Below are 122282 nucleotides of genomic sequence, written 5' to 3' on the forward strand. Positions count from 1 at the left end.
AATTCTATGCAAAATCTGCTTTTGCAGGTTTGGCTATTTGAGTTCTACCCTGCTTTCAAAAATAATTTCAAAAGTCTGACTAGCATGAATAATTCCATATCTGTATCAAACATGCTATATGTATTTTACTCATAGCGAAAGAATGTAACAAAATAAAAGACAGAAATAACACCCAGAAAGCAAGGTGATGTCAAATGATGTTTTAAGGACATTTATTTTAACCAATAGAACATCACGGTGCTACCTGAATCATATGAATGTTTCATACAGATATGAAATATGTTTGATGCAGATATGAAATTATTTGCACAAGTCAGACTTTTAAAATTACATTACATCTGAGTGTTTACAATCATATTTTTGGACTGATTGAAAAATGTATATAGAAATATTAGTATAACATTTTTAATCACTTCAGAAATATAATGATAAACATTTAAATATAATGATTTTAAAGCCTGATTAACGCTTTATATATATATATAGAACATTCTATATCTGTATTTCACTATTAATGCATTGAAGACGTCTACATATATGTATATATACAGGGTGTTTGATAGCTGATCATGCAGACGAAAGTTGGAGATAGATTGGGTGTAGCCGAGAAGAAAAGTCATGTACCATAATGTCAAATTGGCAATAGTTATTAAGTTATTAATTAAAACATGTGAGCCAACGAGCGCGTAGAGAGCGGAGGGCGACCGCAATAAGCACATAGATATTTGATACAGGCGGAGTCAGCGAGTGGCGGTAGGTGAGCGCGCGCGGCGAGGGGCAACGTAAACAACAAAAGACGAACGCGCGCGACGAGGAGCGAGCGAGTGCGAACGACGAGGAGCGAGCGAGCGTAAGCGACAAGAGGCGAGCGAGCGCGACGAGGAGCGAGCAAGCTATAAGGAAAAAGCTATAAAGAAAAAGCTCGCTCGCTCCTCATCGCGCGCGATCGCCTCTTGTCGCTTACGTTGCCCCTCGCCGCGCGCGCTCGCCTACCGCCACTCGCTGACTCCGCCTTATCAAATGTCTACGTGCTTACTGCGGCCGCCCTCCGCTCTCTACGCACTCGTTGGCTCACATGTTTTAATTAATAACTCGATAACTATTGCCAATTTGACATTATGGTACAGGACTTTTCTTCTCGGCTACACCCAATCGATCTCCAACTTTCGTCTGCATGATCAGCTATCAAACACCCTGTATATATATTTATTTATTTATACTTACATGTTTATATTAAGGGTACTAAAAAATTGCTTGCTTTTTTATAACTCTAATTACTTTAACTATTCGATTTTTTTTTATTATTTCAACATAATATCGTGGATATTAACTTTGTTTACACATGTTTTATTATCTTGTATTTATTATCAGTTGTTATTAATAAATACCATAATTTATGCACTAATAACTGCACTAGCTCTTACATATTACTTTTCCTTTAGTTTCACTAAATATAAAAATGAAATATAAATATTTCAAATCATAAATTACATATTAAATTGAACAGTGCAATAAAGTATATTGAGGTTTTAACAGTTAAACTCGTTTTTATATTTATACTAAACACATATAACATTCTAATTTTTCTTACTAATTAAGATACATATATTACTTTAGTAGTAATATATGTATCTTTATTAGTAAAAAGATATGTTTGATATGTTTGTTAATATCTTGTGTTCCGATTGAAAAGGATTTGTTATAATATATTTATTGTTATGAAACTTATAAACAATTTTTTAAAAATTGAATTTAAAAATTGAATTAGAAAGGTATGCCATATCGTAGTGTCTTGTGTAGTATGGTGTTTAATGGTTAAATTGTTATCTATACATCTTTTCACATGCACGCACACATACTTTTGAAGAAAAATGACTATCATGAGTGCCATAATTTTGCATATATTCCTATGTGTGTATTTGTGTGTGTGTGCGTACGTGCGTGCGTGCGTGCGTGCGTGTGTGCGTGCGTGCGTGCGTGCGTGCGTGCGTGCGTGCATGCGTGCGTGTGTGTGTGGATGCATGAATGAAAGTGTGAATAAAGACTGAAAGGAATGAAACACAACAAATCTCAAGTACTTATCATTACGTAATATTGCTTCAGAATGGAGGTCAATTTTGAATAGTTGAGTCGTTGTAATTAAAAAACGTTTGATTATTTAGTCCGATAACCATTAAGACTTTTTATCAGTTAATCAAAACTTACATCATATTAAAATTTAAGCCAATTTGATCCCATTTCCATAACATTTCGTGACTCGCAAAAATAGAATGGCAAACTATTTGTTGTCAACAATTTTCTTTCCATAATGACAGGTGTTTCTTTTTCGTTGTAACAAATATGTTCAGTAACAATAATCGTTTTATCTTTCAGACAACAATTAACAGATTTCAAATAATAGTTGTTTGGTTTCTTGTCTGTCAATGTAAATAACCATAATGTGTCCATTAAATATCTTATTAATGTTATCATATTATGCTTTAATTCACAGATGCCGAGGAGTTTTCGGGAATTATCTTCGCGGCAAAAAAATCGACGTCTTGAAGCTTATGAAAGATACGAGCGTAAAACAACTGTAGATAAATCTACAGTCAAACATGTAGATAGATCTACAGTTAATATAGAAGTCGCTAGCTTAGAATCGCTAGCTAGTATAAATGTACCTATAACACACTGTACTTTATCTGATGACTCTAATTCAGGCAATACTTTGAATGTGTTTTCTGCCGATGTTGCAAGACCTAATATTCATGTTACTCTGGAAGAGGAAGATAAAGAAAATATTGAAGAAAATACCAATAAAACTGCAAAACTTTCCAATTGGTTACGTTCTTGGACACTAAAATATAACATTAGTCACACTGCTTTGTCAGAATTATTAAGTAAATTGCGTACATATGGTCATACCGATATGCCAAAAAGTGCAAGAACGCTTTTAAATACACCAAGAAATAGTATTATAAAGGTATCGGCAGAGAAGGGAAACTTTTTTCATTACGGTTTGAAAGAGGCAATAACTGAACAACTGATACGCACCAAGTTCATCGTGATAAATGAAGTTATTATGATAGACTTAAATATTGATGGATTGCCAATATCCAAGAGCAGTAAAAGTCAAATTTGGCCAATATTGGACAAAATTCACGGTGACAAGATATTTAAACCATTTGTAATTAGTGCTTATCATGGGTACTCAAAACCACCTTCTGTAGATGCTTTTTAACACCTTTTTGTCAAGAATATGATTTTCTCAAAAATGAAGGACTCATTTTAAATGGAAAAAGATACACTGTACAAATTAGAAGTATAATTTGCGATAGTCCTGCAAGAGCATTCGTAACTTGCACGAAATCACACAATGAATATTTTGGTTGCGGAAAATGTATGCAAGAAGGCATCTATTTAAATCATCACATGTTATTTTTGGAATCTACAACGCCTCTTCGAACTGATGACAATTTTAAGGCTAGAGTACAAGAAGATCATCATACTGGTATATCTCCTTTTGAGTCAGTACAGCTGCCAATGGTTTCATGTTTTCTTTTGGATTATATGCACTTAGTATGTCTAGGAGTCATGAAGAAACTATTGCTATTGTGGCTAAGTGGATATCAGACATCCAGATTAAGTGGACACAAATTAACAGAGTTGTCGGAAATATTAATTGCAATGAGGAAATGGATACCGAACGAGTTTGCTCGAAAACCACGTTCTTTAGATGAATTGACTCGTTGGAAAGCAACAGAACTGCGAGTATTTTTATTATATCTGGGACCAGTCATGCTGCTAAATATTTTGCCAGAAGATAATTTACTACACTTCAATGCATTACATTGTTCAATGCGGATATTATGTCATCCAGTGGATTGCTTTCGTAACAATCGATATAGCAGAGATCTACTAATTCAATTTGTAGAAATATTTAAACAGTTGTATGGCAATGATACTATAATTTATAATGTACACAATTTAATTCACATAAATGAAGACGTACTGATGTTTGGACCATTGGATGATTTTTCTGCTTTTCCTTTTGAAAACTACATGCAATCAATAAAAAAAATGCTTAGAAAAGCAGATAAACCACTACAACAGTTATATAAAAGAATTTCAGAAAATTATAATGAAGTTATACACAATGATTGTAACAAATATAGTATACCTATATTGAAAAAGAAATGTTTAAAAGTTCTACCAATGAATTGTACCAATGCTTATCGTATGATTCAATTCAGCGACTTTATATTGACAGACAAGAAACCAAATAACTGTTGTTATCTGAAAGATAAAACAATTGTTGCTATTGAACATATTTGTTACAACGAAAAAGAAACAGCTGTCATTATCGGAAGAAAATTGTTGACAAAAAATAATTTGCTATTCTATCCTTGCGAGTCACGAAATATGGACATATATGTAGTTCAAAATTTGTCAGACTTGATTATGTGGCCAATTACAGAAATCATGAATAAAACCGTTCAACTTCCATTTAAAAACAGAACTTCATGGTGTTGCATGCCGTTATTACATTCGTCGTTAAAATAAAAATACTGCTCAGCTGTTAATATTACGTTACATATAAATGCTAATTTTATATTAAATAAATTGATAACTCAATAACATTCCCTTATGTTATAAAAAGTAAGTAGAAAGTAGGCATCTTATCCTAAGTTACCTTATATACAGGGTGTTTGATAGCTCATCATGCAGACGAAAGTTGGAGATAGATTGGGTGTAGCCGAGAAGAAAAGTCATGTACCATAATGTCAAATTGGCAATAGTTATCGAGTTATTAATTAAAACATGTGAGCCAACGAGCGCGTAGAGAGCGGAGGGCGACCGCAGTAAGCACATAGACATTTGATACAGGCGGAGTCAGCGAGTGGTGATAGGCGAGCGCGCGCGGCGAGGGGCAACGTAAACAACAAGAGGCGAACGCGCGCGACGAGGAGCGAGCGAGCACAAGCGACAAGAGGCGAGCGAGCGCGACGAAGAGCGAGCGAGCGCGAACGACGAGGAGCGAGCGAGCTATAAGGAAAAACCTATAAAGAAAAAGCTCGCTCGCTCCTCGTCGCGCATGATCACCTTTTGTCGCTTACGTTGCCCCTCGCCGCGCGCGCTTGCCTACCGACACTCTCTGACTCCGTCTGTATCAAATGTCTACGTGCTTACTGCGGCCGCCCTCCGCTCTCTACGCGCTCGTTGGCTCACATGTTTTAATTAATAACTCGATAACTATTGCCAATTTGACATTATGGTACATGACTTTTCTTCTCGACTACACCCAATCTATCTCCAACTTTCGTCTGCATGATCAGCTATCAAACACCCTGTATATGTGTAAATATATATATATATAATGTTTCAGAATGACGTTTTATGTACTGCTGTATGATACATACTGCATAACAGTACCAACAACATGGGTAGATTTTGAACAATGTACATTTCAAATGCCGAAGAAAAGCAAACAGCTTACTCAAGCCTGTATGAAAAAATGGTCACCATGTGCTGATTGGGATGAATTCACATATCACAAAAGTTTTGGTCCTTATAGTTCGTTTCATATTTTTATATTTTACATAAAAATCTGAAAAAAAATTAATATTTAAAAATATATTATAGGAACGTACCAAAATGCACGGTTGGTAGAAAAAGCAATAAGCGACATGTCTGCGTCAGATGACAATATTATATTACAGACACGAACAGAAAATGCTTTGAAAAAGAGGCTTATTAAAAAACGAAAGTTCTATGGCGACACATCGAGTAGTGAAGGTATTTATAGGACACATGTGTATAATAAATGCGATATATAAAAATGATAATACAAAAGTTAACAATTATGGATATTTCTAGATGAACCAAAAAAGAGCAAAATTACAATGCCCTCAAATTACATTCCATCAATAGAAAGCGGATATGTATCCAATTCATTAAGCGAACCGATTAATAAATTGCCGACAATCACCAATCATCAATCAGGTTTATCATTAATCTTTGTACATAATACAATACATAGTGTCCGGTAACTCACTAAACAGTCGCCGTATATAAGTAGATGAGGAAAATGAATCAAAAATCCTCTTATTATTTTACGAACAACCATGTAATATTTTGAGTTATTAATCAAAGAAGATTCGTTAATGATAACGCGCAATACGGTAAATAAAGTATGATAATAACGTCTGTCACTATGTGCTTATATATTAGACAAAGCTGAAAAAGAAAATTCTAATTTTGCAAATAATCATGTAGATTTTTAGTTATTAATAAAAAAAAATTGGTACATGACTGTGCATAATAATGCATCAATCTTCTTTAATTAATAACTAAAAATGTACATGATTATTTGTAAAATGATAGAAGACTTTTTTTACTTATTTTGATCTAATACAAGCACACAGTGACAGATATTGTTACCACAGTTCATCTATTGTATGGCGCGTGATCAATAATGTGAATTTTTTTATAAATAACCTAAAATTTTACTTTTTACTTTTATTTTATTTTATTTTTACTTTTTTTTTACTTTTATTTTTACTACTGATTCCCAAAATGGTAGAGGAATTTTTTTGAGTTTGACCTAATCTACCTTTACGTGGCGTCTTCTTAACAAATTATCAGACATCCTGTATGAATGCAAAGTGTTTATTATGTTAAGAAATTTATAAAATTTTATAAAATATTTGCAGAACATTTCCAAGTAAACACCTTGAAATGATATCAATTATATTTTAATTATATGACTGTGTATATATATGTATTTATGTGTTTGTGTAGCATGCGAGTCCACTACATTAAATAATAAGCCTTCAAATACTTTCGACCAAATCTTCGACAATTGCTTAGATGTATCAATACAAGATAAACTATCGGATTCATCGGATTTCTATGACAAAGATTCTTATCATAAAGAGCAATATTGCAATACAGGTATTATACTAATTGCTATTTTATATTGATCAGGGAAGTTGTATATAAAAATTAATGTTAAATATAAAGACCTTACATATTTTTTTCATATCTTTCAGAAATGCAAAATACAATGACACACGATAATCATGAGCAAAAAAAAACTTCAAAAGGTATGTTTTAATATGTTATTACGTTATAAATTTAATAATGAATGAGAATGTCCATAAATAACTTTATATCATTCATACTGGTTTACAGAAATGCCGCAAGCAGTTAAAAATGTGAATAAAAAAAAAGAGGAAGCAAGTTTTTCAGCAATATTATATGGTATGCTTGAACTTTATTTTTCTTTCATTAATTTCATATTCATAATACAATGATTGACTAATGACAATATAAACAATATATTTGCAAAATTGCACAGAAGATTTAACAGCTCGGTCAACAATATTTTTAGATACGAGAAATTACCCTTCTACAAGCACTTCAATTCGTGAAATACATGACATGCGTGGACTAAATTCACCTGGAAATAATATAAACAATAAAGAAAATTTAGAAAAGCAATTGATAGATTCAGAGCACACATCTTGTTGTGGTAAATTTTATTTTATTTATATCACTAGTAAATATAATGCAGAACAAAAGATTATTATGAATTATTATAATAGTTTAATTCAATAATGTTAATCACTTGATTCTTTTATCTCTGTTGTTAGAAAAATGTCGGCGAGGATATTATTCAAAATTTATGACACTTAAACGTAAATTCAACCGGATTATTCATTTTCTGGAAAATTCAAAAGAAGTACAACATAATGTACAACGACAAATTGATTTATCTTTATTACCGAATTTTCCTCTCAGTACGGTGGAAAAAGTAGAAAATTTCAATAACCTTTTGAAGGATGATAACGTTCGGCGACAATTTGTACGTATATTAGTTATTTGCTAATTATTAACACAAATATGCATTTTAATTGCTGTACATGAAATGAAACCTTTTGAATATATATCATATGATTTGAAATATATTTATTACAGATTGAGAAAATGTCACAAATAGGCGGAGAAACTGTAGTCAAAAATGTAAGACATATAATGTCGCAAACTATTGGCTACGAAGTTGCGCAGGCATATACGTGGACAGGACAAAAAAAAGTTATCTTTAAAAAAATCGAAACTTTCGGAGTCAATAATTGGTATTAAATGTTATTCAATATTTGCAGACAGCACTAATGTCCAAAAACGGAACATAAGACGTCTTTAATATGTCTAAAAGACGTTTTAAAGACGTCTTATGTCCCACTTTCGGACATTGTGCTGTCTGCAATTTTTGGCCTTTATTGTTCTTTGTCGTAGAAATATATTAATGGCTCCTGCCCACAGGACGCGGCAACACTTACCACGCGGCGGAAATTCGTGCGATAGCCAAACAATATGCTACTTTCCGTAATAACTTTCTAGCTCTTACGGAAAAGCGGCACGTTCATTGGTTATCGCACGAACTTCCGCTGCGCGATAAGCGTTGCCACGTCTTGTGGGTAGGAGCTACTAGAACAGGACGTTTACTACCTGGAAAAATGTAGGAAGCTGATTTTCTAAAATTTTCTTTTGAAAATTCAGTCTACCCTGGTTGCACCAGAGAGTGCTAGGACTGTTGCTCTTAAGTGACAGAATCCGCTCGAGTGGTATTTTTTAAAAATATGTCAATGAATGCTCGAACTGTTTCCTCTTTTGTAAATAAAAAATGAAATACCTGAAAAATCTGTAAACTTTTATGAGGTTTGTTTTATAAAATTTTAATAAGCATCTTATAAAATTTTCTTTCTCACTCGAGAAATTTCAAATATATCTCTGTTTCATTTTAAATGTAACGATTGCTAGTTTAGCTACAAAGAACAAACCTAATGTATATAATACTGAATGTATTATAGGAAAAAGATTAATTTTTCTACAATATATTCAGATCGTTTTGGGAACTATGAGTTTACACGGCAACTTAAAGCTGGTTTAGTAACAATCGTAGTTTGCAAATTTTCTATCTAATTGGTATATTCTTTTAGATCTAAAAATATTTTCCAATTAAATGCAAGAATTCATTAACTACTGTTGTTACTAAACCGGCTTTAGTATTCTATGTTTCCTGTTATTAATTTTGATGTAGATGAGCAATTTCATGTCATAAAATGTTTATATATAGACTATGTTATTATCTTTGTAGCTATTATTTTAAAGATGCTTAATACAACAATCAACGAAGTAGAAATATGCATACAAGAATGGTTGCGACGGTCTGGTGATAGGATGAGAGCTATATTAAAAAAATAAATATACTATTCTTTGTAAATTGTTTTATTAATTATTATATGTCCCTTATAATTATCATTTAAATTAAATGTAATATTTTGAAAGACAATCAATTTAATCTTATTATTCTTTAATTGCATTATATATAACAATATTATGCAATTAAGGTGTAATAAAATTAAATTGATGAAGTCTTGAGAAATATCACAACTAAAATAAAAATTTAGTAGTAATATAGATGACGTCAAATTGACTAAAAGTCGACTTATAATCGCCATAACATTGACTGAAAGTTGACTTATAGTCGCCTAAAAGTCGACTTCTAAGTTGACTTATTGGTTGACTTATGGTCGACTATAGTCGAGTCATTTGTTGACTGTTAGTCGACTACAAGTTGACATCCAGTTTGACTTTAAAGTCGACTTTAGACTTCTTCTGCCGACTGACAGTCAACTAATAGTCGACTTGGTGCTGTGTGGGCAGTTATATAGAATTATTTATTATGAAAAACCATATAAATTTCATATAAAAACATAGTTTTCTATATTTAGTAAATAATAATAAAATAAGAGTGTAGATGAAATAAGCAATAAAATTGAAAATACAGATTTTTATGTATTGTATATTTACATATATTTTACAATACATATATTTTATTAAAAAGAAAAATTACAAAAGTTTTATTTACAAAAGATAAATCTTACATATAATTAATTGTAGTATGCAGAATAGGAAAAACGATAACGGAATGTGCTTTTCTGTTATTTGTAGGTAATTTTAGTAACTTGGCCCTTATAGATGAACATAGCCATGATAAAATAACATCATTTACTTTGCACACGTGGATTGAAAAATCAGATGAACTCATAGGATTATTACGTCCTGCGAACTCCGGACAATTATTTAAAAAATCTTTTTTTTCTTTTTCTCTCTCCTTTCGAACTTCTATTCGCCTAATATAACTATATAATAGGAATATATATATTGGGTGTGTGAATATGACTCCGCCCTTTTTTGTTAAAATAAAACACATTTGCTTGTTTAGAAAATTAAAGAAAAGTTTATTGAAAGTATGCTCCATCTGCAGCTACAACTTTCGCCCATCTTTCAGGTAATTTATGTATTGCCTGAAGAAGTCCTGGACTTTTGAGCTGATCCAATTATCAAGCCAAATTTTGGTACTTTCGTATGAAGTGAACCGTTCTCCCGTAAGATCTGACTGCATCGTCTGGAATAAGTAGTAATCTGAAGGAGCTATGTCTGGCAAATATGGCGGGTGGAGTAGCAGTTCCCAGCCCTGTCCATCTAAATATCTTTTCATGACTTCTGCGGTATGCGGTTTGGCATTATCATGCTGAAGAATTAATTTGCTGTGCCTATTCACCCATTCTGGCCGTTTTTCTTCTATGGCTCGCTTCAAACGCATTAGTTGTCGTCGGTAAACTTCTCCTTTAATAGTTTGGCAACAACAATCCTCTGTCAATAATGCTTCCAATTCAGCATCTTCGAATTTTTTTGGTGGTTTCCCATGTTCTCTGTCCTCAGTTCCAAATCATTATTTTGAAATCGTCGAAACCATTCCTTACAAGTTGTATTAGATGAAGCATGATCACCGTAAATCTCCACAAGCAAACGATAAGTTTCCGCTGCATTTTTCTTTGCAATAAAATAGTGTAATAATACTTCCCGCAAATGATGTTTGTTTGGAACGAAAACCGACATTTTCAAGTAGGATAAAACACTTGTTGCTTACACTTAAACCAAATTTCACGTAGTACGTTTGAAAGTTGACATGAAGTACTATCGAATACAAGTGTTGCCAGTTATTAGTACACGTTAACAATACTAAAAGCAACATCTGTTGGGAAAGGGCGGAGTCATATTCACACACTCAATATATAAATATAAAATAGGCAACAGACCCATCTGGCGAACAGCCGTCGCGCCAATGAAAGGCGACTCAGGAAAATTTTATAACAGGAAACAGTGCCCTGTTGTAAAAATCTACACGTCTTCGTCGAAGGTTTATATCTGGGTAGTGTTCGCCAAGTATGTCCGTCAGCCTAGCTATAAAATTTGAAACTCTGCGCTAACAAACCGTCAGTAAAACAAAACAACTCAGAGCACCCCTGCTCTAAAACTTGAAACTTACATCTTCCCAATCCAAAACCATATGTGCCCCATCAGTCAACCAACAAAGCCTATTTCATCGATAGTTATAAACTCTTATTTCTATATAAACTCTTATTTCAACCCTTGATTTATGGCATCTTGGTTTTTCCAGCCGGCCACTTATATACATTTCTCTATCTCACAAGAATCCACCACCTCCACGCCTGTCGCGCCCAATCCATTCAGTTAATCATGTCATATCCACCTAAAACTGAGACACCCACGCTCCATCCTTCAGCCCTTCCATATTCATATCTCCAAAAACTAACCGTCTCCTCCCATGATGTCTTTTAACTTCATCCTTAATTTCTAATGGCTGAGACTTTTTCCCACTAAGACCAATTCACCCCTTCCTCAAAGGCCATCTCTCTACTTACTCTGATAGCTTCTGCCTCCGATCATCGGTATAAAAACCGCGGTAATCCGCCTCCGCGACACTCTGAGAGACAGAAAAAAGGGCAAACACACATTCACTTAGTCATTCAGATTCTAGATTCAAAAATTCAGACTTGCAAAAACGCGTCCTCAGACTCAAATTCATATTCGGTTTCTTGTTTCGGCAGCATACATATTCTTATGTCCTCTTTCTTATTTTTGAGGACAAAAATTAAAATTTAGAATCAGTGCTATTGTGCCATAATTGTACAATCAGAAGGGAGTCGCACAACCCATCCCAACCTATCGAGCAGGAGCCACCGATCGACCTTATATCTTGTTCATTTCTCGCATACCAGGAATCAGCAGTAAGTTTCATTTTCTTTATTTCTACCTTTTCTACTACCATCTTATTAATTCTCCATATTATTGAAATCCATTTTTAGTGGGTCATTATTACAACATCGGAATAACCCTCCACAACGTTTTCTGAACGTTCGAGTCCGTTTTTGATACTAGCGATCCAGACCATCTTACGTCTCAGATCCACTACCTCCGAGCCATAGTCAATATAGCGTTAGGAACTGATTATTACCCGGATCCTACACTCCTACCCCTTTCCTTCTCCCTCTGGTTTCCCCCTGGTACTCCGCCTTCTTCTCCTATACACGCGTCCCCGCCTTCAACCCTTTCGATATCTTATTCACCAGTTTCCTTCTCCGAACTATGCACTCCCTTAAATTCACCCGACCACTCACGCTCCCCCTCACCCGACTAACTCTTTACTCATATTCATTCCTTTTTTTTATTATTTCCTTCTTCTTTCACTTCTCATACATACACACATACATATACACAGTCATTCATCAATTGTATTAAACCGCGCCGTAATTCATTTTGTTATTATACTCATTTTAATAAATCTGGTTATATTTTATTTTCATCCAAGTGATCTCAAAATCACCCCACCTTCCAATAGTTACCTCATGGTCCTATCCCCGGTAAAGGGGCTCGCGTCCTTGACCGAAAAACGGACCGCTCGTTGTACGTCGGAGTAAAGAGACCCGTCGGGTCCCTGACCGGTTCACTGGCACGCGGTTACGAACGAGGTTCGCCTTACTCGCGAACGGAAAGTTGCGCTCCTCCTCTAGGACGTAACAGGATATTCATATAAACTTTTTAATTTCACTAATTCTCTACCAATAACATATGGTATATTATCATGAAGAACAAAATTTAGGGCTTCAACAATAGTGCCATCATCTAATAAACAGCAATTATTCTTATCTGTATATATTATAATTATGTTATCTGTATATATTATAATTATGTTATCTGTAATACAAATGTAAAAATCATCTTTTTACATTTTTTTATATTGTTTTAAAAAGAATATATTTTGACGCATAATACCATTATAATGGCGTTGTTCCAATCTGATTAAATTTCCAGAAATTTTTATTTTATTTTGCGACGTTAATTCATACTCTTTCAATCTTCTGGAAATTTGTTGGAGTGGCTTTTCACCCTTTTTCACAAGTTTTATCAATGTTCCTATAAAATTTTCAAATCGAAATGCGCTGAAAATGTCTAAGGCTCCATATTTCTTAACATCTGCTGCAATATGTTACAAATTATGCACATTATGACTGATATATCTTTTACCATCCAATGTTTCAAAATTCGAAACAAAATGATTTAATAATTATCCCGCATAAGATACATTTACATCATAAAGAGAAAGTACTGGTGAAGTTAAGATAATAATAGCGACATGTAATTCTAGGAAATGATTGTATAAATATTTTTTTCTTAAATGTTTACGTAAAACTACTGATCCCAAGTATAATAAAAATAAACAAAATTCCGTGGCCTTCCAATATTTTAAGTATTTCAGAGCTCTTGGTTTTCTGTTAAAATCCGATGGTATAAATTGTACAAAATCTGTTAACGCATTAGAAATTTCATGCACAATGTTGGACTGAAGTCGTACATTTTTATTGATTGGTTCGTTTAATCAAAGCTGAATTAACTTACGCGTCACTCCTAGACACACCAGATGCATATAATCTAACGGAACGTTAGATACCAATTCAAAGTACGGTATGTTTATGAGCTTGGTTTCTTTCTTTTGATAATCTAAATTATAATTAAAATTTTTAAACATTTCGTCAGTTCTAAGTACAAAATCCTCGCAAAATCCTGGAAAACATATTGTGTTTTCAATGTAATCTCCATGAGTACAACATTTTGTACAACTATCATAGCCGCTGTGACTTTTAACCATTAAAATAAACGCCTTAGCTGGTGAGTCACATATCATTCCCTTGTTCTCATTTGTATTTTATACTCATTCGTATTTTATAATTATTATTATTAAAATCAATACCCTCATTAATTAATGAAATCGCTTCATCTATAATGATTCTAAATGATTCTAAAAATTTATTCGCATCACTCGGTTTTCCTTCTCCATAGTAGATACCGACAACATGAACTTCTTCATAACGTCATCTGAACATAATATAAGCCACAGACATTTTTGCGTTGATTTATCAAGAGGTGCACCATCAACATATGAAGAGATTAACTGTTTTATTATCCAAATGTAACTGTAAATATTGCCTTTTATTCAAAATATTTATGATTGCATTTCTTAAACCACTATGCCAGTATTGTCCTTGACACATTTCTTTAACATCTGTAGATGTAGGAGTATGGAGAAGTTTTCGTGAATCCTTTGGAAATTTTACATTAGTATGTAAATTTAAAATTCTCAATAAATCAACTTTAGATTCTCGTGATGTTTTGAATTGTCTCATCCATGTAGCAATATTACAAGAACTTCCCAGCAAACACAGATATACGAGGGTGGTCCGATAAGTACTTAGCCTACAAAAGAAAAACGAAAATTTTGGAAAAGTGGCGATTTATTTCTCAACATAGTCTCCTTTTAGCTCGATACTTGACCCAGCGGATTGCGCTTAAACAGCGTCAAACACTGCTCTGAAGTGGTCTCACGGTTGCGCTTGTTGTCCGGAGTGAGCAAATCGGCACCCATCGCGCCGACAGCTTTCTCATGCCCAAAATTTCATGCAGGATATGACCCACGCGGTCTTTTGAGATGCCTACTGTCTCAGCTATCTCGCGCACCTTCAATCGGCGGTCTGCCAATACGAGATCGTGGATTTTTGTCATGTTATCCTCCGTGATAGCCGTTTTCGGGGCACCTGGGCGTGGCTCATCAAAAACCGACGTGCGACCACGTTGAAACTCATTAAACCAATTTTTGACGGCCGCCATCGAAGGAGAAGAGTCACCGTACACAGCATCCAAGCGCTTTTTGATTTCGCTGCGCGATTTCCCTTCCAAAAACAAGAATCGAATCACCGACCGATATTGCTCTTTTTCCATTTTTCTAAAATCCGCGATAGTGGCGCCATCGGGCGGTGAGGCTAAGTACTTATCGGACCGCCCTCGTATAACAATAACATTACTTCAATATAACAAAATGTAACACGTAATATAACGTGGATGTTGCAGCAACATATATAAAAGTTACAATTTCCCACTCATATGAAGTTGTAATTATATAACATAAACATAATAAGTTAATAAAATGTTATATAACGGTAATATTCGTTATTATAAAGCAATATAACAGTTATATAAGTTGCTAAACTGTTATATAACTGCAATATATAATTACAAATATGTAATGTAACTGTTACTTAACTGTTATTTTAATTGTAATAAAATTGTAATATAACCACGTTATGAAAATGTTCTTTACCAAACGCGAATCTTAGAAATAACTATTTCCTGAATTAATTCTAAACAAAATTACTTGAAATTTAATAGTGTATCAATATATAGTTTTAACTATACATTTAGTGATATACGATCGTAACATTTTTTAATACATATACTGTAAAACCTCATGTAGTTTTATTTAGAATTAATTCAAAAATCAGTTATCTCTAAGATTTGCACTGGTGAATTATTACAGGAATCAAATGAAAAATGCTATGATCAATATTTATATTTATATATATTAATTAATATAATTTATATTTAAGCCTACAATATAATTTGATTATATGGAACACTTTTACATTCGTACGAGCACATAAATATTAACAGTTTAAGAAACTATATTTTAGAAATTCTGAACAAAAAATATTTATAATATCAGGTGTAGTAAAAAGAAATCCATTATTTTTCCAATAGATGGCTTTAGTTATCTGTATCTCGCGTTGTATAAGTCCGATCGGGTTCCACTAGATGGCGTTAGAAAGATGAGATTTCGTACTAAAAGAAACTTTTCTGACAGTTTTGTAATTAGTTGACTCAGTTTTGTTTGAGCGCGCGTCAAAGATGGACACTAGCAAAGAGAAAATACGCTATATTTTACAGTTTTTCTTCGATAAAGGCGAAAACGCAAGCCAGGCTGCTGAAAATGTGAATAGTGTTTATGGTCCTGATACTGTAACAGCCAATCACGCGCAATTTTGGTTTCGTCGATTCCGTTCTGGTAATTTCGATGTCAAAGATGCACCACGCACTGGAAGGCGAATTGTCGAAAATATCGATAAAATCATGGACATTGTCGAGTCCGACCGTCATGTAAGCACTGTTTCGATTGCCCAAGAGCTAAAGATTGCACAAAAAACCGTTTGGAACCATTTGAATAAGGCTGGATACAAAAAGAAGCTCGATGTATGGGTGCCACACGAGTTAACGAGAAAAAACCTCATGGACCGAATTTCCATCTGCGAATCGCTGCTGAATCGCAACAAGATCGACCCATTTCTGAAGCGGTTGGTCACTGGTGATGAAAAATGGATCACTTACGATAACGTCAAGCGAAAACGGTCGTGGTCGAATCGCGGTGAGCCGGCGGAAACGGTGGCCAAGCCAGGATTGACGGCCAGGAAGGTTTTGCTGTGTGTTTGGTGAGATTGGCAGGGAATTATCTACTATGAGCTGCTCCCCTACAGCAAAACTCTTAACTCGGAACTGTACTGTCAACAATTGGACTGAAGGAAGCAATCGCCCAGAAGCGGCCAGCTTTGGCCAATAGGAGAGGAATTGTGTTCCATCAGGACAACGCCAGGCCACACACATCGATAGTGACTCGCCAGAAGCTCCGGGAGCTTGGTTGGGAGGTTCTTATGCATCCACCTTATAGTCCGGACCTGGCACCAAATGATTACCATCTGTTCCTGTCCATAGCGAACAATTTTGCTGGTGAAAAATTCGCTTCAAGAGAGGCTTGTGAAAATCGACTGTCTCAATTTTTTGCCAATAGGGACGAGGGCTTCTATGAGAAAGGCATAATGAAATTACCTTCAAAATAGCAACAAGTTATCGAACAAAACGGCGCATATTTGACCTAAATCGGATCATTCTAACTATGGTAATTAAAGCCTTCAATTTCATGCAAAAATAATGGATTTCTTTTTACTACACCTGATACTTGTAATATTCTGAATCGAACGGAAAAAACATAACATTTATAATATTCAAAATCTAACGAAAAAGATATGTAATATTGATAACATAATAAGAAATAAATACATAATAATATTATTGTTTTATGTATGTCCTGTCATTGTCACCATTGTTTTTTTTTTCGATTTATTCCTTTTATTTCGCTGATTGGCAAAGCGTAGCTATTCAGCTATTATGGCATCAAAATCGGTTTCGGTAAATACAGTATAACGCGATGTCACTTCTCCTGAAAAGAAAAAAAAATAATAGATGCAATTAAGAAAATCGTAGTAATGAGACATTATAGTTTCAACAATGTATATATGACATACTTTTCATAACTTTTATGAAATATAAATTTGAGATTTTGAAATTATTCCTGAATCTTTTCCACGAACATTTTAGTGCACATTCATTTGTTAATGTTTTTTGTAATAGTCTATGCAGATTATCTTTAGCATTGTTTCCGCCTGTTTTTGACATAAACTCTTTTTGTGAAAAAAAAACAAATACATTTAATATGAATAAAAAAATCGAGCACTGCAATATAGAGTAATATTCCAAGAGAAGTGTATACTTTGAAATTTTTTAATAGTACAGCTTTGTTTAATTAAACAGTTAAAGTGACGTTTTTATCGAAATAATTATGCATATTGTTAAATAATTATATTGTTAAAAAGTATCGGTTATTAAATCTTGAATGATTTCTGTAATTTAATCAATATGCCGCGCGACTTATGTATATTGTACATCATTATATTTATAAATTGTGTCACTGCTTCATCCGATGTTTTTAATAATGCATCGAACTGTTTTATAGCTTCTATTATTGATATTGGTAAAAATGGCGCGATGAGATTATCATTAATTTTTGAAGGACTTAGCGCCCGGTGCTTTATGGCATTTTCTATGTTTGGTAGTCGTAATATATTGCACAAATACTTTTTCCAAATTGTGATATGATTGAAATATATATTATATGTCAGAATTAAATATTTTGTAATCTATTATGATTACATGATTACGGGTAATGTAATTTAAGATTGACACATTACAATTACATATATGTAATAGTAATCATTATATGGACAATTACAACATATGTAATTGTAATCTGTCAATCTTAGATTACATTACCTGCAATTTTATAATTATAATAGATTATAAAATGCCCAACTTCATTATACACTCAAACGCAAAAAACCCGGTACACTAAAAATTTGGGAAAAAATTACAAAATTTCAAATGATCGTAACTTGGTAAATAATGAAGATACAAATATGCGCAGAAATGCAAAATGAAGCAAAATGCAATGTATGTGCCAAGACAATAAACAAAGACAAACAATTTTCCTTTTCCGAACGTGTTCACTCTGATAAGCGCTGCCTCGTGCGACTTTTCTTTTTCCGTGATCTTTTCCTTTCGAGGCGCGTTGCTTCGTGCAACTTCATCAATTTAAACCATAATTGATTGTTTCGCATCGAAATTATTGCGTCGATTATGGCGACGATAAATCCTGAAAAGAATTTATTATAATAAATAATATGTAGTTCTTCCACATATAAAAATACGAAAATCGAATATCGAATATATGAAAAAGTGAAATTATTCCAGATATTTAATATTTAATATTATTATATTAATTATGCCAGAGTATGAAATATCTTTTAAACTATTATATTTTTTAATTTTATCTTTGAATGAATATCAATGATTTTATTACAAAGATATTTCGTGTAGATTAAAAAAGAAACATCATGTCCTATTTCTTCTTTGTAGTAGCGTCCAGATGAGTACTGCGTCCTGGAACAGCTTTATGTCGACGTTTCAGAAACGTTGCAGTTTGCATCTTAAGAGCTGAGAGCTTTGATATTAATTATTCTCTCCTCTTCTTTCTTCAACACAAGGAAAGGGATACCTAAGCACACTCACGAAAGAGGAAAATTCAATATCAGGAATCTCAGCCTTGAAGATGCAAACTGCAATGTTAGCGAAACGTCGACATAAAACTGTTTCAGGACGCGGTACTCAACCGGAAACTATTACAATGAAGAAATTCACCGACCATGAAACCCTCAAATCTGAAACAATCAGTGCACATACTGACGTCAGATTGGCGACAGATCCATAGACATCTATGTCCACAATCTGCTGTTAGACTGCCGGCAGAGTATGCTAACACAATCTATGACAGCTCTGACAGCAGCTTGATGGCAGAATGCAAATCTTGCTAACGTCTATTAGCAGGCTCTGCACGCAATATACCACGAATCTGCCATAAAAACCTAATTAATACATACTGTGTGCAATCTATTGCCTTTGTGTTACAAATGCTGCTAAGAGATTGCTCGCACAGGTTTGGTTATTTGCTTGTTATGTTATTTCTAATTTTCAATTTTTCAAAGAATCGTAATCATTACTTGAACATACGTTATCGAGGAGTTTATCAGCAAGTAATTCATTAAATTAGATAATTTCTATGGCGATAATTGTGTGAAGACGGAGGACAACAACCAAGTACTACTGGTACAGTCCGAATATTGTGTCAATTCCGTTGTAAACCTAAATATAAAATGTGATTGATTAAAATCCTAATGTTCATTGAAGTACAAGATGTAGCACATTTATTACTAACATTAATTTTCCAGCAAAACATAAGGTTAGGATAGAGTAAATTATATTAAAATATTCTTAGTTATACAAATCGTACAGAAAATATTAAACATTGAATGGCAAAAGGATTTAAGTATAAAGACAGATACAATTGTAAATTTGAAGGATTTCGAGGATTACCTTTTGTTCCGAATTGGAAAATCATATCGGCGGTTCTGCGTGCTCATTAAAATCGTCCAGCGGATTCTCGCGGAGCGTGTGCTGGACGCCGGTAACAGCGAGTCACCGCTCGGGCAAATCACCCATGTTTACAAACGAATTATTTACTCGATCTTTGTCTTGCCGCCTGGTATTGTCTCGGCGCGTTACACTGACTCATTGTGTCGGTGACAATAACGCTCTTTCCATCAGAAAAAACGTGCGGCAGTCTAATGTCTCGTGACTAACGGCAAAACAATGTATTTACCGTCTAGATCTTTGTGTCAGTCAACCAACGATGTGTACAAATCTGCCAATCGGCTTGAGCCGCATCAGCGATATAAAATTATAAATATCACGATCAATATCATGACGATAGATTTTCGGCAGAATCCGGCTGTCGAACTCAATTCTCAAGTTCCGTTCGGCTACCGTCGAATCTTAACAACGCGTCGCTCCGGCGCGTGATTATTTTCTCCATCTCGTTATTGAGACACAACGTCATTGTTCGCGATCTACAAGCCGCTGTACTGGGTCAACGCTAATAAACGCTTCGGAATCGGAGACTCGAACACATTATTGTCCAGAGAACCGACCGGTCCTCTCCTTTTGGCTGATTTCCGTCGGCTCCAGTCGTACTCGCTCTAGCGCCCAAGATCTGGGCGATCCCGGCGTTCAACGGGTTAACTCTAAGATTCAACCCGCAACACCTTTGATAAATATCGGATCCTTGAACCGCACGGTTTCTTTTCGGTAGGAAGTCACGAGGTCTGGGAGTCGATTGCATGTATTGAAACAAGTGAATGACAAAAGTGAGTGAATTTACTAGAATTCACCACGTTTCAAGATACGCAATCGATCTGTTTTTGTTTACCTCCCAGATAGCACAATGTCTACAAAGATGTTTAAAGACATCTAAAAGAAGTAGGACGTCTTTTAGACATCTTTTAGAAGTCTAAAAGACATGTTTGCGCACATTTTGCTATCTGGGCTGTTCTTTGTTGTTATGTTGCACGGATTATTTTATTGGCTACGAAGTATCTCAAGGGTTGCGTTCTGTAATTCACTGACAGCACTGAAATTCTATATACGTTACATGAACTACAGATTTTCAGTATTGGCCGTGAATTAGGGAATGCAGCCAAGATGAACTTCAGAATGTCTTAAATATAATTGAAGATTCACACGAGATCGGATGATACGATATATCCCATAGGAGAACAATTTCTTATAGAATACCGGCCTTAGGGCCGGTTGTTCCAAGTTTAAAGTAATTAGTTAATTTGTCTATTTTTATTCCTTCCTTAAATTAGACAGACAAATTATGATTAAACTATTATTTAACTTACCAAGAAGTTGAAACAATCGGCTCTTAAAGATATCTTCTAAAAGATATCATTTAGATATCTATTACAAATATATTGAAGATTTCTTTTAAGATATCTTTCAGATGTCTATAGATATCTTTTATAAATTCTACAAAGATATCTCCCACTACATCTATTTAGATATCTTATAGACAATTTGTAGATATCTTTTAGAAATATCTTAAAGAAATCTTTCATAAGATATCTTTTAGACATCTACAAGACCTCGTTGTTTTCTGGGTTGTCATATATCATATGTAGGGGTCTTCGGAAAGCGATCTTCAAGCGTAGCAATAGAAATGAAAGACTCTGATTGGTTCATTTCCTTATGCGTTATGTATTATGCCTTTATGCAAAAGTGTGTGCTTCCCGTATTACTTGCCCGATTTAGCCGATTTTTTAAGGCTACGCCTACTTCTCTTTTCTTTTCTTTCCGAAGATCCCTACAAATGATACATGACAGCTTATACCTGGGCGGCGTGACCGTCCTCCCTTGTAGGGACCTTTGGACGAGCGGAGAAACAAGAGAAATAGGCGTAGCTCCCAACAATCGGTTGAAACGGGCAAATAATTTCGACTTCTGGGCATAGACAATTGGTACTCTGTGTCGACTTTACGGTGTCTCTCGGACATTTTACATGTTTAGGTCATCACGGGAGGATCGGATGTTACGGAGGATCGACGAATCTATTACCGAAGAACGCAAGACACACAGGTAAGTATTTTTATCCAGATTTCTCTGATTTTCCCGTCTCATCCCAACAATTATTAAGAGTTACAATGTATCGATGCTACAATTTGCTATGCCACTATGAATACGATACGTGTATTGTATTTACTGTGGGAAATTATGACAATAATACAATGTAACTTTTAATTCATGTATTTACTTAAACATATATTATACATAACTAGTCTTATACATAACTAGTTAGAAAGATGCAACTGTAATATAATTTCAAATTACAGATATCGCAGCAAATTGCCACTTCACCGTTCACAAACCTTTTTATCAGTTACTCCAACATCGTCTCGAAGTCACCGTGTGTCGTCACTTCCTGAGGCTATGAAAAGAAACATCGTCGCCTTCGTGTTCCGCCATTTACGGTAAACACCATTGTGAATCTGATTGGCTGTCTCGTTTTGTCTTGTGTGATAAATAAAAACAATTACGTTCGTATATTGTGCTGTTTTTTGATAATTACTTTCATGTAATGTGCATGATTGAATGGGAAGGGGGGAGGGAGGATGTAAAAATGAATATGGCAGAATCTGTTGTATTTCTATCACCAGTCTGCTGTCAGGCTGTGAACAGCAAGATCTGTTACGTTTCTGCCATCATTCTGGTGCCAGACTGCGCACAGCAGATTCTACTGTATTTCTGCCGTCAATCTGCCGCCAGACTGTGTACGTCAGGATCTGATACGTTTTTGCCGCCAATCTGCCGTCATAGTATTAAACCGCGTTTGTTTGAATTCTGCCGCCAATCTGCCGTCAGACTGCGCACAGCAGGATCTGTTTCCTTTCTGTCGTCAATCTGCCGTCAGGCTGTTTAATGGAATCTGTTCAAATGTTGACATCAATCTGATATCAAACTTCTATATCAGATTTTGTCTCAATGCTGCTGGCATTCTGCCGATATCATCTGATATTGCAGAATCTGTATTAATTTTGACATCAGTTTGTCATCAACTCCTGCAGCAGGCGTCTGGCAAAATCTGTTTCGGACAGATTTGGTTATTAGGGTATATATATATATATATATATAATAAAGTAACTTATATACTAAAGAGCTGTACCTCCTTCCCAATTACTAAATAGTAGGACCGAAGGCCCCACAATATGTATATATATATTAATTATCATTTCGTCTTTACTTTTCATAAAAAATAATTTTAAACACTGTTTATTTATAATTGTATGTAAAATTTGTTTATAATTTTTATATAAAATTGTATATAACATTTATAATTGTATTATTTGCTTTATTACTTCCCCCTGGGGTTACAATTCTTTCCCACCCCCTATCTTTACACTCTCTTTTCTTACAACTGTATCCTTACACACTATTCGCACGAGAGAGAGAGAGAGAGAGAGAGAGAGAGAGAGAGAGCGTTCCGCACACATACTCTCATTCCTCCACTCTTCCATTCTCTCCTTCTCTCTCACTCTCCATTCCTCTCCTCTCACACCTTGACCTCCGTTTCCGCTGCTCTTTCTACCTCCTCCTTCCTCTCCCTCCACCCCCTCCCCTCTCCACCAATTCTCTACCTCCCTCATCCACCTCTCCTCCTTTCCCTCCTCTCCTAGCATCATCCCCTCCACTTCCTGCCATCCCCTTTCTCCCCTCCACCTCGTATACTCCTCCCATATGTGCTTCCACGTCTCCTCTCTTCCCCCACACATCCTGCATCACCTTTTTTCTTCTTCCTCCCAATATCTATCTCCCTTCAATTCGCACCCCAGCCTAAACCTCGCTATCCTCCTCCATCTATTTTCCCCCCAGCCCTTCTTTAGATGCCCTTCTGGTATTCCCTTTCCTTTCATCCTTCCATATCCCTCATTGAACCTTGACTCCCTTATCTTTTCCCATCTTTCCTTCTCTCGTCTTCTCTTTTCTCTACTCTTTAATTCCTCTCCCCTTATTTCCCCTCCTTTTTTCCTTATCTCTTCTATCCTATCTATTTTCCATCCTCTGTCCTCAAAAAACCTTTTCCTCTCCTCCTCCCATCTCCCTACTTCTTTTCCTCTCCTCGCCCTACCCCTCATCTCCATCCAACACCTTCTTGCTATCCCTCCTTCCCTCACCCAACCTCCTCTTATTCTCGCTCTGCTCCTCATTAATTTTCTCTGCATTTCTTCTCTCACCATGTATACTGGCGTCCATCTTTCTATCCTCAATACCCATTTCAGGTACTTCTCCTGCAATTCCTCTATTTTTCTCCTCTCTCTCCATCCCCAAATCTCCACCCCATAACTTACTACCGGCCATACCAATTTGTCAAACAGCCATATCCTCTTTCCCCAGTCCTTTCCAAATCTCTTTTCCCTAATCCCCATACCTTTTTTTTTTGGTCACGCAGGGGAAATCGTCATGGATACCCCCGCCCCTTGGGGAGGGCGGAGGTTATGTCGAACTTCTACCGACTAAAACTCCTGCGGGGTGCCTACCGCTCGGACCGTGGTGAGGAGAATCAGGGGAACTACGCCTGCATTCCCTCCCCAATAATCCCCATACCTGCCCCATTACCCTCGCTCCCTTCCTTACCCTATTCCTCACCTGTGCATCCTGCCCTCCACTCCTCATCACCACATACCCTAAATATTTATATTCCTTCACCTCTTCCACTCTCTTCCCTTTCCATCTCCAATCCACCCTCTTCCATCTCCCTCCACTCTTGCTACATGTCATTACCTTCGTCTTTTCTATGTTTATGTCCAACCCCTTCCCATCACAATATCTTTCTAACCTTGCCATCATTCCCTTCATTCCCTCCTTATCCTTCGCCTCCTTATATCGCTAAATCATCTGCGTACGCCAGTGAATACACCTTCCCCTCCCCTAGCCTTACCCCTCCCCATTCCCCTCTCTTCAGCTCCTCATCTATGTCCGCTATTAATATTGTAAATAACAGCGGACTCAACGGGCATCCTTGTCTCACCCCCTTCTTGTCCAGTATCTTTTTCCTTCTCTCCCCCCTACTCTCACTCTGCTCCTTGTCTCCCCTAATACCTCCTCGCATCTCCTGACCAGTCCTTCCCTTACTCCCCTTTCCCTCATTACTTTTCCCAACACCTCCTTATCCACTGAATCAAAAGCTGCCTTGAGATCCACGAACATCACTACCAGCCTCCTACCTCTCCTCTCCACCTGTCTGTTTATCAGATAGTTCAGCGCATATATATTATCCACCGTCCCCCTTCCCCTCATAAACCCCGCCTGACTCTCCGGCAGTATCTTCTTCCTCTCCACCTCCTCCCTCAGCCTCTTCGTTACTATCGCTGTGTATACTTTATATGCTGTCTGCGCCAGCGTCACCCCTTTATACTCCTCCACTTTCTCCCCTTCCCCCTTCTTCCTGATCGGTACTACTACTCTCTCACTCCATTCCTCTGGCCAACCCTCCCCCACCTACACTCTTTCATATATTTCCCCTAACCATCTCTGCACCTCCTGCCCCTCGTACTTCCATACCTCGCTTGGAATTCCATCTCCTCCTGCTGCTCTTCCATCTTTCAATCCTTTTACCACTTTCCTTATCTCCTCTTGCTCTATCCTTTCCTCCCCATCCTCTTCCCCTCCTCTGTTTATCTCCCTCCTTACCCTTCCCTCCACTCCCCCTAATATTCTCCTAAAATAGTTCTCCCACTCCTTCATTTCAATCTCCTCGTTCACCTCCCTCCTCTACCACCTCTCCCTATTTAACATTTCCCATATCTGTTATTTTGTCCTCACCTCCTCTAACTCCTTTACCCATATCTCTCCTTGTTCCCTCTTCTCCTCCTCGCACACCCTCTTGTATCTTAACCTCTCCTTCCTATATTTTTCTCCATCTCCTCCCTTTTTCCTTCATTCCCTCAACTCCCCCCTCAGTCTCTTCTTCGCCTCTCTACACTCTTCATCCCACCAGCCCCTCCCCTCCTTTTTCTCCTTTCGCTCCATCCCTCACAGTGTTTCTCTTATCCCTTCCTCTAGTCTCCTCCACTCCCCTTGTACTTCCTCCTCCCTTCTCCCCATTCTCCTGAACTCCTCCCCAAACCCTTCTAATTCCTTCTTTGACCACCTACTTTTTCCTCCCCCTCCCCTTCTTATCTTCCTTTCTCTTCCCTCCTCCTTTCTTCCCCTCCCCCCTCTTATCCACACTACTACCGGTTGATGATCTGACTCCACCCTCTCTCCCACATCCATCCTCTCCACCCTTTCCATCGTCTCTCCATTTCCCATCACGTAGTCTATCACTGATGTCCCCTCTCTCCCTGTGTACGTCCATTCCCCCTTCTCATCTCCCTTCGTTTTCCCATTTAATACCCACCACCTTCTGCCCCCAGAAATTTATATAAGTTTCTTCCATTCCTGCATACCTTCCCATCCTTGGATTTCCTGCTCCCCTCCTCTCCTCTCTCCTCCTCCCCCCTCCTATTGCTTCTCCTCCCTCTCTTCTTGTTCTCGCGTTCCAATCCCCTCCAACTATCTCTCTTTCCTCCATCCACTTCTTCATCCGCTCTAACTTTTCCTCCATATCCCCATTCACGTATATCCCTATTACTCTCCACCACTCCCTCTCCATCCTCACCTTTTTCACCATTATCCCCTCCACCTCTTCCTTCTCCTCCCTCCTCACCACCAACCCTTCTCTTATTCCCATCACCATCCTACCTATAGCCTTTCCCTTCCTGTACCTTCTCTTCGCTCCTTGACATTCCCATCTGAACCCTTTCGGTAGCTCATTTTTCACTCTCCCCCAACCCAACATGTCTCCGACAGCACCATTATATCCCATCTTTTTAGATCTTCCCAGAATTCCCTATCTTTATTTCCCAGCCCCGTCACATTCTAGAATGCCACCTTGTACACCTCTTCCCCCTTCCCTCCTCCCCTCTCTCTCCCTTTTCCTCCTCCCCTCTCCCCCCGTTTCCTTCCCTTCCTCTACCTCACTCCATTTTAGTTTCCCTTCATCTCCCACCACTTTTCCCTCACTTCATCCCATCTCCGCATCTTCCCGTCCACCCACATCTCTGCCTCCATCACTTTCCTTTTTTCCTCCAGACTGCCTAACTTCACCAATACCATCCCCTCCCCTTCTTTCTGCCCTTCCCCTATCCTCTTCACTTCCCTCATTTCTACCTCCAACTCCATTCTCCTTCATATCTCCTTAACGTCCTCCTCCACCCCTCTCCTCCCTATCTCTACCCCCCTCACCACCACGTTATTTCTCCTTTCCTCCTTCTCCTTCTTATCTATTCTTATCTCCAGCTCTCTTATTCTTCCCCCCTTACCCATTCCTTCCTCCTTCATCCTCTCCCCCTCCCACTTTTCCCATCTCCCAACCTTTCCTCCATCTTCTTTAGTTTTCCTCCCCCTCCCTCCTCTCTCTCTTTCATTCCTCCCATTCCTTCCTACTCTCTTCTCTCTCCCTTCTCAATTCCTCTCTTAGTTCCCTGTTCTCTCTATCTCTTTTCTCTCCCTTCCTCTTCACTTCCTCTTTATATTCTCTCACTCCTTCCATTAATTTCCATACCATTTCCTTCATTTCCTCCTCTCTTATCCAACCTCCTTTCCCTCCTTCTCCTCCCTCCCCCTCTGATTTCACCCTTCCTCCCTCTCCCTCCCCCTTCTGTTGCCTTCCTATCTTCACATTCCTTTTGCCTATTCTTTCCTCTTCATCCTCCTCTTCCTCCCCTCCCCTCATCTTCCTTTTCCCCTCCCACATCATCTCTATATAACCCCACACTTCCTCGTGCTGCTCGTGCTATATCTCCTCAACCTTTCTGCATTCATCAGCCTCTCTCTCCTTTTCTCCCCTCTATTCTCCCCCTCTTCCCCTCTTTTTCACCCCCTCCCCTCCTCTTCCTCCTTCCTTCACCCTCTTACTCTCCCCTTCTTCCTCCACCTTCTCCTTACCTCCCTTCCAATTTCTCGCGTCTCTCTCCTAGTTCCCGACTCTGCCACCTGCCTCACCACCTCTCTCAATCACCCGTCTCTCTCCCCTGTCAACCCTCTCCTCGCTTCCTAACCTCAACAGCCTGCCCACTCTTCTCACTCTTCTATCCCCTTTTTTCCACTACCCCCCCCTCCAGCCCTTTCTCACCCTCGTCTCTACTCCCTCCCGCAAACTCCTACACCCTTCCCTTCTCCTCCACTCTCACTACTTCCCACTGAAATCCTCGTCCTATTTTCGCCCTGTCACTCACTATTCGCACTTATTCGTCGCTGGAAACCTAATTCTTTATAATTATGTACATATAATTATATATAAAAATAATATTATATTATATAATATAAAAATTTAAATGTATTTTTAAATATTATTTTATTCATTATTACTGCATATTAGCGTCATTATTATTGTGTTCTTTTTTATGTTAAATGTAAGTATCAATTATTCTAATTTTACTAAATTACTATACTTATGCGTCTCAATGTAATACAAGCATATACAGGGTGTTTGAAAGTTTATCATGCAGACGAAAGTTGGAGATAGATTGTGTGTAACCGAGAAGAAAAGTCATGTACCATAATGTCAAATTGGCAATAGTTACCGAGTTATTAATTAAAACATGTGAGCCAACGAGCGTGTAGAGAGCGGAGGGCGGCCGCAGTAAACACGTAGACATTTAATACAGGCGGAGTCAACGAGTGGCAGTAGGTGAGCATGCGCGGCGAGGGGCAACGTAAGTGACAAGAGGCATGCGCGCGCGACGAGGAGCGAGCTCCTCCGGTCGCCCTCCGCTCTCTACGCGCTCGTTGGCTCACATGTTTTAATTAATAACTCGGTAACTATTGCCAATTTGACATTATGGTACATGATTTTTCTTCTCGGCCAATCTATCTCCAACTTTCGTCTGCATGATAAGCTTTCAAACACCCTGTATATTGTATTAATTATACTTATATATATTTATGTACTATATATATACTATACACTTAAATATTATATATTCATCTTGCAGTTGCAATATGTCATAATCAACATTGCCATACTCACTATGTTCCAATACTTGATCACTAGTATGAATCAATATCTCATTTCCACTTGGATTAATCGTTTGGACAGAGATAAATGATGATGGCAGATTTTCTAATGCACCAAAAATTCTGTATATGTCGACTTCAGTTTGTTGTTGTATGAGACGACGGTTATGTTTATCTGAATAGAAACGAATTTGTTTCTGTCACTTATCATCCGCCATTCTACATTCAGCTGTAAATATTAATATTCTAAATATAAAAAAGTATCATAAAAACAAATATATCTACTATACTAGTATACACAGTCTACTTATTGTTATCATTTATCAGGTGTTAATAAGTTTCCAGCGTTGTTTATTGAAAATGACAGGACTTATTGAGAAAATGGAATACAATCTTAATTATCAAAGTATTTTTATTATCAAAGTATTTTTTCTTGCTAAAATAGAATGATTGCTGTAGCGTTCGGCAATTGCTCTGAGCGAGAAAATGGAAGAGAAATGATTGTTTACTGGCTAAGGAACGCAACAGGTCATACTGCTGCATGACAATGCTCATCCCTATGTCATTTTTTCGACAAAACAAACAATTTTCGACCTAAGCTGAGAAGTTCTTTCACATGCAACATATTCAACTGATTTCGTTTCTTCTGATTATCATCTGTTTAGGTTCCTACAGCACACACTTTCTGGGCAGTGCTTTGCAAACGTCGATGATAACAAAAACTGCTTCGACAATCTTCATCATCTTTAAGCCACAATCTTTTGTGTAAAGAATGTGAAGACTACCTGATTTATGGGCTAGAGAGATTTATGGGCTACAGAGTCAGGAAAAATACTTTCATGATTAAGATTGTACTACAATTTTTCAATAAATAGCTGTCATTTTCAATAAACAGCGCTGGAAATATATATACAAACTTAATATATTATTTGTATGTTTTTATTTATTATTGTTATATTATTATTGCGGAACATTTTCTGCAATTACCATAAAAAGGAGCTCGTCTTATATTGCAAATGATTATTTTTTATTAATTTATTAAAATAAGAATGTTATAAATTGTTGTGCTAACCGCATTTATATTTCCGTAGGAAGACCATTGAAATGTTGCGTTATTATCCGAAAATCAACTTCTTGGCACAATGCGAAAATCACCAGTAGATATCTTACAAATGTAATTTAAGATTAACTTATTAAAATAAGAATGGAATATGCTAACGGACATAGAACACATCAATTCGGAGTCGTGTTCAGCGGGTCGATTCTTTTTCAACGCTCGACCGGAAGTCATATCTGGACACATACATATTCACACAGAACATGAAGGGCCATCCACAATAGAGAGTCATAGATCATAGCAGTAAGATATTAACCAATCACAGTTGAATGTGAGAAGAATAATAATATGATTAGTTAATATCTTACTGCAACGACCTATGACTTTCCATTGTAGACGGCCCTTTACGAACAACCTATAATGTGTGCTTCCTGTTTAAGGATGGTATAGAACAGTGCCCGGAATTACTTGCACGATCGGGCCGATTTCTGAGAGCTACGCCTCCTTACTTCCCCTTACCGCTCCAGCCCGCACGGCGGACCTAGAAACTGACAGTCGCGAGGCGCTGTCTCAGGCACGTCACATGAGACAGTCACATGAGACGCTTCACAGTTTAACATAGCTGAAATTAATTTATTTATTAAAACAACTCCATAGGCATTTTTTATAGTTTACTAATATAATATAGTCTTAATATTAATATAAATATATATTAATAGAAATATTAATATAAGTAATATTCTTAATATAACTATAATATACACTGTATATTATAGTTATATTAAGAATATTACAGTGTATACAGTGTATATTATAGTTATATTAAGAATATTACTTATATTAATATTTCTATTAATATATATTTATATTAATATTAAGACTATATTATATTAGTAAACTATAAAAAATGCCTATGGAGTTGTTTTAATAAATAAATTAATTTCAGCTATGTTAAACTATGAAGCGTCTCATGTGACTGTCTCATGTGACGTGCCTGAGACAGCGCCTCGCGACTGTCAGTTTCTAGGTCCGCCGTGCGGGCTGGAGCGGTAAGGGGAAGTAAGGAGGCGTAGCTCTCAGAAATCGGCCCGATCGTGCAAGTAATTCCGGGCACTGGTATAGAATATAAGCATGGTAGCCACGATATTACGTTCAGTGCAGTTCTGGAAAAATCGAGAAGACTGATGCAACAAAACTTTTTTAGTTATTTTAGCAAAGTGTATCATTTTTACATTTTTACGTGTACAATGTTCAACTACAATATTTGTTAGATATCTACAGGTGATTTTCGGGTAGTACCAAGAAATTGGTTATCGAAAAATAAAGCAACATTCCAATGGCCTTCCTACAAAAATGTAAATGAGGTTAATACAGCAATTTGTATTAGGTGTACAACTTTGCTTCCGCCGTTTTCCTATAGATGGCTTTAGCGGTAAGTAGTGGTCGAAATAAATAGATAATAGACATCATGCAATAAACTTGGGCATCTGTCAACATAACCCCATAGAAACATTAGTCGATTTGTGTCTGCATCATAAAGTTATTCTCGATTGAAAATGTCAGTTTACGAGCCAATCTCGTCATTTGCGGGAGGTTTTAATTTTCTGCTTTAATATGAAGAAATCTGCGGCTGAGGCTCATTGAATGCTCTCAAATACTTATGGTAAGGCCGCTATTAATGAAAAAACGTGTCGTGAGTGGTTTCAACACTTGAAGAACGGTGATTTTCATGTCGAAGACCGGCATAGCGGTAGAAGAGAGAAGGTTTTCGAAGATGCAGAATTGGAGGCATTACTTAATGAAGACTCGTGTCAAAGTCAAGAAGAATTGGCACGATCATTGGGAGTGACTCAACAAGCAATTTCAAAACGCCTCAAAGACATGGGAATGATTCAGAAGCAAGGAAATTGGATGCCGTACAAGTTGAAACCGAGAGATGTTGAACGGCGTTAGTTTGCTTGTGAACAGTTGCTTGAAAGGCAAAGATGGAAGGGATTTCTGCATCGCATTGTGACTGGAGACGAAAGATGGGTTCATTACGATAACCCTAAGCGTAGAAATCATGGGCATATCCCAGCCATGCTTCCACGTCGACGGCCAAACCGAATATTCACGGCTCCAAGGTCATGCTCTATATTTGGTGGGACCAGCTCGGCGTAGTGTATTATGAGCTGTTAAAACCGACTGAAACAATCACAGGCGATCGTTACCGAACGCAATTAATGCGTTTGAGCCGAGCATTGAAAGACAAACGACCGCAATACAATGAGAGACACGATAAAGTGATTTTGCAGCATGACAATGCTCGACCCCATGTTGCGAAAGTGGTCAAGACATACTTGGAAACGTTGAAATGGGAAGTTCTACCTCACCCGCCGTATTCTCCAGACGTTGCTCCCTCTGACTATTACTTGTTTCGATCAATGGCACATAGCCTGGTTGACCAGCACTTCCGGTCTTATGAAAAAGTAGGAAATTGAATCGATTCGTGGATCGCTTTAAAAGATGACCAGTTTTTTCAACTCGGGATTCGTACGCTGCCCGAAAGATGGGAGAAACTAATGGCCAGCGATGGACAATACTTTGAATCATAAATGTGTAACCAGTTTTTTACAATAAAGCCTCGAATAAAGCCTCGGAAAAAACGGCGGAAGCAAAGTTGTACACCTAACAACATGTACGAATCAGAAAGTGACTGGGATGAAATAAGCTTTGATAAAATGTTAATATCAAAGGGTAAGTAACAAATTTTATTTGATTGTTTATGCTGTAAATCGGAGTCTCTTGGGCCACTGGGATATCTTTACTTCTTTGTTTAGCTTACAGTGATTTAACAAAAGTAAATAGTGAAAATACACGATAAACTAAAAAAACAAGCATGACATTTTTGTTTAAATATTCAAACATATTAAAATATAGTGACCCGAGACGTCCAAGAGATTCCGGTTTGTGGTATATATACAGGGTCATCGAAAAGTATCGGACCCCCCTAATATCTTCAGTTAAAATGCATTTTGGAGAAAATGTCCGATCGCAAAGTTGTATGGTTTCAAGCGCGGAGTAAGATAATGATCTCGACTTTAACCTTGACTATGTCCTTCAAAGTCATTTCAAGGTCAACCTTATTTTTTTAAATAGAACCTCCAACATTTTATTGCATATTCTTATAGCTTATCTTGAGAGCTTTCCAAAACACTATAATAACATATTTTTTCATTAAATACTTTTTTAGTTATAAAGGTTTGAAGTTAACAATTTTTTGACACAAAATGTAAAATATCTTGTAAAATATTATTTAGTTTTCAGTAATCAAAACCTTAATACTTTTGTGCGCGAAATAATGAGACCAATTAATTGGTTTAAAGAAAATACATTAATCGAAAAGTATCGGCTCCTCCTAATATTTTCAGTAAGAATGCATTTTGGAAAAATGTCCAATAGCAAAGTTGTACGGCTTCAAGCGATTATGCTAGTAGGCTATGGCGGAAAACTGCCCGAAGGTGATAGCGAGAAGCTGCTCGAATGCGTGATATCCGAAAGAGTTAGTGGGAATCTGCCCGAAAGCGTTGGCGGGGCCGGTCTTTATTGTCTCACTCTCGCAGGCACCAATAGTAATACAAGCTCTTGAGCAAACAATGCGGATCACTGATTTGAATATTTGATGCAGTGCTGTCTTCTTAGCGAGCAGCAGTCACCTCGTGGACGAAAACGAACAGCCCCAAAAATTGTTTCTGTAACAAAAGAAGCCATTGCGCTTCAATTGATTGTCCCAAACATCTTCATTTTGTTTCCAATAGCCCAGAATTTTTTCGTAAATATTATTAATTGATCTATTAGATTTTCAATTGCTCAACGAGCTTCTTGCTAGTGCTGGTTGAAATAAACAAATCGATAGTTGGACCAACACTTAATAATTAGTATTTTTCTCTATTTAATTATTTAGATCAATTTCCTATCACTTACCTGATTAATTCTTCTTTGCTCTAATTAAGAATGGCGGAGCTTTCTGAAAGAGATCAAATAACACTGTTAATGATGTGAGGATGGGGAGATCAACAAAGAGGGTATAAAACAGTAACGCGATTATTTAATGAAAATTTTCGGAATGAAAATAATAGGATCTCCAAAAATACTGTAATCCGTACTATTCAACGTTTTGAGGACATTGGTAGCGTTAAAAACCGCCCAAGATCTGGTAGACGTAAAACAGCAACAAATGATAAGGCATGATAGATGTTTTACAGTCTTTCGTTGAAAGTCCCCACATTTCCATCAATCGCGTTGCACAAGAACACGAAATCAGTCATGCATCTGTCAGTAAAATTCTGAAATTGAATAAATGGCATCCATACAAACTCCATTTGGTCCAAGAGTTGTCCGAAGACGATTTTGAAAGACGCATCGAATTTTGTGATCTTATGATGGAGATGATTGTCGACGATCCTCTATTACTAAATAATATTGTTTTCTCTGATGAGGCAACATTTGAACTGACTAGAAATGTAAATAGACACAATTGTAGATATTGGAGTGACGTTAATCCTCACTGGAAAAGAGACAATCATACCCAATATCCACAAAAGTTAACGTATCGGCTGGTATTCTTAATGGTAGACCAGTTGGCCCTTTCTTCATTGAAGGCAATTTGACAGCACAAGTATACACAGTCATGCTTCGCGAACAAATTGTTCCAGCTATTCGAGACATAGCTGGTGGAAATATGGATGAAATTTATTTCCAACAGGATGGAGCTCCACCTCATTATGGTGTCATTGTCCGTCAATATTTGAATGAGGTCTTTCAGGACAGGTGGATAGGACGAAGGGGTCATATTGAGTGGCCACCTCGGTCTTCGGACCCCACTTGACTTTTTTTTGTGGGGTTACTTGAAAAGTAAAATTTATGCCACCAAGCCTCAAGATTTAGATGATTTAAGAGGGAGAATAACTCGAGAGATAGAACTAATACCGCCGGAAACGTTCCGGAATGCGGTTTCAGCTGTTTATAACAGATTGGCACATTGCCAAGCTGTTGAAAAGCAACAATTTGAACATTTGTTGTGAATTGTTTGGTACAATTGAATATTTTGCCCAAGCTGACCAATTGGAATGAAATTCGCCTTAACTGGTCGGAATCACACACCACTCTTGCCTTAATTGGCCGGAATCACACACAACTCTTGCCTTAACTGGGCGGAATCACACACCACTCTTGCTTTAACTGGTCGGAATTATACACCACTCTTGCTTTAACTGGCCGGAATCACACACCATTCTTGCCTTAACTTGTCAGAATCACACACCACTCTTGCCTTAACTGGCCGGAATCACATACCACTTAACAAATTGTTAACTTCAAACCATAATAACTCAAAAAGTATATTATAACTCAATACTTAATGAAAAAATGTTTTATTATAGTGTTTTGGAAAGCTCTCGAGATAAACTATAAGAATATGCAGTAAAATGTTGGGAGTTCCATTAAAAAAAATAAGGTTGACCTTGAAATGACCTTGAAGGACATGGTCAAGGTCAAAGTCAAGGTCATCATCTTACTCCCCGCTTGAAATCATACAACTTTGCTGTTGGACATTTTCTCCAAAATGCATTCTAACTGAAGATATTAGGGGGTTCCGATACTTTTCGATGACCCTGTGTATATATATATATACCCAGCAAGCAAAACGATGCAAAATTTGCAGCAAACTCGAGCATGCCTTTGCAGCAAAATTGCGACAAGATGTGTCCGCATTAAGCTTAACTTTTGTTGACAAAGCTTGTCGCAACAGCATTATAAAAAATTCACACAAATAACAGAGCAAGCCTTGTCACATATGGCGTGATAGCAAATTTGTGGCAAGAACAGGACAAGGTTTGCTCTGGCACGATGAGACACAAAATTCACGCAAATAACAGAGCAAGCTTTGCCGTGCACGACATGATAGAAAATTTGTGGCAAGAACAGGGCAAGATTTGCTCTGCCACGACGAGACGCAAAATTCACGCAAATAACAGAGCAAATCTTGCTGTGCATGGCGTGATAGCAAATTTGTGGCAAGAACAAAGCAAAGTTTGCTCTGCCACGACGAGACGCAAAATTCTCGCAAATAACAGAGTAAATCTTGTTGTGCATAGCGTGATAACAAAGTAACAAGAATAGGGCAAAGTAACAATCCGGATCGTTAATTATTTAATTAACTTATTAAAAGGATTTTAATTAATAATATTAATAACATTTTTTTTAATAAATAAATAAAAATAATTAAATCTTCCATATATTTTTTATTAATATAAATAATAAAATAACACAGATATTATGTTTATAACATTGCCGACAAATTAGTTATAAAATTAACAGTATCATTTATACTTATATATTATACATTGTTAGAAAATATACTGACTAGAAATATTATAGTTAGTGACGGATTCGTTTAACAAGGAAGAGATAATATAATAGTGTATTACTAACAACAAGGAGCAATCGTGCAAAGCAAATTTGTTGTTTTGTTTTAAAAGAGTAAATGTTTTAAAAGAGTAAATTTTGCACATTAGATTAACCAATATTTACATACGAGGGCGGTCCAATAAGTACTTAGCCTCACCGCCCGATGGCGCCACTATCGCAAGAGAAATTTACTATCGTGTAGTACATTCTCGTAGACGGCTACTGTCGAAATTTCAGCCGAATCGGACTCGTAGTTTTGTTTTGACCGCGTGTGGAAGCGGGCGTGTCCGCGGATTTTAGAAAAATGGAAAAAGAGCAATATCGGTCGGTGATTCGATTCTTGTTTTTGGAAGGGAAATCGCGCAGCGAAATCAAAAAGCGCTTGGATGCTGTGTACGGTGACTCTTCTCCTTCGATGGCGGCCGTCAAAAATTGGTTTAACGAGTTTCAACGTGGTCGCACGTCGGTTTTTGATGAGCCACGCCCAGGTGTCCCGAAAACGGCTACCACGGAGGATAACATGACAAAAATCCACAATCTCGTATTGGCAGACCGCCGATTGAAGGTGCGCGAGATAGCTGAGACAGTAGGCATCTCAAAAGACCGCGTGGGTCATATCCTGCATGAAATTTTGGGCATGAGAAAGCTGTCGGCGCGATGGGTGCCGATTTGCTCACTCCGGACAACAAGCGCAACCGTGAGACCACTTCAGAGCAGTGTTTGACGCTGTTTAAGCGCAATCCGCTGGGTCAAGTATCGAGCTAAAAGGAGACTATGTTGAGAAATAAATCGCCACTTTCCCAAAATTTTCGTTTTTCTTTTGTAGGCTAAGTACTTATCGGACCACCCTTGTATTTAATTTCTTTATAAAACAGTATGTTTAATAAATAAACTATCTAAAAAATTAAATGTAGAATATTTCAATGAGATTATTAATATTTTAGAAAGATTTCTCATATAGATATTTTCATAGAATATGTAGTGCGATTGAAATATATATGGAATAATAAGCTATTGTGATAGAACTATATTAAAATACTTCCATATTGTCTCTAATTAGTCTATAATTTTATATATAATCTATATTTTTAATCTATAACTTATAGGTCTGTTCTTTACAGCTAAACTGGCCTGAACTGGCTGCACTAGTTCAGAGTTTATTCTTTTTATTCCACATTGAAAAGATAAACTCTTGAAGTAGTGCAGCCAGTTCAGACCAGTTTAGTTCTAAAGAACAAATCTATAGACTATAGATTAAAAATATAAACTATATATAAAATTATAGACTAATTAGAGACAATATGGAAATATTTTAATATAGTTCTATCACAATAGCTTATTGTTTCATATATATTTCAATCGCACTATATATTTTATGAAAAAGTCTATATGAGAAAAACTTTTTGAAATATTAATATCATTGAAATATTTTACGCTTAATTTTTTCTACAATTAATTCATTAGACATACTGTTTTATAAAGAACTAGCCAGTTCAAGTATAAAGAATAGACCTTATATATAGACGCTATTCAATTAGTAGACATACGTATCACCGATCGTATCACCGATCAATCCTGGAAAACTCAATCTATCGGCATCCCACGAGATGAACTGACCGAAGCGACCTTTCTTTCGTTATTAGAATGATATTACATTTGTCATACGACGAGTTTGTCTAGCGATTAGCTAGCGAATAGAGAATTACCAGATTTTCTATCAAGATTCTAAGAGTTCTCTATCTGATATCCAATCGTTACGTCCGACAAATATTTTGTTGTATTAATGTAATATTGGCCTTAGACAATTGTGCTTTATTTCACATGTATCTAGATGGTGGGAAAATTGACACCATCTATTGCAGAATTATAATGACCTTAATATAATGAACATAATTTATTTAAAATCTTGATCCTTAGAATTATTCGTTATATGTTTAGATTTCTATTTTCTTTTTAAATATAATAATTATAGACAAATATAAATATTTTAGATATATAAATATAAATATAGTTAGTCTACAGATGTTTATATTTGTCTTGTAACTTATAGATATTTATATTTGTGTATAATTTATCTATAATATATTTGAAGAGATTAGAAATTTGAACATAATGGATAATTCTAAGGATTAAGTTTTTAAATTAACTTGATTATATAAAGATTATTATAATTCTGCAATAGATAGCATCAATTTTCTCACCGCTTAAATATTCGTGAAGCAAAGCACAACTGTCTAATAGCGAAAAAAAGGTCGCTTCGATCAGTTCATCTCGTACGATACTGATTGATTCAGTTATTCAGGATTGATCGGTGATACATCTATTAATGAAATAGCGGAAACGTTTTACTTAGGTTTCATGTATTTGGTTGATGTCATCATTCAAGGTGTTATTGGACGCTGAGCCAAGTTGAACAGTATCAATTTCGTCTTGAAAGTTCTCAATTAATAGTAACACCTGAAACATATAATAAGAATATATCTAATAGTAAACGTATATAGTTTTGCTATATTTCTATAAACATTCTTTATATACATATATAGAGAGAAAAGAAATATGACCTTGCTTTAAAAAACAAAAGAATAAATTTTAAATTTTATTACGTTTTAAAGTGATATGTCAGAAAGCTCTATTTATTTCAAATTGTAATTGATTCAGGACTCTGTCTTGTATAATGTATCCCAAATTACAGATATTGGTGAAGTGCAAGTTATTAAAATTACCTACCTTGTTTGTTGTTTCAACTTGTAAGCTCCTTCTCGTAAGCCTGCTTCTCGTAAACTTCTGTGTTGATAGCAATAGATCGAATATAATTTGATTTCTACCACTTCATTTTCTATCACTTTATCCTACTTGGAGTAATTTGCAGATGATTGTAAATCTTCAAACAAGCATTTAAATATGATATATCCTCCAATATGACAGCATCTGCTATTGGTCAATGGAGGTGAAAGCGTTTGTAATATCTGTAGGTCTATTCTATAACTTTTAATGTTAATGCGACAATGTCGCTATCGTTACGTATTATTGCACATATATTTTGATATATTTAAATACATGCGCAACATGTAATGATAGCAACATGGTCGTTAAAAGTTATAGAATAGATCTATAGTGGTATTGAAAAATGCCGATTTAATGCGAATGGAGGTGAATTCCATTTGGCACTAAAAAATGCCGATTTAATGCAAATCGAGGTGAATTCCATTTGGCACTAAAAAGTTCCGATTTAATGCAAACCGAAGAATTCCGCTGTCAGAATAATAAAAAATGTGGCACTTTTCAATGCCGTTTGGCCAGAGAAAAATGCTAGTTGACGGTAAAAAGTGCCTATTGGTTTCTTCTTTCTTCCTTCCTCGTCTTTAGGGCCGCTCTTTTATCGCTTCTTCTGGATCTCAATTTTTGAGCATTCACGAACAATTTTCAAGTGCAAAAACAATATTCATTCAAACATGAATCATTGTTCGTACGAAAGTTGTTCGTATATGTTCAAGAATTGGGATTTTGATCTTCTTTCTTCATCATATGTGTATATCTTTCGTGAAAGTCTACAACGGTCAACCAGCTTTCAATGTTGCGGAATGAAAAACATTAACAATTTGTTATAACATATAGTACATGGTCAAAATTTAGTGAGTAACTCTCTACCTGTTTCTAAATTTTTAACTCTTTTTAATGATGCTCAACCTCGATTCCACCACTCTTTTAATTTTATTATTTCATTTCATCACTCCTAATCTAATTCCAACATTCTTTCTTCTCTCTCTCTCTCTCTCTCTCTCTCTCTCTCTCTCTCTCTCTCTCTCTCTCTCTCTCTCTCTCTCTCTCTCTCTCTCTCTCTCTCTCATATGCAACTATTTATTTTAAAATTAATAGTCTTTATGTTAAATAAATAGTCGCATATGAGAGAGAGAAAGAGAGAGAGAGAGAGAGAGAAAGAGAGAGAGAGAGACAGAGAGAAGAAAGAATGTTGGAATTAGATTAAGAATATAAAAAAATAATGGAATTAAGGAGGAATATCATTAAGAAAAGAGAATTAGCATTTAGAAACAGATGGAGAGAGTTGCTTATGGAACCAAATTTTAATCATATAGTTTCATATAACTGACCTAATTTTCTTCTGGTTGCACCATCTCGTCATGTTCGTCACTCCATAGTGCTCTTTCACTTCGATTTCCTCTTTCCGAACGATGCAACTTGTGGGCTCTATTCCGATGTCTTTGTTTGGCCATTCGCACAGCACCCCGCACATATGTTTGAAATTCAGCCCGCATTGGCCTTTCAAAATTTTTATCTTCGCAGATAGCATCTGCAAAGGGAAACAAACATAAAATAGTACCATTGATGACGCAACTTTAGTATTATGTAACCAAGTGTAGAAGATCATCAGAGAATCTTGAAATATCTCTTTCACACATAAATTAATGCTTTCTTTGGTATTGACACCACCAATAAAAATCAAATAAATCACCTAAAGAATATTGCATTTACATTAATATGTATATTTGCGTCAAGTTTACTAAAATTATATATATACTATATACAGAGTGAAGAAAAAACCCCGGGACCCCTGAAAATTTCGAAAAATATACACTTTATAAAAAAAGTTTCAGACAAAAGTTGTAGCGTTGAAAAAGATCTATTTACCGATCTTAACAATTTGACCTTGGGTGGCGTCATCAAGGTCAGGACAAGATCACCTCGGATTTTTTAAATGGAACCTCCAATTTTTTATTGCATATTCTTATAGCCCTTCTTCAGACCTTTTCAAAGCACTATGATTTTATCCAATTTGAATAAGCTGTTCCGAAGCTATCGAGTTTTTTAAAGTAAGATATCTAGCCAACTAAGGCAAAATCGGAAGATGATCCGGCCAACTAAGGCAAGGTCGTAGGATGATCCGGCCAACTAAGGCAAGATCGAAGGATGATCCGGCCAACTAAGATAAGGTCAAAGTGATCGAGCCAACTAAGACAAGGTCGGAGGATGATCCAGCCAACTCGTAAATATAATTGCGCGACTAACTTCCAGGCGTTGGCTCCTATTGGCTTATCTTAATTTCGTTGATTGATTTATTTCAGTTATTTATTTATTTGAACTATTCTGCTGTTCGATGTTTATTTCTTCCATTTACTTATTTAATACTCATTACATTTCAATACTCAGTTTAGTGAATCACAAACTCGACTGAAATTCCTCTATTTTTTTGAAAATTATTAAGAAGCAGTTTGAAGCTAGTTGTAAGCTGACTTAATTGCACTTCATTCCGTGGTATATATAAATTATATATATTCCGTTGTATATATAAATATAACGTTAATATTATATTACTGGAAGATTGAAATATACAATTTATTACGACTTTTGTTCGGATGCATCTTGAGCACGTATATAAGGGCACGCCAAATGTTTTTGTCTAAATCTTAATTTTAGTTTTCATTTTTTTGTTATGTTTATTATGTTTATTATTCTGTTTATTTTATTTTTATTATTTATTATTTGCTTATTTATCAATTGTTTTTAATTATTTTTTATTTTTAATTTTATTTTTTACATTTTTAAGTTTTAGTCAATAGATACTTTTTGTAAGGTTAAAAATATGACTTTTTTAAGAATGTTTTATACAACATATTTTTACATTACCAATTGGCGCAATTTTTTTATTTCATTATTTTTTTTCATAAGGTATTAAAAAGTAACATTTTTTGTACAAACGTATTAATAATTTTCTCTGAACATTCTTTCTTGGCAAGGATACAGTTTTTGGCAAGTTAAAATATAACATTCCATAATATTCTATTGAGTGAGTGCAAAAGTTCATGCGGAGTTTGTGAGTAAAAGTCACACAGTGATTAGGCAAACAAAAATCTTTATTCAATCAATGATATATTCTCCATCGTTTTCTATAATCTTTTCCCAACGTTCTGGCAGCATACGGATGCCTCGATCATAAAAACTGCGCGGTTTAGATTCGAAGAACGAAGAGACGCCGTTTTTTAAGGCCTCCAAAGAGTCAAAGTTTTTTCCATTTAAATAATTTTGCAATGACCGGAACAAGTGATAGTCAGATGGTGCGATATCAGGAGAATACGGTAGATGCGTTAAGACATCCCATTTCAGGCTTTTCAATTTGCGCAGCGTCTTTTTCGAAACGTGTGGTCTGGCGTTGTCGTGATGAAAGACGACTCCCTTGCGATTTGACAAAATCGGACGTTTCTCTTTTATTTCTCGATTCAGATTGGTTAATTGGCGACAGTACTTGTCCGAATCAATCGTTTCGCCAGCGGGGAGAAGCTCGAAATAGATTATGCCCTTGCAATCCCACCAAACAGAGAGCTTTCATCGGGTGCAAACTGGCCTTTGGCATTGCGTCACTATGCTCACCTGATTGTTTCCATGTCCGTTTGCGCTGAACATTGTTGTAGAGGACCCATTTCTCATCGCCCGTCACTAGTCGATCCAAAAACGACTCGTTATTGAGCCGCCCGAGTAAAGAAACGGCTGCAGAAATTCGCTTGATTTTGTTCTTCTCGGTCAGCAAATGGGACACCCATATATCGAGCTTCAAATCGAATCCCATCTTTTTTAAACGCCAAAAAACGGTTGATCGGTCAACGTTTAGTGCTGTAGCAACTTCTTCTGTTGAAATTCGCGGATTATTGAGCACTAAAGTACGCAAAACATCGTCATCAATGTCAGAAGGTCGACCAGAGCGTGGCTCGTCTTCAAGGTTAAATTCTCCGCGCCGAAATTTAGCAAACCATTTTTCCACAGTTCGTTTAGCTGGTGCTTCATCCTGATAAACATCCTGAATGTTTTTTACGGCTGCGGCAACGTTTATTCCCTTCCGAAACTCGTAAAGCATAACATGCCGTAAATGCACCTTATCGATACTCATTTTTAAAGTGATATTTCTCGAAGCAGTTTGTATGAAAACAAATGATTTTTTTTTAATAACAGCTGAAGACGTCACCTTTCCAACGTTATATAATATGTAGATGGAAGTATTAATGACAACACTTTACGACGCTTATAACTCCATCTATTGAAACTCCGCACGAACTTTTGCACTCACCCAATATAATTTCTGCTGCTGCCACCACTTGATCCAGTACTTCAAGTAAATCTTGTTCCTGAAAAATTTAAGGACGATTACTTATAAATAATCAATTCATAAATATGTTCATAAATATATTCACTATAAACTGATCTAGACTGTCATAATTCTACTATATAAGCCAGAGCTCGGCAAAGTTTCCAACTTTCGGCCGATTCTCGAGAGCTACTCCTTCTCTCCTCCTCCTATCTCCCCTTACCACGCGGCGGATCCAGCAACTGACGGTCACGGCTCGCGATCTCAAGACTGTTGAGATCATAAGGCGCATCTATGTGGTGCCTACTAAAGATACGTTCGGGGAGCTCGTCGATCAGCGCTAACGCGTCATTCAATCCTTGTACATGTAATGAGCGATAAAGATAGAACAATTAGCGTTGACAGCGCGCTCCTTTAACGCATCTCAAAGGCTGAAAAATAAATGTATCGATACAACTATATGTATAATATTTTATACAAACTTGTACAAGTATATATATATTTTTTCTTATATTTTTATAATTAGAAGGTACACAGTAGGTTTCCGCGTCACCCATGAGGTACTACATGGGCTGAAAAGTCTTTGGTTTAACAATGAAAAAACGATTTTTTTAATGAAAAAAGTGTTTTATTCCTCGACATAATCTCCATTTAGAGTAATGCACTTAGTGTAACGGTCCGCTAACATTTCGATGCCGGTCTTATAGCGCTCGGTGTCAAGTCCCTCAAAATAGGCATTTGTTTCCAACTTGACCTCCTTATTCGAGTAAAATCTTTTACCAGCGAGCCACTGCTTCAGTCGGGGAAAAAGGAAATAGTCGCTGGGGGCCAGGTCTGGAGAATACGGGGGATGCGGGACCAATTCATAGCGCAATTTCTTTAATTTATCGGTCGTATCGCGAGCCGAGTGAGCTGGAGCATTGTCTTGGTGAAACAAAATTTTTTTCTTTGCCAAATGTGGCCGTTTGACCTTGACCTCGTCGTCCAATCAATCCAGTAATGTACAGTAATATTCTTTATTGATAGTTTTACCATGTTCAAGATAATCAATGAATATTATGTTATGCGCATCCCAAAAAATACTGGCCAAAACCTTGCCAGCTGATTGTTGTGTCTTCGGGCGCTTCGGACGGCTTTCACCAGGCAATAACCACTCCGCTGACTGCCGATTGGACTCCGGTGTGTAGTGATGGATCCATGTTTCATCCATTGTAACAAATCGACGCAAAAACTCCTTCTTATTGCGGTTAAACAGGGCCAGATTTTGCTTTGAAAGTCGAACACGTTCCGCTTTTTGCTCAATTGTCAAAAAACGCGGCACCCAACGCGCGCAAAACTTTTTCATGTGTAAATATTCATAAATGATATGACCAACGCGTTCCTTTGAGATGCCTATGATGTTAGCTAGCTCACTCAATTTCATTTTGCGGTCATTCAACACGATTTCACTGATTTTCTGGATGTTTTCTGGAGTAACTGCCTCATTTGGCCTTCCTGAATGTGATGCATCATTTGTGCTCGTACGGTTACGACGAAACTCAGCAAACCAATATTTGATGGTTGAATTCGGTGGGGCAGATGTGCCGTAACATTTATCAAGCCATGCCTTTGCTTCAACAGTGTTTTTTCCCATCAGGAAGCAATGTTTAATCAAAACACGAAATTCACTTTTTTCCATTGTAAAGATAAATTCAGAGGTAACGTCACTTCGAAAGCTATAACTTGTACACGAGTCAACGAAATATCATGAAATTTTTACAGCATCTAAGTTAAGGTTGGTACTCTATAGGAAATATATATAATAAGGATTTGTGGGGACTTTGAGCTCCCCAAAAGCGCACGCATCCGTTTTCCGTGCGGCGCTACAGAGCGCGCGCAAGTGTCACTCGTGCGGGAAAAAGGACCAACGAGTCAGTAGTAACCGTTGGAAGCGCACACAGAGCTCACGAATATACGATCGCTAGTTCATAGTTAGTCATTCTTTTTTTGTCGTGTGTGACACCGCGATTTCTGCACGCGGTCGCGATTGTGCGAGAGCGGGCAGGCAGGAGCATCGGCTCCGTTCGACACACACACATATACATATGAGTCCCGCTGTGGCTCATATGTCGTGCGAGCGCAGAGAACTATTTCTCTGTATTGTAGACGAATAAGTTGTACCTGTGACTCACGTGCTCTGCAGCTGGCAGGCACGTGCGCAATAAAGGGACCAAAGAAGAACACGCCTAGGTTAATTTAGGAACCTACCCTCCACTTGCATCGGCGAGAGAGCAAGAGGACACAAAAAACCTAAAGATTTTTAGTTTGTGGCGCCATCTATATGTCAGGCCAAAGACTTTTCAGCCCATGTAGTATATGTATTAAACAAGTTTTAGTTCGATAGCTTTTGGTGCAGCCGCGGCAAGAGCTTTTGTATTAAATATTTTTTATCGCATTGTTATAATAATTAATTTGTTACAATAACAAGTAAAATAACCATATAACTCAGTGTTCTAATAAAGAATGATAAATTTTACTTGTAAGCTAGGTTTTCTTGAATATTTTGAATAACATAATCTTTAAAAAGATATTTTTTTGAATATTGGACACTATTAACAAACGTGTTAAATTTTTATAACACGATATAATTTTTACTTTTAAAAATTTATGTACATATATTATATAATATATATCTTAAAAAAGAAGATAATTTGAATTTGAGATTTCTAAAAATATTAAGTTAAGTATACAATAATCATATATATATGTTAGGTTTCTCAGTTGGCGCTACTATTCTAATGTATCACTTCTTTTGTACAGTAGAATAGTATTGCAGAGTTTTATTATAGTTATAAGTCTTACTTGTAAAAACTTATGTACACATATATATTGGGTGAGTGCAAAAGTTCGTGCGGAATTTCAATAGATGGAGTTATAAGCGTCGTAAAGTGTTGTCATTAATACTTCCATCTACATATTATATAACGTTGGAAAGGTGACGTCTTCAGCTGTTATTAAAAAAAAAATCATTTGTTTTCATACAAACTGCTTCGAGAAATATCACTTTAAAAATGAGTATCGATAAGGTGCATTTACGGCATGTTATGCTTTACGAGTTTCGGAAGGGAATAAACGTTGCCGCAGCCGTAAAAAACATTCAGGATGTTTATCAGGATGAAGCACCAGCTAAACGAACTGTGGAAAAATGGTTTGCTATAGTCCAATAGAGAAAGATCTGGTGATCTAGAGGGCCACTCTATTTCTCCACATCTTGTTATCCATCGGTTTGGGAAAGTATCAGTTAACAATTGACGCACTACTACTGCATAGTCCTTATCTCTGCTGACATACACACACACACACACACACACACACACACAGGGGGGTGTAAAGTCCGACCATGAACCTCCACGCGGTACATCCTGAATAATACTAATGCTGGCGGCACCGTAAATTCTAAAGCTCATAACTCAGACAATTCTCAACAAAGATAAGTCATCAAGTAATGCTTTGGAAACGTCTCACTGTCATCTTTAACACTGTGTGGTAAAAAATGGGATGTTCCATTTAAAAAAATCATGTTGGCATTGACCTCGCCTTGACTCCTCTACTCAAGGTCAACTGGATATGATCATTCAATAGAACTTTTAAAACCCTACAACTTTAGTTGGAAACATTTTTCTTAAAAATGTTTCGTTTTCGAGGTATTTGACCATTTCCAGACTTTTATAACTAAAGTGATATGGTCCATTATCGATGATTTTATTAAAAAATTTTTCGAACGAAAGTTGCATGGCTTGAAGGACGACACATAACGGAAATGTGGACTTGACCTTGAGTGAAGTGACTTTGTCAAAGTCAGGACAAGATCATTAATGTTTTTTTAAATAGAAACTACGAATTTTTATTACATATTCTTGTAGCTTATCTCGAGAGCATTCCAAAACACTCTAACAAAGTTACATTTCATCGAGTACTTTCCGAGTTATGAGGCTTGGCAGTGAAGGCAAGACCGATCACTGATCCGACCAATTAAGGCAAGATCAATTCGAATATGTCTTTAGCCGTTAACAAGTCTTGGCCTTAGAAGTACGAAATAAAACCTCCTTGCTTTTATTACAATATCCTGTAAGTTAGCAAATATTCTTCACACATACAAACATAGTATTATTATATTTTTATTGAGTAGTGCACTGAACAACTATAACATTGTTCTGAGAGTTTTCTCATTTAGAGCGACGAAACAAATATATTTTATGAATTTTTTTTCGCGCAGATAGAAAATTTCACGGATATAATTGTTTTTGGAGATTATTTAATACTGTGTGAAAGATATTTATTAACTTACAGGATGTTGTAATAAAAGCAAAGAGGTTTCATTTCGTACTTCTTGATTCTGTTACAATATTCTTTTATATTTCATACTACATCCTTGTATAACTTAAAATTATTCTTAAAATATTATTAAACAATTCAATAATCAAACCTGTGAACCTGCCCGACCCCGCAAAATAATTAATCAAATATATTTCATTTTCTTGGCGTCGAATATTATTAATATTATTACAAATAATATTACGAATGATATAAATTTTTACAAATAAAATTTGTAACCTTATTATACAATTACAAATAAAATTACAAATAATAATATTACAAATAATATATATTACAAATAATAATATTATTAATAACAAAATATTATTTGTAATAATTTCGGTGCGCCGAGTAGACAAAACTTTTCAGTATTGTCATAGAGAGGAAAGGAGAGAGAGACAGTCGCGATTCCGATTATGAGCAAGAAAGAATCAAGCACGCTCGCTGAGCGAGAACGAGAACGACAAGGAGGGAATGATATTCTCTCTCACTCTCTCTCTCTCTCTCTCTCTCTCTCTCTCTCTCTCTCTCTCTCTCTCTCTCTCTCTCTCTCTCTCTCTCTCTCTCTCTCCCCCTCTCTCTCCCCCCTCTCTCCCTCTCTCCTCTCTCTCTCTCCCTCTCTCCCTCTCTCTCTCCCTCTCCCCCTCTCTCCCTCTCCCCCTCTCTCCCTCTCTCCCTCTCTCCCTCTCTCTCTCTCCCTCTCTCCCTCTCTCTCTCTCTCTCCCTCTCTCTCTCTCGCTCTCGCTCGCTCGGCGCGTCGACAATTGCCGGTCGCGTGGCTCACACGGATTGACTGAGCTGGCTGTGTGCGTGCATGGGCGGGGGGGGGGCGGGGGAGAGGAGAGCATCCTCGTGCAAGCCCGTCACCAAATTCGCATCACTGATACCAATGATGTCAAAACCGAAGATGCTGCGGACAAGCGTAACTTGTAAATATCGGAGATCAACTGTTTATCAGCTCATAGACAATTAATATGACGAGATACCCGCGGAGACCCGTGTACTTCTCTTTCGTCTTTGCGTACAATTGCGATCAATAAAAAATTTTCACGAATTGTTCGGTTTTTACATCATTGGTATACGTGTGTATGTGTGTGTGTGTATGTGTACAATTGCGTACACGTACAATTGCGATATACACTTATCACGTTAGCATTGATCATTTTTATTCATGCTAAAAGAAATAAGTATGTAAAGAATTATGTATTATGTAAAGAATTTGTCTGCGTATTATTATGCATTCTACATAGTTCTCCTTGTGATAGTAAAAATGACACACTTGAACAACCTCTACGCTCATGTCACAAAGCCTGATCCACTGCGCTACTGAAGCAAATTGGTAATTCTTCTGCTATAACGACATTAACAGAAAAGACTAAACTTCAAACTGCATTTCTCAAAAACGTTTAAGATTTGCACCGTTTTTGGATAGCATTTGTTACTATTACATCAATATTATACTTTTCTAAAAGCAAAATCACGCGGTGATTTCAAGGATGAAGATTCCTCTTGTGTGAGATAATAATTATTCATTCTTTATTAATGGGAAAAGATTTTCCATTGGTTTAAATGTTCAAGAAAAGTTATTTGTTCTCTGAGAATCTTTCAATTTTTACGTTCGTGAAAAGTTTATAAAATTCGTAAAGAAAAAAAATTATTTTACTATCTACCTGTTCAAGAGTTGCTTATAAGAGATATTTTAACAAATCTGAATCTGAATCAGTCAACAAATTAAATTTCTCATTCAAAGAAGCATATGTAGGGTAAGCATAAGTAAGATAAGTATAAATAATAAATTAAATATTATCCTCTGAATATAATAATAAATAAATGTTTTTTTCTTCAGCTGAATCATCGAAGTAAATATTCTGTTATAAATTGACTTTTCGGATTACAATATTAATTTGATTTTTCAGAGTACGCTTTCAAATTGACTCTTCGGAATACGCTATTAAATTGACTTTTCGGAGTACACTTTTGAATTGACTCTTCTGACTACACATTTGTTAGTTGACTCTGTGGAGTACATATTTTTTAATTAACTCTTCGGAGATAAGAGGAGAGAAACATTTTATATTTTATTTAAAAAATCTTAATTTTTGTAGAAAACTGATTGATGAAGAAAAAAATCAATTCACGACCTCAACGAAGATCTTAAAAAAATTATTGCAAGAAATGAAGTTGTTGTTATTATATACCATATTGTACAATATTAAAACATACGCGCAATAATTATCTATAATTTGCATATATGGGCGTTTATGTAATTATAAGTAATATAAAAGTCATGACAAATTAATGTGGCCGCGCGTTATCTTTGTCGCGTCATTGCTAGAAATCGTCCGAACTCTCGAAATTATTTTCTTCCAGAATTATGAATATAAAATAATGTGTAAAGAAAAACAAGGGGGTGAAAGGGGAGACGGCGACGTCTGCCTTACGATAACATTGCTGCTGGCTCGCTTCGTCGCGATTGTCTATTCGCTGGTGGTGAGACAAAGACCGATTCGTCGTTTTCATGTAACTAATCTAGCTCGCTCGTAAACGTAGCACAGAACAGAACCAAATAATTATGGACATAGCACGGAATAGTACCAACAAATCGTGGGCATTGGCTTAGTAGTTCATGTCCATGAAAAATGGACCCAGTTGGCGCTTCGAATCAGCCAACTTTCCATAACGCTGTAAATGCAGCCATGCCCGCTCTCAGGCTTCTCTCTGATATATATAAATATATGAGTAAGAGAAGGATAACAATTGAATCGCTTTGACTTTGTCTCACCACTAGTGAGCAGACACGCGACACAGGCACAAATAATGCTTGGAAATTCTTAGATGCACGGTTGAGGCTTACCCCCACCACTCGGTTTTCTCTGTCTTCTCACGCGCTTGGCGCACTGAGCGAGATTGAGATAGCTCGTTCATGCTCGCCTTGTCGCACTCTGAGCGAAACAGCTTACTCATGATCAGTGATAGCAGATTTCAACCTAGCGGCTCCGCGTCTCACAGTGGAAAGGGAAACGCTCAACGAAAGCCGCATACATGTGGCACATGTACGCGGCTTTCATTTGTATGCGTTTCCCTTTCGACCGTGGCACACAGTGGGCCAGAATATCTGTAAATGTGTGAATGTGGCCAAAAGTCAATATCGGCATTGATCTAAAATAAAGTTATTATTGTATTAGAATGTTTGAAAATAGTTATAAGAGAAATGTTATGTTGATTGGATTGTTTATGTATCAGTCTTAATAGGATGAAATTATAAAATACATTAACACATTTTTTCATTTTCTTTACTTTATCGTTCATATATTAAACAATTATATATTATTTTTTGGACCTTTAGTTAACGAATATGATGAGCGAAGATTAAGAATGAAAAATATATAAAATTGGAGGAAATAAAAATAAATTATAATATATTACATTCTCTTTTATTGCATTATTACAAGTATATTAATCATAACTACTCATTTCCGATTTATCATTCCCCGTAATTCCACTTTCAAGAAAGAGCATTCTAAGTTATATATGCTGTTTATGATATATATTTTAAGAAAAAGTTTTTGCTACTTTTTGCTACTTTTGTACATAACGTAAGCAAACATATGTAAACAAATGATCGCTTATATCTAAAGGTCCGTACTGACTTGCTGATTAATATCGCAGTGTAACAGTACGGGCCTTTAGATATAGGCGATGACTTGTTTGATACATAAGTTTGCTTACGTTATATAACAAAAGTATCAAAAAGTAGCAAAAAGTTTTTCTTAAAATATACATCATAAGCAGCATATATAACTTAGAATGCTCTTTCTTGAAAGTGAAATTACGGGAAACGGTAAATCGGAAATTAATAGTTATGATTAATATACTTGTAATAATGTAATAAAAGAGAATGTAATATATTATAATTTAACATTAACAGCCGAGGGTTTTTTACGATGAAGGTGTTAAACCGTTTCCGGAGTTCGTCAAGCGACCCTTGTGTATCTAAATGGTGTTCCTCCAGGAGCTTACTTACAGTTTCTTTGTTCAAAAAATACACCCACCTCGGCATTGTTTGCTAAATTGGGCGCGATACCGGTCCCTGTTCGGACGCCATGTGACGCCTGGCGTGCGTCCGTGCGTCCTTCCCGCTAAGGAATGTTATCGAGGAGTCTCGGCGAGGCGCGGCTCGCCGGAACCCAGCGGCGGGAAGGGATCGCGCTCAATTATTTGCTCTAATATTGATTTAATAGCTTTATTTAGAAGTGAACAGTACTGAGGTAGAATGGGTGGTGCGTGCGGCTGGTGGGTGGTCGCTTGTCGAGATCCGTCCGCGGAAAAGTTCGGGGCCGTCGGGCTGCTCGTGGCTCTTCGGGCCACTTGTTCGCACGCTGGGACGCGGTCGAGGCTATCCGCGGGGATCTTTTCGTTGTCTAAGGTGGGCGAGCACCCTCGTCTTTGATATGGCGAGGACACTTGCTACAGGCAATGAGCGAGTACGCTCGCTCGGGGAGAGTGGCGAGAACGCTCGCCTTAGGGAGAATGGCGAGTACGCTCGCTCGGAGGGGAGAAGAGTGACGAGTACGCTCGCTTTTAGAGAAGGTGGCGAGTACACTCGCCCTGGAGAACTGGCGAGGACACTCGCTCTTGGGATGGCGAGTATGCTCGCTTTTAGAAAGGTGGCGAGTACGCTCGCTTGATAGAAGGTGGCGAGTACGCTCGCCTTGGAGAAGTCGGCGAAGACACTCGCTCTCGGGATGGCGAGTACGTTCGCTGTGGAGGAGGGCGAGTACGCTCGTCCTCGGCGCTGGCAAGTACGCTCGCCCTCAGAAACTGGCGAGTACCCTCGCTTTCGGAGATGGCGAGAACGCTCGTCCTGGGGAATGGCGAGTAACGCTCACCCTCGGAAATTGGCGAGTACACTCGCTGTCGGAGATGGCGAGTACGCTCGCTTCAGAAAAATGCCGGAGAACTCTCAGGTCGGTGCCTCGTCTCGAGGCGTCGGAAGACAGGTCCTCTTGCCAGTCGCACGGCGCCTTATATTAGCCGCCCGTGCGACTCTAGTTCGTTCCCCTTCCGTATCGCGCGACACGGGGGGCACGTGATGATCGCATGCCGCGCGCGCCGAGGCGGTCCTTGTCTCCACGCGCGCGCCGCGTGCTCGCTCGCTCCTTTGTTCGTCTCGCTCTCTCGCTCCCGCCGCTCGCTCGTTCTTACCGCTCCTCTCGCTCGCTTGCATCTTGTGCAGGGTGCTTCCCCGCGGACTGCATTCGGCTCGGCCCGATGCGTAACGATCGTATCGTTACAATTTATTTTTATTTCCTCCAATTTTATATATTTTTCATTCTTGATCTTCGCTCATCATATTCGTTAACTAAAGGTCCAAAAAATAATATATAATTGTTTAAAATATGAACGATAAAGTAAAGAAAATGAAAAAAAGTGTTAATGTATTTTATAATTTCATCCTATTAAGACTGATACAAAAACAATCCAATCAACATAACATTTCTCTTATAACTATTTTCAAACATTCTAAATACAATAATAACTTTATTTTAGATCAATGCGGATATTGACTTTTGGCCACATTTAGAGATATTCTAGCCCACTGCGTGTGGCCGCGGAGCCACTAGGCTGAAATTTGCTATCACTGATTATGATCGCCTTGTTGCGCGCTGACAAGGAAAAAGTCGGGGCTGTCCTTCATTGATTTTGATGGGCATTGGATATTTTACAGAGCATCAAAAAAATTGGATACGTATTCTTTTATGTGCTTATCTCGATGTTTAGAGGTCGAAACTCTTTGAAAAAAACGGACTTTTTCGTTTTTACTTAATATCTCTTAAAATATGAAGTATATGAAAAAGTCTTTCAGACAAGTTTTATAGTATTTTATACTCTTTCCACCGGTCTATTCAAATGTTTCAAAATGCAATATTTTACCCCCTCCTCCTCCCTCCTCCCCATTATCTTTGCAAATTTTTAAGTTTTTATAAGGACAAAAATTTAAGAGCATTTAATATCGAATCCATCGATATACAGACTGTCTTAAAAATACCGGACCCCCCGAATAATTTTGCAGGATTAAGTTTTCATAAAAAACTTTAAATACAAAAGTTGTAGAAAATTGAATAACGGACTTGATGGTGACCTTGAATTTGATCTTGGCCATGACCTTCAAGGTCATTTGGAAGTCGACTTGAAAAATTTAAATGGGAACCCCTATTTTTTATTACACTGTTTTTTTCTACCAATTAATTTGAACAACTGTTGTCTAAGACATTTTTTTATTTGCCTAATATTTGTTGAAATATTTGAGGAAAAACTAGATAACTTTTTCAATATTTAACTTACGATATCTTGCTATTTGTCGAAAGAAAAAGTGGTACTAGACTTTCTTGCTTTATTTAGTCTCAAGAATATATTATTATAATAGTGCCCTAACTTTTGTTAATTTAATAATTTTGAAATTTCCAAAGGTCGATAAGTTAACAAAAGTTAGGGCACTATTATAGTAATATAATAATTCTTCATAATAAATAAAGTATAAAAGTCTAATACTATTTTTTCTTTCGACGAATTGTTACCGAGATATCGTAAATTAAATGTTGAAAGTTACCAAGTTTTCCTTAAATATTTAAAAAAATATTAAGGAAATAAAAAATAATTCAGACAAAAGTTGTTAAAATTAATTGGTAGAAAAAGAAGATATAATGAAAAATTGAGCTTTCTATTAAAAGAAATTAAATTGACCTTCAACTGACCTTGAAAATACCCTCCAAATAAAAAACTGATAATGCCAGTCTCTTTCCCCTTCGAAATCATGGAACACATGTTTTAGCTTATTTTTATCTTTCATAGTTTTCGAGATTTTTTACCTGTTACGTTTGAAATTTAACACCCTGTATAGTGCTAACAACGTGCCTACAATCCTGTACAAAATGCTTCAGTATGCTTACAAATATATAAGATTTGTTTTGACATGCCTACAACTTCGATATTTCGACCAGCGCCTCAATTCGTATACTCATTTAGTCATTGCCCTTAATTTTGTTGTGTCATTCAGTTTTTGTGCTTTTATACAAGAAGACTCTTCCGAACTTTTGCAGGACTGTAAATCTTGCATATATCATTATACGGCTGCGGAACTAATTATGAAAAAACTTATATTCAACTTGAACGTAGCATCTTACAAGAGAAAGGTCTGACGTGTAAATATAATTTTTAGCTGCATCTCGTAGCGATAAGTATTCGTGCACATTAGTATTAGGTAAAAGTATAATGAGTAAGAAAATTTTGTTCGCGAGAAAATGAAAAATAAAAATTCAGAAGGCCTTATAACCAATTTAAATAAAGCGTTCAAGGAACGCGTGGAGGAGCGAGAAGGCATGTCTATGAAGTTAACACGTCAAACTATCAATATGAAAAAAACAAGTAGAGTTCTAATAGCGCTTTTGATAGTTCTACAGTTTCTCTATAACGAAAAAAAAAATAGTTCTGCAACAATACACCTAAAAAATAAAAAATAAGAGTACAACGTGCTAGGTTCGCACAGTTACCACATTGCTTCTTTCTCTAACGTGCAAGAAGCAATCAAAATTGCACTATCCGTAGATTTTTATCCAAAAAATGAGTTTTTTCCCACTGTGCGCCGTTCCGCGCTTAGCGGCCGAGACGACGATCACGGGCCGCTAAGGTCCGTCGCTATATAAGAAATCAGCTGGAGCGCATCTTTGTGTCATATTATCATTAAACACACATAAACATATATATTTTAAAGTAATTATTAAATGAGGAAAAAATTTTAATGATTTCCCGATAATAGTTGTCGCGAGCATTTTTGGTCTGCTGTGTAGCCGTCGCAGCGTATATGTCATTGACCGGCCGGTCATCCTCGCGTACCGCTTACGCGTCGCGCGATACCGATATCGTCGTTAGGTCTAAGAAGTTCGGCGGCTCCTTTTAGTTTTAGATCATCAAAATACAAGCGCAAAAATATAGAACGGCGAGGATTTGTAACCGCAGTAAGTCAGGATGACATTTAACCCTTTGTGGTCGATGCCGCCACAGTGGCGGCATTCGCAAGTCATCATAGAAGTCGGTGCCACCAGGCTGGCATTCATGATCGCCTGGCACGCGGCACGGCGAACGAGGCTAACGATAATGAAAGAAAACTATCCTCCCGATACTAGATTCAAATTTTTAGATCAACTTACAGATATTAATGTTTATCGATCTCTTCGAAATCTGCCGACCGCAAAGGGTTAATCAATTTCATTAATTTAATTATTAATTTAATTATATATGTACCTGTTATAAAAGCTATCTTCTGGAGTCAACATAGTCTTTATATTTTTATTTGCAATGCAGTGCAAAAAATAATTTTAGATATGTGAGAAAAAATATGTAAAATGTGAGAAACTAAAAATGACAGAATAAAGAGAAAAATGGAAAAAGGAAAAAAAAGCAACACGTAAAAGGAAATAAAAGAATGAATAAATGAACCAATACAATGAAGTATACACACCAATACAGGCGTATACAAATATATTTATTAATAATGGTATTTGGCAAAAAACCGTAATACGTGTTGCAAAAGAGACAGATCACGTAGATCTGAGAGATCATTTAGAAACAAATGTTGTAAAACACTAATCTCACGAAGGAAAAAAAGACTCAGGTCAAAATACTTATCACAAAGCACGAATAGCGAAGCACCGCTATAACAAACGTTATTGTGAACCTCGCGACGCAGATTGACTATTCTCGGCGACAGAGTCGCTAAACAGCAGCGCTTCTTTTATTTCAAATCGTCAAGCGAATGATAAAAACAACGCTTGTAAAGTTTATTGACAACTTTTATACAAGTTAACTGTGGTGAAAAAGTTATGTTAATGTAAATAACTCGTGCATGAATTCACATGACATAAATTATGTGGATTCGACATGGATAGCTTTTACAACGTATGTTTTTTTGTCGTTGTTTATACCGTGCTCTTATATGATTTATTTGTTTCAGAAAACGCGTGCACGTACGCGCAATCATAAACAATCCGCAGCTATGTGCCTAGCGTGCTGCATATGTTTTCCAGTTAGTTGGTGTCAGTAGATGTCAGTTGCTTAGTAGGTGTTAGACAGTGCATATGCGAGGATGTCGGCGAATGAGGTAAATATATATTTAACCGTTAAATATTAATTATATATATATATTATAAATGCTTTTCTATAACAAATATGTTTCATGAATTATTTCAGAACGGGCTTAATACGATGACGACGAAGACCGCCACAACGGTCACGACGCCCGCCACAGCCACAATGGTCACGACGTCCGCGACAGCCACGACGGCTACGATGGCAGTGTCTGAAAAAATTACCGGGGCGACATCGACGACGGCAGCAATGGCCACGACGGCGACCGAGCCAATAACGTTAACAGTAAGTATAAAAATCTACGAGGGCAGTCTGAAAAGTTCTTGGCATAACAATGAAAGAAAATTTTTTTTGCCGTGAAATAGGTTTTTCAATATAATCTCCTAAAACTTCAATACATTTATTCCAACGTTTTTCCAATAATTCAATACCATCATTAAAATATGATTCCGGAAGGTTCTTTTCGCTCTGGTGTATAGTGATGGATTCAAATTTCATCAACAGTTATGAAACGACGTTTGAAATCCATTTTATTTTGTTTAAAATGTGCCAAACACGCTTGAGAAATACGCATTCGAATGCATTTTTAGTCAATTGTTAGCAAATGTGGCACCTATCTTGCACAAAGCTTTTTCAACTGGTGCTACTACTCGAATGACTTGATAGATTGAATAAAATTTTACATGGGTTTATATCAGGGATGCCACTTTCCAATACAATTATAGTTTGACAGTTTCTAATGCTACCCAGATAGCCAAACCTGCGCGAGCAGATTTCGAACAAAGCCTGCTATCATAGTTTGATGGCAAATAGGCAAAATTTAACGCAGAATCTGTTATATCAAATTATGCCGCCAATCTGCGGTCAAATATGCGCCAGATCCTGTTGTCAGATATTTGACGGCAGATTTGTAGCAAAAACCGCGCAAGACTTGCAGTAATTTGACGGCAGATTGGCGGCAGAAACCGAGCAAACTCTACGCGCAGACTCTACGTGTAGTTTGGCAGCAGGACTTGCGCGGTTTCTGCCGATAATCTGCCGTCAAATTATTGCAAGTCTTGCGCGGTTTTTGCTACAAATCTGCCTGTCACACAGGTCCTGTCGACAAAACACGAGCCTAATGAGGACACAGATGGCTATGGTTTTGATGTGGAGATCTGATCGAAATTGGCGTCAATCTGCGCGCATTCTGTTAGCATTTTGCTTACTGGGTATGTATGTGTCAGGTCGAGAACTTTTCAAACTGCTTACATATTAGGTGTAGTAAAAAGAAATCCATTATTTTTGCATGAAATTGAAGGCTTTAATTACCATAGTTGATCCGATTTAGGTCAAATATGCGCCGTTTTGTTCGATAACTTGTTGCCATTTTGAAGGTAATTTCATTATGCCTCTCTCATAGAAGCCCTCGTCCCTATTGGCAAAAAATTGAGACAGTCGATTTTCATAAGCCTCTCTTGAAGCAAATTTTTCACCAGCAAAATTGTTCGCCATGGACAGGAACAGATGGTAATCACTTGGTGCCAGGTCCGGACTATAAGATGGATGCATAAGAACCTCCCAACCAAGCTCCCGGAGCTTCTGGCAAGTCACTATCGATGTGTGTGGCCTGGCGTTGTCCTGATGGAACACAATTCCTCTCCTATTGGCCAAAGCTGGCCGCTTCTGGGCGATTGCTTCCTTCAGACGGTCCAATTGTTGACAGTACAGTTCCGAGTTAAGAGTTTTGCCGTAGGGGAGCAGCTCATAGTAGATAATTCCCTGCCAATCCCACCAAACACACAGCAAAACCTTCCTGGCCGTCAATCCTGGCTTGGCCACCGTTTCCGCCGGCTCACCGCGATTCGACCACGACCGTTTTCGCTTGACGTTGTCGTAAGTGATCCACTTTTCATCACCAGTGACCAACCGCTTCAGAAATGGGTCGATTTTGTTGCGATTCAGCAGCGATTCGCAGATGGAAATTCGGTCCATGAGGTTTTTTTTCATTAACTCGTGTGGCACCCATACATCGAGCTTCTTTTTGTATCCAGCCTTATTCAAATGGTTCCAAACGGTTTTTTGTGCAATCTTTAGCTCTTGGGCAATCGAAACAGTGCTTACATGACTGTCGGACTCGAAAATGTCCATGATTTTATCGATATATTCGACAATTGGCCTTCCAATGCGTGGTGCATCTTTGACATCGAAATTACTGGAACGGAATCGACGAAACCAAAATTGCGCGTGATTGGCTGTTACAGTATCAGGACCATAAACACTATTCACATTTTCAGCTGCCTGGCTTGCGTCTCCGCCTTTATCGAAGAAAAACTGTAAAATATAGCGTATTTTCTCTTTGCTAGTGTCCATCTTTGACGCGCGCTCAAACAAAACTGAGTCAACTAATTACAAAACTGTCAGAAAAGTTTTTTTTAGTACGAAATCTTTAGGGTTTTTGTGTCCTCTTGCTCTCTCGCTGATGCAAGTGGAGGGTAGGTTCCTAAATCAACCTAGGCGTGTTCTTCTTTGGTCCCTTTATTGCGCACGTGCCTGCCAGCTGCAGAGCACGTGAGTCACAGGTACAACTTATCGTTTACAACAAGAAAAAATAGTTCTCTGCGCTCGCACGACATATGAGCCACTGCGGGACTCGTATGTATATGTGTGTGTGTGTCGAACGGAGCCGATGCTCCTGCCTGCCCGCTCTCGCACAATCGCGACCGCGTGCAGATCTCGCGGTGTCACACACGACAAAAAGGAATGACTAACTATATACTAGCGATCGTATGTTCGTGAGCTCTGTGTGCGCTTCCAACGGTTACTGTTGGCTCGTTGGTCCTTTTTCCCGCACGAGTGACACTTGCGCGCGCTCTATAGCGCCGCACGGAAAACGGATGCGTGCGCTTTTGGGGAGCTCAAAGTCCCCACAAATCTCATCTTTCTAACGCCATCTAGTGGATGTCCGATGGAATCCCATCGGACTTATACAACGCGAGATACAGATAACTAAAGCCATCTATTGGAAAAATAATGGATTTCTTTTTACTACACCTGATATATATGTCTAAAGCCCAGTTCCACAACCTCTGTATAACTTTAACTACTGATTAAATGCCAATAGTAATTGTTTAATTCTGATTAATTCTTAACGTCAAATGCAATTGGTCAAGTCTAGTGAAATAACCAGCTGGTTAAGTTAACTAGAAGTTGTGGAACTGGGCCTAGACGCTAATCAATATCCAGTAAACATACATGTCTAAAAGACGTCTAAAAGATTTCTTCAAGACGTTTTTTACACATACAAGTCTAAAAATTGTCTTAAAGAAAGCTTTTAGACGTCTTTTAGACATGTATGTTTACTGAGTACATTATATTAAATTGTAACTTCTTATTTAACTCTTTACTTTATATTTTAATATTGTCTTATTGTTACAGACTGCAGCTTTACAAAATATTATTGAAGCAGCGGTGGTAGCTGCACTAGGAAGAGGAAGAGGAAGAGGAAGAGGAAGGACAGGGAGAGGAAGAAGAAGAGGGACAGGGAGAGGAAGAAGAAGAGGGACAGGGAGAGGAAGATGAAGAGGTGAAAGCGAAGATGCAGGAAGAAGAAGAGAAGAATGGAGAGGAAGAGGAAGAGGAGAATGGAGAAGAAGAGGCAGAGAAATGTCCTATATAAATATTTATGTGACGCAATAACAAATATATACACACGCACGCACGCACACACACACACACATACACACATAAAAGAAAATAAAAAATTGAAAATATAATATATTTCTCATATTTATTTCTTACCCTAAATAATTTCCTTTCCTAATTACGCGAAACGCAGTGCGTGAAATATTTCAGCAAACACAATATTACATGTAACGTGGATTAGTTTTTTATATTATTTTTCTTATATATTGTTATTTATAACATTTCCTTAAAAGTATTATTTATGATTGTGAAAATGACTTTCTTGTATACGGTATTTCAAATTCGATAATCTTATTTACAATTCTATCGAATAATTAATTATTTTGCTCATCATATCTTGACTGTTATACATACTGAAAGAAAACTGATAAAGATCTTAATTCATAACTATTATATAACATTTGTGTTATATAACAGTTATATTGTTGAATAGGAAATTATAACTAACATGCACATTATATGTAATATTGTGTTTGCTGGGATGATTCCTCCTGATGATATATATAATTTTTACTATATTCTGTGTAGTAGCTCAGATATGAACCAAACTATTACAGACAAACCTCGTTACCGAACGACATCGATGTAGTTGACGTTTATTTTCTCAGGGGGCGTATCGACGTAGTTGACGTCTATTTTCTCTGGGGGCGCGTCGAATTCATAAAAATTTCTGAACCTTCGCTGATAGCCGCTCTCAGATTTCTTTCTGACTAAACTGAACTGAATATAGGGTCTGTTCTTTATAGTTGCACTACTAAACTAGTGCAATAAGTTAGAATGAGAAAAAATATAGTCTCATTTTAACTTATTGCACTAGTCCAGTAGTGCAGCTATAAAGAACAGATCCATAGACAGTAGTCTTGTTCGCCTCCGTGGTGGATGGATGTAGTTCTTGTAACTACGCATAATTTTTTAATCGTGAGGATTGCGTACGCGCTGTCCGTTTTTCTTTTTACATCATATTACTGGGAAGTGGCGTATGGACATTGCTGTATGTAGTTCGGAGCCATATAACGAACTGAACTGAATATAGACGGTTGTTTTGGCGTCCACGAGTTATTTATAACAACTTGAGTATCCGAAAGCCGCATATAACTAAAAGAAGAACAAAACATCAATATTGCATATTACGGTTTGGTTATGTCACATCTTATATGTTCTTATTTCGTTCTGTTAAAAGAAATAATAGATAATAATAAACATGAAATTAATAAGCTTGAAAAGAGATTTCTAAAACAATAATTGTGTCAAAGATTATATCGAGTAACTAATCATATTGCAATTTTGCTTCATGACAGTTCCATACATATCTACTATGTATAACAGAGGCTGGAATAAACTAAACAAAAGTGACGACAATCACAAATATGAACTTAAAGCTAGTACTGAAAAAGAGCAATGTACAGCTATCCTCAACTTCACCCAGTTGGCTTTTGATTATGATGAAGAATGGCTTGTCGTAGTGGATACCAAAGGTAACTTATATTGCATTGATTTGTATGAGGATATTCCATTATACAAAAGACTGGGAAAGATTGAACAAGCTACTTTTCTCGCTATCAATCCCAGATACAGAGAGGAAATTTTGATAGGATGTAACACTGGTGATATAAAGATCTGGAAGCTTTATACAAATTTAAATGAATTTTCTCTGTTATCTGGACATAAATTACCACCAATACATATTTCCTTTTACAAAAGTCATTGTCTAACTTACTCTAAGAGTGAGGTCATAATATGGTATCTACAATCCTATAGTAAAACTTATCAGTTGAAAATTAATGCAAAAAATGCAGTAATAAGAAAGGCTCTTTTCTCAAACACTGGTCACATTGTTGTACTGTACAACAATGACACTATGCAAGCTTGGTTATTCAGGCAATTAGACAAGGATATTAAGATCAACACAAAAATATTTGATGCACTTTCTGTCAAGGATTTTAACTTCACAAAAGATGGAAAAGCCATGATAATGATTAGCATAAAAGGCATAAACATTCTTAACACATATGATTGGAGTTTGTTGAGAAAATTATCTCTGCCTAGTAATTTTGTCCAAGTAAAACAGTTGGCTGTCATTCCACGTCCACTGGATGGCGGGGCAAATAAAATCGTCGCACTTTTATCTTCAAAATGTTCTCTTCACTTTTGTGACTTAAATTTGTTAAACTCCCTTGAGATATCTGATGCCATCAATAGAGTTAAAAAATTTGCTGTTTCATCAGCTGGCAAATACATAGCATACATTAATCAAGAAGGATGTCTAAATATAATGCATACCAACAAAATTATCACAGAAAAATGTTCTCAGTCAAAAAAACCATTAGAGTTAGATCGACCGCAGGCGCACAAAATAAGTGACCATTTAGAATACGTTCAACAAAGTATGAAGCAAGAATTAGATGCAAAACGTTTGATATCCATTTTAACGGAATTCGGAGAATATCCAAAGCAATATCGTGCGATAATCTGGTCCATCATCCTAAAACTCCCAGCTAATAGAAATGCATATCTTGCCTTGGCAAATAAAGTAACACGTGGAGGATTTACATGGGATACTTTAAGGAATTATTCTGTAGCGGATAAGAATAAGGCGTCGTTACTCGCCATGACAATGAACTGTTTACTGCAATGGTGTCCGTTGCTTGTGCAAAGTCCATTTCTTCCCAATTTAGCTTTCCCATTTCTTATGGTATTTCAGGTAATTCTTTACACCACTTTGAGTAAACGTCGTTTATCAAAATGATTACTAAAACATGTTTATTTCAAGTATCTATTCGTATTTGTTTCAGAAAGATCCTTTACTTGCTTTTGAGTTGATTCTAAGTATATTACTGAACTATTGCCATAATTGGTTCGAATATCATCCTCTCCCGCCATTAAATATTCTGGGAATTATTGAAAATATCCTACTGGAGGCAGATCCACAATTATTAAATATTTTCTGCGAGCATGGTATAACAACCAGCGAATACGCATGGCCGTTACTTCAGACTGCAATGAGCGAAGTATTATCAGGAGATGAATGGCTGATATTATGGGACCATCTAATAACATTTCACAAGCCTCGTCTTTTGCTGATATGTGTCGTTGCTTACAGCATTCATTCAAGGGAAAACATAATTTCTTTAATACAATCATCTAGAGATTGTCGTGAAGACATAAAAGATTTTTACAGCGCTCAAGGTCATGTTAGGACAAAGGATTTATTAAAAATTGCAAGGAAGTTGGATCAAGAAGTGCCAGGACGAGTGTATTCCAATCTAAGGTATTGTTATGATAACACACAGGACATTATACACAATCACATTTTATAGACAATTATATTTAAACTATGTAAATCTGTTATAGAAGTGAACTATTACAATTGAATCACACCGGACCTTACCCCTTATTTATGATGAAAAAGTATCCCAAGTTTCTCGTTGAAAATTTTTGCACTGCAGACTTAAAAGAATGTATAGCACAAAAACAGCATTCGCAAGATTGTAATTACAAGATTGTAGAATCCAACCAAAATTTTAATACTATTGCAAAACAAATTCATGATACAAGATTAAATGGTAAGATATACAATATTTGGTTCAAATTAATTTATTTGAATGGGAAATCTTTTATTTTCTGTTTTTAGATGTACAGAGATACTTCCAAAAGCATAAAAGATCATACTGTGAGCATTTGTACAAAAAAAATTCAGATTTGCAACTACGAGGCATACAAGTTTGTATAAAATACAAAAATATGATAAATGAAACTTCAAACTTTAAAGACATTGCACCAAAAAATTATGAAAAATTACAACGAGATGTGATAAAACTTGAATATGAAGTGCTAAGTTTTTTAGATACACTGAAATCAAAGTGAAAATGAATCAAAGTTAAATATTAGATCATATTTAAAGTTGATTTGATAAAACTTGAAGTAAAATATAAAAGTAATATTTTAATGTAATCATGCATAATATAAGGATATCATTTTATACTAATTTATTATATTAAATTATGTATTAAATTTCCTATTATATATTTTCAAGAATTCTATAGCTCTAAAAAAATTATTAAGTTTATTTTTACACTTTAATATATAAAATATTGGATATCTTTTGTACATGTCTGCGTAAAATGTAGAAAAATATTTGTACTTTTACATTTGCTATGTGAAAGGAATGTATAGTCATAATACTTATTATATGAACAGAAAATCTCTGGTCAAACATTTGTAAAATATTTGTAAAAAATTATTGTATATTATCTGCTAATCATATTGCACAAAAGAATAAACAGGTACCCCAACCTTATTACGACCTTTTAATGTTGTCAATTCTATTATCACTAGGCATTCTACCACATCAGCACCTACTGATTTCAATAGTTGCACAGCTGCAGCCATAGTACCTTTAAAGAATTTTCTATTAATTTTATACTAATTATATATTCCATAAATACTTTGTATACATATACTCTATTTGTTTGCACAGCCTAATATTTTTGTATACTTTACCTCCAGTTGCTAATAGATCATCGACAATGAGTGCTCTGGTACCATTTTTAATGAATTCTGTTTGCAGTTCAAACGTAGCCTATGTAAGTGATAAAGTGTTAAATATTTTCTTATATATTTTATATATAGAAAGACATTTTAGAGAGAGAGAGAGAATGAGCAAATTTATTTTTCCTTAATTTGGTCAATATATACCTTGCCATACTCCAATGTGTAATCTTGCTTCATAACTTTGCCTGGAAGCTTGCCTTGTTTCCTAATAGGCAAGAAAGGTTTGCCTAACTCCATACAAATCATAGGACCAAAAAGAAAGCCACGTGAGTCTAAACCAATAACCAAGTCAATTTCTAAGAATAAAATATGCTCCACAATTAAATCTCTCATTGCCCTCAAAGCTGCAATATTTTGAAACACGCCAAATATATCCCTGATGAAAGATAATAAATAATTCATATAATAAAATATATGTAATAACCATAAACATTTAAATATTTTTGAGAGAAATAAATAAAAATTTACAAGATCTTAACTTACTGAAAATGAATCTTAACTTACCGAAAAAGGATCCCAGGTTCCGGGAAATCAGGATAAGTTCTTATAGCATTTCTCAATAATTGTAATTTTTCATTCTTATCCATAGTAATAATTATTAATTTTCAATAACTTTGCAATAACTAAATTATAACACGTGCTAAGAAAAGTAAATTTAGTGCAATAACTGACTGTGAACGAGTAGAAATATAAATTTCGTAAAATTTATAGTTTATTAAATTTGTTAAAACTGTTTCAACAAATAAATTCAGATAACACGTGAGTATACTGATAAGGCATTTGAATTCTGATGATGATAATTAAACAAGAGCTTATGAAACAAGAGATTACTAAACAAGAGGTAATCAAAAAGTTATAAAACACGAAACATCTCTTCTACCAGAGAGAAACTTGAGAGCGGCCGCGGCCGCGTTTTGCTCGAGGCGCTTTTTCGCGACTGTTTGATACCGCCCTCTGCATCCATTTTTAGCCGGGAACTATTTGCTGTATCCATTTTCTGGCGCACCGGTAAAGTCTCCACTTGGTGCGAGTCCGTGCTACGTCCACTTCCAGGACTCGCACCAAGTGGAGACTTTACCGGTGCGCCAGAAAATGGATGCAGCAAATAGTTCCCGGCTAAAAATGGATGCAGAAGGTGGTATCAAACAGTCGCGAAAAAGCGCCTCAAGCAAAACACGGCTGTGGCTGCTCTTAAGTTTCTCTCTGCTTCTACTTTCTTCTTTCCATGGAGATAAGAAGATGCGGAAGGAACATAAACTACGTTTACACGGAGTGTTTACGACAACTAGTCGGATTCCAAATCGGACCAAGCAGTGATACTCACTCACTAAATTTTAAAGAATCCCCTAGATGGATCCGGATCCGTGATCGCTGTCTGTGGGTGTTTACTTCTAGCAATCTGATTTGTAATCGAATTGGAAGCAGTGATATAAACTGACTTTAGAAAAAGTTCCCTAGACTAATCCGATTTATGAAACGTGTCCTCGGAGCAATCTGATCAGATCCGATTAGCTCATAACAAGTAAAGGACGTGATTGCATCTTGATTTATTTGCATTTCGAAAAAACCATATTAAGATATCAAACCTAATCTTTTATAGTTGAGTATACATATATATCTTAGATATATATTTTAGGTAACTTATAATTTGATTCATATTCTTGTTTAACAAAAATATTTTTATAAATATTCTTATAGAACACAAACATGGATTTGTTATTTTTATGGAATATGTTTAATGATGACGAGGAAAATGAACCTGAATGCCAAATATATAGAGTAAAAGAACATATTAAAATTAATAACTTTTATGAAAACGTCGTTCTTTATTATTCACCCATACAGCACCGAAATGTTGCAGGATATTGCAGAATTATTACACAGAAACATTGTAACATTGCATGATGGTTACGAAATGTTCCTGTAACGTTGCTGCAAGATTGTGGCAATGTTGAAATGTCCGCCCTTAGAAATATTACAATGAAACATTACGGCAACGTTGCAATGTGTGCTCTTAGAAATATTGTAGTCAAATAGCCCTAATAGCCATAATATTAACCCTAATAGCCAAGTCTGTCAAAAGCATATTTTGGCAAATGTATGCAGCAAGTTTTGTCGACAGAATAGCGTCAGAATTGAAGCGAAATCTGTTTTATCAAATGATGTCGGCAGAATGTCGGCAATAATACAACAAGATCTGTTAACAGACTTGATAGCAGATTGACGGCAGAAATCGAACAAACTATCCTTAGTAATGTAACAGCATACTGATAGCAGAAATTGAGCAGATTGTGCCAAGAGTAATTTAACGACATATTTGCAGCAGAAATCGAGCGTGTCAAGTAGCGTCCGACGGCAGATTTGCGGCAGAAACCGAGCACACCGTGCCAAGCAGCGTCTGACGGCAGATTTGCGGCAGTAACACAGCACATCGTGTCAAGCACGTTTTACGACAGATTTACGGCAGAATTTGAGCAGATGCGGATTTATTTAAATCCTCCTCCCCCATTTTATAAGCATTAAGTCATTCAATTTAATTTAAGTTACAGAAATTATTTTAATAATTTATTTTTGATGTTATTATGTATGTGTGCTAATGCATGCTTCAGCGAGAAGCACACACTTTTGCATTAAGGTATAATGCATGACGCATAAAGAAATAAAGCAATTAAAATCCTCATTTTTACTATCACAATGGAAATAAACGACTCTGATCGATCAATTTCCTTATGTTATGCATTATCCCATTATGCACGAGTGTGCTCTTCTCGCTTAAATTGTACTGTCGAAGCGCGTATTTCCCACTTCAGGTAAAACAAGGATAATTATTGGGTATTTTTCAGTAAGGAACACTTGTCCGTTTCTACCAATTTTGATTAATTTTTCCGGCTGTTTACTCCATCGGAATTAACCTATCGCATTAATTGTAGATCAGAATTGACAAACGCGATTGGTCGATTCCGATGGAATAACCAACCGGTTAAATTAATCAAAGTTGGTAGAAACTGTATATGTTGTACAAAGTATGCGTTTTCGTATTTTATTGGCTACATATTATCTTAGAAAATAAAAGATGTTTCTTGCTGAAAAGAACCATTAACATTTAAATGATATTTATTTTTGACATTTTTAAATCTATTGTTCACGGACTAATTTTGGCAATAACGCGAGGTTGCCGAGGTCTCTACGATTTTTTTCGCAGAGTTATGATCATTTGAACATTGAGATTTTGCAAGTGCCCACAGCGACAACAGAAGAAAGGTCAGGCTTCACGCGGGCACGCGCGTTCCTGTGTGTGCGTGCGTGCGTGCGTGTGTGTGTGTGTGTGTGTGTGTTCGGCCAACTAAGGCAAGACCGAGATAAGAACACTGGCGTATGTGAAGGAATAAAAACACTAATTATTTAATCAAATTGATGTCCTTCAACAACTTGGCAGTGTCTTAAACGAATGTAAAACGTTTCAATTATGTTAGTTAAAAAATCAGGTGTGATTGAATTTGAAACGTTCACTATTTTTTCCCGCAGCTCTTCTAAATTTTCGGACCTAGTCTCATAGACCTTTGTTTTCAAATACCCCCAGTAAAAGAAGTCTAATGGGGTCAGATCTGGTGATCTCGGTGGCCATTCTATTGTGCCTCTTCTACCAATCCATCGATCAGTGAAAACATCGTTTAGAATATTTCGAGCTTATAGAGAAAAATGAGCTGGAACCCCATCCTGCTGAAACCAAACATTGTGGAAAGCTTCTCCAGCAATATCTTGAATAGCCGGTATCACTTGGTTTCTTAGCAAATTGCAATAATTTTGAAAACAAAGGTCTATGAGACTAGGTCCGAAAATTTAGAAGAGCTACGGGAAAAAATAGTGAACGTTCAAATTCAATCACACCCGATTTTTTAACTAACGTAATTGAAACGTTTTACGTTCGTTTAAGACACTGCCAAGTTGTCGAAGGACATCAATTTGAACATTTGATTAAATAATTAGTGTTTTTATTCCTTCACATACACCAGTGTTCCTATCTCGGTCTTGCCTTAATTGGCCAGACACGCACACACACACACACACGCACGCACGCACGCACGCACGCACGCACACACAGGAACGCGCGTGCCCGCGTGAAGCCTGACCTTTCTTCTGTTGTCGCTGTGGGCCTTCGCAAAATCTCAATGTTCAAATTATCATAACTATGCGAAAAAAAATTGTAAAGACCTCGGCGATCTCGCGTTGTTTTTGTCTCGGAAAACCCTTTCGAACGAGCCCTCACTCAACCCAACATGCCATTTGAGATTTTTTGGCTCCCCCCTCCCCACGGCCCCGGGAGTATGGAGATGAGTGTTTTTGTGGTTAAATAATAGATTTTGTGATCCCATTGAATCCTTATAAATTTCAATCCTATATTTCAAACCGTTCAAAAATTATTTAGGTGGCCCCGAACTTTTGGTAGGCACTGTATAATAAACAGGGTGTCCCATTTTAAGTGTCCACACCAAATATCTCTCTTATTTTTTATTTTAGAGAAAAATGGTTCAGACATGTTTTGTATGGTTCCGAGGGGGCCATAAGATGGTACCATTGATTTGACCTTGAAGAGTCATTTGAAGGTCACGTGAAGGTTACCTTAAATTTTTTAGGTAGCACCCCCTATTTTTTATTACATATTCTTGTAGCTAACCTCGAGAGCTTCCCAATACACGATAATCAAATGTTTTTTGGTGAAGTACTTTTCGAGTTATAAAGCTCCAAATTTACAAAATCTTGATAAAAATACAAAATATTTCGTAAAACATTCACTTTCCGATAATCTTATCTTGCATGATCCAACCAGTCAAGGCAAGATCAGAGCACGATCCAGCCAGTCAAGGCAAGATCCGAGCATGATCCAGCCAGTGAAGGCAAGATCCGAGCATGATCCAACCAGTCAAGGCAAGATCCGAGCATGATCCAGCCAGTCAAGGCAAGATCCGAGCAGGATCCAGCCAGTCAAGGCAAGATCCGAGCATGATCCAACCAGTCAAGGCAAGATCCGAGCATGATCCAGCCAGTCAAGGCAAGATCCGAGCATGATCCAGCCAGTCAAGGCAAGATCCGAGCATGATCCAGCCAGTCAAGACAAGACCTTCTTTTGTGTACAATTACTTAAAGTGTTCAAAAACTTGGCCATTTACTTGTATGCATAGCTCTAGTCTATGGTGAAAGTCGTCCCTAACTTTTTCAAGAACACCTACATTAATATTTCTGCAAGCCTGTCTGATCCGGTTTTTCATATTTTCAACGGTTATAGGCTTTTGCGAATAAACTATATCTCTAATGTAGCCCCAGAAATAAAAATCTAAGGGTGTCAAGTCGAGTGATCGTGGGGGCCATTCTTGAACTCGGCTGCCCATATCAATCCACCTATTCGGGAATCTATTGTTTAAATATTGTATAGCAGCTCGAGATTTATGAGCCAGTGCTCCATCTTGTTGGAACCACATTCGTCTGAGTAAATAATTGTCGACATGTCTCAAGAGGTTGGGCAGGTCATCTTGAAGAAATCTTAGATAGATTGCCGCATTGCGCCCATTCTACGGAATGGGGTTGCAGTCCCCGGCAGGAGGATCCCCGGGGCAGGGCCATGGTCGACTGGGCGGCGGGACTCGGCCTCCTGTTGATAAACAGGGGGTCGACCAGTACCTGCGTGCGGCCGAAGGGGGAGTCCGTCATTGATTTAACGTGGGCTTCTCCTTCGGCCGCCCGGATGTTCCGGGAGTGGGTGGTGGAGGCGGAGGGTGAGACGCTGTCCGATCATCGGTACATAGTGTGGACCCTCTGTCTCCGCACCCCTCAGCGGGTGCTGGACCGTCGCCCAGAGCAGCGGAACTTTCCCCTCCCCAAGAGGTGGGCCCTCGGTCAGCTAGATACGGACAAGTTTCAGGCGGCCGTCCTTGTGGCCACCTGGCACCTGAATCCAGATGAGTGGGACCTCAACCCCCGTGAGGGGGCAAGGGAGTTGGTGGGCATTTTGACGTCGGCGTGCGACGCCGCAATGCCCCGGTCCCACCCCCGTCCACGCCGGGCCGCCTACTGGTGGAAATCGCTGAACTTCGGCGAGCCTCCGTCCGCGCCAGGAGGGTGTATACCCGGGCCCGGTGACGCGACGGGGATGCCGCAAGGGCGAAAGAGGGCTACCTCCAAGCGAGGGAAGCCCTCAAGGCCGCCATCGTCGAGGCGAAGAAAAAAGCCTGGGATGAGTTGGTGAGCTCCTTGGATGAGGACCCGTGGGGGCGTCCGTACAAACGTACAGTTGGAAAAATCCGACCATGGGCGCCCCTACCGACAGAGGTCCTTGAGCCCCAGGCCCTCGAGGGGACTCTCGACACTCTCTTTCCGAGAGTAGTCGGGGGTCCACCCCGGATCCCTGTCCCGGAGTTGCAGGACGGGGATTGGAACGAGGGCCTAGAGGTCACTTCGGAGGAGTTCGCCATGGCCAGGAAGAAGCTCGGGACCAGGGGCAAAGCTCCCGGTCCCGACGGGATTCCTGGCCGAGCCTGGGCTCTCGCACTCGGCGAGGGAAACTTGTCCGCAGCCACGGGAAGTGTTCTCACGGTGTCTTAGGGAGGGGTCATTCCCCCAGGAGTGGAGGAGGGCCAAGTTGGTCCTTCTCCCGAAGGAAGGCAAAGTACCCGGTAGTCCGTCGGCCTATAGGCCGATATGTCTGCTGGACGAGGCAGGCAAAATGTTGGAGCGCATCATTGCCGACCGCCTCGTCCAGCATCTGTCATCGGAGGGGCCGAACCTCCACGACAGACAATATGGGTTCAGGCCCGGACAATCAACGCTGGATGCGATCCAGTGCGTCCGGGACCCGTGCTGTCGTGGAGGAGGAGGGCGGAGTGTTGTTGGCGGTGTCTCTGGACATAACCAACGCCTTCAACACCCTTCCCTGGCCGGAGGTTGGACGGGCCCTCGAATATCACGAGGTGCCCATCTACCTCCGGCGTATCCTGTTGGCTTACTTCGGTGGCAGAGAACTCGCCTACACGGAGAGAGGCGGGGTCCAAGGCCGGCGGACTATGGAGTGTGGTGTCCCGCAGGGGTCGGTACTCGGCTCTGCTATTGGACATCACCTTCGACCGGGTGCTTCGCTCGACTCTCGGGGGGTGCTTCCCCCCGGTTGCCACGTCATTTGCTATGCAGATGACACCTTAGTGGTGGCTGGGGGAGAGGACTGGGGAGATGCCCGCTTCCGTGCGGAGGCTGCGCTGGCATCGGTGGTGGGCACCATCAGGGGCCTGGGGCAGCAGGTGGCGCCCCAAAAAACGGAGGCCGTTTACTTTCACGACGGCAGCCGTGGGGCGCCGCCGGAGTCCCAAGTCCTTGTGGACGGAGTCCACGTCCGCATCGAGCCCCAGATAAAATATCTGGGCCTGGTGTTGGACGGCCGGTGGGACTTCGGGCCGCATTTCAGGTGGCTGGCCTCTCGGGTCCGCACTGCAGGCTTGGCTCTCGCCGGGCTTATGCGGACCCAGGGGGCCCTGGGTGGCACGCTCGCCGCCTGTACGTGGGTGTGGTGCTCTCGATCGCCCTCTATGGGGCGCTCATCTGGGCGCCCCAGTTGAAGGCCGCTGGCCGCAACAAATGCTTGAAGCGCCAGGCGCTGCGGTCGGTGGTTATGAGGGCGATCAGGGGGTACCGCGCCGTATCGTATATGGCGGTGACGACTCTGGCCGGCTCCCCTCCCGTGGAACTCCTTGCCGAGGAGCGTTGCACCCTTTATTGGAGGGTGCGGGAGCTCCGCGAGAGGGGGGAGGAGGTAACGGCCAGGGGCCTGGCGGCCCTGAGGTCTCAGGTCAGAGTCCAGGTATTCGAGCAGTGGGACGCCCTACTGACGGATCCGCGCGTACCCGGGCTCCGAACGGCCGAAGCCGTCCACCCCTGTCTGCCGGTGATGGCAGACAGGAGGGGACGCGGACTCTCGTTCCATCTGGCGCAGGTGCTGACGGGACATGGATGTTTCGGTCGATACCTGCACCGGATTCAGAAGGAGCCCACCGCGCGATGCCACCACTGCCCGGCACTCGAGGACACGGCGCATCATACGCTGGCCACATGCGAAGCATGGGGCCGTGTCCTCGCCCGGACGGTGGGTTGCGCGGAGGAGGCCCTATCGATCCCGCGCATGGTCCAGGCCATGTGCGGGAGCAAGGAGACATGGGAGGCGGCGGCCTCCTTCTCCAGGGACGTAATGACCCGAAAGGAGGCCGCCGAATGGGAGCGCCGTCCCGGAGCCCGTCGCAGGGAGCGACGGGGGAGGAGGCGGCGCTCCCCGGGTATAGGGAACGGGCCCGAGGTGGCGCCGGCCGAGGAGCCGCCCCCGATTCGTCGAGAGCCTCCTCGGCCGCCTCGGGCCCGCCTCTGTCAGCGCAGGGGAAGACGGGATTAACCCGACTCCTCCCGCGCCACGGTCATGGTAGGAAAGGGGGGTGGTGGCCTGTTTGGGGACGGGCCCCACCCCTCCAGCCTACCTCAAGTAGTGAGGGAGGCTTAGCAGAAGAGGTAGGTGGGTGTTCCCCCTCTTCTTAATTGAACCGGAAGGCCAATCCGGCCGGGACTCCGGCCAGGGCACCGCGTCTCTCAACTCCCTTCGGGGAAGAGGCGCGGTACTTGGGCGTGGGGCTCTATTGGAGCCCCGGGGCCGGGTGTCGGGGAGGGAGTGCCGGCGCAGTTCCCCGACTCCCCACATTCCGGCCCGAATGGTAGACACCCCGGTGGAGTTTTAGCCGGTAAGAATCCGGTATAACCCCTGCCCTTCCAAGGGGCGGGGGTATCCATGAGGATTTCTCCACCGTGATCAAAAAGAAAAAGATTGCCGCATTGAGATTTTCTTCAAAAAAATATGGACCAACAATAATATCTCTCAGGATGCCTGCCCAAACGTTAATGGACCACTGCCGTTGGAACTCTTGGCTTCTCTGCCAATGTGGATTAGCATCTGAATAATAATGGCAGTTATGTCTATTAACGCCTCCTCTATTACAAAACGTGATTTCATCAGAAAAAAGCGTATCAGCAATGAACCGGGGATTTTGTTGGATTTGATCTCGAGCTCAGTTACAAAAACGTATACGGCGTTGGTAGTCCCTCTCTTCCAATTGCTGAGTTAGATGAATGTGATATGGGTGAAACTTGTTGAGCTTGAGCACACGATTGGCTGTTGATTTAGATATACCGTATTGCCTCAATTTATCTCGTAGAGATTTAAGGATTCAAAGCAACAACACCTATAACAGTCAATGATGTGACTTCATCAGGGCCCGATTTTCGCCGGTTTCTTCTAAGAAAACCCTGTTCAGCTCTGTCACAGAGTCTTTTTATTACTTTCCTATCAGGATGGCGTCTGTCTGGAAATTTTTCAGCATAAAGCCTTCTTGCTGCCGAGTAATTATTCCTGGCCTCACTCAAAATGCGAATCATGTCCATAATTTCATTTGGTGGATAAGCAGACATAATTATAAAGAAAAAAGCGCCAAAAAACCAAAAATTCCTGTCTTATAAAAAAAATCAATGGATAATAATATGCGTCTGTTTGAGACTTCGCCAAAATACAGTTGCCCAAGTAAGAAATTTGGAACAAGCCTCTTGATATTTGTTTCATTAAAAGAATTGACAATTGCACTTTCACAATTGTTACAGTTCATTGATTACCAAGCAATACAGGATCTCGTCTTGACTGGCTGGATCATGCTCGGATCTTGCCTTGACTGGTTGGATCATACTCGGATCTTGCCTTGACTGGCTGGATCATGCTCGGATCTTGCCTTGACTGGTTGGATCATGCAAGATAAGATTATCGGAAAGTGAATGTTTTACGAAATGTTTTGTATTTTTATCAAGATTTTGTAAATTTGGAGCTTTATAACTCGAAAAGTACTTCACCAAAAAACATTTGATTATCGTGTATTGGGAAGCTCTCGAGGTCAGCTACAAGAATATGTAATAAAAAATAAGGGGTGCTATCTAAAAAATTTAAGGTAACCTTCACGTGACCTTCAAATGACTCTTCAAGGTCAAATCAATGGTACCATCTTATGGCCCTTTCGAAACCATACAAAACTTGTCTGAACCATTTTTCTCTAAAATCAAAAATAAGAGAGATATTTGGTGTGGACACTTAAAATGGGACACTCTGTATATTGCATTGTCATATTTTCTACTATTTTCAAATATATAGCAACAAACGAGCGTACTGTTTCCATATTTTCCATGATTAATTTTTTCCAAAATTGATAACCTAAAATTTTAATTTAATTTTTAGTTAAATATTATATTTTATTATATAAATTTTACTATATATATACTATATATAGATATATACATATTTTATAATTTTCAAATTCATAATATAACCTAAAAGTTTACTTTATTTGTTGACTTATTTACATACTATTCTTTTTATATTCTACTTCTTTTATATTCAGACTACAATCACAATCATTTAATTTTTCGTCCTTTTATATTCGTACTAATGGAAATCCTTGACTCACTCGAAAGTTCAATTAAATTCAATAGGCTCTGGGCAAGTTGAGTACGGTTGCGGACATAAAGGTTTGTGACCGTTTTTTTGCAATTTTCGGAACGCATCCCGACTCGAGAAGAATGAGAGTCACTGCTCCACCTGTGGAGCACGCCTGCGCAGTGACTCACGACGAAAAGCGAGAAATGAAATATATGCGGTGGGACATATTATAATAATATTGATGAAATGAATACTCCAGCATTAAATGGAAATGAGGGAACACAGAACAGACAAGAATCATCCGATGTAAATCTTATACTCCGGGGGACATCCGAAAAAAGTAGAGATAAATAAACATGTTTATGTTTTTAAAACAATACGAACTTAATTAAGAGAATTAAGCTGCATTACGATAATTACGATTCTGTTATACATTTATATGTGATTTATTGTTTCAGCAACAGCCATCTTCTATAGCAGAAGCAATGATATTAGACACAGAAGCAGCTGTTATAGCGAATTTTGAATTTTTGGGACATACAGACATGGACATGGAAGAGGAAAAAGGTGATGGAGAGGATGAAATTTACGATGCAAATACAGATACCAAACCAAATAAAGTAACATTTACTATCATCTTACGTTTTAATGATATTGTTCACGCTATTTGTTAACATAATAAAGATATAATTTTTTACTGACCAACATATAAAATTGTAGCTCCTCGTTTTCGTTGATTTAGAACAGATACCTCACAGCGATCTCCAATTTTACATAGAGTGGCTAAACGTTCTTCTGCCTCCTCCTCATGTTTTTTCTCTTCTTTTTCTTTTTCTCTCAGTTTCTGCTCTTCTTTTCATATCTTTTTCATTATATTTTCCTTTGTTCTTCTCAAAAACATACTTTGCCATGTGCGCATGTGATTACAAGATGTAAGTATATTTCCATGTATCAATATATCTTCTCATATATAGACATAATAGAATGGATACAAATTATGAAGCTCTTTCTCTCTCGAGAGGGTTTTTTCCTTATATTTTTATGTATTGTGAAAAGAAAGATCGTGATGACCGTGTAGACCAGAGCGGATATCAGAATATCAAAATTCATGTTGAACCTCGCAGTAGCCAGTAGGCGGATTGCCGCCAATACCTTCGCTAGCTTTGTGCACATTCTCTCAGTACTCCTTCTCCATCTCCTTGTTCTTAAAAAAGAGTAACGTTGTGTTAAGAAAAAGAGTAATTGTGTTAAAAAAGAGTAACGTTGTGTTACGTCCTGGAGGAGGAACGCAACTTGACGCTTGCTTTCGCTCCGATGTACTCGCAAGTCTGCGGTGCAGATCAAGGATCGGAATAACCCCTTTATCTGGCGCGGACGTACGTCGGTGGTCCTTTATTTAGGTCAAGGAACTGAATCCTTTTACCTGGGATAGGACCGTGAGCGACGGTTGAGAGAAGGGAGAATTTTTTGGTTGAGAATAATTATTTGGAAAACGTGATTGGCTTACAATTACAAACAACTTGTTTTATTAGTAACTAGACGGATGTTCACAATGAAATAAAATTTATAAGCTTTTATAATGTGTACGTATACATATATGTATAAACAATCGCGGTCTGAGCAAAATTCCGTGTTCGTTATGTCCGACTGTGATCGAAAAGATTGGCCACTGGCACCTGATTTAACAATTAAGGCGGAATGCCAAGGGACTAGAAAAAGGGAAGCAAAGGAAAGGAAAAGAAAACAGAGAGAAGAAAAGAAGAAAATGAAAAGACAGGGGTCACTCAGGCAAAAGAAAGTATAAATAACTTACTGCTGGTTCTATGATGTTAGTCGACAATGAAAAGTGTAATTGCTACGTGTCTGTGAGGATGGACCCAAATTTTGCGCCAAGAACAGGAAACTGGTTTCAGCAGGATCGCTCGCAATGCCCCAAGAACGCACAGAATAATCGTTGCACAGAATAATTAACAACTGAAGAACTCTGATCTGCCTCACTAGTAGGCTTGGTTATTAAGAGACCCTGAAGGGGTGTTGGAGAGAAGACTCTGTCCTGGCTGCGAGTCGGTCGAGAGGAGAAATAGAAGTGGCATAGCTTTTTCATTTTACTAAAAACGTCACCTCGGTCGAGAGGGTGGGGTTTTGGAAGTTGCGTCAGGCTCCAAAGTTTATGTCCAAATATGGGTATAGGATTTTGTTGCAAAACTTTTCGGAAGTGGGTTCTTAGTGGGGTTCTTAGCCTGAGATAAATATGATAAAGGATCTGGTATCTATGGCAGTAAAAGACTTCATGGTTCCGCTAGGGTTAGTCAGAGATTGTGCGCGATAAGAATCTATAAATAACATGGGAAAGCATGAGTTTCCGAAGATCAAAGGCTAGTAATATTATATAACAGCATGAAAGATTGTCTGGTCGGTCCGTCTTCAAAGAAAATTGTTGCTCTGAACAGGAAGTTATTTAAGGTTATTTCGAGAGGAGATATATGGCTAAAATAACTCAGCGGATCTTTTCCGACGGAAATAGAGGAAACTCCGGTGATTAAAGCAGAGAGAAAAGAAAGAGAAATCTGTGTGTATGACGTCACTATTCTCGGAGGGTCGCGGAACATGAATATTTGGTCGTATAATATAAAATGCAATTCGCCCTACTTGACAACGAATTCAAAGTACGCGGAGTCCGCAGGACGTAACAGTTGGACAGCGTTGGCTTAACGAAGTACGAACGTTGAGAGCTCACGTTGTCTTGGACACATCTTTAGAGAAATGAAAGACCGGCTTAATGGATTTTGTCGTCATTTGTGCAACACTTCTGCCAGCGATTCGCTTACCTAATCAACTGGAGATCGAATCGCTTTCGCAGTTTATGAAAGCATGCGCCGAATATATCCGTCACTATCGGTGGAAACGGGTAAGGAGGTATCGACGATGAAGGCTCGTGAGTAGAATTTAACGTCCAACTAGAAGTATAATAGCCACTGACCCTGTGTCCTAAACGATCGCCTTGGGCCATGCCGTTTATTAGGAATAACTGCAACAGGATTGTATAATAATGCAAATGAAACACGTTTGTGGCAAGTAATTCACTCTGTAGTTGAAGCTGTACAAAATATATACACAATTTTCGGTACCTGCTGTTGTATACTACTTCGCTTGATGTTGCTCTTAATGCCGGAATCCTTCCTTCTGCATATGGAAGAAGCGTGACTAATCGGTTCTTGACCAAATAATAAAGGAGTAGAAGGTACAGGTTTCGGATCCATCTCGACGCCATTGGTACGAGGGTTGCCTTTTATATTTCGGGAATAGAGAACAAAAAAAGGAAATTAATCATCGTACATGGGTTTATTGTTTTTCAAAATATTTTCCATGAAGATCAATACACTTTTGCATGCGCTTGAACCAATTTTCGAAGCACTTTTTCCACTCCGATTGAGGTACCTCCAAAACATGCATTTTGAACGCATCAACCGCTTCTTCAAGCGTCGAAAAACGTTGATCTCGTAATTTATTTTTGATTTGCGGGAATAAAAAGAAGTCATTGGGTGCCAAATCAGGGCTGTACGGCGGATGACCCATCAATTCGACTTTTTCAGTTCTCAAAAAGTCTCTTGTTTGAGCCGATGTGTGAGAGCTCGCATTGTCCTGGTAAAGAATGATGCGTCTTCGGCGGTTGGTTTCCCTTATTTTTCCGAAGACTTTTGACAAATAAATGGTGTACCATTCAGAATTGACCATCCGACATTGCACTAATGGTACAGTTGCCATATGTCCGGTTTTTCCGAAAAAACAGGCGACCATTTGCTTTGAAGTGCTTCGCGAACAACTTTTGTTGGATTTGACTCATCTTGAAAGACCCATACAGTTGACTGCTGTTTACTTTCGGGCTCATACGCATAGATCCATGATTCGTCACCTGTTACGATATCATAGACGTGTTTTGAAGCACCGCAATCATATTTCTTGAGTATTTCTCTCGACCAATCGACACGAGCCTTTTTTTGAGCGATTGTTAAATTATGTGGGATCCAACGCGAACAAATTTTTTTTATAGCCAAATGTTCATGCAATATTGAATGTATGTTGGTCCCACTAATGCCCAAGGATGCCTCAATCTCACGATAAGTCACATGACGATCTTACAATATCAGTTCACGCACAGCATCAATGTTTTCTGGAGCAACAACCGATTTTGGACGATCTTCACGAAATTCATCACTAAGCGAACTACGGCCACAATTGAATTCCGTATACCATCGATATATAGTGGTTTTTGATGGTGCTTCATCGCCAAAAGTTGAATTAAGTTCATCGATGCACTGTTGTTGAGATAATCCACGTCGAAAGTTGTAAAAAATAATCGCACAGAAATGTTCATGACTTAATTCCATTTCTTGGCCGACATCAATTTTTCATGTCACTGTAAACAACATAAATGGCACATGGACATCAAAACGTTCTGAGTAAGTATACTGACAAAAAGTCGAACTTTACGTTAGGAACGTCGGTTGTCAGATGGCAGCACCTGGATCGTCCATTCCCGAAATATAAAAGGCAACCCTCGTAAGAGGAATCTGCGTCAATCGTTACTGTCGAGAGACTACAAAATATGCCAAGTAGGGAAATGAAGAGAGCCATATACTCGTCTAAACCCATTGCACTCCTCATACGCCTGGACTTCAGGTTTCGCTCGTCCCATGGCGATGTTTCTCCTCTCCTCTATCTTCAGCGGTGTCATCTCCTCGGTCGTCCGTTGCCTCTGCAAGTACTTCCACGGTTTATTTCATACTTTCTTTCTTCCGTTTCGTACTTCTTCTTGCCGTAACTAGTGGTGGACGTCGGGCTCTTGTTAGAATCCTCTTTTTCGTCTATAGTGTCGTCGCCATTCTCGGAATCCAAAATACTCGGCAAGGAATTAGCTTTCATCCGATAGTTGCTCGTGTTGATGACCATGTGGAGATAATGATGGCATGGCTTAACCTGAGTATTGCACGACGCCAGACGGCTACGTGACTGCATCAACGGTGAGATACTTTTCGGTGATGTAACGTTCGTGATAAATTGATTCACGAAGTCCGACTTGCAGGCTCGGATGAAATAAGTCTTAACACCTGAAACGAATAAACAAGTTCCAATATTTTGCTCATTCGCAGGCTGTTATGCGATATTTCCAACAACGCATGACACATAAAATTCCAATTTTGGTCTGCTTGCTTTCCTTCCGAATTAATTTACTCACCATTGTCTAGTTCTCCCTCTTCCGTGATGTACTGGTCGTCCAGAAATCTCAGGATATTCTCATTCAAGTGTACACGACCGGATTTTCCCGCTTCCCGCTCTCGAGTTTATTCGCCAATGTCACATCGTTCGACCAGACATTGAACTTGAATCTTTTCGTACCCACGATTCCGCAGAGCACGGTGCCTGTATGCACACCTATTCTCATGTTCACACCTTCCCTTCTTTCGATGTCGAATTGTTTGATCGCTTCGATCATAGCTGTTAAGATGAGAAACGCACAGCATTAATTTAGCACCAGATTTGAAGATATCTGCCAACCACGTGTAAATGACATTCCACTCACCTAAACCCATTTCTATGCAGCACTTTGTGATCGGACCTCGGCTCGGGACATCCGCTCACGCAATAGTAGCAGTCGGCCAATGTAGATATCTTCTCACATCCATGATGCTCGCAGAGATTATCAAAACGTTCGAAGAGATTAAACTGTATTCATTCAAACTGTAACTCTTACATAGCTGAAAAAGCGACTCGACTGAAATACAGGGGAAAATTCTTGGAACTTACATCGTACGATATTTCTGCATCATTGTTAACACATAATTGTTCTAATTCTCCTAATTCCAGCGTGGAGTCACCGCCTTCTTTATTATTTAGGCATCTTGGATCTTGTTGTAATCCTCTATGTAATAAATCTACAGGCATCATTAGATTATGTGATTATATGTGACAATATTATAAAATATCTATTATTGTAAAAGGTTTATATTTTATCTTAAAATACACGAATAAAAAGGGATTTACTAACTTTTGAAGAATTCATTTCCAGATGGATAGAACCAGGTGGCGATTCTTCAATTTCTGTGAGGAGATTTAATTCATTTAATATTTCTGCCTCTGCATCTGTATCAACATCTTCCGCTAGAAGGAGAATAAATGCCTGAAAAATAAGAAATTATGTTAACAAATAGCGTGAATAATATCATTAAAACGCAAGATGATAGTAAACGTTACTTTATTTAGTTTGGTATCTGTATTTGCATCATAAATTTCATCCTCTCCATCTCCTTTTTCCTCTTCCATGTCCATGTCTGTATGTCCCAAAAATTCAAAATTCGCTATAACAGCTGCTTCTGTGTCTAATATCATTGCTTCTGCTATAGAAGATGGCTGTTGCTGAAACAATAAATCACATACAAATGTATAACAGAATCGTAATTATCGTAATGCAGCTTAATTCTCTTAATTAAGTTCATATTGTTTTAAAAACATAAACATGTTTATTTATCTCTACTTTTTTCGGATGTCCTCCGGAGTATAAGATTTACATCGGATGATTCTTGTCTGTTCTGTGTTCCCTCATTTCCATTTAATGCTGGAGTATTCATTTCATCAATATTATTATAATATGTCCCACCGCATATATTTCATTTCTCGCTTTTCGTCGTGAGTCACTGCGCAGGCGTGCTCCACAGGTGGAGCAGTGACTCTCATTCTTCTCGAGTCGGGATGCGTTCCGAAAATTGCAAAAAAACGGTCACAAACCTTTATGTCCGCGTGTGTACTGCTCCAACGCCACTCTCCAGTGTAAGTTCGATGAAATATTGCCAAGATTGATCTCAGTATCTGGTTGGTTTCCTCTAGGAATTTTGCAATTTCCGCAAAGCTTGAGATAAATTTGTTGTTAAATGCTGAGTTTACGATTTCATCACTGTTAGTAATATCCCCTTTGTGATAAAGTTTAAGTAACAATTGGTCCGATTTCTCCGCGAATAGAGGGCATCTGAAGAGAACATGTTCCACGTCTCGATTATACCATCCACATAAACAAGCAGAGTCCTCTATATTGAGTTTCCTGATTAAATGTTCCATAGTGCAAATATGTCGTGATCTCAGCCTTGCCATCAAGGTAATAGTTCTTCTTTTAACATGCTTCAGAATAGAGAACCAAGGTTTGATGGACAACTGAGAGACCCCAGTTCTGTACCTAACTCCTTTGTACAGAAATTCATCTTCCAAAAATCCCATAGCATTATCGTGTACCTCTTAAAACCGTCAATAAAATCCCTCATGAATGGAGACGAACTCTGTTCATTAGGAGGCTCGGTACTACGTGCGCCCAAGCCAGCCAGAACGTCAGCTAGCTAATTGCCGGGAATACCTTTGTGACCAGATGTCCGAAATAGGATGATGCTAAGTCCTTTAACCGAGGCTTTCCATAGAGCAAATTTGATTGCAAAAATAATACCGGTGGCCTTACCCTCCGGATCATCTGAACCAAGAGCGCTAATGGTACTAAGAGAATCAGTAAAAATGCCTGTTTTTGCAAAATTCTCTTCAGAGATAGTATTAACAGCCCAAAGGATAGCCAGTGCCTCAACGTAAAAGATGTTGCCTGAATCAAAGGTATGGATGAATTCACGGAATTCAGGAGACGGGATATATACACCAAATCCAACCTTCCTGTTCTTAAGAATTGAACCATCTATGTACACCTCTGTAAAAAGATTCAAGTCACGAATTATACCACAAACGCGCCTTTGTAACCCTTTAACCGAAATATGTTTATTATTGGAGTCAAACCAAAAATTGCCATTTCTCTTATTAAATCTCTTGATGTCGTCAAAGAGATTGACATTGTTGTTAGGCCGGAAAAATCTAAAGTTGAAGGAGTATTCAAGGGAGGAGGGAAAGGAATGGTTTCTCATTACCCGAAGAGGATCCTGATGCGCTAGAACGTTAGACAGAAATGCCGGGACTGGATTTAACTCGTTACGAGCACCGCCGCTATCATAAACAGAGACACACTAGTCATCAACAAATCTGTTCAACGGGTTATCCAATAATGTATAGCTTTTGATAAACGTTTTCATTTCAAGAATCTCCACCTGAAGACCAGCGGCCATTCAGCTATCTGATCCAGTAAGATATTGGTGGGGATAGATCTCATAAAACCAAGAATTACTCGCAACTATAGTGTATCCTGTCCAATTGCACAATCAGGTTCCTAGGGACTTCCATAAACACAACGCCGCCCCAGTCTAGAAAAGACCTAACAAGGCCTTTGTATACAGTTAGTAGAGTAGTTGGATGCGCACCCCATTTAATTCCAGTAAAAGATTTGATCAAATTAACTCGTTTCTGGCCTTCCACTCTGATCTTATTAATATGAGGTTTCCATGAAAGATTTTAGTTAAAAACGAACCCTAAAAACGTAACATAGGAGACAAGAGGAATAACAGACTCCTCGAGTTGCAGCCACAAGCGATCAAAATTGACAATGGACTGCAAGGTGCGAAACCTCTTGTTTTGATCAAATATACACCAATTAGTCTTCTCAGTGGAGATGCTTAAATCAAGTCTTGATAGGTTCATACTAAGAATTTTTAGATTAGCATTTAGATGGTTCGAGATAGAGTGGATAGAGTGAATCTTTATATTTGGTAAATATAACAAGATCGTCCGCGTAAGCCATTATCTCGATTGAGTCATCTAGGCCAGAGTATATATTGGCTATATATAGATCAAATAGCAAAGGGCTGAATACTGATCCTTGGGGAACCCCCAGGGAACCCGTACGTGAGCCTAGAAAATGCCCACCAAAGTATCCAAGTATATTAAGGGTTGGGGACGGATCCTCATTCGGGAAGAGAAGTCGGCCGAGCGGTGGGACTGTTTAGCCGTGCTCAGAGGCGAGTGAAGGTCCTGAATGAACTGGCCCTCCCGAGGGAGAATAGTGTAACTCCAAGTGTTGGGTCGGGCGCCTTTGAGGCAACTCGGAAGCGCGCCAGCCGGCACTCTAAGAGTGTGATTCCTAGAGGAGGGCTGGGGACGGATCCTCATTCGCGGGGAGGGGTCGGCCGAGCGGTGGGACTGTTTGACCGTGCTTTGTGGCGAGTGGGGATCCTGAATGAACCGGTTTTCCTGAGGGGAGAGAGTGTAAGCTCCGAGTGTTGGATCGGGCGCCTTTGGAGGTAACTCTGAAGTGCGCCAGCAAAGACTCTGGAGAGAGGAGCCTTGGTAACTAGCAGAATAGCTGACCTACAGCGGGCTCGGAGGCGATGGAGCGAGAGGATCGCTCTCACCGGAGAGTGGGATAGCAGCCGGGCTGATGAAGGGACAATGGTGGAGCGCGGCGAAGCTGCACTACCTGGCGGGGAGGACGGAAGGTCTGCCCTCTCAAGGGTTGCTCCCTTTGAGCGGGGTGCCCTGCCGCACGGGGCCTGCGATGGTCGGCTAGTTGCGGGCAAGTGGGGAACAAGCTCGCACGGCCGTTAGGCGCGGGTACCCGTCTGGGCATCCCGTCTGGGCATCCCGTCTGGGGGGTTAACCGTATTTCACGGGTTCTCCCAGAAGGATGGGGGGAGGGGTGCGCTTGCTGGCGGCGAGAAACGCCGCCGCCCTCTCCCCTTCTCCTGTTGTGTTTACTTGGCCTGGCCACCCCTTGTTGAGGAACGGCTCGACCATCCTCCGTAGTCGGTTGGGGGCAGCTGCTGGCCTGCCCCTTCCCTTTCGCGCCAGTTGGTATTGGCGCTCGGTCTGGTGGGAGATTTCCTTCTCCCACTTCCCTTCTCCTTTCTGTGGTAGGACCCCGATCTATTTCAGGGCCCTTTAACCTCCTCCTTTCCTCACCCCCATCCCCAGAGTTGAGTGTGGGGGTTTGGCCACCCAAACATGGTGGTGTGACCACTCACACCACCACCCAACGATCCCTCGTTGGGAGGGCGAACGTGACGGCGTCCAAGGCGCCTATTGTCGCCCCCCTGCGTTACGAGCCAGCAGGATGGCCCAGCCATCCTGCTGGCTCGCGTTTCTTCCTGCTTCTTGGCACACCGCGCAATTTGGCAGTTCTTCACACTGCCGCGCGGTGTGCCCACCCCGGCCACACCGATAGCATAGCCCGCTACGGTCTACTGCAGCGGGACAGTTCCATCTTGTGTGGCCGAGGCCCCAGCACTTATAGCACTGGATGCTATAAGTGTGGGTGGCCTGGCTGCCAGCATCGTAACACTGACAGTCGACCACCCCAGTGCATATCCTCTCTTTCTTGCCGCTGTCACCGCAGCGGCTAACGGTAGTCGTGCCCATGCGGCACCCCTACCCCGAGGTCTCCATTTAAGAGGACCCATTTCTATTTTATCCACACCGCAGCCCGCGCATTCCGCCAGGGCCGCTTTGATTTCATCAGGGGAGGCCGCCTCATTAAAACCCGTGAAGCGGGCCTCCCCTTTCATCACTGGATGACCTATAGCTGCCCCTGGCAACACCTCCTTAAGCCGCTGTGCGAGCAAGGTACCTATCATGGAACTCGTCGGAATCGATTCCGATCGGAATAATTCCGTTTTCCCTAGAAAATACAATATAAATCTAGGAAATAATGAAATAAATTCGATCGGAATCGATTCCAACGAGTTCCATAATAGGTATCCAGGTCGGCTTTTCCCCCTCAGGGCCCAGGTCCCTGACGCGGACTAAAAGTGCGCCATCCGCACTCCTCCCTGCGTCCACGCCAGGGATACTTAATTCCGTGAGGGGGATCTCCCTCGTTGCCCTCTTTATTACTTCGGCGTACGAAGCCCCTTCCTCTAATCTAATCGTGACCGCAGCTGTCGTGGGTAGCCGCGGCCATTTACCTCCCTTTTCTCTCTGTGCAGGGGGCTCAGTGGCTCAACCCTTCCCTTCTGCGGTTGTGGACGCACGGTCACCTTAATGATCGGTGCGTCCTTTCCCTCCCCCTCTCTGTCCTGTCTCCTTTTCCTTTTCCTGTCGTCCACAGCTGTCCACTCCATTGAGTGAGCAGCTGTGTTATCCTCTTCTTCTCTATCAAGGGGAACTATCATTGTCCCCCTGGGAATGTCTGGTGTAGACGCCTCTGTTTGCATTTCCACACAAATCCCCCTCCACCTTTCCGTCTGGAAAGGTCTTTCCCAGCCCATTTCTTTGTTCTGGGTTCCTTTACCTTACCCAGTCTTTCCTCCAATTCCTTCCCTCTCTCTCTACTTTGTCTCAATTTTTCCTCCAATTCCTTTCCCTTCTCCTCACTCTTTCGTTTCTCTTCTGTTAATTCCCAGCTTATTTTCCAGGTTTCATCTTTTAGGAATGTGATCCCTTTCAATTTTTTCTCTCACTGATACAAGCGACTACTGAGATTGCCTCTCTCCTTTCTCATGGTCGCCATTTCCTTCTTGGCTGACTCGAGTTGTCCCATCAGCTTTTTCCCTTCTCCTTTTCTTCCTTCAACTCCTGTTCCCTTGCGTTAGCTTTCCCTTCCCATGCTTGAGAAGCATCCTTATAATTCCTCGCTTTTATTCGGGAGTATGCCACTTCTTTGTGTAGTTGTCTTGCCTCATTTCTCATCTCCTCTATATAGTCCTTATATCTCTCCACTTGTTGCATCCACGTCATCAATGTAATCTCTTACATTATCCCATTCTTCCTCCCAATCCTCATACCTCTCCTGTGAGTATGTGAGTCTTTTCTCATACTCGTCACCTCTCAGTGTCTTCAGGTCTGGGATAACCGTGAGCTTCGCAATCTCTTCACGTAAACGTACGTTAAAAAAAGGTTGCGAGCTCCCTGACAAGGACTCCGTGCCTCTCACCTCCTCCTCCTCCCTCCTCCTCTTCTTGGATTTGTCAGCCATTTCTCTTAATCCCACGTTCCCCCAGCGGCTCGACCGGCCGGGAATGCCCGCACCGCTGAAAACATGACCCGACGGTGTCCCCGAGTTCCCACGGGGAGCCGGTTTATACTACGGGCCCAGGGAGAGGTCATCCTGGGCACTGAACTCCGATCCCCCTACTCCCGCCCAGACTCCCATTGCTGGGAGCTTGGCCGGTTTCGAGGGTCCCCAGCCTCCGACCTTGGGGGCACCGCTGGGCGCGCTGCCAAGTGGGGGGAAGGAGGTAAGTCACTGGTGTCGCTACCCACCAGGACCCCTCCTCCACGGCGACCAGCGTACCCACGCCGCCCGTGGGTGACTTTAGGGTGTAGCGATCGCCACCTCCCGGGCTCACCCCGGGGGGCCCCAGCCCAGACCTTGGAATAAGTCCGAGCGGCCCGGAGCCCCTCCCCCCGCCTACTCGGGTACCGTGGTGGTTCCAAACCCCACGATGTGCAGACCCGGGTGTGGCCCATCCCCTTAGGCTGCCGGAACACCGGCGTGTAATGCCTTCGGGGACGACTCCTACACAACGGGACAGGCAGAGAAGACATCACCCCCTTCGGCTGCCGGAGTACCGGCGTGCAATGCCTCCGGGGGTTAATAATGCCTCCTGCCTGTCCCTAGCGGCCTCCCTGGACACTCCAGGTCGGCCTCCATTCTTTTTTTTTTTTGACGAGGAGGAAATCCATCATGGATACCCTGACCCTCGGGGAAGGGCCAGGGTTATGCCGGACTCCTACCGGCTAAAACCTCCCCGGTTGGCGCTGCGAAGGGACTTGGATCGGCGCCCCGGTGCCTACATAACTGCAATCGGGGCCCCGAGTCCGGATAGACTCATCGTCTGTCCCTGAGGGGTGGAGCGGGGAGGGGGGAGGCGATCCTGAGCTCTCCTCAACCGCCACTCCCCAGGGAGGAAGGGAGAGACAAACCGAGATTCTTCTCAACCACCGTTCCTTCCCTTTCCACCCCCACGCCCCGCCTATGTGACTGGAAAGGGGGAAGCCGGCAAACGCCTGCGCTTCAACCACCGTTCACAGTCAGGCGGGGCGCCGCCAAGATACCGTTGTGTGGCTGACTGACCCACAGAATCAGCCAGCCACCCGGCGTTAGAAGGGCTGGTTGGGGCACCGGGAATTCCTGCCCTGTGCCCCCCCCTCCCGCCTAACTATTACGGGGGGGAAGAATCTAATCCCCTAGCCGCTGGGCACTCCCACCTCCTTTTCAGGAGGCTGGGTGGGGGGTCAAAGACCCCTTCCCAAATGCCCATTTATTGGGTGAGTGCAAAAGTTCGTGCGGAGTTTCAATAGATGGAGTTATAAGCGTCGTAAAGTGTTGTCATTAATACTTCCATCTACATATTATATAACGTTGGAAAGGTGACGTCTTCAGCTGTTATTAAAAAAAAAATCATTTGTTTTCATACAAACTGCTTCGAGAAATATCACTTTAAAAATGAGTATCGATAAGGTGCATTTACGGCATGTTATGCTTTACGAGTTTCGGAAGGGAATAAACGTTGCCGCAGCCGTAAAAAACATTCAGGATGTTTATCAGGATGAAGCACCAGCTAAACGAAGTGTGGAAAAATGGTTTGCTAAATTTCGGCGCGGAGAATTTAACCTTGAAGATGAGCCACGCTCTGGTCGACCTTCTGACATTGATGACGATGTTTTGCGTACTTTAGTGCTCAATAATCCGCGAATTTCAACAGAAGAAGTTGCTACAGCACTAAACGTTGACCGATCAACCGCTTTTCGGCGTTTAAAAAAAATGGGATTCGATTTGAAGCTCGATATATGGGTGCCCCATTTGCTGACCGAGAAGAACAAAATCAAGAGAATTTCTGCAGCCGTTTCTTTACTCGGGCGGCTCAATAACGAGTCGTTTTTGGATCGACTAGTGACGGGCGATGAGAAATGGGTCCTCTACAACAATGTTCAGCACAAACGGACATGGAAACAATCAGGTGAGCATAGTGACGCAATGCCAAAGGCCAGTTTGCACCCGATGAAGGTGATGCTCTCTGTTTGGTGGGATTGCAAGGGCATAATCTATTTCGAGCTTCTCCCCGCTGGCGAAACGATTGATTCGGACAAGTACTGTCGCCAATTAACCAATCTGAATCGAGAAATAAAAGAGAAACGTCCGATTTTGTCAAATCGCAAGGGAGTCGTCTTTCATCACGACAACGCCAGACCACACGTTTCGAAAAAGACGCTGCGCAAACTGAAGAGCCTGAAATGGGATGTCTTAACGCATCCACCGTATTCTCCTGATATCGCACCATCTGACTATTACTTGTTCCGGTCATTGCAAAATTATTTAAATGGAAAAAGCTTTGACTCTTTGGAGGCCTTAAAAAACGGCGTCTCTTCGTTCTTCGAATCTAAACCGCGCAGTTTTTATGATTGAGGCATCCGTATGCTGCCAGAACGTTGGGAAAAGATTATAGAAAACGATGGAGAATATATCATTGATTGAATAAAGATTTTTGTTAGCCTAATCACTGTGTGACTTTTACTCACAAACTCCGCACGAACTTTTGCACTCACCCAATATTATGGGCCTAGAATAGGGGGCAAAGGTGATTTTTACTGGTGGAAGTGATGACACACCTCCACCTCACACTCTCCCACTTTAATTTCATCCGATCCCTTTCTTTAGGGTCGGCGTGTGAGTAGGGGGTGGATGTATACCACCCTCCCTCGTTCTCCCTGCTGCAAGTGCAGGAGACGAAAGCGGAGTCGCCACCTTCGCCTTTTTTTAGCGGGTCCTCCTGTTGCCCCGTCTCTCCTTTTTGCCCCAGGGGTATCTCGGCGCCTCTTCGGGGCCCTTTTCAGTGGTGACGATGGCGGGGGAGTGGGGGCAAGTTGGGGGGCGCAGATGGTGAGCCCACCATCCTCCTCATTTCATCCTCCTCTGAGGAGTAGACGTCCTCCTCTCTGCTCCTGCTCCTATCCCACCTCCATAATCGGTGCCGTTCTCTCCTTCTTCTCCTTCTGCACCGACCCTCCGCCTCTCAGCGGCCTTCTTCTGCGATCTCCTTCTGCGAAATCAGTCTCGCAGAAGGAGGCAAACACCTCCCAGTTTCTCTCGCTCCCCACTATTGCTCCAACTATCGTGGGGAGCGAGAGATCACGCCCAATTTCCCGGATTACGACTCCGCGCTCCATACTCCAGGCGGGGCAATCCTGGAGCGTATGCTGCGCGGAGTCGTGATCATGACCACAGTGGTGACATGCAGCTGTACGCTCTTTCCCTATTCGACACAGGTACTCACCGAAACATCCGTGTCCGGTGAATACCTGTGTCATCCTAAACGTTAGGGTCCCGAATGCCCTGCCTACCCATTCCTGCAGGCAGGGCTGGACGGCCTCGACGTCCTCCTCCCGTACCTGGCATTGGCCAGGATCCTCTGGCATCTCTGGAGGAGGATCAGCCGAGCCTGGTGCTTCTTCATACGCCATATTGCTTTGGCGAGCGCCTCATTCGCCTCCCCCCCTTGCAGGAGCTCCCGCCTTCTGATGTACATAGTTCTGTACATCAAAGCAAGGAACTCCAGGGGAGGCATGCCCGCCAGAGCCATCGCCGCCATATGGGACACTGTCCGGTAGCATCTCGCTACCCTGACCGCCACCGTCCTTGCGCTTTGCGCAATCGCGCTTGCATTGGGCGGCTGGCGGCCAAAGACTCGGCCCAGACCGGCGCTCCATAGAGCGCCACCGAGTTCAGTATCCCAGCGTGGAGACGACGCGCCTTCCATTCTGGTCCCCCGATGTTGGGCATTATCCTGCCCATTCTGACCGAAACGACCCTCAATCGAGGGACCAGACGGCTTATATGCTCTTTGAAGCACCAGGTGCCGTCCAATGTGAGGCCCAGATATTTCATCTGGGCCTCGATCGGGACCCTAACCGTTCCTACTCTTATCTGGGCCTGGAGTGGCTTCCTTCCCCTTTCATAAAGGAAGATAGATCCGTCGTCCTTTCTGCCACCGCCAGACCCAGGCCGCGGATTGAACGTACAGCGCATGCCACCGCTTAGTTAGCCATCGTAATGGCCTCCCCCCAGTCCTTTCCCCCGGCCAGGATGAGCGTGTCATACGCATAACAAATCATTTTATAGCTGGGGGGAGGGCAGTCCGGAGGACTGAGTCATAGCCGAGGTTCGGCCTAAGACCGACCCTTGTGGAACTCCGCAGCTCATCCCCCTCTCGCGTACAGCGCCGTCGGCGTCCGTCCAACTGAGACGCCGATCCCGGAAGTAGTCCTTGACGACAGCCGTGAGATAGGATGGGAAGCGGAAATGCACCCTCATCAGGAGATGGTGGAGGACCACCACCCTACCTCAGGGCAGGGTATTAAACGCGTTGGCGATATCCAACGATACCGCCACCGCCACCCTGCCCTCCCGCAGGCCTCCGAGAGGGACCGTAGACGCAGAATCGCATCCACGGTTGATCTTCCCTCCCGGAAGCCATATTGGCTGTCGTCGAGAGTTGGTCCTTCCCGATGCATATGTTCCTCTAGGCGGGCAGCTATTATTCGTTCGAACAATTTGCCCGCCTCATCAAGGAGACATATGGGCCGGTACGCGGAAGGGGAGTCTTCCGGCTTGCCCTCTTTTCGGAGGAGGACCATCTTGGCCCTCCCCCAGATTGGGGGAACCTTCCCGAAGGGCTTGTGTAAATGTGTCCGCAAGCCCTTTGCTCAGGTATCCCGAGGCCAGGGATGCCATCTGGTCTTGGTGCCTTACGGCTTGTTACCTTTTTAACAGCCCTGGCCACCTCCTCCTCATCGACCCCTGGTACCACCCTCCGTTGTTCGGGGGTGGGGGCTACATACGAGCCTATGGGGTCCCCTTCCCTGACTGGGAAGAGAGCTCCCATGACCCGTTCGAGGAACCGGGGATCGAGCGTCTCCGTCAACGGGGGCGCTCGTGGTCTTAGTTTCTGCATAACCATCCTATAAAGGCGCCTCCACGGATTCGCATCCAACGAGAGGAGGAGGGTGTCCTACCCTTTTCCTTTGGCCGCATCTCTCAGCGTTGTCGCTGCCAGACAGAACTTCCTTCGGGCGGCCAGAACGGCCTCGGGGTCCGTGTCTGGGTTATTCCTAACCCTTCTAAATGTTCGCCTGAGGTGGACCGACTTTTGCCTGAGATCGGCAATATTGTCGGTCCATCACCAGGCGGACCTTTTGGGGCAGGACCTGACTCTGGGCATGGATGCCTCGCACGCCTGTGCAATGATGTCCATGATCTCCATTACCGCAGAGTCCAGGTCCTGCCCCTTCTTACGTTGTGGCCAGGTGGCAGCCTCGAGGGAAATCTCGAGGGCCTCCCTATCCAGCTGGGCCAGGGCCCATCGCCCTGATCGGGGTCCTTCTTTTTTCTTCTGTGGCCACAGGCCATCGAGGGTGACGGACAGCTCCATCTCTATAAGCAGATGGTCCGAAAAAACTTCCAGCTCGTCCGCCACCCTCCAGGTCCGCACCCGTTGAAGGGCCGCGGGGGTTGCCCAAGAAAGGTCGATAATCGACTGCCCCCGCGACCCCACGAATGTTGACTTTTTCCCCACATTTAACAGGTGTAGACCCAAGCCTGCGGCCCAGTCTTCAACTACGTCCCCCCGCCTGTCACCATGCCGGGATCCCCACAATTCTGATTTCGCGTTGAAATCCCCGGCGATGATGACAGACTCAGGGAGGAACCGTTGTACGTCCCTCCCTATATCTTGGAGCCTGGACCTTTGCAGGTCCAGGCTCTTTGTTGGGGGGAGGTAGACCCCGACCACGATCAGGGCCCCTCACCTGGCCACAACGAATCCCCTACTCCTACCCATCAGGCATAGCAGGGATGAATTTATACCTGCCTTCCATATTATCGCGACGGAGCCCAAGTCGTCCCCGAACCATCTAGGGTGGTTCCTGGGGACTTTATAGGGCTCCGCCGCTATCCCTAATCCTGCACCGCGCTCCACCATAGTGTGCTCAAAGAGCGGTATGGCCTGTCGAGCACGGTGCAGATTGGAGCAACCGGGTGGCTATTATTCCGTCAATATTTCGTTAATGGAGACCTTTCCCCTCGGTTGTTCCCCGTCATCACTTCCACTCTCTTCTTGCTGACGGGAGCGTTTCTCCCCTCTCCTCTCCACTTCCATCTCCTCACTTTCCTCCTGCTGGGTGTTGGAGGGAGAATCTTGGTTAGATGGGGGGAACGACGATTCCTCCACCTTTTCCTCTTCCTGTCTCACAGGAGGGACAGAGGGTGCGGGTGGCATCGGTGCGGATGCCTCCTCCACCACCCTCTGCCCTCTCCTGGCTTTCCTTTTCTTGGGGGGTGACAGGCAGGACCACTCATCCTGTGGCCTGCCGGCACTCCCGCCTCTGCACAGATTTGACATCTGGCTCGGGCAAAACAGTCTCGAGCCAAATGTCCCGCCTCGCCACACCTGTAAAAGTTCTGCCTCCTATCCGTATTATTTGGGCAATTATGTTGCACATGCGCATTCTCGAGGCACTTGAAACATTGCATAGGTCTGGAGTCCAATAGCTCGACTTTCACCTGGGTCCACCCCATGGCCAGTGTCCCCCTCTCAGCGATCTTCTTTGCCGCTATTAGGGGACATTGTAACCACAGGGATCTGGACCCAGTCCATGTAGTCCTGATCCTTCCCGTTTTAACCTTCGATACTCCACACCCTCCTGCTTCAGCCACGCATCCTGCCGCTTCTTCCTCTGTGGTGGAGATCTCCAGGCCCCTGAGCTTAATCTCCCCCATTTCCTAGGGGCGATTGATTTTGGCCCTATCTGCCAGAACTTCTTTTAGATTGCATGCCAAGAGATCAGCCTGGTCTCCCCTGTTTTCTCCTGGGATCTCCAAAATTAAGGCCCCTATTATTCCTTGCCTCGTTTTTATTTTAGAGATCCCTAGGTCCTCCAGGTCTATTCTCCGCTTGGCCTCCACCAGCAGCTCTTTATACTACCCCTTGTCGGCAGTTATAGAGACTGCTGCGGTGTTGGGGATTCTGCGTCTCACTTTTCTCCCATCTCCACTTCCACTATTAATTCCTTTTCCTGGGTTTCCCATGGACTGCTTCCTTACCTCTTCCTTTTTCTCCATCCTTCTCTCCTTCCGCCCCACAACTTTGGACCATGTCTCCTGGGGGACTGATACGACTCTCGCCTGTTCCTGTCTTCCTGACACCTGTTGTTTGCCTCTCTGGGGAAGCGGAGTTTTACCACGTAGTTGGGACCCACTCTGGTTCCCTTGGGTTTGATTTGCGGATTGAACATCCGGTGCCTTTTTAACTTCCTTACTTTTCTTCTTTTTTTGCTGTTCCCTCCTTTCTCCTGAGTCACGGGTTTCTCCTTGGACACATTCCTCTATGATCCATGTTGCTTCCCGTTTCTCAGTGACTCCCATTTTTCCATGGCCCGGAACACCATACCGACCATCCTTTCCTCCAACATTTCCTCCCTGTTTCCCTCGGATATTTCCTGCCTCTCTACTCTTACCCTGGTACTTAGGGGAATATCCTCCCTTATCCTAGGACCTATTTTTTCTCTCCTTTCAGCCCTAGCTATTTCTAATCTTTCCCCAATTGAATGCACTTTCCCAGGTCTTATCATGCCTTTTTGAACCTCAATCCTGCCCACTACAGCCTGTTCTTCCTCATCCGTGTCCGCTTTTGGGATGGGATCATCCTCCCCTGCCCCTTCCTTACTTCCTCATCCTTAACGTAGACCGGAGGCGAGGGGGTCACCACCACTGGTGACGGTGCCTCTTTTATACTCCGTTTTACATTCCTTTCGTATTCCGGAGGAGAGGAGGACATCACTATCAGTGACGGTGCCTCCTTTATACTCCGCAGAGTGTTCCTTAATTCTTCCATTTCCTTCCTCTGTTCTTCTTGTGAGGCTTTGAGTTGTTGATTTTTAATTGTCATCACCTCCATGATGACCAAATTCTCACCGCTGCTCCCCGTGGCCATTCTATTGGCCATGAGTGTGGCGTCCACAGCAATTGCAGCTGAGGCATCTCGGAGAATCTTGATATGGGTTCCTTTCAGGTTTTTGGATCGGACGGAAAATCCAAGGACTCTCTGGGCTGCTTCTAACACTGAAGCAGCCAGATCCCTGAAGAGAGCCTCCTCCATGTGTTCCGTCAGCCTCCTCATCTCTGCCTTATACTTCCAGTTTTCGGAACAGTCCCGGAATGTCTCAGACGGGTTTTCGAGCCCTTTTATTAGGTTCTCCTCTCTTTGCTTATCAAGAAGTTCCTTTTGCTTTGCCTTAAAGACCTTCTTCTCCTTGTATTCCCCGGTTGTTTCGGGTCTTCCTCTTTTGCGGGTCACCTTTATCGCGAATCTTTCTTCATCCGTCACCCCATTAGATTTTTTGGGGATGTCCCATTTTCCTTCCCCGTCCGATTCACTCCATGAGGCGGATTCCGACGAAGTTCCAGTAACATCAATTGGCGACCTCGATCGCGATCTGGATATCTCCGCTCCAATTCCGCACTGGGCAGTAACGCTTCGGAGTCCTTCCCTCTTTACTCCCCGGCTGATGCTGGGTAGGTCTTTCAAGGCCACATTGGCCTTCCCATACTTACTGGAGCTACGTAGAGCCTCCAGTATATTCTTGTCCCTGTTGCAGTCCATGGTCGTCTTATTATGGTCCAGATCCATTAAATCAATAGTAGTTGAGTCACTCATGTTTGGTTTGACACCCGCAACTCTGCACGGCTCCTGTGCCCGGGCATGCCTGCATCCCCCGGGAAGGGAGGAGTCTCCGAGTTCCCCCAGAGTCTCCCGCCTCCTACACGCGCCCTGACCACCATCGTTGGTGGCCAGACCGCTTTTGGGGGTCCCACACCTCCGACAATGTGGGCACCGTGCAGAGCGCCGTCACGCGGGGGCCCCCTGGAAGGAGGTAGCTCACCGATGTCGCACCCCACCGGGAGCGCCTCCCCCATGGCAGCCAGCGTGCTCGGGCCGCCCGAGGGTCCGCTTTAGGGCGATGCGATCGCATTCCCTCGGACACAGCACACAGGCGTTCCGGCCCTGCCTCGGAATACGTCCGAGCGACCCGGAACACCCCTCCACCCCCCGGGTACCATGAGGGGTTCCAAACCCTCATGGTGTGCAGACCCGGGTGTGGGTTCCTCCCTCCGCCCGACCGTGACCGAGACGAATGAGGGAGAGGTTCACTCCCTTCGGCTGCCGGAGCACCGGAGTGCAAAGCCTTCAGGAGCGGCCCTCTAGATGGCACTAAAGGGTGTCTCGACCCCGGCCTCGGAGTACGTCCGAACGGCCCGAGACACCCCTCCGCCCCCCGGGTATCATGGGGGGGTTAACCCCCACAGTATACAGATCCGGGTGTGGGTTCCTCCTTCCGCCCAGCCGAGGCTGATCGGATGAGGGAAAGCGGGGAGATCCACCTTCTTTGGCTGCCGGAGCACCGGCGTGCAATGCCTCCGAAGGTGGGGTCCTTTCCCCTCTTCGCCCAAAGGTGTCTCGACCACGACCTTGGAATAAGTCTGAGCCCGAAACACCCCTCCACCCCCCCCGGGTACCGTAGAGTAATTCCCCATGGTATGCAAACACGGGTGTGGGACCCTCCATCCTCCCAGCCTAGGTTAGCCGCGGCTGGGATGGATGAGGGAAAGAGGTCTTCCCCTTGTCGGCTGCCGGAGCACCGGCGTGCAATGCCTCCAAGGGTGGGACCTTTCAGGACGTGATAGGGCACCCCAGCCCCGACCTCGGAAACTTTCGAACGGTCCGGAGTACCCCTCCGCATCCCAGGCACCATGGGGGGAGGATCCCCATGGAGTGGAGCCCTGGGTGCGGGTGCGTCCCTCTGCCTCCGATCCGTCCATAACGGACAGATCAGGGCGGGTAAGGAGGGGGTCCTCTCTCTTCGGCTGCCGGAGCACCGGCGTGCAATGCCTCCAGGAGTGATAGTCTCCTCCTTATGACCAGTCTGGTCATAGACCAGGCTGATCGACCAGCCCAGTCGGCTGCTCTTGGTCCAGTCCCTCCGTACAGACCACTCCGGCATAGTAGAACCTGCCAGGGGCCGAAACCCCCGCCGGTACAGCTCTGTACATCATTGGGACCTTCAAGCCCCCACACCACGACAAGGTGGCACCCACGGAGGGGTCAAAACCTCGCCGGCACAGCTCTGCACATCATCGGGACACGCAAGCTCTCCAACCACGGCAAGGTGGCGTCCACGGGGGAGATAGGGGACCATGTTTTTTTTTACGAGGAGGAAATTCATCATGGATACCCCCCTCGGGGAAGGGTGAGAGGTTATGCCGGACTCGTACCGGCTTAAACCTCTCCGGGTGGCACTGCGAAGGGACTTATCACGGGACCCCAGAGCCATGTAACTGCATTGGGGCCCCGAGTCCTGACGTGAACGTCACCTCCCTCGAGGGATGGAGAGGGGGGGAAGTGAGCCAAGGCTCCTCTTCCACCACAGCTCCCTCTTCATCCCTCATGCCCCGCTTTTTGTGGCTGGGAAGGGGGAAGCCGGCTAAGGCCCGCTTCGACTTCCGTTCCCAGCCAGGTGGGGTGCCGCCTGAATGTTGTTACGTGGCCAGGTGAGCCACCACCACTTAGCCGCCCTACCTTGGAGGGTTGGCTGGGGTCCCGGGAATCCCCGCCCGGAACCCCATCCTCCTGCCCGGCGGTTACTGGGGGAATAGGTCCCCTAGCCGCCGGGCCCACGTGCCTGAGTCAGGCAGGAAAGGGTGATGAGACACCCCTGCTTTCCTACCCGCTTAAGCGGGTCATGGGATGAAATAGGGGGAGGGGAGGAGGTATTTCCGGTGATAATGCCACCACCTCCTCTCCCCCCTTACCCTCATCCAACCCCCGTCTTGGGAGTCGGCGGATGACTAGAGGGCTGGTCAATAGCCCCCTGTCTTCTTCCCCTTTGTCCTTCATCCTACGACTTGTCGCGGACTGTCGGTCTCCCTCTGGTGGGGATCCTTGCCCCACGTTTTGCCCTTCTAGGGGCATCAAGCGGGTAGGAGGAGCCCTCCGGGGAGTGGAGGATAGGGTCAGGAGCAAGGAGGGGAGGAAGGAGTTGGAATGGGTAGAGGGGGACGTGGAGGAAAGGGTGATGAATCGAGGAATGGGGGAGGAAATGGAGGAGGAGGTAATGGTGATAGGGATGGTGGTCCCACCATCCCTCTGATCGGCTCCTCCTCAGAGGAGTCAATGTCTTCTTCTCTACTGGGGGAGCGGCGCTCGGCTCGACAACATTGTCGCCTTCTTTGCGCCATCCCCCTTCCTTCCGCCTGTCACCGTATTTCCTCGGCTTCCTCCTTTTGCGCCATTACTGTTTCGCAAAAGACAGTAAATGTGTCCCATTTCCTCTCACTCCCCAGCATTGCTCTGACATAGGGGACTATTTTCTTTTTACAAGGAGGAAATCCATCATGGATACCCCGACCCTCGGGGAAGGGTCGGGGTTATGCCGGACTCCTACTGGCTAAAACCTTCCCAGATGGCTCTGCGAAGGGATTTGAATCGGGGCCCCGGTGCCTACGTAACTGCAATCGGGGTCCCGAATCCGGATGACATTCATCGTCGTTCCCTCGAGAGGTGAAGGAGAGGCGGAAGGCGAAGCCAAGGCTTCTTCTCAACCACCGCTCCCCCTCACGCCCTGCCTCTAAGGCCGGAAAGGGGGAGCCAGCCAACGGCTCGCTCAACCACCGTTCCCGACCAGGCAGGGCGCCGCCAAAGTATTGTTGTGTAACTAGCCGGGCCACCACGGCTAGTCATCCTGCGTGTGGAGGGCTGGTTGGGATACTGGGAGTCCCCGCCCAGTGGTCCACCTTCCTGCCCGGCGGTTGCGGGGAACAACTTGTTCCCCTAGCCGCCGGGCACTCCCGTTTTCCCTTGCAAGGGAGAGATAAGGAGGGGATTTTGTAATCCCCTCCCTACCGCACTCACATACTCAATGAGCTTTGATTAAGGGGGGAGGAGAGGTGCTTTGATGGTGGTATCAGCACCACCATCCTACTCTCTCCCCCCTTACTGTTATCCGACCTCAGCTCGAGGAGTTGACGTCGGCGGGACGGAGGGCAATTTACTCTCTCTCCCCTTTGTGTTGTTCCTGCTGCCGTATGTGGGGCAGTTGGTGGTGACGTTGGCCTCCTGGCCAGCGTTGCCACCCCTTTCCGGGACTGCCTCTTAGCTCCAGCGCCCCTTGCTGCCCTGCGATGGACGACTCGGGGCGTTCCTGGAGCCCTTCCTCTTGGCGGTGTCGGCGCCCTTGGAGGGGGAGGAGCAGGTTGAGGTGGTGGGGATGGTGGATCCACCATCCTCCTTAAAGCCTCCTCGGAGGAGGAGTTAATGTCCCCCTCCCTGTTCCTACTCCTCCCCGCCCTTCAGCGTCTATGGCGCTCCCTCCTCCTCTGTCGCCTTCCGCGCCCCTCTGCCTGCCGGCGGATTTCCTCCTCGTCTTCCTTCTGTGAGACAACCGCCTCACAGAAGGAGGCAAATGCGTTCCACTTCTTCTGGCTCCCCACTATGTTCCTAAGAACTGTGGGCAGCGAGAGATCATGTCCCACTTCCCTGACCACGACTCCGCGCTCTGCTGCCCATGCCGGGCAGTCCTGCAGAGTATGTTGCGCGGAGTCGTGGTCGTTCTCACAATGGTGGCAGTGCGTTGTAAGCTCCTTCCCAATTCTGCACAGGTACTCACCAAAGCATCCGTGCCCAGTGAATACCTGTGCCATTCTGAAAATCAGGGTCCCTGCCTACCCAATCTTGCAGGCAAAGCTGGACGGCCTCGACAATCCTCCTCCCATACCTGGCGTTTGCCAGAAACTCCTGCCATCTCTGGCGGAGGAGCTGCCGAGCCTGGTACTTCATTCTTCGTAATGCCCGGACGAGTGCTACGTCGTCCTCTTCCCTTATGAGCTCCCGCTTCCTACGGTACATATACCTGTACATTAGGGCCAGGAGCTCGATGGGGGGCATACCCGCCAGGGCCGTCGCCGCCACGTGGGATACCATTCGGTAACACCGGGCAACCCTGACCGCCAGGGCCCTATGCGCTCTGCGCAAAAGCGCTTGTAGCGAGCGACTGGCGGCCAGAGCCTAAGCCCAAATCGGTGCTCCATATAGAGTAACCGAATTCAATACCCCAGCGTGGAGACGACGGGTCTTCCAGTCCGATCCCCCGACGTGGGGCATTATCCTGCCCAGGTTGGCTGAGATTGCTTTCAGCCGGGGGACCAGACGGTTCACATGTTCCTTGAAGCACCAGGTGCCGTCCAAGATGAGGCCCAGATATTTCATCTGGGCCTCTATAGGGACCCTGACTCTTCCTACGCGGATCTGGGCCTGGGGTAGCTTCCCCTTTTTTATACATGAAGATTGCCTCGGTCTTCCTTTCTGCCACCTCCAAACTCAGACCGCGGATGGAGCGTACAACGCACGCCAACGCAAAGTTGGCCGTTCTCACGGCCTTCCCCAATCTCTCCCCGGCCAAGACTAATGTGTCATCTGCATAGCAGATTAAACTGCAGCCGGGGAGAAAGGCAGTTCGGAGGACTGAGTTGTAACTGAGATTCCACAGTAAGCGGCCCAAGACCTGTGGAACGCCGCAACTCATCCCCCTCTCGCATACATTGCCGTCGGCGTCCGTCCAGCTTAGACGCCGACCCCGGAAGTAGTCCTCGATAACGGTCATGAGGTACGGTGGGAAGCCGAAATACTCCCTCATGGCCTCCACAACCCTACCCCAGGGCAGGGTGTTAAAGGCGTTGACGATGTCTAATGACACCACCACGGCCACCCTGCCCTCCTGCACTATGGTCTCCGAGAGGGATTTTAGGCGTTCAATGGCGTCCACCGTTGATCTTCCCTCTCGGGAGCCGTATTGGCCGTCATCGAGGTCTGGTCCTTCCAGGAACATATGCTCCACGGGCCGCGATCACTCGCTCAAAAACTTTACCCGCCTTGTCTAGGAGACATATGGGCCTGTATGCGAAGGGGGAGTCCTCCGGTTTGCTCTCTTTTCGGAGGAGGACCACATTGGCCCTCCCCCAGACTAGGGGGAACTTGCCTTCCCTGAAGGTTTGTCTCGACCCCGACCTCGGAATATGTCCGAACGGCCCGAGACACCCCTCCATTCCCCGGGTATCATGGGGGCTTGCCCCCATGGTGTGCAGACCCGGGTGTGGGTTTCTGTTTCCGCCTGGCTGAAGCCAGACGGGTGAGGGAAAGCGGGGAGGTCCACCTTCTTTGGCTGCCGGAACACCGACGTGCAATGCATCTGAAGGTGGGGTCCTTTACCCTCATTGCCCTAGGGTGACTCGACCCCGACCTTGGAATAAGTCCGAGCGGCCCGAGTCACCCCTCCACCCCCCGGGTACCATGGGGGTAATTCCCCATGGTGTGCAGACCTGGGTGTGGGGTCCTCCATCCGCCCAGCCGTGGCTGTGACGGGTGAGGAGAGTGGTCTTCCCCTTTTCGGCTGCCGGAGCACCGACGTGCAATGCCTCCAAGGGTGGGACCTCTCAGGACGTGGTAGGGCACACCGACCCCGACCGCGGAAACGTCCGAGCGGCCAGGCGTGCCCCTCCGCCCCCCGGGGGCGCCACCTTGACGTGGTGGGGGGGCTTGTGTGTCCTAATGATGTACAGAGCTGTGACGGCGGGGGCTTCGGCCCCTGGCAGGTTCTACCATGCCGGAGTGGTCTGTACAGAGGGACCAGACTAAGAGCGTCCATAACACTCCTGGATGGGCAGCTGCCTCCAGGTTGTAACAGGGTCTGGAGGGTCTCATTCGTGGAGCCCAAAGGACCTTACAGCGTGGGCAGAACGGGCTAGTAAGCTGGGTAAAGGCAACCGTTCTAGGGAAAGGAAAACCCTGATTGCAAACCCGTACTGGTCAGGACGTACAACCTGACACAATTGAGAAGGGCCAGGGTGCTTCGACACTCTGGTACAGGGGACTCAGGCAACCCCGGCAGACCCTAGCCTACCACACCGTAACCCTAAGTCATGTCTCTGGGGCCGGGGGTCTTGCCTTAATTGGCCGGACCGCGAGACGGGTCCTCTATAAAACACCACGTAATCCTACGGTTGAGGCATGCCACGCTTACGGGATGAATGGCAGGTGCGTGACTTGTCGCTAGTGGTTCCTCACCTTGGGCACCTGGCGAACCCAAGGGACACGCTAAACTTACCCCAGGTAATGCGGGGGCTCTACCCGGGGTCGACACCCACTTTCCGCCGTACTCATGGGAACAACATGAGATCTCAATTTAAAACAAAACACTTCTCCGAGTCTTCGGACTCAGAGTCCCGTACAGGCGGGTATATCAACTCGCCTAAGGGCTCACCACCTGCTTTGGCAGGTGATTTTTTGAATGAAGAAGAAAGAAGAGTAAGGATGGGCAGAGATCTGCCGGCGGGCGCCATCTCCCCCCGGGCAGAGAGAGCCGATGGACCTCGGAGGGGTAGCCTCCGAGGGGCCATGAACTGAGGGAAGCCCATCCCCCTCAACGGGTACTGATGACAGTAGTCGGGATTACCGCCCTCACCGGAGGGATGGTAAGGTGAGCTGTCCGCGTAGGATCACGAGAACGGCCACGTACGAGGAACAGACATGTCCCTGGGGTCTGAGGTCCCTGCGGGCCAGGGGACGCCAGTACCAGGGGCCAGCAAGCCTGGCCCCCTCTGCACAAAAAAGAGGCAGAGGGAGTCTGCCCCTAATAAGATCGAGGGGGCACTTAGGGCCATCGATGGGGGGACGGAGAAGGGGGAGAGGGTGTCGGGGGCGAGGGTCGGTGGCCTGGTAGTCGTCACCGACATCCTCCTCTCCCAAGGGTCCAGGTATCAGGTCCGGAAAGCAGAGGGGAGGACACTGGTACAACCAGCTGCGGCTACGGAAAAGAAGAGAGGACGGCCTTCCACTAGTGGTGGATCCACCACGGCGGTGGAAATAGTGGAGGGACCGGATCCGGTACTAGTGCCGGAACAGAAGAAGAGGGGCAGACCACCTACGGCCGGCCTAGGGGTTGGGATAAAGGAGAGGAAGGAAAAGGAGGGGAAGGACAAAAAGGAAGAGCGCCTCAGAAAGCTGGAGAGAGAGGCATGGAATCTCATGGAGAGGGGAATATGCCAAACTCTGGCGGATAAGAGGCCCAATGAGGAGGTGTTCAAGGACGGATTCTCAATGGGCCTTCTCAGGGGGGCAGGGTCGGCAGAGCTCGCAGATGAGATGGGACGGACCTTGGGTGCGGTCGGGTTGGTGGCCAAACGGTGCAACACCAAGGAACGTTCACCAGCCTGCTAAACCGGGCCACTGTAACCACGCATGCAGCTCTGTCGACCTTTATAGCCAGGGTAGCGGCACAAGAGGGCGAAGGAGCGGAGAGGCCGGAGGTGACAAGAGAACTGGATGACCTCTGGGAGAGCATAAGGGCACTGCGAGTGGAGAACCAGAAGCTCCAGGAGGAGCTTCAGAAGAGCAGGGCCCGCGAGGCTCATACCCAGCCACCCCAACCAGAACCGGTAAGCAGGAGCAAAACTTACGCTGAGGTGACGACCGGGGGAGCGTCCACCTCAGCAGAGGAGGAAGGGGAAGAGGAGAGGAGAAGGAAAATGAAGAGGAAGGTGAGGAGAGTGGCAAGAATCACCTCCTCCTCTTCCTCCCTTGGAGGAGAGACGAGGAAGGGGGAGGCTCTCCCGGGGGTCTGTCCTGTCTATGACGACAGACTCCCGAGGGAGACTCCCTCTCCGGTGCGGAGACGGAACCGGGTAAGGTGCGCGGGGACCTGGATGCCGCGATGGCGACCATGGCTCGGGCATCCCCGGCCGGGGTGAGGAGGCTGACTGATCAGAAGCCTCACCTCGTCTCGGGATGGGACGGGAGCCGGGTCGCGGGGGAGACGGGAACCCCTGCACCAACCCAGGTCCATAGGGGAAAGGAAAGGGAGAAGGAGAAGAAAGAGGACCGCGGTGGAAAGGAGAGCCAGGCCCAGGTGCAACGGACCGCAGCGGACCAATCGAGGGAAAGGGAAAGGGCCAGGGAGAAGAAAAAGTGGAAAAAGGCAAAGGCAAGATTCCAGGAGGAGAGGGAGAAGGAAACTGCCGAAGGAGGAGGACCAGAAATCCCGGCAAGGAAACTGGAGGGACTGGGGATAGAGGAAGGGCTGAGATATGCGCCTCAGGCAGAAAAAGGTAAGGAGGAAACATGGTCCCGGGTCCTCGGGAAGAAGGGAGAGGAGGAAGGAGGAGAAGGAGGCGAACAAGGCTCCCGCTGCCCCTCCCCCTCCTCCCCCTTCCAACCAGGCGGGGACGAAGAGGGAGAGGAAAGTGGCGAGACCGGGTAGGCCGAAGCCGCCGAAGAGTGCGGCCGTCGCCATCACCTGCCCCCCGATCGCTATCGGGAATTCATGGTGGAGGCCAGGCGCCGTATAAGACCAGCAGACCTGGGCATCCCGGGGTCCCTGAGAGTAACTCAGGCCCTGAACAGGGATATGCTGGTCGAAGTGCCTGGCCTCATCGCGGGGGCAGCCGCCGACCGGCTTGCGGAGGAACCCCGCAAGCTGGCGGCGGAGAAAGGACCCGGGTTTCGCATCTGTAGGCCGGTCAAATCGCGACACTGCGACTGACCGGCCTGGATGCGACGACCGGGGCCGACGAGGTGGCGGCCGCGGTAGCCCTCGCCGGGGGATGCACGCCGGAGGAAGTTTCCTCCGGCGAGATAAGTGTCTCCCGGTGGGGGACCGGCACAGTGGTTATGCGGTGTCCGCTGGCGGCTGCCGCGAAGGCAGCCACCGCGGAGCGAGTCTAAGTTGGATGGACTCGCGCCGGGGTAGTGGCGCTGTCCGCTCCCGCCAAATTGTGCTACCGGTGTTTGGAACCGGGGCACGTGCGCTAGCGATGCGATAACGCCACTGACCGCAGCGGGCTATGTTACCGCTGCGGTAACCCCGGCCACCGCGCCAAGGGATGCCAGGGGGCGGCTCGCTGCCCGGTCTGCGCCGAGGCGGGCAGGCCCTCTGATCATAAAATCGGAGGGCCTGCCTGCAAGCCCTCCTCTTCGAGAAAGAGGAGGGGGGCGAAGACACAAGGAGAACGAAAGATGCCTACCGTGATCGAGGGAAAGCAGGAGGGGGAAGCCAGCCCCCTCCAAAAGAACCCGAGGACCGGAGCAAGCAGCTGGAGGAGGTCAATCCGGCCTCCTCTGCAACGAGGGAGGAGGTAAACTCCTCGGGAGGGGACCAAGAGGAGAAGGACTCATCTCTGGCATCCTGGGGGATCCCTGAAAGAACATCAACGCTGGTCCAGATGGAGAAGGAGACGCTGTCCCAGAGGAAGAGGAGGGGAGATGAGCGAAAGAAGGAAGGGACCAGCGGATCCTCGGAAGAAGACTACACCAGGAAAGTTAGGAGGGTACAGTCCGACGACACACCCCCAACCACCCTAGGGGAAGGGGAGGCGGAGGGTGATTCACCACCGTCTCCCCTCTTAGTAGTATACGGCTTCCCCTCATACCCTCCAAAGGTGGGAGAGGTCCAGGTAGGGACTCTCGCGAGGCAGTCACCCTCCGTGCACAATGAGGCGCAGGTTGTAGCCACCAAAGCCGAAGCCCCCTCGGAGGAGACCGAGGCGGTCCAGCCGCCAGAGATTTCCCAAGAGGGGGTGAAAGTAGACAGCCCGGAGGAGGCGTGTAAGGCCTAGCCTTCACGCCACTCCGGGTGCTACAGGCGAACCTCGGCCGCGGCGCCCGGGTCCAGGACCTGTGGGTGCACAGTATCCGGGCACTGGGCGCCGGGCTGGGGTTGGCCACCGAGCCGAACTGGGTGCCGATCAACAGCGAATGCTGGTTCGGCAGCCCGGACGGCTCGGTGGCCATGGTGGTTGACCCTGCAGCGGGGACCCCTCCCTGTGTTTTAAGGGAAAAGGGGTCCTCGTACGTGGCGGTCGACTGGGGGCCCGTGACTGTGGTGGGGGTGTACTTCCCCCACCTCAGAAACAAAGCCGGACTTGGCTGCCCCGCCCGCATAAAAGTGATCCTAGACAGGGTCGGGGATTTGGTACGCAAGTGCCATCCCCGACCTGTCGTGATTGCCGGGGATTTCAACGCCCACTCCGAGGAGTGGGGTTGCAGTCCCCGGCAGCGGGATCCCAGGGGCGAGGCGGTCATCGGCTGGGCGGCGGGATTGGACCTTCTGTTGGTAAACAGAGGGCCCACCGGCGCCTGCGTAAGGCCGGGAGGGGGGTCATCGGTCATTGATTTGACTTGGGCCTCCCTCTCGGCCGCAAGGATGATTTCGGAATGGAGGGTGGAGGGCGAGACGCTGTCTGACCACAGATATATAGTCTGGTCCCTCCGCCTCCCCAAAGCAGGTGTCGGCTTGCCGCCCAGAGGAGAGGAATTTTCCTCTCCCCAAAAGATGAGCTCTCAGTCGACTGGACGTGGACAGGTTCCAGGCTGCTGTCCTTGTGGCCACCTGGCACATAGAGCCAGGTGAATGGGACCCCGGCTCCCTGGAAGGGGCCGGGGAGATAACGGGGCATCGTGGCGTCGTATGCCGACGCCACGATGCCCCGTTCCCAACCGCGTCGGCGCCGGGCGGCGTACTGATGGTCGGAGGACATCGCGATACTCCGCGGTGCCTCCGACCGTGCCAGGAGGGCGTATACGCGCGCCCGGCGACGAGACGGGGATGCCACAAGGGCAAAAGAGGACTATCTTGCAGCCAGGGTGGTCCTCAAAGCAGCCATCAAGAAGGCCAAGCGGGAAGCCTGGGAGCAATTAGTGAGCTCCCTGGACGACGATCCGTGGGGGCGCCCATACAAGAGGACGATGGGTAAGATTCGTCCTTGGGCGCCCCCGCAAGCCTTGACTGGTTGAATCATGCTCGGATCTTGCCTTGATTAGTTGGATCATGTAAGATAAGACTATCGGAAAGTGAATGTTTTACGAAATATTTTGTATTTTTATCAAAATTTTGTAAATTTGGAGCTTTATAACTCGAAAAGTACTTCACCAAAAAACATTTGATTATAATGTTTTGGGAAGCTCTCGAGGTCAGCTATAAGAATATGTAATAAAAAATAGGGGGTGCTATTTAAAAAATGAGTTAACCTTCACGTGACTTTCAAATGACTCTTCAAGGTCAAATCAATGGTACCATCTTATGGCTCCCTCAAAACCAAACAAAACGTGTCTGAATCATTTTTCTCTAAAATCAAAAATAAGAGATATTTGGGGTGGACACTTAAAATGGGACACCCTGTATAAGTTAAACTTTCAGGCAATTCTAAAACAAATATGTAAAATTAATAAAAAATTATTATTTTTACCTTTCTACGTCCTTCGGAAAACCAGAAAAGCTTAAGCGAGGTATTTGTCCTGAAATATTCGGTCATTTATACATGGCACAACTGTGCCCTCCTCGAATCATTTTATTAATATTTTGTAATTCTTCAATTTCTTCAATTTCTTTTATTTGTACCAAAGATTTATTGGTACATCACAAATAAAAATATGTATATCAAACATTTAACCTAAATACGTCATCTATGGCGGCTGCCATGTTCCTGGTAGGATAGAGCGACACGTGCGCTCTGGAAAATGACCACTAAAAAGTTCAGTGTCAATACTGTGTATACTTATACCAGAGAGAAGAATGAGAGCGGCCACCGGCCGTATTTCGGGGGTACGGCTAGGCGCACTTTAAATACGCCATCTGACCAAAATGCGCCTAAACTACGTCCGCTAGGCGCACTTTCGCGGTAATAAAAGTAAAATGCGCCTAGGTTCGTGTCCGTACTACTTCCATACAATGGATAGTAGGTTAGAAAAAGACAGACGACAGACAATCGTTCCGTCTTTGTCTCACTACTGAGCGGCGCGCAGCAGTAAACACGAGGCGAGGTAGCGGCGATTTTATCTTTCATCTTTCACATACTGCGTTTCGCGTAATTAAGAAAGGAAATGATTTGGAAACTTCGGAAATTGACAATGAATAAATATAAAATTTGTGGAATTTTCTTTTTTACAATATATATATATTTTTTAATATTTATACATATGTGTGTGTGTGTTAATGTAGAAAAATGTTGATACCAAATGTATCGTATCTGCCTCTTCTTCTCCATTCACCTCTGCCTCTTCCCCTTCTACCATCTCTGCCTCTTCCTCTGTCTTCGCCGCTGCTTCTGCCTCTTCCTCTTCCTCTTCCTCTGCCTCTTCCTCTCCCTCTTCCTTTCCTACTGCAGCCACGACAGCTGCTTTAATAATATTTTGCAGTGTTTTAGGCTATAACAATAAGTTAATTTTAAAATATGAGACAAAGCGTTAAATAACAACTTACAATTTAATATAATATATTATAATTTAATATAATATATAGATCAGCATAGACATATACAGATTTTCATACTTACAGTTAATATAATTGGCTCGGTCGCCGTCGTGGCCGTCGTAGCCGTTGTGGCCGACGTAGCCGTCGTGGCCGTCGTGACCGTCGTGGCCGTCGTAGCCGTCGTGGCCGTCGTGGCCGTCGTGGCCATCGTGGCTATCGTGGCTGTCGTGGCCGTCGTGGCCATCGTGGCCGTCGTGGCCGTCGTGGCCGTCGTGGCCATTGCAGCCCCCGCAGACGCCGCCGTCGTGGACGTCGTCATCACCGCGTTCAGCTCGTTCTGGAAAAATTCATAAAACATATTTGTTGCATATAATATATATATATATATAATTAATATATATATATAATAATTATATTAATATTTAACGATTAAATATATACTCACAGAATCATTCGCCGACATCTCTCGTTGCAGTGCCAGACACCGACTAATTAGAAAACGTGTGCGTACGCTAGGCGCATAGTTGCCGATTTTTTACGATCGCGCGTACGGGCGCGCGTTCTATAAAACAGATTGTACTGCAGCACGGTACAGACAACGACAATGGCGTTTAAAATGCCTTTACTCGTAATTATATATAAAATATAGGTTTGAATTTATACTTAATATAATAATATGTAAAATATATGTTAACAACTATTTTGCAACTTTTTAGACATGATTTTGTAGTGAATTCTGCTTTACAACAATCTCGGGTTGAATCGCGGACCAATACTTTTCAGTATATGTATTCATTATAATACAGGGAATAGAACGTGAAAATCTTGCCTTTGAATCCGAAAACAATTAGCAGAAGAAGTGAATCTTTTTCAATGCGAGAGTTCGCATTAACTTGAATTCTATCTACTGCGATTGAATGCAAGGAATGTCTTAAGCTAAGTGAATTTTTTTTTAAACGAAAGTTCGTATTTGTTTTAATTTTACCACTCTGAAAGGAAATTCGAATACTTTTCAATGCATAAGGGCGAAATAAAATATACTTTACTGTTTGACAATACCATTTTGTAGACAAATGTTTTTTAGTCTAATTTATAATTACAAAGAACAAATGATTCTTTATGATAAGAAAGTAAAAATTTATAAACATTTTATGCAAAGCATTTATCACTACCATCTCGCATTCAGCGTGATGAAGTTTAATGCGAATCAATACTTTTCAATATTTCTGTTCAGATCAGAAAGCAGAAATTAGAAGTATTAAAAAATATCAATACTTGTTAATTCTTCTCAATCCAACATTTTTTGCAGAGCATTAAACGACAATACATTTACGTCAACCATATAGATTCCACGTGGATACAATATACCTGTTCTTATCGGATAAACGATTCAATTAACAGTCGAATAAAACTCATTATAAATATGAAAACACCTTACATAAACATATATAACAGTATGTCTCACCTTATTCTGGTTGTTTAATAAAACAATCCTGCATAAAATGTCGGATCGAAAAGAATTAAAAAATACTAATATTTTTTCAATATTTCTTAATTTTATTTTCTGGCCCCAGCGAAGGAATTGAAAACTTTTGGTTTGTATTAAATTTCATTGCACTGAATATGAGACGATAGTGGTGAATGTTTTCATTAAAAATGTTTACAAATTTTAATTTTCTTATATTATAAGGAATCGTTTCTAATTATTAATTAAACTAATAAACATTTGTCTATAAAATTGTATTGTCAAACAGTGAAGTATATTTAATTTTACATTAAAAAGTACCTGAATCTCTTTAAAGTGGTAAAATTTTAACGAATACGAACTTTCACATTAAAAAGAATCCACTTAAATCAAAACGTCCCTCGCATTCAATCGCAATAGATAGAATTCAAATAAATGCGAAAAATGCATTAAAAAAAAATTTACTTCTGCTATTTGTTTTTGGATGTAGAGGCATACAAGATTTTCACGTTCTATTCCCCGTGTCGCACTGAAAAAATTGACCCCCGATCCAATCCAAGATTATTACAAAGCAGAATTCATGACAAAATTTCGTAAATACGAAACAATACTTTTGAAATAAGACTTTTTATGCAGTGAAGTAATGTGGGATATTATGACTTGATCAATAAAGTGATATAATTCCTTTTTTTGAACCATTGAGTCACTCTACACGTCGAGTATCCGCCGTATCGAAAAGGTTAAAATATTATAGCACGTTCATTACGAATTATTATTCGATACAAGTTATATTGATTTCCGAAGCACATCAGCGTTAATAAACCGAGTGCTGTTTGCAAATATTTTTCAAGACAGTTGCGTCAATAGATGCGTTCAATAGAGGAAGTTGCTTTACAACTATTGTAAAATTCGTGAATCTAATTAGTAGATGCTCTTTGATTCAGTCAAGATTAAGGGATCGTCTACAATAGAGGTCGTAAAATCATTAAGCTGTAATTCAAAAGACTATTGGCCAATACACAGTTCATTATTTTCCATGCGGTTCAGAAAAAATCGATTGTAATTTTTCAAATCACAATCAATTCTCAATTTGTCAATTTCTTAGGGTCTACGACTTTACGACTTTACGACTTCTATTTTAAACATAGCCTGAGAACTTCAATCGGATTCACGAATTTTACTACAGTTGCAAAGCAATTTTCTCTTAACATAACCAATGGCTTTTACGCACTTGTATCTGTATGTATGATACGAAACGTTCCCCGCTCGAATAGGCGGAGCCTTTTTTAAAGCCCGTCAGTATTCGACTAATCGCTTCATGCTCGATACCGTGGTGATGTTAAATTATCTGTGCGTAAAGAATGAAAGGTCTAAACTACTGATGATTAACGATCTATTTTCTTCTGAATGATTAAAAAGACATTTGTAGAAAGATACGTTTATAGAAAGGGGAGAGAAAAGAGAGAGAGAGAGAGAGCAAATATTTATTTATTTATTTATTCTTTGCAATTTTATTCAAAAAGAATAAGTAAAAAATATAAAGTGCATTGTTATAAATATTTCAGTTATGTTTATACAAAGTTAACAAAGTAACAAGTCATTTTTATTCTATTTGTACTTATAGTGTTAAAGAGTAATATTTACGTACATGACACATACATTAACGAAATTATGCTATTATCTGCTTATTATTATATAGCATGGCTTGCACTAACTTTACAGTTTAAAACGATGTCTAATAAATTACAAGGAAATTAATATATACTTTATTCGGAAAAGCATGTACTGAACTTTGTACAGCAACGAGAAACGCTAACAACGAGAAGCGCTAACAAGTTTACATAATAAGAAAACATAATAATCAAACGAATGTTTAATTTAATTGAGTGATATGTGCTGTGACGATGATATATACGCTGTTGATACTTTATTATTCCCAACATCGATAGAAATCGATAGTCATTATATATTTTTAATATTTTCTTGCCGGGAGCGTTTCTAGCTGTATCTTTCTTATGATTGTTCATTCATCGAAAAAGCGGGAACGTGTTCAAAGCAGAAGTGGCATTTTCAGAGCTTTACATTTCATATAATTCAATAAAGAGGATTTTTCCTTTAATATATTTTTTTATGCAATTAATAAAAGAATGTTAGGATAGTTAAAAAGAATATTAAAAAAGATAAGTTTAAGATTAACACACGTTATTTGTTATATTATTATTTTTTTATTTATTATTTCAATAAATAATTCAAACTTGAATTACCAAAGATGCGATAAATAAATGCAACTTATGACTTTGAAAAATCTTGAGTTTACAATACATTGCTAATCGGTGTAGACACAATGAAGTTGGGAGCTCACAAAATTGGCAAAATTGAAAGTCATTACCGAGCAACTTTTGCAATAATAATATTATTAAAAATATAATAAAGAACACTTAATAATAATAATAATAATAATAATAATAATAATAGTATTGAAAGCAGAATTTCGATCTACAGATTCACATAATCTCGACATTATCGAGTAGCCTGACAACGAGAGTTAATGTAAACAGTTTTTGTTGCTTGACTCAATAATAGGCGGGATCGACGATTCCTCCTGGATTCCTTCTGAAATCGTCGATGAGGAATCTGAAGGACTGATCGAGAATTGTCTTGACGGTTATATAAGTCACCTTGCGAAAGAAAGTGTGCGCTCTTCTTACGACTCTTCTTATGAGACTTCTTGCGGCTTCTTGCGGGTCGCTTACAATTTCCGCGTAGAACTGGAGCTCGCGTCAGTGTAATAACGTCAGTGTACGGCTTTGTAAAAGAACGATTAAATACAAATTTTCAACTTCTTACTCTGAGTACGCGTCGATATACCTCTTCGCTCTTTCCGATATTCCACTACAATATATAATAAAATTACTGAATAAGTCTGTCAGTAGTAATGACTTATAATTTTGACAATGTAGTTAGCTCAACTTCATTGTATCTAAATCATTTTGCAATTCACTGTATGTATATCAGATTCACTTTTCAATATTTAGTGAAAATTCTCATTTGATGATTCAGAATCTCAATAATTCAGAATGATTCAGAATGATTCAGAATGATTCAGAAAAATCATTCTATATGAGTGGAAAGTTATAAAAAATTATTGCACATAACTGAAAAAAGTTTGAGTGACTCGGTGATGACTTATTTTCTTTTTTTTATTTTTTTATTATATTTCACTCAAAGAAATTTTGTGAACGGCGTATCGAAAGGATAAAAGTTGCAGCATATAATAACTCGAAAAATAACTCGTTCATCAACGAAACAGTGTCGAATCGCCATCGAAACCGTCAAGTCGACGTCCATTCGACATTGTTTCGATGGCGATCGATGACTTATTTCTCGCTGAGATTAAGTGCATTACGTATTCTCTATGTTTTGCGATGATTTCTCGCCTCAATTACCGTCGGCTTTCTGACCCAGCTCGAAAGCTAATGTTTGAACGTTGGGCGCCAGGTACGGCAATCCTGTATAATTCGCGAAATGAGTCGCCAACGCTAAAATTTTCCGCTAATTTCCGAAAAAAAAGAAACCTTCCCGTGATCGATTGTCCACACGGGATCGGTTGCTCTTACATATTTTGAATCGGAGAAGGAATTATCCGAAGGGAGTTGAAAGATTTTGGGCAAAAGATCTGCACGCCAATTTTGAGAAAGCTAACAAGTTTTATTTTGCGCTGGCGGTAGTAATACAAGAGTACAGGAGAAACCGTAATACGAACAATCTCTTTGGTCTCGCTATATTCCTCTAATGTAATATTCGAAATTATTTGCTAAATGGAGACGATTTTCAAGGGCTATATTTATTTACTTCCTATTGCCGCTTCAATTCGTCCGGCGGGACTACCGACTGACACAGTTGCGATGCTCACCTTGAGAGATCTTGACATCATAATAACTGTGAGATTTAATTAATAAAAAGTTTTTATCAAAAAAATTTTTCTATATATAATATTTTTATATGCTAACAATATATTTATATTATTAAAATTATAATGTATATGTAAAATTATAATGTAATTATAATGTAATTATTATGTAAAATTATAATGTATATTATTAAAATTATAATGTATCAATAGATTTCCACATCACCTAAGAGGTACTATTGCCGATGCGTTTTTTTTTAAGTGATATCCCCAATAGACCTATTCCACTAAAGAAGCACTTCAATTAACTTTTAAACTTCATCCTACAATTTAATTTATATTAAATTTTTTTAAATATATTATATTATAAGATATTTTAAATATTAAAATATATTATATTATAAGATATTTTAAATATTAAAATATATTATATTATAAGATATTTTAAATATTAAAATATATTATATTATAATATATTTTATATTATATTTGTTACTGTATTTATAAAATCAATATTCAAAGAAAATGTTTAGTACTCAAAGAAATATGTTTAATAAATAAAATTTTATTCTCGTTGACACATTCATAAATATAACGCAAAGATCGCAATCACAGTTGAAACAATTGCATAAATCTAAGACTAGCAAATGTTATCACGGGGAAATCTACAGGTAGACCTCCTTAAAAAGTTGTAAGTATATATTGACGTCCCTTTTCCTCACCTTTTTAATATCGAGACGTCTTATTGTTTGCAATATTGTACTATGTACTAATTAACGAAAATCATTGTTATATTTTAGTGTTATGTGTCATATGTGTAACGGCATTCGTTTGTATCCTGTTTTATAATTATGTTGAATACCGTGTGTCAACGTTTAATGCGATTCACTTGTATGCATTTCCTTATAATTTTTCATCATCATTAGTATCTTTTAGGATGTCATTGGTAATAAGAAATTATATATGATTTCTCAATTGCATAGCATGATTGCATTAAAACCTTTTTTTTCCGTGATACATTTGCTAGTCTATGTGATTCATGCAATTATTTCAACTGTGAGTGCGATCTTGCATTACATTGAGAAAACATATTTCTTTTTCTCTTTACTAAAAAGTAATACTTATAGTAGATACATGATTTGCAAACTTGTAACACTCTATACATGTATAGAGGTACATTTTAAATGCAACATCATGATACCATGCTGTAATATTACTTCGCACAATGACGGATATATAAGATACAAATAATAACAAAATAAAGAAAGAAAATCGTACATTTCTTAGTTTTCGTAATTATGAATACGTTCGCGAAATTTGAACATTTGTGCTTCTTTTGTACAATTTTATACGTTCTATATTATTTATTTTCTTTATTTTATTAAAACGTATTTTATTTTATTTGATATGTTTGTCCTTTATAAGTTTTCCTTTATAAATCTTTTTATTTATTCGATAAATTTTTTAATTTTCTATTGAATATATTATTTGCTTTTATACTATCGTTATTATATCGTGTGCGGGAATATATCTTAACAGTCATTAAAAATTTTAATGCCTGCATACGATGATTGTAACACTTTTTATGAATGTCAAACCATTCAGCATGCATTTTATTAGTGGCATGTATACCTTCATTTATCATCTTTTCAAGAAGTTGTGTGGATGCCCAGTGATGTTGCCACGAATGATTAAAAGCCATTAACTGTGTTTTAATGATATTTATAAAAAGATTTGTTGGTCGAACTAATTTCGTGACTGTCGGCGCATCTTCATCTGCATTAGGATATTCTCGATATTCGATATATTTTTCATTAGCTGTTACGTCTTCCATTGGTGTTTTTAACATTATTTGACGACAATAGTTACAATCATTTTTTTCAATACATCGTCGTGTTACATATCCTGCAAAGAATGTAATAGCATTTTCATCATAATTACTTATTATATTCATATTTTCAATGTCTACATCATCGTATTCCTCTACAATTTCTGCATGTTTATCGAACAATTCTGTTTCTGAATCAACATCATCATCAACAACAATAACGTCAGCATTATTAACACTTATGCAATGTTCAATCGTTTTCATGAGATGATTCGGCTGATTAATAAGAGCCTCACTTTCAAAACATTGAACGTTGCCCTTATCGCTTGCCAGAATGTAACCCATAGAAAGAATATGTCTAACAGACAGTCATACCATTCTTGCGGTAGGATTAGGATTAAATCCTCCGCGTTGTCGAAGTTTTGAAAACAAATGTTCCACTGAATCTTGATTACATAAACCTGTTGCAAGTTCAAACTTATCATATTTACGTGAAAGTATCTTATACAAAGTAAGAATAGCTTGTGTTGTAATTGCGAAACCTTTGAAGCATGAAACTTGAAATACTTTATTCGGAAATTTTGACCATCCTGAACACCATTGCACAAAATTAGTCAAAAGTATTTCAATATCAGGATTTTTTTGGGATAATGGCCGTTTTCCACCAAATTTAACTTTAAGGCTATAAGAATTGCAAGCATCTATTACGTTATTCATATATTCAGCAAAATCAGCCGTAGCTTTCCATGTATTAGAATCTAATTCTTTTTCGTCACCGGCTATTTTAATTGCAGCTGCGAATTTATTACTAAATAATTGAAACGCTCTTTTCACGTTTATTGCTTCAAAACTATTTGGACGAATGTGTGCCTCTGTTATATGGGATAATAAATTTGAGCCTCCTTTTGTAGCATTATCGATACACCACGTCTTAATAAAATCTGAATATGATGCAATTATTTCCCCGTTGCAATATATCTTATCATGTATTCTAAGGAAACTAGCTAATCTTTTAACTAAGTGCGGGAAGTCGAAGGAAGCATAATAGTTTTTATTTTTATATATAAAAAATGGTGTTTGTACTTCAACACCGAGTTGACTAAACGCAGCTTGATTGCGTACACCTTGATCACATGTCACGAGTTGCACATCAGCATCTGTTTCATTTAATTTGTCTAAACATATCTTCACTAATTCAACTATTTCCTTTGATTTTAAAGCATTTCTAACAAGGAAATATGCTAAAGGTTGTCGCCACGGATGATGTGCATTCAAACTATCAAGGCAAAGTACAAATACGCACTTAGCTCTTTCGTTTCTTCTACCTAGAGGTCCTAGATCGACAAGACCTTCTATTTCATCTAATTTTAAAGAATATTCCTCATAACTTTTTATATACATTTCATCCCATTTTAAGGCACACACTCGTTCTTCCTCAGGTATTTGCGATATTTTTTCTTTTAATTTTTTAAATAAAAAATCGCAAAATCCCGGTTTTATATCATACTCTTCTAACCATCTTCTAACTGTTCGCTGTCCGGGAAAATTGCAACCTGCTTTCTTTAAGCGACAAAATGCTGACGCTGAATAATAATATAATTGCTTAGAATAATTGCTTAGATTGCTAAAGCATTTTTTCTTCCTCTGTATATTGTATGCGCGGAATATGCAGTTGCAAATGTATCATACTTTTTGCAACAGGATTAAATTTTTGTTTATTTATCAAATTCTTTAATATTTGTTTTTCCGACTTTTGACTTTTACACTTCTCACGCGCTTGTGTCATATATCGCAACTGATAATTTAAACGTTTAATTTTTTTTCGTAAATTAAGATTTTCTATTCTTAAAGCCTTGATAATTAAATCTGGATTGTTATCTGGATTTTCTTTACTTTGCATGCATTTTTCCTTACGTTTCACATTCTCACGTGTGTGTGGTTCTGGTTCCAAATGCATCCATTCCATGACATCTTCCTCTTCTGCAGTAATGTCGAAAAGTATAGTTCCAGATCCATATGTTCGTACTGCAGACTGTTGAAGTTCTTCTTTTTCTAATATAATATTTTGGTGATTGGGTAAAGATAATTCTGCAACGTCCCTTTGTACCTCTCTTATTTCTATATTATCTTTATATGCAGAAGAGGCATCTTCGTCGTACGGAATTGGTACGGCATCTCTACGCAATTTTATTTTTTGTGGGTTTTTAAAGGACGTCACAACAAAATGATCTTCGCACAATCCCGCAGCTCGAAGGGTATTCGGAGACCATGTCTCCAACTTAGTATTTCCTGTAACAAAAAATAAAAAAACAAGCGATTACGCGTTTATTTCTGACTTCCGTAGCAAGAGATTTGTATATGTATTCCAATAGAATAATTGTGTATTATACAGTAAGCATCATGAAATGAAGAATTTTGTGATGGTTGCACTAAGATATTTGGCATCAAGTCATGGTTTCGTCTAAATATAATTTAAAAATAATATTTGTTCTAAATATTACACATTTCTAATTTAGGATTTTTAGTTTTTCTTTGGATATCATTATATCAATTATTTTTATATTTAATAATTAATAATAAAGCATTTAATATTTACATTATATTTATATTAATAATGAAATTATAAGTGTCAGTTTTTCATACTACAAAGCAACAATCACATTTTTCAATATTTAGAGCATTTTCAGACAAAAAAATTGCAATTGGGAAATTATGAAATAACTTTAATAAAATAAGAAAAAGAGTTATAGGTGAATGTTATATAAATATTTCAATAATCTTTGTATTTATTAACGTTTTATTACATTATTTTTAAAAACCAACTTAATTTTTTACTGAAAAATTATAAGTACTGTACAGGGTGTCCCGAAATTAAATGTCAAAACTTCAAAAGCGTGTAGAGGATCGATAAAGTAAGAAAAAAGTCCTTTACAGATTTGCTCGTTTTAACTTCCTTGTGAAGAAAATAAAAGAAAAACAAAAAAATGTTTATTTAATATTTACACTTATTTTTTTATTAATTTGTTTACACTTATTTATTGCTTTCCTTAATAAATAGATTGTTCAAAATGTTGACTTTTTGCAGCAATGCAAATATTGCATTTATTACTGACAGCTTGTATTGCAGCCAAACACTAATCTTATGATATTTGATGCACAGCAGCCACGATTCGATTTCTTAGCTTAGCCCCCCACACAAAGAAATCCATAGATGTTAGATCGAGTGATTGTGATGGCCAAGATATAAAACCTCAACGTTCAATCCATTGTCAAAAAATCTAAAATAAGTTTTATCTGAAATAAAATTTCAGTGAAATCTTGCTTCCACTGATGAGAAATAATAAAATATAAATGGAACAAAAGAAAGAGATTTGTGTGCAGTGACACAGTCAATATTTGCAAACTGCATCAATAACATGAACAATCGCTGTTATTCACTGATTCTTTTAGCGAAATTTTTTGCAGTGCTATATTTAGAGCAAAAGCTCTTATTACAACTATAATGTTTCAATAAAGAATGCACTGATTATATTTTACAGAGTATCGCGCGAATTGTGAGAATTTTGTGGTACTGAGATTTAGAATGCAACGTTGTTAAAATAATATGTAATATTAGAATGATAATAAGCCGAACAGTTGCAATTACAAGGTATTTCAAACTTTTTTACCATTTCAAAATTGAAACAGCAAAAAACGGTGAAATATTCCTTTTACTGATACAATAAAAAACATTTTTACTGATTCACTTTAAGAGAATACATATACGAATCTGCCTTTCTTTAAAAAAAAGGACGTTAATATATGAAACAGTAAGATCCCTGCGAGGAATGATTCGTCGATCGACATCGAAAGCCACATAACACAAGATCAAGGAATATGCTAGAGACTTTACGAAGTTTGGAAGACGTTTGGAAGTCTTCAGATTTCTTTCGGACGTTCTTAGGACGTAAAACATCCTCTAGACGTCTTTCGGACGTTCTTGTGATCGCGTGCTGTCTAGGAACGACGTCAGTTAGATGGTTGCTCAATTATCAATTATCAATGATATATGGCCTTTCATTACATTCTCTAAGTTTCAATTGTTAATTTAACGATTCCTTTCACAAGTCAAATATTAACATGCTGATTTGAAACATAATGCGAAAAGCTCGAAAATAAATGCGAAGCAGAGAAGAGATTAACAATGAATGATTATTATTTAATATGCAACTTACAGTTAAATGGACGTCAATTCGACAAGTCATTCTTCGCTGAGATAAAGATCTACCTGTATTGTATATCCATTGATGATATCTTGCGTCGTTTTGCATGGGAAACCTGAATAGGCGCTTTCCATTACATTTCCCATTACTGCAATTTTTGTACACACAGGTATTTGAATAGCGAACTGCACGGAACTGATTTGACATTGTATATTAATTTAGAATATATACAGTGTTATACACTGTATGAAAAAAAATATGAAAAAAAAGAAATCACAACACGTGACAAGAAAAAGAAAAAAAAAGAAGAAGAATAGACGCGATTCAACACACGCGTAAGCACACGCGATGTTTATATATAATCGCGTTAAGGAAAAGAAATATGAAAAAAATAAGTGTTGTGAAATCTCGTTGACTCGCTAAGATAAGAAACACTGAAAATCCGCACAAGAACGAGAATCGTTAGAATACGGATTACGAAGTGCAGTCGTAAAGCTCGCGAGTACTGATGACTGTCGCCGATAGATTGCCACGCCGCTCGTGTCAAAATACCTCTCCGAGGGGAGAGAACGTTGAGCGTCGCGCTTCTGTTGTTTCAAAGCCAGCAGATAATCACGATTGAACACTCGTAAAGTCAACCGAATTTTAAACATCTCGTAGAAACAAGTACTTCAGCTCATCAATATGAATGTAAAGGAAAGTAACCGAAACAGCCAAAAACCTCCTACAGAAAGGAAGAGATTTGAGCAGAAATTCATATTCAGTAGCTTCGAGACATTAAGTCAATTAGACATTCCATGTTAATGTAAGTTGCATATTAAATAATAATCATTCATTGTTAATCTCTTCTCTGCTTCGCATTTATTTTCGAGCTTTTTGCATTATGTTTCAAATCAGCATGTTAATCTTTGACTTGTGAAAGGAATTGTTCAATTAACAATTGAAACTTAGAGAATGTAATGAAAGGCCATATATCATTGATAATTGATATGAGCAATTTCAATCTGTTCAATCGAAGAACGTTCCATTGTGTAGGTTACAATTGGTTATATAGATAATATTTATAATCATAACATCGTGAAAGATGCCGATGATTCAAAAACACTAAGATTTAGTTTCATAATTAATTTTAACTGGAGTTTAAGACTTATTGAGACAAACTTGCATAGTCGTATTGTTCATATGCATAACTGAAGTAGAACTAATAATTATATAAAAGTAAAGATGATGTCAAAATTAAGTCAAAATAATTTTGACGTTATCTTGACCTTTGATGATTACTTGTTCTAGAGAAGGAAACAGATTAATTAAATGTAAAATATGTCTAATATAAAAGGCACGCTTTGTATGGATTATGATTGGTTGATTTTCTTGCGCATATCAATGAATGCGATTATGTAATTTTGTTTAGATAGGCTTTTAAAGAGTTGTCTTATTCAACCCGACAAAAAATACGTATATTTCGTTAATTTTTTTTGCGGAAGCGAAAAAGATCACATGATTAAAAGATTACGGGTTTTGAGAGTTTGCTTAATGATGTTTAAGAATATATATACATTTTTCTACAAGTATGTAAGGTTAAAATATATAAAATATTGCAGTAAAAGCAAAGAGGTTGCAATAGACGATTCCAAGGAATTTCTAAATGTGTGA

At 41.1% G+C, this 122282-nt stretch overlaps 8 protein-coding genes, 1 long non-coding RNA gene and 1 pseudogene across 10 annotated transcripts in view; 6 read left to right on the top strand and 4 right to left on the bottom strand.

The window, feature by feature from the left end:
- Positions 1–3233, top strand: part of LOC112588512 (uncharacterized) — a 4000-nt gene extending 767 nt beyond the window's left edge. Inside the window, exons 3-4 of one of the 2 annotated variants that reach the window (XM_025298683.1) lie at positions 1–27; positions 2492–3233. The exon at positions 1–27 is cut by the window's left edge and continues 84 nt beyond it. In XM_025298683.1, the coding sequence (XP_025154468.1) occupies positions 1–27; positions 2492–3223 (759 nt within the window). In that variant the 3' untranslated portion in view covers positions 3224–3233. The remainder of the gene's footprint in view (positions 28–2491) is intronic. The other variant, XM_025298684.1, reaches the window with a different exon arrangement.
- A 133-nt stretch (positions 3234–3366) lies between these two features.
- LOC112588511 (uncharacterized) lies at positions 3367–4560 on the top strand. The gene is made up of 2 exons (XM_025298682.1): positions 3367–3493; positions 3572–4560. The coding sequence occupies exons 1-2, from the start codon at positions 3385–3387 to the stop codon at positions 4543–4545; spliced, it is 1083 nt and encodes a 360-aa protein (XP_025154467.1). The 5' UTR covers positions 3367–3384; the 3' UTR covers positions 4546–4560.
- A 42-nt stretch (positions 4561–4602) lies between these two features.
- LOC112588513 (uncharacterized) lies at positions 4603–9249 on the top strand (annotated as a pseudogene).
- Positions 9250–22105: 12856 nt separating this feature from the next.
- Positions 22106–23187, bottom strand: LOC112588510 (uncharacterized). Its single transcript, XR_003112892.1, has 2 exons — positions 22737–23187; positions 22106–22593 (listed from the first exon to the last, which is right to left on the bottom strand). It is a non-coding gene; the product is annotated as an uncharacterized LOC112588510 (long non-coding RNA).
- A 33821-nt stretch (positions 23188–57008) lies between these two features.
- LOC112588506 (probable transcription-associated protein 1) lies at positions 57009–58270 on the top strand. The gene is made up of 3 exons (XM_025298677.1): positions 57009–57249; positions 57339–57555; positions 58188–58270. The coding sequence occupies exons 1-3, from the start codon at positions 57235–57237 to the stop codon at positions 58268–58270; spliced, it is 315 nt and encodes a 104-aa protein (XP_025154462.1). The 5' UTR covers positions 57009–57234.
- A 3412-nt stretch (positions 58271–61682) lies between these two features.
- LOC105190099 (TBC1 domain family member 31) lies at positions 61683–64903 on the top strand. Its single transcript, XM_019844610.2, has 5 exons — positions 61683–62052; positions 62219–63621; positions 63713–64188; positions 64272–64483; positions 64552–64903. Exons 2-5 carry the CDS (start codon positions 62236–62238, stop codon positions 64782–64784), a joined length of 2307 nt encoding a protein of 768 aa, XP_019700169.1. The 5' UTR covers positions 61683–62052; positions 62219–62235; the 3' UTR covers positions 64785–64903.
- Positions 64904–64987: 84 nt separating this feature from the next.
- Positions 64988–66164, bottom strand: Aprt (adenine phosphoribosyltransferase). The gene is made up of 4 exons (XM_011152607.3): positions 65976–66164; positions 65616–65847; positions 65421–65499; positions 64988–65314 (listed from the first exon to the last, which is right to left on the bottom strand). Exons 1-4 carry the CDS (start codon positions 66056–66058, stop codon positions 65175–65177), a joined length of 534 nt encoding a protein of 177 aa, XP_011150909.1. The 5' UTR covers positions 66059–66164; the 3' UTR covers positions 64988–65174.
- Positions 66165–81268: 15104 nt separating this feature from the next.
- LOC112588507 (soluble guanylate cyclase gcy-35-like) lies at positions 81269–82290 on the bottom strand. Its single transcript, XM_025298678.1, has 5 exons — positions 82222–82290; positions 82012–82147; positions 81775–81902; positions 81551–81693; positions 81269–81428 (listed from the first exon to the last, which is right to left on the bottom strand). The coding sequence occupies exons 1-5, from the start codon at positions 82288–82290 to the stop codon at positions 81269–81271; spliced, it is 636 nt and encodes a 211-aa protein (XP_025154463.1).
- Positions 82291–103508: 21218 nt separating this feature from the next.
- Positions 103509–106591, top strand: LOC112588508 (calponin homology domain-containing protein DDB_G0272472-like). The gene is made up of 4 exons (XM_025298679.1): positions 103509–104181; positions 104244–104518; positions 104620–105085; positions 106020–106591. The coding sequence occupies exons 1-4, from the start codon at positions 103509–103511 to the stop codon at positions 106589–106591; spliced, it is 1986 nt and encodes a 661-aa protein (XP_025154464.1).
- A 7776-nt stretch (positions 106592–114367) lies between these two features.
- On the bottom strand, positions 114368–120862 carry LOC112588515 (uncharacterized). Its single transcript, XM_025298689.1, has 4 exons — positions 120642–120862; positions 118342–118716; positions 116232–116504; positions 114368–114628 (listed from the first exon to the last, which is right to left on the bottom strand). Exons 2-4 carry the CDS (start codon positions 118391–118393, stop codon positions 114534–114536), a joined length of 420 nt encoding a protein of 139 aa, XP_025154474.1. The 5' UTR covers positions 118394–118716; positions 120642–120862; the 3' UTR covers positions 114368–114533.
- Between the last annotated feature and the right edge of the window lie 1420 nt (positions 120863–122282).

Source organism: Harpegnathos saltator, unplaced genomic scaffold (genome assembly GCF_003227715.2).
Source record: "Harpegnathos saltator strain DR-91 unplaced genomic scaffold, Hsal_v8.6 scaffold234, whole genome shotgun sequence".
Lineage (NCBI taxonomy): Eukaryota > Metazoa > Arthropoda > Insecta > Hymenoptera > Formicidae > Harpegnathos > Harpegnathos saltator.

Bases quoted from the DNA above. Each gene is read 5' to 3' on its own strand.
- LOC112588515 (XM_025298689.1), bottom strand. From the start codon at position 118,393: ATGGAATGGATGCATTTGGAACCAGAACCACACACACGTGAGAATGTG. The intron at 116,505-118,341 runs GTAAGGAAAAAT...CATTCTTTGCAG, and splicing joins CACACGTGAGAATGTGAAAC to GATATGTAACACGACGATGT. The intron at 114,629-116,231 runs GTATACATGCCA...TAAATCTCACAG, and splicing joins TGAAAAGATGATAAATGAAG to TTATTATGATGTCAAGATCT.
- LOC112588506 (XM_025298677.1), top strand. The intron at 57,556-58,187 runs GTTCTTGGCATA...ATTTGACGGCAG, and splicing joins CTACGAGGGCAGTCTGAAAA to ATTGGCGGCAGAAACCGAGC.
- LOC112588508 (XM_025298679.1), top strand. From the start codon at position 103,509: ATGTCCCTGGGGTCTGAGGTCCCTGCGGGCCAGGGGACGCCAGTACCA. The intron at 104,182-104,243 runs GTTCACCAGCCT...CGACCTTTATAG, and splicing joins ACGGTGCAACACCAAGGAAC to CCAGGGTAGCGGCACAAGAG. The intron at 104,519-104,619 runs GTGAGGAGAGTG...CTATGACGACAG, and splicing joins GAAGGAAAATGAAGAGGAAG to ACTCCCGAGGGAGACTCCCT.
- LOC112588507 (XM_025298678.1), bottom strand. From the start codon at position 82,290: ATGGAAGAGGAAAAAGGAGATGGAGAGGATGAAATTTATGATGCAAAT. The intron at 82,148-82,221 runs GTAACGTTTACT...CTTATTTTTCAG, and splicing joins CAGATACCAAACTAAATAAA to GCATTTATTCTCCTTCTAGC. The intron at 81,903-82,011 runs GTAAATCCCTTT...TGATGCCTGTAG, and splicing joins AATGAATTCTTCAAAAGTTA to ATTTATTACATAGAGGATTA.
- LOC112588511 (XM_025298682.1), top strand. From the start codon at position 3,385: ATGCAAGAAGGCATCTATTTAAATCATCACATGTTATTTTTGGAATCT. The intron at 3,494-3,571 runs GTATATCTCCTT...TAGTATGTCTAG, and splicing joins ACAAGAAGATCATCATACTG to GAGTCATGAAGAAACTATTG.
- Aprt (XM_011152607.3), bottom strand. From the start codon at position 66,058: ATGGATAAGAATGAAAAATTACAATTATTGAGAAATGCTATAAGAACT. The intron at 65,848-65,975 runs GTAAGTTAAGAT...ATCTTTCATCAG, and splicing joins GAACCTGGGATCCTTTTTCG to GGATATATTTGGCGTGTTTC. The intron at 65,315-65,420 runs GTAAAGTATACA...AATTCTTTAAAG, and splicing joins TGATCTATTAGCAACTGGAG to GTACTATGGCTGCAGCTGTG.
- LOC105190099 (XM_019844610.2), top strand. From the start codon at position 62,236: ATGTATAACAGAGGCTGGAATAAACTAAACAAAAGTGACGACAATCAC. The intron at 63,622-63,712 runs GTAATTCTTTAC...TATTTGTTTCAG, and splicing joins CATTTCTTATGGTATTTCAG to AAAGATCCTTTACTTGCTTT. The intron at 64,189-64,271 runs GTATTGTTATGA...AATCTGTTATAG, and splicing joins CGAGTGTATTCCAATCTAAG to AAGTGAACTATTACAATTGA.